The sequence below is a fragment of the Phodopus roborovskii genome, unplaced genomic scaffold (genome assembly GCF_943737965.1).
Source record: "Phodopus roborovskii unplaced genomic scaffold, PHOROB, whole genome shotgun sequence".
Taxonomy (NCBI): Eukaryota; Metazoa; Chordata; class Mammalia; order Rodentia; family Cricetidae; genus Phodopus; species Phodopus roborovskii.
The window spans coordinates 15,055,671-15,167,043 of record NW_026126434.1 but is presented as its reverse complement, the minus strand read 5'-3'; the positions used below and the strand labels follow the sequence as shown (position 1 = coordinate 15,167,043).

General features: G+C 41.3%; 1 protein-coding gene across 2 annotated transcripts; it reads right to left on the bottom strand.

Moving 5' to 3' along the window:
• Positions 1-4,252: 4,252 nt before the first annotated feature.
• On the bottom strand, positions 4,253-64,093 carry Rtkn2 (rhotekin 2). 2 transcript variants are annotated; one of them, XM_051186853.1, is made up of 12 exons: positions 63,920-64,093; positions 56,303-56,499; positions 49,267-49,325; positions 45,106-45,159; positions 44,190-44,307; positions 41,147-41,341; positions 28,959-29,053; positions 23,910-24,016; positions 22,901-23,032; positions 12,641-12,803; positions 7,725-7,832; positions 4,253-6,468 (listed from the first exon to the last, which is right to left on the bottom strand). In XM_051186853.1, the coding sequence occupies exons 1-12, from the start codon at positions 63,956-63,958 to the stop codon at positions 5,936-5,938; spliced, it is 1,800 nt and encodes a 599-aa protein (XP_051042810.1). In that variant the 5' UTR covers positions 63,959-64,093; the 3' UTR covers positions 4,253-5,935. The 2 variants fall into 2 exon arrangements, with proteins under 2 accessions (XP_051042810.1, XP_051042811.1); XM_051186854.1 differs by having other exon boundaries at positions 41,147-41,338.
• Between the last annotated feature and the right edge of the window lie 47,280 nt (positions 64,094-111,373).

Here is a 111,373-nt window from a genome sequence, read left to right as displayed (position 1 = left end):
TACACACACACACACACACACACACACACAGATTAGTTTCCCACAGAGGGAAACCAAGTCCATTAGATACTGCTGAACATCCATGTATCTGAGTTCTGCCCTAGGTCCCTGCCCTTTGTCCTCTTCAATCTACTCATTCTTGAGTGCCACCTTTTATAAGCTTTCAGGCCTCTCCTTCTTCTTCCCCACAAAGAAGAAAAATGATCAACCCAGTCCTGCTGAGGTGTATAGGATACAACTTAATGCTTTTCTCTCTTTAATTAAAAAAAAAAAAAAAAAAAAAAAAAAAAAAAGCTGGCACTGGCCCAGGGTTGGTGACACTGCTCAGATGCTTGCCACCAGGTCTGATGACTTCAGTTCAATCCACAGGACCCACATGGTAGAAGGAAGGTAGGATGCCTTCAATAAGCTCATCCCAGGTAACTCATACTGAAAGTATAAAGTGTCTTTTCCTAGTTTTCAAGAACATATTGTTGAAGTAGAGAATTTGGAGAGTTAAGAGCCATTTACTGCTGTTGCAGAGGATGTGAGTTGAGCTTCTAACTACCACACAGTAGCTTACAACCACCTGCAACTCCAGCCCCAGGAGACCCCACACCCTCTTCTGGCCGTCATGGGTATTCATTCATGTATGTACACAAACCCATGTAGACACATAAACACACACACATACACAGTGACTTAAGGTTCTGAATCAGTCACAGAAAGTAACTGTCCTACAGTTCTTAGCCTACAGGTCTACATTCTACATATACAATCCACTGGTTTTAATACTTGAGTTTAGACTGGTCTTTCTTAATGCTTTTTTATTTTTTAATGAAAAAGGTAAACATCCTAGGCTAAGCTAAACTGTGCATTCATTCAGATAACTAAACTCTACAAAAATGTATCCATCCACAAACACCAAAACAAAACTTATTGTATGTGTGTGTGTGTGTGTTACACACATCCATATTTGCTCATTAGGTCAGAGCAGGATGCCAAGTGTCTTCCTCTAATGCTTCTCTGCCTTACTGCCTTGAGTCAGGGTCTCTCCTGGACCCGAAGTTTATGGTTTAGGCCAGTGAGCTCTCGGGGTCCCTTTTCTCCAATCCCAAATGTTGGGGTTATAGGCACACATGGCTCGAACACTGAGCACTGAATTCAAGGCCTCATGCCCACTGAGCCAACTCCCCAGCCCTATTTGTTTTCTTTCAAGTAGATATTTTTTATATAAGACACAACTCTTCCACTTTTAACAATTTATTTTGGTGTCTTGCCACAAGTTTGTGACATGGTGTAATTATTACAGAAAGACCCCTTCTCTTCAAATGACCTCTCCTTTAGTAGTCCAGGTAAGAGATGATCATGTTTCCCCAGAGTAAATTGCTACCCATTGCAAACATAATTTTCTGCCTGGTCTTGCATAACTGTCAAACATGTCAGAATCAAACCCCTTTTTTATACTCACAGAAGGGAAAATGCTGTCAGACATTTCTGTAACAGTTTGTTTATTTATTTTCAATTTATTGAACCTTAAGGACTTTTGTCCCACTGATTTGTGCCCACTGATTGATTAGCCCCTCTCCTGAGTGAAATGGAAATTGTGTGTGTGTGTTTGTGTGTGTGTTTTAGAAAAAAATGCAAAATACTTCTGATCCCACAACACACTTGGAAAGAAAGTCGTGAGATGTGAGTCTCCAGGCAGGGTTGCCACCTCTCCTCCTCTCCACCGGAAGTGCTCCAAGAGAATACATTATGTAGGAGGGAGGACAATTAAAAGAAGGTGTTTTCCGTGGCTAGTGCCTTCAGACGTGGGAAAACCTGGCTTGGCAAATTAAAAACTGGACTACCTCAAAAGATTTTTTGGAGTACACACTTTGCTAAGGATTCCATGCAAACACTTAACCATTAAGGACCTCCAAGTGCCTGGTGATGAGTTTCCTAATAGCTGAGGGTGGTGTTCCCTCAGAAATTGACTATCATCCACCTCTATTACTCCAGTCCAGAGGGAGAACCTCAGAGAACATGCTAGAAAATGTCTTCATGAATCATGTTTTGCAATTATTATACAAGTTTTAATCATGTGACTTAGATTTCCATCAAATACTTTCTGATCTTAAAAACTGATACATTTAATACTATTGAATCTAGAGATTTGATCCACATATGATTAAATAAACACTGCTAATTATATAAACATGTTAGGAAATAATAAATGTACTTTTAAACGACATCTTGCCTTTTAAAAACTCAAGGGTGGGGCTGGCTAGACAGTTTGGTGGAGGAAGGTGCTTGCCATTAAACTCAAGGACCTGAGTTCAATTCAAAGGACCCATTTAGTGGAAGGAGAGCGCTATCTCCCACAGGTTGTCAACTGACTTCATATGTGGGTCATGGCACAAACAAACAAATGAATATAACAACAAAGAAGTCCCTAAAAACAAACTAAATGTCCCTTAAGAAACTCAAAAGTGGTGTTTTCCCCGCTTAGCTAGGAAAATGTACAATTGTGCACAACAGTCTTCATGGCACTATTATTAGCAACAAAGTAGCTGACATGAATTTCAAGCTAGACAGACGGCTCAGTGGTTAGGAGCACTTGCTGCTCCTGCGGGGGACCCAGGTTTGGTTCTTTGACACCCACACTGGGAGCCTCACCTGTGATCCAGTTCCAGAAGGTCTGATGACGCCCCCACCACACACACACACACACACACACACACACACACACACACAATTAAAAAATAGAAATGCTTTAAAACCTAACAGAACAGAGAGGACAACTGCCAGAATGCAAATGGTCATTAATTACAGCTTCACTGCTGTCCATACTCTTGAACATACCGTGAGTGCTGGGAAGTTCTGACCAGGCAGAGGCCCAAGGCTCTTCCGCCCCTTCCCACTTGCTCCCAGCATCTGTTGTGCCTCTAACAAGGCTGTCCCTGCCTCAGTTGCACAGATGACTGCCTTTGAATGGCATTTAACATAAACTACACCAAAGGTTCCTATAGTGTCACTTTGGAGTGAATTAACTAACTTCACAGTAGGTAGCTGAGGTACCTAAAACAAGGACCTGATATCACTGCCTACATACCTTACACTGTCTAAGCCAAGACAGTGCCTAACTCACTTTTAGTAAATAGTACCAAGTGAGAGAGAGTTTATCCTAAGTGGCAGAGACAGATATCGATAAGGAATGGGCAGAGTTTTTCCACATGCAGCCATATCTGTTGTGTATGGAGGGGTACAAATAGTCAAGATGTAAAGTCAGCAAGTGTTGCCATGCTTGGTATTTTTGATAGGTTTTAGCTTGAGAAGTTTGTATTTATACTAAAAAAAAAAAAAATCTTTCTCTTTGAAAGATGTTAAAATAAAATTACCATTTTTTGGCAGCAATTGAAAAATGATACCACTGAAAATGTTACTGTAATTTATATCCTAGACCTTGAGATGTAGATTCAATTGCCCAAGATTTTTGCTCCCCATCATCAGAAGTACCATAATTTAACATATCTATTTTCTCCATTAAGTTTCTCCAGTTATAATTTTATCAAGCTCTGATAGCTCAGAAGTAAACTGGAAAAGCACATGAGGGCCAGTTCACACACAGCTGTGGCACCTTTAGCATCACCTGCCACATCCCTCCGTCATGTCCTAGTTCAGTAGATGAGAAAGCACTTCTGAAAAATCCCCTGGCAGTTAAGTCAGCATCTTCAGATATGTTCAGGTTGTGAAGGAAATAGTGAAGAGAACAAGGGAAGGTGGGAAGAGTTAGGAGACAGGAGGAAGACAGAAAAGAGCGACCTGCCTAACTTCTCTTTTTATCTGGGTGGAGTGGAGGAAAATGAACACCTGAGGGGCAGAGTGACAAGGAGCTGGACCTCTGGAAACAAGTGAGGGCTGGGGAGGGCTTCACCCCTGGGGCTCTGGGAAGGAGCATGACTTCAGACCTGGTTCAAAGTTCCCCTATGAGAACACAACTCCTCCAGAATCTCTCTCTCTCCTGCACATTCTTTTAGCTGCAACTTGTACAAGAAACTGGAAGGTGACGGTGGTGTGTATGTTTAAGTCCTGGCTTGTAATAACAAAACACGACAAGTGAAGGGCACTGGGGGTAGGGGTGGGGGCACTTGGGGGCTAGTGATCAGAAAACAAATTTGCCAGGAGCATCTTCGAACACAAACCAAAAGAGAAGAAGTGGTACCAATGGTTCATAGACATTGTTGACGATAGCAGCAAGGGTTTGAAGAAGGCATTTCCAACAATAATGTAACTTGGACTTCGATTTATTGAAATGTCAGTCACCACCAAAATGTTTGAGAACCTTCCAGTTAAACAAAACAATACAAAACAAAAAACCCACATCCATCTACCCTTCATGTTTCCATGGGTGTAGGAGTCTCTACCCAGAGTTCTACCTTTACCAAGGGCTATGTCTGCTCTGGCATCACTGTCACCAGAGACTTAATGTGTCACTGTTCCTGGGTCCCACTGGGAGTCCCCAGGCAAGCAACAGTGTATGTATTACCTGACAATCACAGCACAGTGTAGAAATGAAAAATAAAAAACAAGACAAAACAGACCAAAAAATATCCCCCTCCGCTATGTAAAAATGATAAAAGATTCTGTTAGTCTTTTGTTGGTCCAACGTTCATTGCACACTGATGGAGTTCTGATCATGCTCTGTCTGTAGTTTACTTCCTACAGCCTGCTGGTGCATGGTGGCAGTTAGGGCCTGGGCTGTCCTAGATTCTCAGGACTGAGTTTGACACCTTCTGGGAAATTTGGCTTGGAAATTCTGATGACATTTTAAAACCGTTCTGCTGCTCTTGTTTACAAAGAGGGTTATTATAAAAAGTGGATTTTTCTTTTTGTCCATTTAAGATATTCATCCTCTTGCTATTTATCCCCCATTCAATTCATAATCCTGTTTAGGTCACTATGATTAGTTGCTATGGAAATTACCTCCTATGGAAATGATGCCAATGTTATTACTGGATATTACTTTTAATGAATAATATCAATAACAGACATCAACCCTTACTCAAAAAAAGGGAAATCTAATTAAAAATTTGAAAAAGGATTAATCCTGAAAATTACTACAGTCAACTTTTCTGATAATTTTTGAATCTGTCATCTGCTTTTAAAATAAGCATTAAATAAATTTCAAGACATTAATCAGCTACTTGCCTCCCCGAACTCCAGAGGGCACAATGGAGATTAACATCATACAGCAAGCCGAGCAATGTGGGGCAGTTCATATCCATTTTTCTCACTAATAAGCGTGCGCCTCACTGATGAGCAGCAAAGTCAACAGGATTTCAGGGCTCATCAAGGAAATGACTCTGAATAGCAGATTACAAATTCCCGTTAAAGACAAAGAATTTAATATTCTAAAATTTATCCCAGGAATTTAAAAGGTCAAGCCTATAAACCGTCATGTTAAACAATAGAGGGGAGCCAGCGAACCGTTAGATGAGAATTCCAGAAAGCTGAAGGGGAGATTTTCTTGGGTGGATTCTGTAATTTGTGGTTTGAATAAAACCTTTGAAACATTCCATTAAGTATTAAAACCCTCACAATGAGAATATGGCTTGTATTTAACACATTCTACATTACTAGATGATCTCTCTCCAAAGGAAACATCAATGCTTTCTTCTGCCTACCGATTATTCACTGCCTGCTACTAACGTAGGAATAAATTAACCCTTCCAACAATTAGGATACTGTCTAGAAACTGCTCTCTTGCTCTGTGTGTGTGTATGTGTGGTGTTGGAAATGAGAAGTAAGAGAGAAATTCAATTCTCTATTAAAATGTGCTTTTCTATATCTAATAGCTTATGAATGGCTTTATAGGAATTGCTATGGCCTTTACCTATACAATTATATAACATTACATGTATAATGCCTCCAACCCGAGCTTTTACAGCTTGATTTAGGCAGTAAAGGCTTCCTATACTTGTACTTGCAGCCATGATCGAGGATCCAGAATGTCCCTGATGGATTTCTGCCTTGGAGCCGGCACTGGCTTGCCCTCAAAACTGGTTTTAGTGTCTGTGTGCTCACCATCAGCTGAACTGTTTTTCCTGGCAGGGAGAAGTTTGCGAGGGGCAGCCACTGGTTTCTGGAGGTGATGCATGGGTGTTGACAGTCTGGGATCAGAAGGCGAGGCTTCGGAGACATTGGCCTGGGCCCCACTGTCCTTGGATTGATCTGTGCCACCCTGTGTCTTCACGCTGAAGGGTGGCTGATCAGTAGGCGGAAGTGGCGCTCGCCTCTTTTTCCTTTTTCCTTCCGGGGCCGGTTTGTCTGAAGGGGATACCACTTTCTTCTGGATGACCATTTCATGATTGCCATCAAAGACTGCGGCCCACGGGGGTGGTGTGGATGCTTCATCCCGACCAATGAGGAACTGCCCATTAGTCTCTTCAATTTTCTTTTGTATTATGTCAGTTAAACTTTCAAGTTTCACAGGTGAATCGATGCCTGCAATAATTTTAAGAAGAAACTTCATGGGAAAAAAAATATGTACTTTACCCAAATAAGTTAATATTTTCCAAACCAATATGCTACCTACAATGACCATAAAAAACTTGGGAGTACATTTATTTGTAAAAGATAACTCTATCAAGAGGGCCCCAAAACAAGGCTATCATGGACTGTACTATAGATATACATTAGCTATCATATATATAACATACACAGGACGTGAAAAATACATAAGTTCACACATACAGAGCACAGAGGGACACATATGAACACTTCTTGAACTCTTTAGCTTAAATGTTTATTATTCGATAACTTTTCTTAGGCATAAGCTCTTATTTTGCTCACTAGGATGTTTGCCATATAAACAGGGATAGAGGTAATGATGAGTCAGCAGTTTTTCCAATAGACCCTGACATCTCTGCTAACGGCGAAAGACAAAGCAAAAACTGACAAAACCCATCAAAACCAAAGGCCCAGGGCAGAAGTCTGAAGCCTTCACACTATTTTGATGATAAGGATGCTGGGTAAAATTTTCCTTGGGTTAAATAAGGAAACCGAGATAAAATGTGCTGATTTGTGATATTAAAAGTCACCATTTGGAACCTAAGACTGTAAACACACACACACACACACACACACACATGCACGCACGCACGCGCGCACACACACACGTGTATTACCAGTGGAACAGATGAACACTACTGTTCACATGAGAGTCTTAGCAACCACCATTCCAGAGTCCACCCCACAGGATTAAACACCCTTCAAAGTGTGGGAAAGGGAATTAGAAAACTATAAGACAACTTTCTTAAGTAATAGACCTCACTAGTTATTTTTGACCAGAGATGAACACTTCCATTTATTAATATTTCCCTATCAGTAACACAAAAAACAAACAAAAGCAAAAGCCCCAAAACAAACCCTGAAAACAAGTGCACATGATCATATCTTAGAGCCTGTACTTTTCCATTTTCTGAATCTCACACGCTAAGTGCTATGTTCTTTATTCTTTTAAGCCTGGAGTTTTCTGCTTGATCGTAAGCATCTCAACTATGAAAAATACGCACTCATTAATTTTGTATTAATTCATCTATTAAACATGAGTTCCTTGGTCTATAATCATAGTCTTTTTTTATTATTCAATTTGATTGTGCCCTGAAAATTTTAGCATTTTAATGTCAATAGAATAAGCGGCTGGGGTGTGGACAATGCTGTTTTTGTCACCCTGTGGCTCAGAAGCAAGCCCCACTTACTCATATCGTAGTACACGGAGGTCGCCTCCTTTGTCAGGAACAAAGGTGGTTTCCGTGGTGACATAATCTCAATTTTCATAAGTTCTTCACAACAATGTTTCCATTGGCCTAGGAGAGAAAGAACGAGCAAGCTAGTTTGAAATATAAATGTGAAGATATGTATTTCATTTTCCCTCAATATCAGTACACTCTCTCTCTCTCTCTCTCTCTCTCTCTCTCTCTGTGTGTGTGTGTGTGTGTGTTGAAAATGTATCAGTTAAAGCCTAGCTTTCAAGGAGCTTGCATAAAAACCTGGAAAAACCCACAGTTTACAAAGCTTATTCTTAAGTGATTCATTAAAAAAAGGAAAAACAAAAAACAAAAACAAAAAAACCCCACAGTTCTGGGCAGGCACTAAGCTCCCCAGGCCATTAGCTAGTACACTACCACACAAACCCTCAACAATCATATTAAACTTCACATTCACTGTGGAAGTGTACACGGCTTCTGCTCTACCTTTTAGATGAAATCATCCAGTATTCAAGACATTTGAAAGACAAAACCCCATTGAAATCCTGTTGTCAGACAGAAGAAGAAATACAGAATTCACGTCCTCATATTATATCTTCTAGAAGAGATTTTTCATTAAGAAATAAGAATTATTTAATAGCTCAACTATTCAATTCAAACTTCAGAGTGTGGACATCATCAATTTTTATTTTCATTGTTTCACTATTTAAACCTTGAGGTTTTCAGACTTCTCTATAGGTTAAAATTAAGAAAAAAAAAAAGATTGATATTTGCTGACTTGCATTCTTGCACACCACGTGACTATCCAATGACATCATAGAAGTCATGAGGCCCATAGCCCTGTAAGTCACATCACTAGAAAAGTAGGGACGACACACCCGATGCCTTCTAAGGTTGACTTATTTCTTTTCCTTTTTTGAGTAGTTTCAATGTGTATATTCAATTTATCCAACATGGTAGTTTTCCATGGCTGAAAACTTTAAAGACAATTCATGTTTACATAATTACATATTCATTTTGTTGTCATGGCATATGGCAATAAACACCTAAACACCTACACTTTTAATCCATTACCATAACTAGTTAAGACACATCAAAAGCCTTTCAAGGTGTTTTATTATGATGCTGGTTAGCACACAGCAAACCAAAAGGAAACAGTCCCAAGGACATAGCTGCAAAGGGTCCTCCCCAGGGCGTGAGTTCAGAAGCCGGTGCTGACCTCTTACACACCCTCTTCCTTTTTAAATAAATATGTGAAGGCCAACTTGTTTCATATTTCTGGCGGTGGGGGGAAACATCATATTTAATGAAAAATAATGACTCATTTCTTTTTGGTTTTTTGAGACAGGATTTCTCTGTATTGTTTTGGAACCTGTCCTGGAACTAGCTCTGTAGACCAGGCTGGCCTCGAACTCACAAAGATCAGCCTGCTTCTACTCCCCCTCCCCACCAGTGCTGGGATTAAAGGCGTGAACCACTAATGCCTGGCCATGACTCCTTTTAAATGGGCCAGCGTTTCTCTTTCACATTCTTAAACGTACCACACAGTGAAGTGGTGATTTCTGCACAGGGATCTTGAGATGAACAGGTTCATAGATGCCCAGAAACAGAATGCTAACCATGCTGAGGATGGGAATATAACCCCGTACCATCACACAAACTTCTGATGTCAGAGGTGACTTTACAACTGAAGCATTCTGTCGTGATTAAGTCTATACACACAGAAATACATGGCAGCTGGTATGCTAACACAAGGTAAATATCAGATAGGGTATACTGTTTTCACATACTCTGCTCTATAGAGAAGGTGTTACATATATTCAGTGTGTGTGTGTGTGTATGCATACATATACATGTGCATGTACACGCATGTATGTAAGAATGCCCATGTATGTAAGCCCATGCATGTTGTGGCACCCGTGAGGGTCAGAAGGACAAACTGTAGGAGTTGGTCCTCTCCTTCTACCACAGGGACACTAAGAATGGAACTGAGGTTGACAGACTTGGTGGCGACTGTGGCTACGTGCTGGCCATCTCGCTGTTTCCATCACACTACTTACAGTTCATGTTCCCTATCACAATGATCTACTATGCTGAGCTGCTCCTGTAACTTGATATTCATAGTAAATGCTTGAATAAAGAATCCTGTCTGTTTAAACATTCCTTCTTTGGTCCATCATTCCTAGCTACTGACTATGTAGAACCAGGGTCAAGTCTCTTCTAAAAACTCTGAAATACTACAACAGCACTTGTAGTCCCTTTGCCCCTCGTCTCCAAACCATGGCCAGTCTGGCTAGGCACATCTACACCCATCATTGCGTCTTCATGAATCCTGACTAGCTCACTCTCCTAGCCTTCCACTCTTAAATTGGACTAAAGAACTGAAATTTGATTCAAGTATTAAATTATTCCTATGTTATTCCATTCTTGATATCTTCTTCTTTGTTCTATACACCATACTTCAACTAAGATGATGAAGGTGTGCTTGTACCTAAGAAAATTAGAATAACGAGGCCAGCAAGATGGCTTAGAAGGCAAAGGAGTGCAACACCGAGTCTGAAGACCTAATCTCAGTCTCGGGAAACCCACACGAGGGAAGGAGAGAACAAACTCCCATGGACTGTTCTCTGGCCTGCGTACGTGTACTGCCACAGACGCATACCTACACACACACACACACACACACACACACACAGACACATAGAGAGACACAAACAGACATATGCAGAGGCACAAGCAGGTTAATGTGAATTTTAAAATGACATAAAAAATTAAGGAAATTAGAGGACTACATTATAATTCAATATTTTGGGGAGTATAAACACATCCATCTTTGCTTCGTTGCCATACAAATATAAGACATTTTACACTTTAAAATGACAGATTGGCACAACTTGATTAAACATGTGTCAGTCAGCGTCAAAGGGACAGCATGAAGAGTTGCCTAGAAGTGGACCCTCCCACTAAGCCCACTGGCATCCAGACTAGAGTGTTCTGGACCAGCACTTCAAATGCCCCTTCTCCATCATTATGCGGTGGAACCGCCGGAGTCATCTCTTAAAGTAACATCTTTGCTTTTTTTGTAAGTCAGGCTCTCCAAGTCAGAGAGTCTAGGAAAGTGGTCAAAATGGAACCAGCAAAAGAAAGGAGGCTGTTGACCAGGCCTAGCAGACATGTTTGCAATCCCAGAGGCTGTATAAATGCAAGGCTAGCCTGGGCTACAAGTGCTCATCACCAACCACTCTCCCTGCATGCTTGCCATGCCAGCACTCAGGAAACTGAGGCAGGACTCCAAGTTGGAGACCAGCCAGCACACCATCAGATCCAGTCCCAGAAAACCAACATAACAGAATGAAAGCTGTCATTGAAGTCACACCTACACACACGGTCTGCAGTAACTTAAGCTAAAACAAAACAAAACAAAACAAACAAACAAAAAAAAAAAAACCAAAAAAAAAAAAAAAAAAAAAAAAAAAAAAAAAAAACAAAAAACAAAAAACAAAAAAAGAAACCCAAAACTCAGGACAGCTGCAAACCTGGAGGAGAACGTAGGCCTTTACCACATGCCTCAGGATGATGCTTAAGAAAGATGCCTTAAAGGACTCCCCTAGTTCAATGCCTCTATGGCAGGCCTCTCTGGCTCTCACTCTTATTATCTCAAGAGTAGAGCCAAGTAGCTTACCTCTTGGGAGCCTCACGACAAGCCATAACTGGGGGGGCACCCAGTTATATTCACACACACAGTCTGTTCTTATCTCCTTCCCAACCTTTACCCCAACACCTGCTGAACTTTACAACAGAGCAGGCCTGGGAAGTGCCAGATGACAGCAGATGCTACCTCCTTACAGTGGTTCAGAAGTCACTCCATTGCCTGCAGACAACTCTATGGCACAAATCTGTAGCATTCTGTAGACATGAAATACTGGCTGACTCTAACAGGGGGCTTAACTGGATCAGAACTGTTGTGGAATGAATAGTAGTTGAAGATGTGTTACATTTGTTATGTGGTGGAACATTTTGTTTAATGATGCAAATATGTTTTACAATCTTTTATGTTCTACTTGTTTAACTCTGTGAAGCTATGTTACTTCACTTGTCTAAAATACCTGATTGGTCTAATAAAGAGCTGAATGGCCAATAGATAGACAGGAGAGGGATAGGCTGGGTGGCTGGTAGGCAGAGAGAATAAATAGGAGGAGAAATCTGGGGAGAGAAGGTCGAGAAGCAAGAAAAGGAGAAGCAGAGAGGACACCAAGGGCCAGCCACCCAGCTACAGAGCAAGCCACAGAGTAAGAAGAAAGGTATACAGAATAGAGAAAGATAAAAGCCCAAAAGCAAAAGGTAGAAGGGATAATTTAAGGAAAGCTGGCTAGAAACAAGCCAAGCTAAGGCCAGGCTTCATACAAAAGCATAAGACTCTGTGTGATTTATTTGGGAGCTGGGTGGCAAGCAAGCAAAGAGCCAAACGAGTTAAAAACAACAACAACAAACTACAGTCAACAGTCTCCACTTTCAAAACAAAATCACAGATAACATGTAGGCTGCTTTGTTTATCACTAAGGTCAAGAATCTTCCTGTGAGTAAGGCTCCCATGAATGGAGACGTATTTTACACACAGTGCTGGACTGTGTGCTACTTTGATGGGGAAGGGCATTCAGGGGCTAAAACTCATCTCTGGATGAAGCACAAGATGCTATCATGACAGATTTGCAGTTAGCAGAAGGTGACTAGAACTGAGACTCTTGAATACTATGATCTCATCACCTGGGAAAGGTTTGTGGTTCATGACCAAGGTTTCAGGAGGAAAACAACCTGGTGCAAATTCTTTATTCTAATATTTGGACCACATGTGTCCAGTCTCCCAAGCCTCATGAGTACACTACAAGAAAACACAAATATCTACTTACTAAGATCAAAGAGATGCTGCCGGAAGGCGCCCATCCATTCCTGAAGGTCTTCTAGGCTGTCAGCTGCAAAGATGTGAGGCACCGCACGCCCAGCAATAGTGTTAATCACAGAGAAATGATGCATTTTCTTTGCATCCTTTTCCATGATCTGAATTCTGGTTTCCTAAAAATCAAGATAAAGTTGTTCGTTCACCCAAGAATGGTTCTGAAATGGTCAAATATTTCACTGCTTAGCTACCACATTTATGCAAATTGTATATTATAGCTGTTGGTCTGAAATTTAACATATGTCATTTGAAGAATTTTCAGTATTCAAACTCAAATCTAGAATGTATTCAAGATTTTTTTTTTATTAAGAGTTCTGAGTATGTTGTATACACACGCACACACACACACACACACACACACACACACACACACACACACACACACACACACACGATATCTTTCATTCTGATTTCAGCCCCCTGCTTTTTACATACATCTCAAAATTACTGGGAAGCAAATGCAGTGTGCTGTTAGGGACCATCACCATCTTCACAACCTCAGGCCTCTGAGATAGAAAATTACTGCCTCTTAAGAAATAAACAGGATGTTCAGCAGAACATTCCAAGGTACAGGCTTGCGATTTCACAGCCAGCTAAAGAATAGCTCAGGGCTATCTCTCCTGCTGCAATTTACAGCCAATTACAGGTTAGCTAAACAACTTAGGGTATTCCTTCTACTGACCTTCTCATTCTGCCTACGTGCCAGTGCCCATGCCCTGGTTACATACAAATCCTGCTCACATCCTGCCCACGGTCTTATATAAGCCTCCCCTGAGAAAATAAAATTTGTCAGCTTGATCAGAATACTGTCTTGCTGTCCATTCTTTATATCCCTTGTCCCCCATTTTCTTGTAGGTGTTCCCCAGTTCTTCACTGACGGCCCCACAGATTGGGGCAGTGTGCCATGGCCTTATTAATGAGGATTATATATCAATTATATATTCAACAGTCATAAAATTGAATCAGTCAAGTCTCTTTTTTCTTATTCTAATAGTCACACATATTACAGTCTTATTGGTTAAAGTAGTAAACGTAACAGTTTTTATAAAACAACAACAGGTTTTCTGCATGAACATTCATTTCATACATGGCATTTGCTGGTAATGCTCATAGCTCAAGATCCATGAGGTTTATAGACTTCCCAATGCTCAAGTTATTCCTTCGATGCTGAATAGAACAATCTACCACAAGGGCAAGGGTCTCATTCCTGTTGGAAATCTCAATCTTTTTCTGAGTGGTATCAGGTAGGACATTGCTGTGACATTCATGGTGTTCTTAGAAGATGGTCCAGAGGCTAGTTTTGGAGGCCAGTCCCCAAGTCCCATATAGGCAAGTAGTAACAGCAACCCTGTGTAGTTTTGGTTGAAGACTATTGGAGGGATGAAGGCTGGGACAAAAGATTAATTTTTCTGTCATCTGAGGGCAGCACTGTCCAGTAGAACCATGACAGGAGCCACACAGGCAATTTAGAAATTTTTACAAACACATGTAAAAAGTAAAAATGGGTAAAGTTAATCTTAATGGCATATTTGTTATAAAGATATATATTTTCTATTATTGTTTTTTTTCATTTTCATTCTTCAAAATCCAGTGTGTAGTGTATATTTAAGAACATGATTCAACTCTGGCTGTCTCACTTAAACACCAACAGCTCCTGAAGGCTCCTATGAATACAGACCCTTCTGGAAGAAGACAGTTAAGCTTTCTGCAGTGTGAGCAGAATGTTCTGGACTTTATCTATAAACACCAATTAGAAGCGGGGGAAAAAAATAACAGCCCACACTTACACACACCTGCAATGACCATGATGTGAGTATCGGGGAATGGGGCTGGAAGGAAAACTTTATTTCCTGAACCCCATCTGTACCATACAGGGAACTGATTTCTAGAGGACTTAGTTCATTTAGAATCCCCTGAGAACATGTCTGCTGCGAAAAACAGCATGTGACTTTGATATCCTTTAGAATCCTTTAGAATATCTGAAACACAAGGACTGGCAGCTTGGGATGGGTCTGACTTGTGGTCACTGGGAAATCAGGGAGTACAGATGGCCACTAGATTGCAATGGGGCATAGGGTCAACACAATGATTTTACATTTTGTAAATCTTTGTACATTCCTATCTCTAGGTAAAAAAAAAATTGTGTGAATTATCTCGTTTTGGAGATATTTGATCAACTGTATGAAGATGAGTTACTGTCTTCCCTTACCTGCCTAAGGCAGCTTCTGATTGGTTTAATAAAGAGCTGAACAGCCAATAGCTAAGCAAGAGAGAAAAGGCAGGACTCTGGGGCAGAGATAGGTACTCTGCATTATGAAACTTAAGAGGAGCACAAGGTTATTAGAAAACCAACCTTAATTTATCCAGTTACCATTCAAGAATGACCACCAGATGATAGGTACCCCAAAGCTATTCAGAAGTTAACTGGGATTCTGTAGAAATGTTAGATGTGAAGAGATTTAAGGAAGGAGTAATTTCATATGGTATGCATTCACCTTTTGTAAAGCAGATGTTAAAAATTCATGGGCCACTTGAAACAGAATTATTTCACAAGACTGGAAATGCTTAGCTACAGCAATATTGGATGCTGGCCCTTAATTATAATGAAAAAACATGATGAAGAGGGCAATCTAGGGTCACAGAACAACTAAGTAAGGCTAGAGGTATTGAAATTTCCCAAGAATAGCTTCTTGGTGAAGGTCAGTATGCTGATTTGCAAAAACAGTCTAGATTTGATGATCACATCTTGGTTCTTTGCCATATAGCAGCTTTGAATACTTGGGAATAGGATGAAGAATCAAGAAAGAGGACTCAGTCATTTACTAAAATTATATAAGGTCCAAAAGAAGACTTCACTGATTTTTTACAAAGTTTAACTTCATCTTTAATTAAAATGATATCAGATCCAGAAGTTAGACAAACACTAATTGAATCCGTGGCTTTCAAACATGCTAATTCAGAATGCAGAGGGGGGATTAGGGCTTTAAAGGCAAGATCAGCACCAACAGAAGAATGGATCCAAAATGCAGCCAATGATGGATCTCACATTTATGGTAATATTTGGATAGGAGAAGTGATTTCTAAAAATTATTAATAAAAATCAAAGGGCTAGATGTTTTAATTGTGGTAAACCAGGTCATCTGAAAAGGGATGATAGGCAAGGCATTCCCTAAGAACAATGTTTTTCCTAGAGATAATCCAAACAGAAGGCCCCCAGCCTTCTGGTGTATGCAGAAGGTATGGCAAAGGCAGACACTGGATTAATGAATGCAGATGGGATGGGCAAGGTAACCCTGTGGCATCACAAAACACCTTAGGGAGGCCCCAATGTGAAATTTGATTTAATCATTTCCTGTCAGTGTCAGAGAAATGCCTCCACAGAGCAATTAAAAGACTTAATGCCTGTTGTGAAAAATCATACTGTTCTAGATGACAGAACAGCTTCAGAAGATTATAAAAATTTTTTCAGAAGAGACCATAAAACAAGTATTTTGGAAAGCTTCTATAAATGATAAAAAACGAAAGCTAACAATACAAATAAATGGCATTGTGACAGAAGGTTTACTAAATACAGGCATGGATGTAACAATAATTTCACCAAAACCTTGGCATCCAGATTGGCCACTTGAGGAGGTATATGTTCAGTTTCTAGGGAATGATACTTTATTTATCTCAGGTAAAACGAAGTGCAAGATAGGTTGAGTGTATAGGACCAGAAGGACAGATAGGAGAATTAAAACCATATGTGGCTAACATAGCCATGAATTTATGGGGGTGAAATTTGTTACAGCAATGGAAAACACAGATTAACATTCCTCCAATCTCAGAAACAAACCAGAAACTAACATATGCTTCTGAGAAAAATACTAAAATATATTATCAAGAACAGTCACCGACGGTTCTGGTTATACATAAGCAGAGAACAACAGCTGCTGATCTTTCAAAGGCACTAACAGCCCTTCGTTTATAACAGCTAACTGACAAACCTGTCTGGGTGGAGAAATGGCCTTTGACATCAGAAAAATTACAGGCACTAAGACAGCTGCTACAGAAGCAGCTAAGTGCTCAACATATTGAAGAATCGACCAGTCCTTGGAATTCCCCTAATTTGTCATTAAAAAGAAATCTGGAAAATAGAGAAGGTTAACAAATTTAAGAGCCATAAATAAGGTGATCCAGGCTATGGACTCCTTACAGCCTAGTATTCTCTTGCCTTCTGTTGCCTAAAAGATGGTCTATTACAGTGATTGATTTAAAAGACTGCTTTTTTACTATACCTTTACAAGAACATGACAGAAAAATGTGCCTTCTCAGTGCCTACTTTTATAATTCCCAGCCTGTTAAAAGATATCAGTATAAAATTCTTCCATAAGGGATATTAATAGCTCTACCTTGTTTTAATATTTTGTACAGCAATCACTGGAAATAATTTGTAAGCAGTTTCCTCAATCCAAAATTTACCACTATATGGATGATTTAGACTAGATACCTTGTGGGGGGGGGAAATCTGTTTGAAGAGGTAAAGAAAATTTTGCCTTGTTGGGGATTACAAATTGCTCCTGAAAAAATACAAAGAGGAGATTCTATTAATTACCTAGGATGTAAGATAGATTTACAGAAAATTCAACCACAGAAAGTACAAATCAGGAGACATCAATTGTAAACTCTTAGTGATTTTCAACAATTGTTAGGAGATATTAGCTGGCTATAGATCACAATTGGATTGACAACTCAAGAACAAATTAATTTATTTCAAACCTTACAAGGTGATAAGGCCTTAAAATAGCTCAAGGAAATTATCAGCTGAGGCTGAGAGAGAATTGGCTTTGGTAGAAGAGAAATCACAGGCGCACATGTGGGTTGCTTGGATCCAGCACTTGATTGTATCCTGCTGAGGCTGCCTTCTACACATTCTCTATAGAAATTCTTGTGCAGGGAGAAGATAATATCTTAGAATAGATATTTTAGAAATATCCATTAAAAAATTAAGGGCATATGTAGAAAGGTTTCTGAATTGATTGAGAAAGGACTTTGTCAATTATCAGGAATAGACCCAACATAAATTGTGGTGCCTTTTACTAATGTTGAAACTGCCTCATTATGGATGGAAAATGAACATTGGCAGAGCTTGTAGTAATTTCTTGGGAGAGATTAACAACAAATATCCCAAATAGAAGAGACTTCAATATATAAACTAATTGTATTCTTCCTTCACATTGTATGAGGAACCCCAATTTCTGGAGCTCCTACATTCTATACTGATGCAAATAAATCAAGAAAGGCAGATTATAAGTCAGGAAAAATAAAGTGGCTTAAAACCCTTATGATTCTGTTCAAAAGTCAATACTATTCTCACGGTACTATTAGATTTTCCAGAACCTCTCAGTATGCAGAAAGAGCTGTCCAGTGATGGAGCAAGCACACATCCTCAGGACAAACATGCGAACTCTAAACTGTGTGAAGCACAGTCATTGATCGAGCCCAGTGTCAGGCACGGCCAGTACCAGGCTGAAATAGTTATTTTCAATTTTTGTCAACAGCATCAGATATAAACACGTTCAGGGAAAGGTTACTAAACAAACAGTTGTTTCTGGCTATATTTAATCAAGGACAAATAAGTAGCTGACAGGGTTCATATATTGAAACAACTAGCACGAACAGGAAAACACACTGTGCAAGCTGTGGTAACGGGGCTTTCTAAAGCTCTTGATAAATAAAAGCATTTCCAAGACAATTCAATATAATCTATCACACCAAGTAGAGTTATTGACTGGTTCGGCATAGATACACAGACTGCTGATCTCCAAGGCTCTTGTTTCTTTCCCACCCCACCAGCCACGGACAAAGCCTCAGCTAATAAAGCGCTTTCCCCAGTGTCCAAGGGACTGTTGTAAAGTGCCCGTCACTGAGTGTCTTGCTCAACAACATTCAGACTGAAGTTTTTGAAGTTGGAGCAATCACTTTGAAGTAAATCACCCTTTCAAAGTTGGATGGAAAGGAGGTGGGGAATAGCTTTTAGGCTTTTCTTCCCTTAATGTGACTATTTCCACAGATGGCTCCCTATGAAAATTAATGAGCCGACTTGGTCTTACAGGAAATGCTGTTTAGAAAGGACAAAAATTACAGTCAGAGAGCAGACCAGGCCCTGCGATCCAAGCGCAGAACTGTAATGGATATGCTGCAGAGGCTACCAACTTAGATGCTCACGTCACCTTCATGGTGGTGTTAGACAAAATTGCTTTCTGAACATCACGAGAAAAGGTAATCAGGAGAAATCTACAATGTCTTTTAAAGCCAAATTAAACAGATATAAAAATGTATGAGTTTATCACACTATGAGAATAAGGCAGGGGCTGGAGCATATTCCCTGGGCCAGTATGACACCAGAGTGACACTTACTCCTTGCCTGGGAAAGAAAGCCAATCAAGATATAGTCCTGTCCTGAAAACACAAGCCACGAGGCCATTTTAGGCAACACCAGGGAATTTAAAAATGGAGAACGGTATGTTGGATGATATTGTTATATTTCTCACAGGCATCAAAGAGCAGTTTCAGAAGTAGTTTTAGAAGCAGTTTCATGTTCCTCAGGGAACACGTTGGCAAAGACCAGTGAAGAGATAGTACAGACACCCCAATTCTGTCCGATCTAGGCACTGGGTGCAAGGCTGGGCACTGTAGTTTTTCTTTCAACTTCTCTGCACACTTGTATCACTTTCTTGAATTGAGACAGACTAAATAAACAATTACTTAACTATCGTGTTTTAGGGAGTGACAATATGTCTGGAATGGCATGACAGATCTAAAGACCTAGATCAATGGCACTTACTCCTAGTAGGAAGTTCTGAGGTGAAGGGGAGGGCTCAACAGAAGGAGGAGAAGGGCTGCGAAGGAAAACGCATCCAGAGAACGCTTCCAATACTGCGTTCCAGTGTGAGCATACCAAAGTGGCTCATGTCTAGTATGTAGATCAAAACAGACTGCTGCTCTCTCCTACCCTAGGACCAATGGATAAAGCTTTTGGTTAATAAAGTGCTTTCAGGTGTGTAGAGGTCAAATGTGTTTCCTTGGGGTCTAAGGCCAAACCTACACAAATTTCTGGAAAAATAATTTCCCTGAGAACGTACAATGGTGAGCTGACCAGAAGCATGGGCCTTACCAGGCATGAGGATTTCTGGCATCCCTCTAACCTGCTGATGGACTACAGCATAAGCAGCCCCCTGGGCTATCCAACCCAGGGGATTGGGGAGAGGGCAGCTCAGTCAGGACGCAAACATTGCTGTTACTCTGCTAGAATGACATCTTTACCCTCAGACAGGAAGTGTAGAAGCACTGACTGTGGTAACCCAAGGTTCAGCGCAAAACCCTCCTAAATTCACATGGGAAAGACTGGGTATAGGCTTGCAGTCACCTGTTGCTCCCAGTGAGGACCCCTTCTGCTTAGAGCTACATCTCACTTTGAAACCCCACTCAGAATGGGAAAGTCTAGTTCTGCATTTCAAATCCACTGAACAGTGCTATATATCAAGAAATAAAATAAAAAAAAAAAAAAAAAATAAATAAATCCAGCTCACTGATTTAATCTCTTCCTACCTTCTTAGAAAAGAGTAAGTCACCTAATATTCCTTACTAGTTTGGCAAGTTCAGCTCAGCGGTGATATCCACTTCTCTGCTTGTCAAGCAGAGATAATACACCCACAGAAGAAGGTTGCCAGCCCTACCCTAGAGCTGAGATAAGGTGAGCCGACCAACATCAAACCATTTCTTCAATAAAGCAAATGAGTTTTAGAATGTCATCCATTTTTGGGGGTGTGGGATGGGTCAGTATCAGGGGAGTGCCTACCAGACAGTCATGAGAACAAGATCTCAGCAGCCACTTCATAGCCGGCCGTGCTGAAATAAATGCCTAGAACTCTAGCCCCAAAGGGTCAGATGCCTTCTAGATACCATGACTTCACAGGGGCATGCACTTGTACAAACATGGATGCATATGCTCAAGAGTGAGTGCACACACACACACACACACACACACACACACACACACAACACACACACTAAAATCTAAAACCTACCATTTGTTTAGACTATATCTTATCTTGGTTTATGACTCCACATTCTATAGTACAAAACAAAAGGAAATTTTGGCAGAATTCCATTTTTACCACACAGCTATTGAATACAAACCAACTTAAACACATAATCACATGCAGTATATCTCTAGTCAAATTACTTAATCTGAATGTAACAAACCAATTAGTCACATACACCTCCCTCCCAAATATGGCCTGAACTAAATAAAAAACATGTCAGTGTCACAAAAGAAAAACAAAGGCAGGATGGGACACGATTAGATAAAGAACTTGGGTGCCTAGGAGTCTTGGACCAAAGAAATAATTTAATGAAAATTAGACATGTTTGGGACACTGGGACAACCCGCTCTGTATACAGAAATACAGTGTCAGAAACAAACTTCCTGCAAGTGATATTGTTATGGTTATACAAAGTACCCTTGATGTTAGAAGAAAGATGCTGTTTGCAACTGATCTTCAAATGATGCCAAAAACAAAACAGCAAGTAGGAGAAAACACACTAACAACAGCAAAAGACTCAAAGCGCAGATGGGAGTGAGTTCTGGCTGGCCAAGGGTATATTAGTGGTTAGCATTCTGTTTCAACCTTTTGTGAATTTTTCAAAGTACTAAGAGACCGAAGGGAAACCCACATGAATAAAACCAAATACAAAGTTGGCAAATAATGAAAAAGTGTATGAATTTTTCATTAATAAGATTATATATCCCCTCAGCCCAGGTTTCTAAACTCAGATACATTCTTTATGTTTTAATATTGAGGTATTACTTATTTATATTTTAAAAGAATTACCCTAAATTTTATTTTTTAAGTAAAAACTTTATTATGAAGAACTTGCAAATAAAAACATTAAATTAAGTAGACTTAACTATGGGATTAAAATATCTTGCTACAGAATTTCCTTTGGGTAAATAGATGAAAATACTGCTGGAAAAGATGATTGAACTAAATTCAAGTCCACCCAGATCAGAAAAGAAAATGGTTTGCGTGCTTTCAAGAGTATGACTATTATGTGAAATCACAGGTGACTTTCTTTATGTGACTCTTCAGAGCGGAACATGCACAGCTAATAGATGTTACGGTCCCCATCCCATCACACAGTCCAGCTACACCTCTCACAGGGAAGCGGATAAAGCAGTTAGGACTTGGCTCCAGAAACATCTCTGCAGTACTCTAGGGAAAGGTACTGTTTAGGGGTAAGGTGGGGCGCAATAAACACCACACTTGGCAAGAGAGGTGAAGTTCAGACTGTCATCAAAGAAACTTGATCTATCCTGTGCTCACTCACTTCCCTACAGAATTTTAGGCAAAGTTATACAACTGGGTTACAACACTGCTTTGTTGCAACAAACCTAGATAAAGAACCCTGGCAGACTCTCCATTGGAAAGGTGTAAGTACAACATACATCCTCACGTGTTCAAAGCACACTGACAGTCTTCCCTGTGCTGGCAGAGGTATGGACAACTGTACATTCATCCCACAAGAAAGAAGAAATGTGAAGGTCATTTTATGGACTCATTTGAATATTAACTAGAAAGAATATCACCATAACCTGGGCTGCTGATATACATTTATGTATTATCCATTAAATTCATGAAAAATATGTCTTTAGAGAAAAGACTTTAAGAGTTTATTTTTATTCATTTGTCTCTGTGTGTATATGATTTGTATGAATGTGCTCTCAAGAGGCCATAAGAGGGTATTGGATCCCCGGGAGTTGGAATTACGGGTGATGTGGGTGCTGAGAACTGAACTCAGACCCTCTGCAAGGATAGAAAATCATCCCAACTAATGAGCCAAGTCTCTAGCTCCTAGAATCATCAATGCTTGGTCATACTCTGAGCTGTAAAAGCCGTCTGCTAGCATACACTTCCACCATGACGTGTTCTTAGGGAATAGATGCCATTCTGTCCCATCAATAACCCCTACCACACAGAGAAAGAGAACATTCAGTTAATGGTCCATCTCCCCAGTCATTTTCTTCTATTCCCTATGACTTCAAGGATGTCAAGAACATACATGAACACAAATGTCATGAACCACCATGCCCTTGGCAATGAGGCATCTCAAATGTCTAGGGCTATGGCACAGTGGCGCAATGCTTATCACAGAACAGCAGGCCACTCACCTTGTCGATGGAAACCACCAGAGCTGGTTCCACTTTAGCTTCAATTTCTTCTGGTCCATAGTAACAGTGGAGTTTACCCCCTCTCAGAGCACAGTACAGCCTTCTCCAGCCAACCAGACCTTTTACTGTTTGCTGGGAAAGGGAAAAAAAAGTCAAGAAACCATCAATCTCAATCACTATCACCTTAGTTCTAAACCCAGCTCAGTATTTACATAACCAGTTAAGGCTTTAGAACTTTTAAAATGAGACAGAATCCACCATTCATTGGCTCGACGGTAAGCCTGAGTACTCCAAATCCAAGAGCAGGGAAGCCTGGAATTCTCAGAAGCATTAGGCAAAATGAAGGTAATTATTACCACACAATTTTATACATGCAAAATCATAAATCAACACAGATTTGGGAAAGCTAGTCTATTAAAATCTAGTGCTTAGAATTATACATCAATTCATCAAAGGACTCAGGGAAATTATAAAAATAACTCTTTCTACACTGAAAATAATTTCCCTTCACTCCTTTCAGAACACTAGAAAACCTGGTAAGAATGCAAATTTTCTTTCCTCCTAATGGAATCTTTCAAGAAAAAAGCTATTGATTCATTGAAGCCCACAATTAATTATTTACTGAACATAAATAACTATGGCTATAAATAAATCAGCAGTAGATGGCACAGAGGCAGCTTTGGAAGCCCAGTGGCCCAAACTGTGCCAAATGCTGTCTGCCAGAAGGGCTTTTATGTGAAAGGTGCTGGGCAGCCACAGTCAGTTTCCATAAGACAACTGCTGCCACGATCCTGTGCCTGTGGGACGGAGAACCGGGGGAAGGGAAGAGGCAGCCCCACAGCGAGCCAGACTGCAGCCGGCCCTCTCCCCTAGCCACTCTTCCCACCCCACACCTTCCCAAGCTCATGTCCAGTAATATTAAAAACGCTAACACTCCCAGCAAGGCCACTGGAGAAAATGCCTGAGAGAGTTGGACCTCCACAGCTGAAGGATACACGAAGTCCTCTACCTGCTCATTAAGGAATCCCGCAAATTCATCTTCAGTCATACAAGCTGGCTGGGCCACTAACCGGCAGCACACGTTGCCATACAAGGGAAGCCAAAAGGAACAGTCCTCTGTTTAAAGAAGAAAGGGAGGGAAAAAAAAGTTACAAATACATGTTTAAGGTTGTTACACATTCCAGAATTTTCCTTTTTATGGTTTTTTTTCTTCACGCAATACAGATCTAAAAAGTAATTGTATATAAAGGCTCATCTACCTAAATTCCGATGGCATACTAAAGGACATGAAGAGCATGTGGAGAAGTCAGGGCTGGCTCAGACCAACAATGTGGTCAACCAGAAGAAGAGTGGTCTTCAGTCTCTTGACTTCAGAGGCAATGGTTCAAGGGAATTTTTCAGTTTGATAGAAAATGGTCTAATAAAGTGACTTGTGTTCACCAAATTTTACTCCTTGCGCTAATTTCAATTACAATTAGCAAGGCGTGCCTCTCAGTGGGACATCGTTTCACCCCAGTTAAGGCACTTGAACCCTTCATCCCCACTTCTCTCCCTTCCCCTGCTGGACAATAATCACAAGCCACGAGATGCAGTCTCTAGTACGAGCCTGTGTGTGATGGTAGTGAAGCAACCGTGGCGATGGCATCACAACTGGGTGGTGGCATCAAGCAGGATGGAGAGGGACAGGAGGAGTGGGGAAGGGAGGAGGGGAAGGAGGACGGCCAGCATAAGGCATCCGCCAAGAGCTTCAGGGGTGTTCACACCAAGGCAGAGCTTAGACAGGTCTGCCTGGCCTAGAAAGAGCAGAATGAGAAGGGTGTACACGCCACGAAGGTAGCCAGATGTCAGGAGTCACAACCAAGCCGAATGAAGAGAGTGGCTATGTTCCAAGGGTGGCCCAGCCATTGGGAGCAATGAGAAGACACCACGAAGTAGCAACTGACCAGTATGGGAGCACTAAGGGAGAAAGTGCTTCAAGAAAGGCCTTAACCATGATGCGAAGCCTCTTGAATGCTCCCTGTGGCTACATCTGCACCAAGTGCAACTTCAAAGTGAACAAGGTTGCTGTCACATTGCATTGCAATGCTCTGACTGACAGGAAAGGCACAAGCCCTCAAGAGGCAGAGAGCAAGGCCATGAAGACATATTCAAGTTACATAATGAGCCAGCATCCGGCAAACACAAAGGAGAGCATCCTACACAACAACCAGCAGTTCTCTCTAAAAATGCCAAGTTGGTGACAGTCAAGAGGGAGACTTGGAGGCACGGCATAACCTTGAACAGAGCATCACTGCAGCAGGACAAGCAGCATGGAGTTTGCACATTAGAAAGGGCCTCACTCGCCGAGGCAGGTGCTGCTGGTGATACAGCCAAATGGCTCAATGGTACTTAATACATGTTAAGATTCTTGGGGTTGGTAAAGCATGCTATAAGCAACTTGTTATTACCATATGTTTGTGTGGGGGTAAGATCTTGACAATGAACTTGCAAGTTTCTTGTTAAGTTTGAGATTATTTTTAAACGTTCTTTCCAAAAAGGGGGAAAAAAAAAGTCCACATGATGGCATTCCTTCAATGTAGGATGCAGTGTAGCAGTAGGCATATATCCCTCCTACCCATATACAAGGAAAACACTGGCTAATTAATTCTGTACACCAGGCTGTAAACAGATATCCAGTACATGCCCTCACCTCAGGCTGTTCCAAATGGAAAAGGATTTTAGAACATTCACTGCATTCTGATAGCTAGTTGTTGGCTGCAATTATTGTTTATTTACTCAAAGCCTTAGGAACAAGGAAAAGAAAATACTGGTTTGGGTAAGAGTACAGTTACTTAGTGTTGTAGTTTGCTTTCCATTTCTGTGATAAATGTCATGACCAAAAGCAATTCAGAGAGGAAAGGCTCGTTTCAGCTCACACTTCTGGGCCCTTCATTGAGGGGAGGCAGGGGAGGAACTCAGGGCAGGAGGGATGCTGCTTACCAGCTTGTTCTCTGGCTTCTGCTCAGCTAGGGGTTTCTTATACAGCTCAGAGCCACCTGCCTAGTGGTCAAACCTTCCTACAGCTTTACAAACATGCCCACTGGCAGTTCTTCACTGAGGTTCTCTCTCTCTTCCTGGGTCCCCCAAGATGGTATTGGAAACCAACCAGGGTACTGAGCATATACTAAGATATACAGTAGCCAAAGTTTAGTTGGCTCAAGAGGGGAACCCAGTCTAAATAAAGAGCACAAACTAAAACCAAAATTCTTCAACAACTTCCCCATGCCTCAGCCTACTATAGACTACCACATACCATAGCTTCTGGGACTAATCCAATCTGTTTTTATTAAGGCCTTAGTAAAGGTGACCTAGTAGGATACACACATCTACACAAAACACAGTGATTCCAAAGTACAGACACAAAGCAACAAGCAGTAAACAAAATAAAAACTCTATACTGCCAAGTGTCTGAGTGGCACATAAATTTCTTTTATATAGGAATTTCAAATTTATGAATGGCTTGTGTTGTAAATATCTGTAAGTTGCTTATTTTTTAAGTTAGAATGTAATTCCTCAAGACACAGAATCATAAATGATTAGATTCTCAGACAAGTCCATAAAGTTTATGCAATCAATAATGTATTTGAACCCAACACACCACATAATAATGTACATCTTGTAAAATGAGCTCAGATTTCATGTGAGGGAGCAGATTTCCTGCAGCATCCTGGAGAGGGGATGCTGGAAGCACAATCCCTTCCTGTAGCATCCTTGAGAGGGGATGCTGGATGCAGAATTCCTTCCTGCAGCATCCTTGGATGCAGATGTTGGGTCCCCAGCTCCTCATACTCAGCCATCACTTGCTACTTCTTAACCTAGGCTTTTATAGCTCCAGACTACTGAGGAATAGAACAGACACAGCTTCTCTATGCCTCTCACAAGTAACAGAGCTTCCAGGCCACTCACTTAACATCTGAGCATTAATTTCTACACTTAAAAACACCACATGTCTTAGGCAGAGTTGTTATGTGTATAATACATTTGGCATCAACCATGAGCCTGGCTCATTCCAACTGCCTCTCTGATCATATCCCAGGACAGCCTCACTCCCACAGTCCACTCTGTCCATGTCTCAAGGCCACTCTCAATCTTCGTGCTCAAAACATTTGTCAAAATAATACTTAATCATTCCTTTCTAACCAAGGGGCACGTGAGGACAGAATGGACAGGAAATGAGAGTGCCAACTACGTCCCATAAGACTGGCTTTCAAAAGTCCCAGCCCCCTTCACCCCCCAAAAAAAAAGCCTTCCTAAAAGAAACTCTAAGGACTGTGTTTTAAGAAAGGAAGCAATCCCAAATTCAAGATATGGAAATCAAGTAGTCCCTCAGAACATGGGGTAAGACTGGGTCAACAGTCAAAGCCAAAAGTATCCCATGAAATTCAAAAACAAACAGAATTATGTTCCACATCAAGAATACACCGATTAACGCAATAGAGTCTAACTGTTCTAAAGTTTTTACACTGTCTGGGAAAAAGAGAAAACAAGCTCTTACTGTTTGCTTTGGTGATTACAATTTAAGGGTAATTTCTAAGCTATTACAACATAATGTATAATTTTACCAACAGAGGAAAATTTGAATGATAAAAGTAATTACCCCTTGTTTGAAGAGGCAGGCCTATAATATAAAAAAATGTATATTTTGAAGGAAAAATAAAAACACAATCTAAAAATTATGTGCATTAAATAACAAAGGCTCAAATTAGACAAAGCCGCAAAAACTAGAATGCAAAACTTGATTTGTTCATACCTCCTGTCACATAGCCTATGTAAATCTAGCATTATTTCTAACAAATAATTAGCATGCTAATGAATAAGGCTGACAGGCCTATTTCAGCAATGAGCATTGAAACTGAGAAGATGAAAAGAAGTCAGTATGATAAATAGTCTGGGGGCAGACAATACTGTAGGGGCCATGTGATACAGAGTAGTGAGGGAGATTCCACGTTCGTAAAACTCACATTCAGACCAAGTCCACGTGGACCTACAAAAATACTTTTTTTGGAAATGACTCAAAGACACAGGAAAGCAGAGCTACTTGAAGACAACTCAGCGTGGGAGTGTATCAGGGTACGCCGAGGAGGAGCAAACGCCCGCCACTAAGAGGGCTTAACACCTCCATCTACACATGTTCCAAATCCCAGCATCTGGGCAAGGACATACATATGGCAGAGCTATAAAAGACCAGTAGGGAAGCTAAGGCCACCAAGGTTGGGACATCCACACCCAGGGTTCCCAGGGGTCGTGGTCATCAGTGAAGATAGGTGTGGAGAAAGTCTCCTTAAATGGTTAAATTATGTGTTTTACAGCCCATCACCTTCCCTTTATTTTTAGCAAATTTGATTATAACTTTAAAACGTCACCATGAAATCACCTGTCCCATTAACATCGGGGCCTCTGATCTTTACAGCAGTAAGCATGAAGTGGGAGCCATACATACATGTTCATACCCATTCCCCTAGAAAATGGATGAGTGCAGGACTCAATTCCTGCCACCGAGCTCCTTGCCCAGCACTGCCCGGGGACAGCTGGCAATGTCCCACCTTCCCTACCAGCTAAGCTTCTTAGATGCTTTCCCATAGATTCCTTTCAGAAAAAAAAAATGAAATTAGAATTATTATTCAGGCAGAGAAGAGAGGAGTTAAAATGAACATAGCCCTGTCTCCTTTGTGTCCTCACTTTCTACCAACAGAAGGGGTGGCATGTCCTGACTTTTAACTTTAAAACCAGACCCATCTGACTGTCAGTGAGCAGAGCGGAAAATCACCAATTCTGAGTCACAAGATAAGGACATGGAATACTTCAGTAAATCGGGGCCAGCAAAACAACAACAAACAAACAAAACACTTTACTTTTCTCCTCTGGGGAAGAGAGACACACGTTAGAAAAAACCCAGACTCATCCATGTGTATATTTTTAAAGCCAATATCCCCTCTAGGGGAACATGCTAAAATTAGAAATTACTGCCACCACGTGCACAGACCTAATAAACATGATAAATAACATGCAGAACACTCACCGTCTCCATGAACAGACAGATTGTGAGTCTTGAAGCAGTCCCCAGCACTTTCCAAGGTCAGGGTGGTGTGAGCTAGCAAATGGTACTTTGTACCCCTAAGAATGAGATAGAAGGTATCTTAGATGTCCTTACATGCTGTATTGATGAGATAAACTATTCAAATGTCCAAGAAAATCAAAATAAAAATAACAAACAACCTGATCTTAAAAAAAAAAAAATAGGGCAAATAGTTCAGACAACATTTTTCTAAAAACACACGAGGCCCCAAACAGTAGCAAAGCCATGTGGAACATTTCTGGTATAAGTTAATCACAAAAAAGTACCATCTAACATCTACTACTAGACAAAATGACCACCAGTGGAAAGAAATCTAGGGCTGTGGGTACAGAACAGAAGGAGTGCTGGCTGGGTGAGGAGGATCTAGAACCCTGCAGAGCTGCCAAGGGGAGCATGAGGTGGCAACTACTAAGGAGGACAGTGCAGATGAAAATAAATAAGAGAGTACCATGTTCACAAAGGCATTATTTACAAGACCTGAAAGCTTAAAAAACACAGGTGTCCATTTGATGTTCTTCTGTTGGTTTAGCAGCTGCTAATGTTAGTGAATCTTCTAACATTTTAATTATCATCTGCCTCCCCATGACCCCTCAGTCAGCACCCTGCTGGCCACTCAGGCTGTAGCCTGGTGAGGGTTTGGGTCCTGCAACCCTGCTCTACCATGGCTGTGACATATGAAGGTTTCTGAAGCTTTTACTTTTCTATTTATAAATAAGACTCGGGAGTCAAAGGCTGGGGTAAAAACCTGCTAGCTCAGAGAGGTTAAGTAGCAACTAGCTTTTTGGCTTCAACACCACAAGAGACACGTCTCTTCCCTCATCCTCAACCCAAGAGAGCTCAAACTCTAGTCCTCACCCTATCCTTTCTGTGAACCTTCTCTATTCAAATTGCTGGTTTCTCTATGGCCATTTTCCATCTAGGTATGGATAAACAGTCATCTACCTACTTAACTGGCTATCTATCTACCAAGCATCTATCTATAGATTGTAAAGGATTATCCAACCTTCAAAAGGAAGCAAATTCTGACACATTCTACACACAACATGAATATCCTGTGAAAAAGTTGTGCTAAATAAAATATTTCTGCCATAGAAGGACAAATCTCATATGACTTCACTCATACCAAGCAATTGAAGTGGTCAAATCCTTAGGAAATAGAACAGTGGTTATGCAAGGCTGAGTAGGGAAAAGTGAAGGGGGGCAGAGAAAAAGGAAGAAGGGAGGGAGGGAGGGAGTGCTGAATGGGTGCAGAATTTCAGCTCAAGAAGATAAGACAGTTGCAGAGATGGCTGGTAGGAATGGCCATTCAGGACAGCAAAGTAAACATACTTTATACCCCTGAACTGTGTTCTCAAAAACTGTTTTAAAAAAAGTCAATTTAACTTTCATACATTCTGCCATAATAAAAACCTTTAGCTGTACAAGACACCCATGGACACTCCATGACCTCAGCACTTGGGAGCAGACTCAAAGGCCATGATTCTGGACTTCATAGCAAGACCCTATCTCAGGGTCTTCCCATCCTCAAATTTATATATCACGGATGACGGATTTATAGTCAGCACACATTATTAACCAATTTAGCATCTTATCACCTCGTAGTTTGGCAATTAAAAAAAATATGTGAGCTTTTTATAACACAAATGTTTCAATGAAGGGTCTCTGTTTGTTCTAAACATGTTTATATCATCCCGATAATGTGCTAAGTCTTGTGCTAGGTGATGGGCATTCAGTTGCAAATAAGATCCAGTGTTATATTCTGATACAGGCAGGAGAGGAAAAAGGAGCAAACAGCAACAAGCATAAACATATAAAACACCAGGAACTTCTTCTGGTGGTGATAAAACCTCTGCTGTGACAGGAACAGAGTGGGTGAGAAGTGCTATGCTAAGGAGGTAGAGAAAGTGTCTCTGAAGAAGAGGTACTTATATAGTTACAAAGAGAACCCAGGGCTGCAGAGAGAGCTCCATAGCTAAATGACTTGGCTTTCTAGCATGAGGATCCATGTAAAAACCAAGTGGCATACCCTTGTACACTCAACACCGGGTAGTAGACATGGGTGGATCCCTGGAGGTCATTGGCCAGTCATGCTACCTGAATGGGTGAGCTCCAGATTGAGTGACAAACACCCCCAAATGAGGTGAAGAGTGGTCAAGGAAGACACTCAGTATTGACCTTTGACTATGACAAGTGCACAAAGCACACACATACACACTCCAGATCTGGCTGAGCGAATGATTCGAGACACTCTGAGGAGACATGGCCTGTGCAGAAAGAGCTGGGAAAACAACAACTAACTACAAAGCAAAGATAGAGTTTAAGTGTGGCTGGTACTCATGGAGTGGCCTGAGGTTGGAAATGCAGGTAGAGATCAGAAGACAGTGGGCTTCATGAGCCCTAGAAGAAGAGTGGGTTGAAAGTCTATGTATGAGGAAAGGGAAATCACAGCAAGTGGAAAGGTAGGTAGTGAAACCCAGAATTACTGGGGACTTCCCAGGGCAAGATCTGATAACCATCCACCTTGACCAAACCCTAGCCAGGGTTCTCTCAGCCTTCTACTGAACTAGGCCCCAACCTGGGCCTATGTAGAACTCAACACCAATAGTCTAAGAGCTCAAGGTCTGAGGCTGAGGAAACTCATGGCTGTGTAAAGAACTTCCCATTGGTCCCTATCTCCCAGTCTGTTTGGACAGCCTAACTTGCTGATGTCCCCCCCTGGCGAGCCCAGGTAAGCTGCACCCAGACCCACTCAGGATTCACCCTGTGGCTGCTTGGCATTTCTATTTCCAGGACTCTGAGCCCTACCTCATCTTCTCAGGCCTCCTGCCCCCTTTCTTTTAGTTTCTCTTTAAAACACCTCAATGCAAACAAAAGTGGGGCATCGTCCTTACCAGCCTCTGTTCACCATGCAAGAGTTCACTGTTAGCATCTGCCTTGACCACTTTGTTTCCTGCCAACTTTGTCTGACAATGCAACCTCCTTACGGTTGTGAGCTTGAAAGGTCTGGAGTTGCTACCCACAGTGTGGGGAGCAGAGGCTATCACTTCTCACTAGAAGTGACTAGAGCACACTTGCTGGAATTTTTGGACATTCTGGAGATGAAATTTGTATCTTGGTAGTTAATGGTTATAAACACTGAATTCGGGGCTGAGATCATGTAGCTCAGTGGTAAAGTGCTTGCCTAGTATGTGAGACCCAAAGTTCAATGTGTAGAATAGAACAAAAAAAAATCTGTTCATAAATAACTGCATTTTCTATGCATGTCAGTAACCTTACTTTTATCAGTTTCCATGGTTTTATTATTTTTCTCTCGAAACACAGAGGAGTAAGTTAAAGGTACACGTATGCACACACAGACACAGGCCAACTCTGGGGTAAAGACAGGTGTGACAGGAATTTTCATTCACTGTTCCAGGTGATGTTTCACAAACTTACTTCCCACTACATCTTTAATGGGATCTCTATGATAAAATAATACACAGGTTGGGTAGTGGTGGTGCACACCTTTAATCCCAGCACTGGTGAGGCAGAGGCAGATGGATCTCCATGAGTTTGAGGCCAGTCTAGTCTACAAAGAGAGTTCCAGGACAGCCAAAACTAAACAGTGAAACCCTGCCTCAGAAAATACACACACACACACACACACACACACACACACACACACACACACACACACACACACACTTAGCATGCAGATAGGCATTCTTTAATGGATTCTCTACAATATAAAATATACACACACAGCATGCATACAGGTACACATGTACTTCCACCAAAATAAAAGTATGTTCCAGAGAATGTTTTCCAGTAAAATCTCTTTTTTAAAAAATTATATTTTAAGTTTAATGCGTGTATTTTGCCCACATGTACGTTTGTGAAATGTGTGTGCGCCTGGTGCCCATGGAGGCCAGAAGAGGGCATCAGATCTCCTGGAGCTAGAGTTGTAGATGTTGTGAGAAGCCATGTGGGTGCTGGGCATTGAACCCAGGTTAATGCTTCTGTAGGAAAACTCTTATTTTTATCTCTATATTTCAACCTGAAACTTTTAAGAAAGTGAGGCATGAGTACAATTTCAGCTAGTGTGAGCAGCTGCTGGGACGTGAGGCTTGCACACTTTTGCACAAGGCCCCTGAGAATCCCATCACCACTCCCTCATGCTCGGTGTGAGCTGCCCTCTTAACACTGTCTGCTTCATGTGGGCTACCCTCAGCTAGCACTGACTCACACTGTGCATGTTCCCACAGAGCCTTTCATAATTAGCTTTTATTTTCTCCTAGAATCTATGTGAGCGTCCCCTACCCCTGCAAAACTGAGGACATATTGGAGAAAACTGGAGACTGGCAGAGTAACCGAAGATCACAGTCACAAGGAGAGAGCTAATAGCACACAAAGCTGCCTGTTAATACGACACCAGCTGCATGGTAACAAGGTATAATAAATATACGGAGCACTCTCCCCAGATGCTCATCTGTTTTATGGGCCTACATTTTTGAAAACTATAAGTGTTTTAAATTGATAAAGCATTATCATTTTCCCTTGTGAAAGAAAAAGAAACAGACTTCCTATCCGTGATTGAGTGCAGAATGTGCTGTCTTTGGGAAAAAGATTGCTGACAATGAGGTGAAGTTGTCTGCGTTTGTCGTGGAGGCTGCAACAGTAAGCAATGAAGAGTGGAGGCCTGCTCTCTTACAAGCAAAGGACAACGGAAAACCGTGTCATCATATTAGGTAGGGGAGGCCAAAGGGGGGCAAAGAAGGAGGATTTAGGTGAAGAGAGGTCACTTCAGGTGAGCAGGAGAGAGGAACACCTGAATGGAAGCAGGAGCCGTGAACAGGGAAGGAAAGGCTATGGGAGCATTGGCCAGGCGTGGCTCGAACACACAGGAGGTGCTGCGGCCATACTGCAGTGAGGGAGAAGGGCAGATATCCAAGGCCAGCAAGGAGCAGAAGATACACACATCTCTAACTGGAGGGCAGGATAGAGACACACAGTTGTTCTCTGAGTGATACCTAGAGAATGGTGGGTTTCAGGTAGAGGCAGCTGCCATGGTCTAGGTTCTACCAGAATGAAGTTCTCCCTGTGGCTGTTGTGGAGAGGACAGACCTTGGGGACTAACGTAAAAACAGAAACATCAACTCAGGAGCTATGCAGGCCTGAGACAGCATGGAAGGAGGTGATGTTCCTCACACCTTCTCAAAGCTGACTCTGTGAACACAGTTCAGGAAAGAACAGTAAGGACAGCATCATGGCTTTGTGTTCAAGCCACTAGAGAATGGGAATCACGAGCTGAAACTGGGTGAACTGAGGGAGTTTGGAGCAATTCAATTTAACTGCCAGTTACTGGGCAGGCAGGTAGGTGCTGAGTCTAGAGGCAGAAGACACTGAAGTTAGAAAACCAAGTAAAGGCTGATGATCAAATTCGACATGAAAAGCAACCAGCAGAGGAGACGGCAAGGGACAGTCACTAAGCAGAGGAAGAACCAAGACAGTAGCACCCGAGAAGACAAAGGCCTACTTCACAGGCAGTGATCACCTGGGCTGATACTGATGAGCCAGCATCAGATGTGGCAGAGTGTGGATGCCTGGCCGATCTCAACAGGACTGCCTGTGGGCTGGGATGGAGGAGCTACGATAAAAGTCAATTAAAGTGATCCAAGAGAATGGGAGGAGAGGAAGGTGAGGCAGGACTATGAAAACCCGTTTCCTCAGACCGAGAAGTATGGAGGTTGTTCAGCATGTTGATATATTTGGGAGATGATAAAATAAGAAAAGCTGATGGCCCAGAGAGACAGGAAGTAGGAAGAGATCATCTCTAGTGTTCACACAGATGAGTCCTAGACACAGAGAGGCAAGGGAAGTGGGCTGCCGGATCTGACGGGTGAGGACATGTGAATTCCCTGATGGTTACCAATAAGATCTGAACTGAGGATCAGCTCTGAATGAGAAATGGAGAGATCTTCTGGGTGAGGGAAGAAAGCAAATAATGCAAAGCCCTTTAGGAGATAAAGGGAGAGACCACAGACACTAAAGATCTGCCTGTTACGAGAGCTCCCAGGCATCCGTGCTCACTTGGAGCATTGGGGAGATGGCAGAATAGGCAAAAATTATATAAAGACTGACTTACCGGCTTAAAAATTTTCTTGGGCTTTGTAATAGGTTGTTCTCTGATGCTGTAACAAACACCATGACAAAAGGGAACGTGGAGAGGAAAGGGTTTATTTCATCTGGCGGCTGATAGTCATGAAAGGAAGGTAGGAGCCTGGAGGCAGGAAATGAAGGGGAGGCTGTGGAAAGGGGCCCACTTAACTGGCTTAACCCACATGGTTTGCTCAACCTGCTTTCTTACATTCCCTAGGACCACTTGTCCATGGTGGCACCACCTGCCTTGGGCTGGGTCCTTCCACGTTAATCATTAATCACCACATTAAACACCACATAGACTTGCTTACAAGCCAATCTGACTAGTGTATTTCCTCAACTATCGTTCACTCTTCTTAGATGACCCTGACTTGTGTAAGGCTGACAAGAAAGACAAGAAAACAACAACAACCAAAATAAATAAACAAATAAATAAATAAATAAATAAAAAAAAATAAAAACAACACAGAAAACTAAACAGCAGAGGCTTTAAACTATGATCATGCCCAAGAATGCCCTTCCCAAGAACTAAAAGATAAATACACAGAACATCAACCTCCAGGTCCTAAGAAGGACACATTATAAATAACAATATGAAAAAGTAAGGGACTAATAGACAATCCCTTCTAAAATGGGTATGCTAGAATACAGCCAACAGATGATATGGCCGGGGAAGATTGTTGGTTAACTGCCCTGTGACTTCAGTGGGAAGCTGGGAGCGCAACTGCCTAAGAAACATGGACACAGCACAAGGAGGAGCTTAAACTCATAGGAAGAAGACATCCGCTCAGAAGCACACGGCATCCTCTCTAGAGCAGACAACTTTACTACTATTACTATTATTATTATTGCTTTCCTAGATTCTAGTCCTTGAACTCTTGCCACTTTGCTAATGACACCAATGGTGTGGTTAAGCGTAAGTAGTTGAAAACCACCCCTGCACATTAATTGCTGGCAGGGATCTTAGGGTCTACTTGAGAAGAATGGCAGAACCGTGACCACTTCCTTTACTTCCTTCCCTTTAGGACACTGGAAGACGGTATCTCTGGGCTTGGGGTGAGCAGGGTTTGCAAATGAAGAGCATGAAGTTCAGACATTGTAACTGATTTGCTGGTGGCAAAGTGGGGGAGGAGCGGGGTCCACTATGCTATGCTGTCTTTATGTCTCATTTACAACTAGTTTAAAATTAACCCACTTTTTTCAAAAACACAGTAACCACATTTTATGAGATGCAAGAATCCTGAGTGACTAGCAAGCTCTGAAGCCCAGGGACCCCTAGGATCTCCTGGTCCTTTCCAAGGCCAGTTATATGTGGATGCCAAGTGTTTCTCCATGAAATTCCAAACTATCTTAGGTTTCACACCATCAAACCTTTTAACATTATTGTTCCAATCCACAAATGCCCCATTTATGCTGGAGATGCATTAGGAGTGCTGTTTTATACCTGCATTGTAATTTAATATGCAGCATGGTGTAGCTTCTTGGGATTATTTCTTTTTAGCTTATATGTGAGCACGTTGGCTGCAGGTATATCTGTGCAGTATGCATATGCAGCACCCTCAGAGGCCAGAAGAGGGCGTCAAGTGGCCTGCAACTGGTGTTGTGGACAAGTGTCAGCGCTAAAGGGCACCTACCAGTGCTCTCGTAACCACAAAGCCTCCTTTTCACCCAAGTAGCTTGCTTGTTTTTGTAACTGAATTTGTCTTTTAGTCAATTAATATATCACAAATGACACTATAAGTTTTGACAGTTTTTTTTTTTTCTTTTTGAAGTATGTTTAAACAACAAAGAATACTGTCCTAGTCACCAAGAAGCATAAAACAGTTAATTCAGCTGTTAGAGGAACTGGCAAGATCTAGCGAAAGAGATTTCAGGAAGCCTAAATTCCACAGATAAAAAGAGAAAATGAGTCACACCAGGGAGCATACTAAAAATTACCAAAAATGTTCACTGTCTTCTGTCAGCCCAACAATACCATTTTATGATGGTATTTGAAGTCTCTTCATTTTTAGCCCATGACTAATTATATGGGCATCTTCCAAACCAACAATGACTTCACTTTTAAAGAATTCTAGTCGGGATAACATTTTGTTTCTAAAACATTACACTCACTCCTTTGCGCCAACCCCAATACCGAGTTCCCAAAAGTTTAATCAGCTACATTTTTTTTCTATCAAGTAGGCCAATTGCTATTATATTGGGGGGAGGGGTCAAGCAGTATGAAAAATAAAGACAACTTGGATGGTAGTCAGAAAAAAAATACATTCTTGTCTAGAAAAAAATAGCTATATTTGGTCACATACCATCTCCTAGATACATACTATTTTATATGCACTCACTCATTTTGGCTAAAGAAGAATAAGACCTGCAGTGGGATCACTGACCCAAAACTTGATCTGTATTAAAGCAAAAACATATCCCTTTGTATTCTCTGAATACCAATGCTATTCACAAGCTCCTACCAAGCAGCAAACTGAATGTTTAGAGGAGTTGTGGGGTCTGTGTGAGCCAGCATACTACTCTTTATTCAGACCAGAAGGCCAAGAAAACGGTGGTACTCAGAGAACATGACTGGGTAAAATTCAATCAATGGTATTATCACATCTTTTGACAGATTTTAGTGGTATAAAATAATCCATTTCCTGGACCATGTCTATAAAAACAAACAAACAAAACAACTTAGCATTTTAATTCAGGGGCAAATCGTGGAGGCCAAATGTGAGTAGAAGTATCAAGACCAAGACACTTGTACCCCTGAGCAACAATGTAAAAGACAACACCAGACTGCCAAGAAAATCACCAGGATTCATAGAGTAACCAAGGCCTAACAAATGGTCTGGCCTCATCTGCATTATCTTCTAGGAAATCACAAAGTGGGCCGAACAGGAAAGCACACCTGCATTATGTACTCCTATGTCAAGGCTCTAACTATAGTGCTTCTGCAAGAACTCAGAAAAAAAATCCTGGGAAAAAACAGCAATAACGGTAAAGGTACAGTTACTAAATATACAAATATACAAAGTCCAAGGACTAACTTACTGAATTTCATAATGATGACCCTATGGAGTTAAATATTATTGCATTATTATCATTATTCTCTTCATGAGGGACAGGGAAAAGGGTACATTAATCTGCCTTGGGTCACACAAGTAGTAAGTGACAGAATAAAAACTTAAGTACTCATTGTCAAACGACAAAGTTTTCAAGTATTTAGACATCTGTTTACTATTGTCACTGGATTTCAGGATGTCTGAAACCCCCAAAACGTCCCTGACAACAAGGGACTGGGTCTAAGCACCTCTGTCTTCCAGTGCAGGACACAAAAGCCAAGGGGAAAAGCAGCAAGCAGGTGCAGCTGGAAGAGACCCTAGTGGCCCTGTCAGTTCTTAGACAATGTTGCTGTTTAGACATGCAACTACTGTGCTGGGTAATTACCTCCAGGGTATCTTTCCATTCTAAGGTATCCTAATCTGAAAGCAGAATTATGCAATCTCTATAAAGAAGAAATTCTTCTACTACTGTGGAGGTCTGAATGAGAAGTCCCCTATAGTCTCCAGCATTTGAATGATCTATCCCTAGTGGGTGGGGCTGTTTGAGGAGACTTAGAAGGTGTGGCTGTGTTGAAGTGTGTCCTGTCACCTGGGGGTAGGCTTAGAGATCTCTGCTTTGTGTTTGCATCAGAGATATGAACTCTTGGCTTCCTGACCCTGCCTGCATGCCTCTGATCTGCCATCATGAACTCTAACTCCACTGAACCGCAAGCCCAAATAAACTCTCCTTTCTATAAATCGCCTCAGTCACAGTGTACTACCACAGCGACAGAAAAGGAACAGACACAAATACCTTGTGACAGAGTTAAAATCCAGTCCAGCAAACACCCAACAGGATCCCGGTGTGAATAAATATCTCAAGGAAGAAAAACAAAGGGCCCCTGCCTCTGTTTTAATATCTGTGTTGGAGAGAATGTTGGGGGGACTGTTTTTCAGGCCATGAATTGAGATTCATTTATTTATGGATCACAAAAGCAATTTAATGACTCATAGATGGCATTTGGTAAGTCTGAATGAACTATAATGAAAAATATACCTAATGTTATCTGCAAATGCCTAGGGTTAACAGTAAGTACTACCCTTTAGGTACGTGTGCAGTCAGTTACAGTAAATGACAGTTCTTGGTTCCAGCCTCTATCAAAAAAAGCTTGGTGGTGGTGCACACGCCTTTAATCCCAGTATGAGGAAGGCGTGGGACGGTCTCTCTGTGAGTTCCAGGCCAGCCTGGTCTGCAGAGCAAGTTCCAGGACAGCCAGGACACAGAGAAACCTGTCTTGAAAAAACAAAACCAACAAAACAAAACCTCAAAACAGCACAGTGGAAAACCACCAGGACATCTGGCATAGGAAGAGGGCTTAGCTACATCTTGACTGAAGTTTCCTGGATCCACACTTAGAATATCTCACGTCTGTAATTAGAGAACCTTCTTGACATGCTGAAGAGCCAGCTCTATTAGCCACTAAGAAATTCCAGGAATGTGGCCGAGTCAACACATTTCCAATGAAACACAGACACAAGACTGTGGAGAAAAACACAATGTTTGGAAGAAAGTGCATGAAGGAAGTCAGGCTCTGGAGGAAAAGCTGATTCCTGGCTCAACAGGAAATAACACAATGAACAAAGGAACACAGCAAGGATACCTCCAAAGATCAGCTACATTCTGAAGGCCTCTCCTGACGCAGGAAGGAGAGTGAGCACCGTAACATGAGAAAACACAAAACGTGACCTAGCACTCACTGACAGTGTCACAGACTCACGGTGCCCACCAGTAGCCAGGGAGCTACTGGCGAGTTGTTAGCTGCTGGGAAAGAGAAAGACAGCATTCTCTAAGACTGTATATTCCCTGGTAAATCAACCACGATCCACACATCCAAGAACACTGGGCCAGCACAAATTGGCCTTGAACAATTTGTGCGGCGAAGGGGCCTTGAAATTGCATGGGTAAGAATTAGGGGATGGGTCTGGGGAGAGCTCGAGAAGAAGACAGAGGGTCAATATGATCAAAACACATTATATGAAACTCTCACAGAAGTCATTAAAAAGAAGAAATGCAGAACAAGTCTAGGGAGCCCTTGAATTACAATCTCAACAATAAATTATGGGCAATGGCTGCTAAAAGCATCAGCTAGAAGACAGGTAGCCAGCTTTGTAATAGATACATCAGGCTGGAAACTTCTGAACTTAGAAGTTGGGCAAGGCCTCCTAAAGGGAAAACACAGTGAAAATACATCTAAAGAGATAAAGCTTTAGAGCCCTAAGGAGAACCTAACCCAACCAGTCCCTCAGATCCATTACAAGGGGACAGGAAATACAGGAGCCAGGGCAATGTTCTAACAAGAGCACAGAGATACAATCAGCTAGATTACAAATGCAGGCACCCTGCAAAACCCAGTCTCCTCAATAAATAAGGCCAAGAAAAACCAGTGGATGGAATTGTAAAAGACGAAAATAAGGCTAAAATTTAGACTCACTCAAATGTGCCCTCACCGACTTCATTTGATCCTGATTTGAACAAATGCACCTCAAAGGGACTTTTTCAGGATTGTACACTTTGACTACAGACCATCAGGTTACATAAGAATTTATTTTTAAGTTGTGAACTGTGATAATAATATTGTATTGGTTTGTTAAATGGATAAAACATTAAAAAGATAAAATAAAATAAAACATGGTACACATATAGAAACCCAAAGCAGATACTTGACATATTCCCCTTCTGAGGGAAAAAAAATTATCTTTCTGGTAGATGTGGAATTCCAAACAACTAAAAAGTAGGTCACCTGACTTCCATCCTTCAAAGGAAAGGGCTAAGGCTATCTCAGAGAGGTGAATACCACAAGGCCCAGGTTTCCGTCTGTTTCGGATGCTGTCCCGTTTAAAATGTAAGCATACATCTAAAGACAACACTCTGAAATACCACTCGCACTATATTAGAAAGCTTACGCGACGGAGCTGACAAGCAAGCATGCCTCTGGGGTCTCTTCCTGAAGCGCTGAGCTTATTTTCCTTCCTGCAGCTTTACTGATGGACGTCTTCAACTTTTTAGCCAGCTTTTTAGGGGTGTTGGTTATGGAAGAGTCCTCTGCACTGCAGCTGTACACTTCTATCTTTATCCGGAAGTCTGGGCCTGCTTCGCTGCTAGGAACAAAAGTAGTTGTGATGCTGGGAGTCGAATTCATTGGAAATTATAACTACAATACCTTGGCTGTTTCTACAATATTCAAAAATCGGTACTTAAAACATAATTGCTATATTTATTTAGTTTCCAAATGGCTTTAGAGGGTGGCTATAACTTTTAGAGCTGTTAGCTTCTAAACCAGAATCTTGCCAAGCAAGCATGAGTACCTAGCTGGTCAGGCAGCTTAACCTAATCAGTGAGCTCTAGGCCAGCAAAAGACACAGTAAACAGGCCTCCAGACACCTCTGCACATATATGCATGAACATCCCCACAGATGTTTGGACATTCACAGCACACATAAGAACATGCATGCATTCACACATACACAGCACACGCAAACAAGTGAGTGCTTTACTTCATTGAGCCAACATATACAGGCATAGTACTCAAAAAATAGAAAGAATAAGACACTATCATACTGTTTTTCCTTCACAGTCCTTTACTATCAAAACTTTAAAGTGTTTATATTATATCTAGAATTTCCTGAAACAACTATCCCTCCTTGAACAGAATCCATAGAACCTCAAATTCCCATTTGTTTCATACCCAGGGAGTCAATCCACTGCCTCAGTGTAGCCAACAGCTATTGACTTCCCACTATTTGGCTATAGAGATGGGAAGGACCACATTCAGAAATTCTCCAGTTTGGCTAGGGAGATTGGTTCAGCAGGTAATAAGCGTAAGGACCTGAGTTTGGGTCCCCAAACCCATAAATCAGATATGGTGCCCCCTGTCTGTAATCCCAGAAGTCCTTTGGCAAGATTGGCCCCAGAAGCCTACAGCCAGCTTGTTTGGTACATAAAACAGTGACCAGCAAAAACCAGATTCTGGCTCATACTAGGTAAAAGGCTAAAGTCTGCACTGGAGAGTGTCCCCTGACCTCCATACCTGCTCCATTTCATAAGTGTTCTCATACTCCCACACAAACAAACAAAGAAAATAGACAAATACATAAGTGAATGAATGGATAACTAGAAACTCTATGGTTTAGGATACACAACAACTGACTTCGCTTTTTCTAGGCACAGTGAGCTAGCATGAGCATAGAAACCCAGTGTGCTGTTGCTAAGAGAAAAATACACCTAGGAGCGCACTCATCTGCAGATGCAACCTGAAGACAGAAGGTAGTCAGCCAAGGGGCTTTAAAATTCAAATGGCCCACTGGGTGATGGTGACGTGCCTTTAGTTCCATAGTCCCAGCACTTGGGAGGCAGAGGCAGGCAGATCTTTGTGAGTTTGAGGCCAGCCTGGTCTACAGAGCTAGTCCCAGGACAGGATTCAAAGCAATACAGAGAAACCCTGCCTCAACCATTCCCCCCAAAAAATCAAATATCCCATCTACAGTTTGGGTAAATCCAAGGACCAACTTCCAGATATTTTTATAGTTCCTTACTTGGCAACTTCTAAACATACAGTATTCCTGGTAATGAGTAACAAATGTCAATATTTAGAAGAAATCCAGAGATTCATAAATATTGAAGACTTATTAAAAACAAGTATCATAACAAAAAGCACATTTTTTTTAACATTTAGAACATTTGTCAGCAGCTATTTTTAGGCCAATTTAAAATATTTATACCAAAAAAAAAAAATACCAACAAATCATATGTTGTCTTCCAAGTCATTTGTATTGTTCTTCCTGCAAGGGGGAAGGGAGTCCATCTAACTTTTGTCTTTGTGGCAATAAAAATAAAAAACAAACAAGAGTGGAGTGGTGTGAAGCAGAGAGCCAATTAGTGATTAAGTGTGTTTGTTTTGGTAAGAAAAAAAATGTCATTAGCAACATCTGAAAATAGAAATCAAGATATAGAGATAATGAAGGAAATACACTTTAGCCTAAATTATACAAGAACTTGGGACAATTCTTGAGGCAGGACATTAACTAAATTCCTTTCACTTAAAGATAACTTATAAAATGGCCTGTGTTGCTGCTAATAGCCCAGAGTGACACGTTGTTTTGTCCTATACAGTTACTCCAGGACACTAGCACAGAAGTGTCTGCCATGCTCCTGTCGGTGTTACGTGACTGGCAAAAGCAGTCCTCTGAAATCTCAAGTGTCAATGGACATGGTGATGGATGGGCTCCTGATGCCATGTGAGCAGTCCGGCAGCTATTACCACTCGATATGGAAATGGCATCTTGAAAGCTCCCAAGAAACAAATCCCAGGAGGCAGGAGGCCAGCAAAGTCTTTGAAAGAGAGGCCAGGAAAAACTCACGGTGGTTAAAAATGATCCCCACGGCTACCCAAGGAGCTGTTTCTGTCTCTCTGTGTGATGGCCATAATAAAATGAGCCTGCACAGAGTAGGGCAATAAAACAACCCTTATGATGGCTAGGCTGTTCTTCACTGTCTGAGTACATGAGAAGTCCACTATAAGAGAAAGAACGCCCAACACCACGATAAGTACTTAGAGAATGGCTCATAAGCAAACTTGCTTGACCACTTTATTACGTCCCACTAAATTTATGCACAAATTCACTGTACGTCAAACATAAAGCAAAATTCTATTATAGCTTAGTTGATGATATAAGTGTACATATTTATAAAAAGTTTATCAGAGCCAATGAGCCAACTATTTGCTGCTTTTATTAAGTACAAAATTTCTATTTTATTCTGAACCTTCCCCTTCCCCTCAAAAGTCTATCTTTTAAACATTTAAAGCTGTTAATGTTTTGAAAATGATCCAAGGACCGTCAGGACATACGCAGGCCATCAGAAACCAAAGGCAGCAATCAGCCCTTCTTTACAGATAAGAAAAGGAAGCAGGACTTCAGATTTCATCCTTTAAAGATTAAAGATACTTACAATATGGTGACGTTGTCAAAACATATATCTGTGATGGTCTGATCCACAACTACCATGTCGGTATCAAACACTTCGGCTCCCATCCTGAATAAACAAAAGATGGCGAAGCGTTGTGTGCCTAGAGGAGAGATGATGGTAGAAGCCATCACAAGCAGGGCAAATCACCCCTGTGTGAGAGAGACACTTGTCTCGCCTGCCTCAAACTGATCTGCCATAGTTATAGCCGCTGCTCCCTGTGTATGCAACGGTCCCTCACTTGACTCAAACCCGACAAGGCAGATAAAGTACTATTGGATCCTTGACTTTGCCTCACATAGTTAGGAAGTATTTGAGGTTAATGTCCATGGTCCAAGCAATACACAGATTTGTGAATACTGTGAATACAATAAAACAGAGAAAGAGAAAAAGAAGAGGAGGAGAAGATCACATCAAGCTAGAAACCTGTCATTACATCCTGTTAAATAATCTAATACAGATTAACGGGTCATATCAGAGAAAAAAAAGCAATAATACCACTTTTGCTTACTCACCCCAGGCATACATGCATATGTATGTATACATACACACTCATACACACACCTATATATATATATATACATATACATACATACACACACACGCACACAGACACATATGGAGGGGTATTTGTCTACCTTCCTCCTCATCTACCTTGAACCCATCACTCAGTTTCCCATCAACGATGGGAAAGTGTACTTGGTATGTGCCATCTTACTCTGAATTAGGGAATTGATAATACACAGACCTCATATCAGAAAACAACAGTTCACCAACACTGTGCTTATTGCCAAATGAAAGCGATTTATCTCAGTACCGATGAACTGTCCTCAGAAACCACAAATTTGTGTCCTGAGCACCAAAATAAACACTTCTGCTTACAAAATTAAACCATACTTACATTCTTTATTACTGAAGTGATCAGAGTCTTTCCACATTAGTGGTATTCGGATATCTATAAGGAGGGCAAAAAAAAAAAAAAAAAAAGACAATTTTTATTTCACCCATGATGTGAACCTCTGAATTCCATAACAGATTGCACCCATCAAAGCCAAGATGAAATATACACAGCACATTTTCTAATTATTGTTTGCAGTTGACTTTTAAAATACTTTATTTTTGCGCATATAGATGTTTTGCCTGCATGTATGTCTCTGCCTTAATTGCATGTCTGATGTCCATGAAGGCCAGAGAGAGGACACTGGATCTGAGGTTGGCTGTTAGCCATCATGTGGGTGCTGGGAACCCAACTCAGGTCCACTGAGCCATCTCTCTAGCACTACAGGTGATAATTTTAGAAGTTATTAAATATATGTGAAATTTAGAGATACTGGAAGGGAAAAGACACTCTTTTAAATAATCATTTTAGCTCCACATCTATGCCCTTTTCTTCTCCTCAGAATTATAATGCCTCCTTATCAGCTGTGCCACTCTGAGCCCATGTCTGTTTCTGGCCCAAACACTTCGTGGATGGAACCAAATCAGATATCAACAACTATAATCCCAATGCCAACACCATGACAGAACTGTTGTCTTTGGGGGTATCTGATTGTCACTGGGTCTATATATATGAATTTTACAAATTGGTCGAAATTTCCTCTTAATTTACTTAGGAACTAAGAATTTTTTTTTTTTTTTAACATTTACTCTCTTTCCTCTCCCTCCCCTCTCTCCCGTGTGTGTGTGTGTGTGTGTGTGTGTGTGTGTGTGTGTGTGTGTTTAGGTCAGAGACAACTTGTGAAAATTGGTCTCTCCTTCTATCATGTGTGTACCAGGAATTGAACTCAAGTCATCAGGGTTGGTGGCAAGCACCTTTATCTATTGCGCCCTCTCATGGACCCAGGGAACTAATAACTTCTTCAATGTTTTATCTTCACATAATGTGTTTACTTTTAACATTTTCTCTAACTTTGGCTTTTTGTTTGAGGGCTAGAGCTCAGCCCCAGGGGCCCGGAAGAGCCCCCACTGAGCTATGCCTGCAGCTCCTACCCTTACATTTTAATTAAGGTTATTCTTGTATATTTAATGCTTGAGGGGAGTTGTCTTATTGTAAATTGCATTTTTTCTTTCATAATAGTCTCTAGCAAGTTATTGCTGGTTTTAAGAAAAACTACCACTTTTTATTTATTTACCCTAAATCCAGCCACATTTTATTGAATGCTTTAATTCAAGAGTCCCAGTAACTTCCCTTAGGGTCATATCCATCCTCCATCCATTAGCTTCTAAAAGTATCCAATCTGCCTATTCATTTTCAATAGCTTCATTTTTCAGTCATTGCTTTAGCTACAATTCCAAAGCAGTGTTAGATTATGTTGACATAATAGACATTGTTATTTTGTTCCTGATTTTAATGGGAATGTCTTTGTCTTAAAATTATAGCCCAGCTGAAGGCCTGTCAGAACTCTCTTCTCACTTGACCACAGTGGCTTCTTCCTTCCATTCTACCATGGTCAATGGTTTCTCACTGTAGCTGTCCTGGTGGTGGTGAGGAAGCTTTAACTATTCACACTCTCATGGAAGGAAACCTATCCCAGGCTTCCTTAGCTGCGTCCCCATAACCTGTGGTCAATCCTGCTCACCTCGTCCCAACTCCATATAAACCAAGGGAGAGAGCATTTCTCATGTGTCTCCCAGTTGGCCATGTATTCTTCAGGCAGCAAAGGATCCAGCTTCCAATGACAGAAACACCCTCCAGATTCTGGCAAATGACTACCTGGGTTTGCCAGGTGGTAAACAGTAGTCCACCTTTGTTTCTTCTGTCTTCATTGGCAGTTCATGCCAAACTAAGACAACCCAAACAGGTTAGCTAACCTGATGTATCAGGTCCCAGACCATAATCTGTGAAGAGAGAGCTAGGGACTCGGGGCAATGGCTCAGTGGTTAAGCATTTGCTGCACAACCACAGTTTGGGGCTCCAGAACCCACTTAGAAGCAGGATGTCTGTGGCAACCACCTGTAATTGCAGCCTGGGGGGGGGGTGTCCCCAAAGAACGCTGACTCTAGAGACTAGTTAGTCATGGCCAGGGACCTGTGGGTTTGAACGACAGACCCTGCCTCAAAATCAATAAGGTAGAAGAATGGCTGAGAATGACTCAACCTCAGGGACCCGCAAACACAAGCACGCATGCACTTACACATGTCCACACACATGCAAGCATGCGCACACACACATATGAAAATGAAAAGTAAAAAAAACCACTGAGGTTCCTGGTTGACTGATTTTGCTTAGTTGCTGAATTTCAAGTTAGTGAAAACACATATCAACTGTCACAATGCCATTACCTGCTGTGGAAGGTATGGGGACTGGACCTGTTATTTTTATAATTATGAAGCTCTGGCCAGTGGAAACAGGTACAAGAAACTCAAAATCCAGGTCTGTCCCATTTACAGTGCAATCTCGGGAACATTATGACACTTGGCTGCAAATGTCCAGCGAGCCAAAATCATGTTAATGACACACGTGACCCATCTTCCGGGTTTCTTGGGAAGAAAAAACATGCTTTGGGGCAGACAGCCTCGGCTGTTGTACAAAGGTATCTGCGATTATGAAAGGAGCAGTCTTACCGCATTTTTTTGTTGTGGACCCTTTCTAAATGCAGTGGCAGTAAACAAGCACTCTCGGTATAACAACAGATGATGACAATCACAGGACTCACAGAACAGACCACCTACCTCATTTGCCTACAGAGCCGTGGCTTACTAGAAGCAAGGGAAGGAGGACAATATGTAAGTGATGGCAGAAGGTCTCCTCTAAAGATTTACAACAGTGAATCTACTCGTGTTAAACTGCATTTAAGCAGAGTAAAGAGGGCTCTGCAAATGGCCTCTGTTTGGCTTTAAAAGGACACAGTGCAGTGGGGCCTTGTGTCGGCCACAAGCAGACGAGCAAGCATGGACACAAATACCACAAAACAGGCAATGGGTATTTATGCAGCACATCTAATTCTCTGAAGCACTCTTTACTCTGCAGAGGACAATAGCTCCAAAAAGGTCCTAAATAAAATGATTGCCTGTCCTCCCTGCATGGTAACTTTTGTCCAGACATGACTGTGAGCGATGGAGATGGAGAACGGTCCCTTGTGCGGCAAACCTGGTGACACAGCAGCTAGGCACTCCACCTCAGGCCAATGGGATGAGCCAGCTATTGCTGGGAGCCAGCGCAGGACACACTGCTATTTCTAGCGTGTGCTGATTCAAACCTGCTATGCTAATCATGTGGCCTCTCTATGCCATTGTCTTGGGTAGCCCTGCCATTTTGGAGAAACTGAGACTACACAGCCTCAGCGCCATCTAGTGGCAAGATGCCTTCTAACACCGCTGACAGGAAGCATCATTCCAGCCTGAGTGATAATGGGAGGGTTTAGAGATGAGCAAAGAGATCCTGGAGAAAACACCACAATTTCACAACCCAATTAGATGTCCCAACCGGGGTTTGTGTTGACAAGGGAAGGAAGGAAAAAACAAAAAAACAAAAAAACAAAAAAAACTCTGCCTAAAGCACGTGGGTTGGGTAATGGGAGACAGAGCCAGAGAAAGAACTGGGCCAGAATGGAAAACTTGGCGGGGCTGGGGCAGCTTGGTTTTTACAAGCTGAAAGTGGTCAGTCAGATATCTATCCAGCATTCACTGAGAAATCAAGAGGAGCCAAGTCCAGTGTCAGTAGCTTTGGTGTAATGTGATAACAAAATAAAGATGGGCCAACCCCTACGAAACCTGCATCTTAGAGAATCGCTAAACAGACAAGGTAGGGAGAGAAAGCTTGTGGGTTTGTTGTTCAGCCTGAGCACACAGCAAGCAGGTCATTTAACACACCTTCCACACATTCCACAGCCCAAACAGAGAGGGACAAGCCTGCATGACGTATGTAACATAGGACATAGTTTCCCCAAGCAGCAATGTTCCACACAAGTGTAGAGCATACAAATACAATAGTTTGAAAGAAATAATTCTGATGGAGGCATGAACAATGAAATGGAGAGACTGGAAATACAGAATATACAAGGCCAGCAATGCTAGCCACTTTAAAGACATTCAGCGACGCAGGGACGCGTCCGCAGCGTACCTGACAGGGCAATCTTCCCTTTGCAGGCTCTTCGCACTCTACTTTCACAGCTCCCATCACTGCGAAGAGAAAAACACATCAACACCAACAAAGGCCTTTTAAAATAAGCAACTACTTCAACTCTTTCACAAATCGCTGAACTTTAAAATAAATACACACCTATTAATATTAATGCGGGACATTTGGCTCAAAAGATGTTTGGTCGACAGTTAGCTAGCTTTCAGGGTGATACAGAGGTACACTCTTTTGCATTTATATAAACTATTATACTTTCTAATAATATGTACTGGTGACACTAAGATGGTGGCCTTGCTAACACTCAACACAATGGACAGTATTTTCCCTGTCCCAGGAAACACAATCACAAAAAATCCTACATTTTGAGTTTATCGCCTATACTGGCCTGAAGGAGTCAGGTGTTTCCCAAATCATGCTGTGGGCTGCTATCACTGAAGCCGAAAGACACCCCCACATCACCTTACACTATAATTTATGTGCAGCTGGAATAGTATCTCATTTCTTGTAAGTTCCAAAGAACCAGCACACAATCGATTAATATGAGAGAATAGAGAGCAGAGAGGAAAACAGAAACCCTCTATCAAGGGAATTCTGAGATGTAAGACAACCTCACTCCCAAAGTTAGGGCTTCATATCAGTCAAAACAAAGTGACAGGCCATTCAAGCTGGAAGATCATGCATTCAAGGCCAGCCTGTGCTACCTCATAAATATAGCAAGGGAAGATGATAAAGACGGCTCAGTGGATAAAGGCATTTGCAGTCAAACCTGGGGATCCGAGTTTCATCTCCTAGACCCACATGATGCAAAGAAAGAACAGATTCCTGCAAAGTTATGATATAAAAATATTATCAAACTATAACATAAATCCAACTAGCCATAAAATTCTGCAGAATTGAGTCACTCTAAAAAGAAAAAAGGGGAGAAAACTGAAATCTCAATTTCTGAAACTTCAGTTACTTTCAGTTTAGACACCTTTGAAAATGTTATTTTAGGTGCAAAAGTGGGATGCTTCCCCAGTTCATCCAAATCAACCTAGAAATTTCTAAGTACAGTTGTTTTATTAAGTTAAAGATGTATATGCTTGAAAAGCTGCAATGGTCATACCAGCTCTGAATGCTGCCAGTAGAGTCAAACCAAGCAAAAAGCAAAGGTACAAAACAGTGGACCCCATTCATGCAAACCCAGTTCAGAATGCTATCTTGGTAAGACCTGCACACACTAATTTTTTTTTTCATAGTGAGGATCAAACCTAGGTAGGGCCCATTACTCTACCACTGAAACACAATCTTAACTTTTTTGTAGATTCCTGCCTGTAGGTACAGAAAATGAACAACAGAGGGCGCCAACCTGCCACTCTGTTGCTCAAAAACCTGTATGAAAATGCTTTGGGTAAACACACCTCGGCTTGTTTTATATTGTTCCATATGGGGGTTTTAAACGGCATTTCTGTGCTGGAACTGGTTCATTGTAACAAAAAATAGCATAATGATAACAATATTTTACATTTTCTTAATGAAATAGTAACAGGATTCTAAGTGGTATTCTGTCATTTGAAAGCATATTATAAAGCCCTTCACCTTTTATGCACATAAATGAAAATTAAAACATTCAGAATACAAAGTATAGAATTTAAAGCCATCCTAAAACTATGATGATAGTAGACTCATGATGCCCTTAATTATACCCCAAATATGATATAATCAGCCCCTTTCCAGACACCAAACCATCTAAAATTTAAGAAATTCAGCAGAGTCTCTACATATATGTTTCACCACAGAACAACTACAAGCACAGAATTTTTCCTTCCTATCTGTGCTTTTTCTTCTTTTAACTTACAGTATGCAAGCAATAAAGTAGGAGACTGGGGTGTGAGGACAGGCAATCACATTCAACTCACAGAGTTATTCCGGCACCATTAAAAACTCACAATTACGTTGAATGACACACATAATTAAATCCTATAAAGGACTCTAATTAGCATCATTTTATTTTTACAAAGCCAAATAAAGCATTTCAGACTTTTAAGTCGAGAAGAGAGGGAATGGCTGGGGTTGGGGGATGGGGGCTGACGGAGGACAGTGCTAAAACGTACGTGTGGAAAGGATGCTGTGTGCTGAGTATCACACCCAGCACAGGGCCTCACCTGGCCTCAGGCTCTGGGACCGCTGCTGAGAAGGACAGGTGGCACATGCATCTTTGCAATGGTGCACGCAGCAGATCTGGGCTTGGGCTTTACGTCACCACTCTTCATTACCACTTCCCTCAGGGAGGTGCTGTCTGTCTGACAGCACCCACACACACAGAAGGGACACACCAGTTAGCTTATGCAGCCGCAGGATGAAGTGACGATTCTAATTCACCTGCAGGATTCTTTAAGGTGTCACACAAACAGGAACCTGCACTGTGAGTGCAGAGGTTCTGGCTCCGGCGTGGAGCCTAAGCTCAGGGAGAAGGTACACTAAGTCACTTGCTGACATCACCAGAGTCTAAACCCACAGTTCTCATGAAGCAGTCATCTGAGACTCTCTCTAAACAGCACACCAGAGCCTTGCTACTATCAACAAAAAAATTAGGTCTCCTAAAACTCCCACCAACAGCCCAACCAGAAAACAGGCACCACAAATACCACTCTTTGGAAGACATGAAAGCCAGTTCCCGGAGGCCTCATCCCAGAGTTAGGTAACCATCAGCTGATACTACACTAGCCCAGAAGAGAAGAGAAGAGAATATGCTTAAAGCTTGATAACACTTGTGGAATACCAGTACTAGATCCTGGGGGCTTGAAATGTACTTAGGTTCAACAATTGTTAATATTGTAGAAGAGATATGTGGACAGTGGTGGTGCACACCTTTAATCCCAGCACTTGGGAGGCAAAGGCAGGTGATCTCTGAATTCAAGTCCAGCTTGGTCTAAAGAATGAGTTCCAGGACAGCCAAGGCTGATAGAGAAACCCAGTCTTGAAAACCCAATATGTATATGGGAGGAAAGAGACATGAGGTGGGAGAGAGGACCCATGGACGTTTAGCATTAAAATAAAAAGAAGGCAGTTAACCAACCTTAAGAACCCCAAGAAATGACGTCATACCCAAGAACCAGAAAATCAACCAACCAATGTCCCCCAAAAGCATCGTTATTAAAAGCATGATCCACTACTCTAAAAACAAAACACTACTGAGTAAGAAGCCAAGAAAGCCCTTCTAGCAACATCCTACTTACACCACCAGGGTCTTGGTGCAGAGAAACATCTCAAAGTTATTATGAACAACAATAACAACTGATAAAAAGAGACCATCATATCTATACAAAACCCTATAGAGAGAGTCAGCTCATGAAAATATTCTAGCAACCATATATTTAAAAAGGAAAAAATACCAAAACCCAAACACAATACTCCTGAATGAATTACTTGAAGTTAAACAGGTCATTGCACATGAGAACGAGGAGGTAAATGCAACTGCAAGAATCCAAAGCCCAAACACGCAGACAGAAGCTAAAACCCAGGCAGATAGACAGTGAGGAGGATGAAGGACAGAACTGGAAGGGGTAGTCAGTTCTCAGATCAACACTGAAGAGCACATTCGGGATGCAGCTGGCAAGGAGAAAAAAAAGTCGAGCACTAAGAGATCACAAAGGATGGTCACAGAGGACAGGGCCAGCATCCAACATCTGTGTGAGTGGCAAGAGTTCTTAAATAAGAAAGAAGAATAAACTAGATAAAATTAGCAGTTCATTTTCTAAAATGAAAATTTTCAGAAAAGGGTCGTGTGTGTGTGTGTGTGTGTGCGTGTGTGTGTGTGTATGTGTATGTGTGTTTGTATGTCCATAACTAGGCCTAAGAGTTCACCTTATACACATTCAATTTCAACATTAAAAACAAACAAATACTACTTTCAAACTCCAGGCACAAGGACCATGTTATTTACCACAGAAAGATAATCAAACATTTGTTTTTTAAAAAATACAAAGACGTGGAAGATTTTCAAGACTCAAGGGTAAAAATTGCCACCTAAAACTTTTGCAATTAGAGAAGCCGCCTTTTAAGTAGCATCTCTAAGGGAAAAAACTTGAAATTTGCAAGGATGTGAAGAAGGCTGAGAGAGGACTCATTTGGTAAAGGACCTGAACAAGCATGAGGACCTGAGCTCGACCCCCGGGTTCCAGTGTAAAAATCCAGGTGGGTAAGCACATTTGTAATCCCAGCACTGGGGAGGTGGACACAGGTAGGTCCCTGGGGCTATTTGAAAAGGGTAATTAAAAGAAACCAAAGGGATATAGCCAGATGCACTGCATGAAACTAAATCAAATTTTAGTGAAAAAAATAAACAAAAACCCCAACTGTAAAAGATTTTGAGCAGTTGGGTGAGGGTGAATATAGAAAATTATTAACATTTTTGCATATAATCATATTTTAACTATGTTCTTAAAGAAGGATACATGTCGCACTTGCTATCATCCTCAAATGCTTCAACAGAACAATGTGTGTTCACACGCACACAGAGAGAAGGCAGCGGATGAGCACACGTGGCCAACCAAGTGAACACTTGCGGATGTTTATCTATGAAAGAGCTCAAGATAAAGAAGTGGTTTTTCAAAGGCAGAAGTAGGCAGATTGGGACTTGGTGAGCAATAGAAGGCAGCAAGAAGCTCCGAACACAAAAGGAAGCAACAAGGGGAAGCAACACCCAGCTAACTGCTGTCAAAGTGAATCTTACTTTCCACCGTAACTGTGAAGGGGAAGGAGAGTGGCTTCCTCCTCCTCCTAACTGCAGAGCGACGGCTTTCTGCCTTCAGTTCTTCTAAGCACGGCAGAAGCCCAGCACTGCTCCGGAACGCAGGAATTAAGTTGATGCACAGTGCAGCTGTCCTGCAGCCCTGGTGTGAAAAGGTTTCAACTGAGCCAGACAACCTGGTCATGTTCATCAGCTGTCAGTGGCGGCTGCAAGACCCAGTAGGAAGTCCCAGAGAAACTCATTCACTCAAATCCTTTCAGGGGCTGGGGAGATTGCCCAGTAGAGAGCAGCTGGAGTCCTTGCAGAAGATCTGAGTCTGATTTCCAGGACCCACCACTGGGTGGCTCACAACAGCCTGGAATGCCAGCTCTAGGAGCTCTGGTATTGTTTTCTGGTCATCAAGGGCATGGTATTCATGTACACACACACACACCTAAACATAATTAAATAAGGTAAAACTTTTTTTAAAAAAGTCATCTCGTGCCAGACATGGTGGCACATAACTGTAATCACTGCACTTAGGAGACAGAGGCAGATTGGAGCCCTGAGTTCAAGGCCAGCCTGGCCTACACAGAAGGTTCTAGGCCAGCCAGGTTTACACACTGAGGTCCTGTCTTTAAAAAACAAACACAAAAGCCATTTCATTATCGGATACTAGATTGGTGCTGTTCCTGTGTCTCCCTGTCTTAACTTGTCTTAAAATGTGGTTATTTCCAATCCTCTGCTGTTGCTATGTGATCTCCCAAACACTGTTATAGCACGGACTCTTTTTGCTTAAAAAGTTATAGGAGGAAAGTTTTTAAAAGATAGACATTAACCCTTATAATCACTTGACTGCTTTGAGAAGCAGAAAGAAGCAAAGCTGGTGTCGGGGGAAGCGGGGAAGAGGGTGAAGTACAGCACCTTTCGGGTCCTTGGGTCCCTGGCCTAGGTCTGGGAGAACTATGTTCCCAGGACAGGCTAACAGTCCTAGTTTTCCTAGTGAGGACCACCCTAGATGATGACATTGGGACAATTTTATTAGTAATGCTGGGCATACAACACAGACACTAGGAGATTTCCTGAGCACTGAAGCATGCCTTTGGGTGTATGTCTGCATGCCCACATAGAGGCATTACCTCATCACACTATAATGCACCCACAACACAATGACTGAGGCACACAGGTTACAGCATCTACAGTAAGGTAAGGCCAGTGATGAACTAGCCACTTTGTAGCTATGTGTCAACTCTATCACAATCCTATGCTTGTTTGATTTTTACAGACACCTTCACACCTTCACTGACCTGTCCATACCTTCCTTTTAAGGAATTTAAGGGAGGGACATGGTGACTCACCCAATGACCACTAAAGCACACAGAGACTTCTCACTTCTACCATAACTACCAACAACAAGGGAGCCTAATGCCCTGCTAAGAGACCCTGAAATCCAGCCTCTAAAGTGAGCTTACCCAAGGTCCAGAAAAGACCTGGCATTATCTGTAGCTTAGGACACTATATGATACACAAGTGCCCCATCTGTTCCAGAAGGGCCATGTGGAGTGACAGAGGCCTCAGGACCAGAAACTAAGCAGCAAGCCCTGGCTGGAGATAGTTGGCAGCTTCGGAGGACACCACTCCCTTCCTGGGAACTTGCTCACCATGGGAAGGGCTGAGCTCATCTATTTTAAGTTTCCTTCCACTTACATGTTTATAATCTGTGGCCCATTCAATTTCTCTGAGTTGCTGTTGGAAAAACATGGCTATAAGAAATTTGATTTGAGTGTTTCTAAGCAGTTAATTTTATCAAGAGTTATTTTCATTTTACAGGTATGGGTGTTTTGTGTGCATGTATGTATGTGAACCATGTGCATGCCGGGAGCCTGAAGAAGAGGGCATACGATTCCCTAGCACTGGAGATACTGATTGGTTGTGAACAGCCAATGCTCTTAACCACTAAGCTACCTCTCTAGCACCAGCAATGAACTTCTTAAAGACACTCTTCTATGGATTCCACATCTCTCCATCTCTGCCCTTTCTTCTTGAAACACTCCCTAGACTTTGCTCGTAGGCCAGGTTCACATTGGAGCCCATACTAAGCAAGGAACTCTCATCAGAAGTGGCTATTCAGTGAGTTCACTTTGGCCTCTTCTGTCCACACAACTGTTATGTTGGCTGGCACTTTCATGTTGACCTTTAGGGGGTATGGTGACCTGACTTTTTGTTTTTGTTTTTTTACTTATACTTAAATACCGTCCTGTTCAAATACTGAAGCACATTAAAAAGTAGGTAAACTACAGCACTAACCGTCTTCCAGTTTGACTTGTAATATGTTCCTCTGACTTCCGTAGCTCCGCCGTGTATGCCTCTATCCGAGCATTGCACACCAGGAGGTTCTTAACTGCATGTAAAACCTGGTCTTTTTTTGTACTCAGGGAGAGCAGCTTCCATATTCCTTCTCGCATTCGGATTTCTAAGTCTATTTTCTCTCGGATGTTGCAGTCCTAAAATAGAGAATTGTTAGTATGAGGTAGCAACAGTCTACAACTGTATTTAAGACAGGCAATGGGAAATGTACTAGACATCATCTATTTTCATACCATTCTGAGAATGAAGCAAGGTTTTTGACTAGTCGCTCTATAAAAATACAGCTCTTTTAAAAAGCTATTTGCAAAATTCTTACATTTCTTTCATTATTGGGAATTCTTCCCAACATACTGGCTAAACAAAACAGAGACAAAGATAAGCAAAAACAAAGCTACTATACACCCCACTAGCTTAATACAGTTCTCAACATTCATGTCTACCCAGAACCCTAAAATGTGCCCTTATTTAGACACAGAACTTTGCACATTGTTAATTAAAATGGGGTCAAATTGGATTAGAATGCATCTCAAGTCTTAGTAAGGCCATGTACAGACTGACTCAGAGAGAAGGCCACGTAAAGACACAGACACACAGATGCTGCCAAGAGGACACACACAGGGCTGGTCTTAAGAAGACACACAGGGTTTGAAAGCCTTCTGATGACAGACACATGAGGATGTTACATGAAGACAGAGATGGCACACGACAGGTTAATGGCAGCAGCCAGAACCTGGAAGAGGCAAGCAAGAGCCTACAGAGGGGGGTGGTGCTGTCAATACACTGACTTCTGGCTTTTGGCCTCCAGATCTGGGGAGGACATGTTGGTCATATATTATGATTGTTATGGCAGCCTTAAGAAATGTACAATAAGAGGACGACCCTGAGTGTTGAGACTCTGCAGCAAAGCTGAGCAGGTTTCTGGGCCCATGTTACCAGGAACTGGCTAAGAACTGAATCCCCACGGCTAGCATGTGGGGTGCTGTGGGTGCCATGGGGGTAGTGTGGGCCACAGACTGGCAGCTGATCCTGGACTGGGTGCCTTACATGGAGGGCAAGTTTAAGAAGGATGATTAGGCAAATGCCTGCCACATACAGGATCTCTCTGGCGTCACACCCTGCTGCCTCAGAAACTGCTTAGCCTAATGAAGAACACTGAGGAAGCCTGCATCATTCCAGGAGCCTCTAAAATGATGGACACTTGGGCTGCCTTATTGATGGGTGTAGCATTAAACTTTGTTCTCACACCTCAAAACAAAATAAAACAAACAAAAAGAAATGTACAATAAGCAGCTGGAGAAATGATGGCTCAATGGTTAAGAATGTTTGCTGCTCTTACAGTGGACCAGAGAACAGTCCCCAGGACACAAAAATTGCCTGTAACTTCAGCTCCAGGGGAACCAACACCTTCTTTGTTCTATACATGTGTACATAACGCCCCCCCACGCACATAAAACATATTTTAAAGTATATAATAACAACCATGAGCAACAGACTACCCACATGCACAGATCATGAGTGCTACACACATGCACACATCATGAGTACTAAAGAAGTTTGAGCTATGGCTGAGGGACACTGAATTTGCCCAGAAAAAACTCTGTGAAAGAGCAGACAGCAGAATAAGGAACACAGAGAAGACTGGGCTGGTTATCACAGTGACATTGGAAACAAAACTCAGAAGCCAAGGCTAGAAGCTCCATGCCTGAAAAATGCCAGAGGCCTCAGCTGCAGGGACAGAGGCTCAGTTTATTTTGGTGTCACCAAGAAATTTCTTTGTAATTTAGTTCTGGTTCTTAGTCTTTTGTTCCATTTAATGATAATGCAACAGGCTCATTCAATACACAAGTCTCATTCATATCATTAAAAGTCTACAAACAAGACACACAGTTCTCAATTCACTCACAGTAAGATGTGAATATTGTAAGCCATGAAGGTCCTCTTTCTGTATAAGCACATAACTCATGTGTGTTTAAAAGTTACGTGATGATCTTCACTTCAGCAATAAAAACTGTTACTTTCTCATTGTACCAAAATATCAATTTAAAATGTGCAGAGAATCTAATGATAAAAGTGCCAAATACTAAAAGGACAATCATTTTAAAAGAAAGAGAAGAAGAAACCGGTTGGAAGAGTTGACAGTCTATGATGACTCCCAAAAGCAAACTGCTGGATGGCTTGATTTGACTCTCCAAGACTAAAGTGCTGAAATATTCACATTGGGGAACAGATCTGCTTAATTACCTTCTGTTATCCTATGTTAGAGTCGTCACATGCTAACCTTGTTACGTAGTGTGCACCAGCATCAACCTGGGCCACCATATAAATACTGTCCCTTGCCAGTCTCCTTTCTTTGCCTCCTTTCTTTCCCTCAACTCCTCTCTCATCTGTGTACGACTTGTTGGTCCAATGACTTTCTCTTTTCATGTTATCGGCAGTTAATTATAAGAATCATCTATGTGGCCCATATGTCTACAGTAATAAATGGTGGCAGGCTGGTTAGCGCTGGCAAGGGCGTGCTGGGAGCACTTGAAGCTGGGAGGAGCCGCTTTACCCCACAGCGCAAATATAAATAAATGCCAGCTGGTGCCCCCAAACTCAGCTTTGCCTTTTAAACACAGCAGTGAAACAGTTGACTGAACTGGCAGAGGTTCTGAAAGCTCGCTGCTACATCAGAGAATCAACGGAGACACAGAGAAAGAATCATATCTGTACTCCTTACAGTATCATATTAAAATGTCTGACCCCCAAAAATCAGGGTCTCTGGGCACAGGGCTGGGCATTTTTTTTTTTTTGGAACCTCTAATGTCATGGTTCTCAACCTGTGGGTCGTGACCCTTCTGGGGATCATACATCAGATATCCTGCATATCAGATTCTTATTATCATTCTTAAAAGCAGCAAAATTACAGTTACAAAGTAGCAATGAAATAATTTATGGTTGGGGGTCACAACAACACAGAGAACTGTATTAAGGGTCGTAGCATCAGGAAGGTTGAGATCCACTGACCTAGTGCTTTACTGGCTGGAACAGACAGCTATTGTCAGAAAGTGAAATTCAGAAATCGTTAAAATTGCAACAACCTGAAGAAACCAGCAGGGGGCCACAGCCACACTACATACCAGCCTGGACTTCAGGGTGTCCACCTGATCTATGAGGAAAGCCTTCTCTGTAGTTGTCACCTGTTGAAAAAGACTCACATAATTGCAGAGGTTTGGGAAACAATAGAGATAAGAACTGTAAAGTCTTAAAACAAACAAAAGCTCATACATGGGAATTAAGATAACATTCACTAAGGAAGTGAGGCACACATGGCAGATATTACTAGAATTTCATCCTTTTTTTAATTTTTGAGACAGGATTTCTCTTTGGCTGTCCTGGAACTGGCTCTGTAGACCAGGCTGGCCTCGAACTCATAGAGATCCACTTGCCTCTAGAATTTCATCCTTTACAGCAACAAGAGTTAGCAAACTACAGCCTGGTTGGTGCCTGTTTTTGTAAATAAAGTTGGACTGAATCGCACTAGCTCATCCTGGCTGTGGCTACTTTCCAACCACAATGGCCAAGCTGAGAAACTTAAAAGACTGTGGTCAGTAAAATGGAAAATATTTACTATGTGATCTTTTACCCACTCCAGTGAATATGCATTATAGACTAGGACCCTGCCTTCTTTGCCAATGCTTGTCAAGCAGATAGAAGAGGGCTGATACACCAGAGTGAACTAACTGCTAAATGTATGTAGACGTCATCTTTGAACATGCTCAGTTAACAGTGTGTACGACTGCAGCAAGTTTATGTTCCCCGCACTACTTGCTGGCACCCACCACTCTATATGGAGAAGGAAATCTCCGACCAACACCACTTACCAGCTCTAGTCAAGTAATGAATTACAGAGCAAACGGACTCATCTTTACTTAGTAAGCGAACATGGTACTGCTGGGGAGAAACTGATGTCTGGGGAGATCCAGTGAGAATAAAGATCGTGAAAGGAGGGGCATCCACTGAGCACACAGTGATGCTGTCTTCCAAGAGGGCTGAAGAACTAAAATCATCACTGTCGCTGCCACAGCCCAAAGGGCACAGCCAGGCACAGTAAACAATGACTTGGCCAATGAGAAAAGATGCTCTGTATGCATCCTGCTGGAGTGTTGTAAAGCAAGTCCCCAAGAAGATTGGGTTAGTTACTCTCCTTTTCAGGGTTCCACTTTCTGAATAAGGGCCAGCCTATAATCAAGTCAAACAGGCACTCACATCGCTGTCCTAATATGATAAGTAGATAAAGTTGGCAGCTAAGATGGAATGGGCAGCGCAAAGCTAAAAACTGAATAGGTGGACCCTTTAAAAGTGGAAGCCAAGGGCTGCAGAGATGGCTCAACAGTTAGGAGTGCTTGTCATTCTTCCAGAGGATATGAGTTCAGTTCCCAGAACCCACAACATGCAGCTCACAACCACCTCTGACCAGCTCCAGGGGATCCAACACCTTCTCCTGACCTCCCAGGTACCCCACACTCATGTATGCGTGCATATGTGCAAGTATGCACACACACACACACACACACACACACACACACACACACACCAATCTTTGGGATACATAAAAGCAGAAATGGGGAGACAGGGAAATGGCTCACTGTACAAGCATGGGGACCTGAGTTCACAGAAAAGCCAGGCACCATGGTGTGCCCCTGTAATCCCAGTGCTGGTGAGGTGAAGACACAGATCCCAGGCTTACTGGCGGTCAATCTAGCAGAAAATGTTCTAGGTCCAATAAAAGATTCTCTCTCTCTCTCTCTCTCTCTCACACACACACACACACACACACACACACAGAGCCAGGCATAGCGGCACACACCTTTAATCACAGCACAGGGCAGACAGAGGCAGGCAGATCTCTGTGACTTTAGGTCGACCTCCCCTACATACTCAGTTTCAGGGTAGTCAGGGGCTACATGGTGAAACCTTGTCTCAAAAACAAACAAAAACAAACCCAAAAACAAAACAACAACAACAAAATAGTGGAGAGCAACAAAGGAATACACTGAAGCTGACCTCTGACCTTCGTGTGTGTGCACAGACAAACATAACTACACACATGTGCACAGACACAGAGAAGAGAAATTAGAGCTAGTCAGCAGTGTACTGCCTGTCTAGACGACACAGGCTCCTGAATTTGACCTCCAACTCAATAAAAGAGTAAAAATTACAAAGCAGGTGATCTAGATTATGGGAAAGAGATATCTGAAAGGTTTTACAATAGAACAGCACAAAGACCAGAGAACAGCCTTATTGTTGATCCCAAGAAGTGACTTTTAAAATTGAAAGCAGGGATGGGCGGCTTAGTAAAACAAGAAATAATCCATAAGTAATTCTGACTAAAATTCCTGCCCATCTAACAACTATAACTATGCCACATTTGCAAAGAGACCAAGGGGATGGTGAAGAAAATTAAAAGCAGTTTATGTACAGTATGTTTGCTTTTTAAAATATTGTATATTATGATGAGGAGGAGAGGGAGTGTGCGCGCATGCATGTGTTCGTGCATACACAGATACTTGCTCTACCATGCTATTCATGCGGTGGTTGGACAGCAGCTTTGGGGAGTTGGTTCTCTCCCTCAGCCACAGGTCCCAGAGATGAGCTTAAGACACTTCTTACAGCAAGTGTGTTTACCCGTGGTGCTGTCTCACCAGCCCTAATCTCTGTTTCTTAACAAAATTCCATGCACTGAAGAATTGTTTACGTAAGAAACTGTCTTAACACTACCCTTCTAGAGAACTGAGGCTAGAAATCTAATTCATGTTCTGAAACCCCTTTACGGGGACAAAATATTTCTTCTCAACCTTTATTTTCATTGGTGCTTTTTATAGGAGCTTAAACTTTACAAGGTGGGTTAGGTGACCACCCCATCTGCTCAGAGGACTAGGACAGGTTTGTCGTCCTGTTGCTGCTATGCTCTCTTAGATGGAGAGGCTATTAAATCTCAACAGCTTTCGAAGACAGGTATTTCAGCCATTCTGAAATCATGGAAACCAGGTTCAGAACGACTTGTGGGTTATTTGGAATTCCATAGCAGAAATTTGACCTGAATCTCACTCCAAAACCAATATGCTATTCCAAGTCACCTCCAAGGTTGGAGCAAAGCTCAATTAGATCACAGCTTTCATTTTTTGGGGAAAAACACATACTAAATAAAAATTCAGTGCTAGTCAAATATAAAATTCTCTTTCTGACTCAGTATTCTAGTGAAGTCCAAACCTATTACTATTTTGTTGTTTATCTTCAAAGACCCAAACAAAAACCAATTCTGCATTTTATTTTGATATTATAATGCTTAGAAAATACTAACAATTACATTTTGCCATATTTATATAACCAGCCTTGCCATATTTGCTATATACATATATTTAAGTATTATATACATCATATATATATACATATATATATATATACATATATATATATATATAGTACACACACACACACACACACACACACACACACAGAGCCATTTTCCTTCCAAATAGCCAAGCTTTGCTATATTCCTTTCTCTTCTGTACTGTTCTTAGATGTCACTTCAATACACACTAACAAGCACAAGTTGATTGACTGCTTGTCTAGAATGCACAAGGCACTGGGTTTGACTCTGGCCCCATAGCAGTCAGGCTTTGTGGGGTACTCATCTAATCTTCAGGAGTTCAAGGCTATCCTTGAACTATACAACAGCTAAGATACATAACAAAATAAGAAGAAATCACTTACAAGAGATTTGAACATTTTGCGAATGTTAGTAGAAAACAGCACTTGGTACTACCAATACGGTTTGCACAATAACTTAAAGCCTGGCTCAGCTTTTCAGAGAATTAAGGAGGACTTCCTAACAATGCCGTATCTGCTAAGGAAATTCTAAGCAACTGCAGTCTTCTAATCTTGACCAACAAATCTGGCAACCATACAGTTCAAATTACTATACTTCAGAAGCTGATAATTGAAGGTGGAAATTAAAACGGAAGTGAGTATGTAGCTTAAAAAGGCATTTGAGTTTTCTTTTAATTAAAATGCTTAAGTAATGACTAAACTAACTGATGTGGCCAAGAAACATTCTCGACTCACTAAGTAAAAAATACTTGAACACATTTTATATGGCTTAAAAAAAAAAAAAACACTAAATTTGTTTGCAACTCAGCGTCCTCCCTTTTTCGTAGAATTTGTGCAAGAACTTAAATTTAAACTTCATCTTCCCATAGAGCTAAGAACGTGCTGTTTGAGCGTCCACCCCCACCCCCACCACCCAGTTTGATGCTCGCCCACATCGCTGTAAGGAGCGCCTTGCATTAGGTGCACAGCTATGTGGGACGCGGAGGTGCTGGTAGCAACCTGGGCACTAGCTCCAAGGGTATCATCACCTCGGCTTTGCAAGCCTGGGGAGGACCCGCAGGTGCGAAGGGCCCCGGTGTCCTTCTCTAGTCCCAGTTTAGTCTCCTTGGGTGCAGCCTATAGGGTGCACGACCGGTTACCTATCTCTCTCCAGGTTGCAGCTCGCCAGTCCCCGGCCTCGCTCACCTGCTGCGCGGGGAGGCCCCTCTGCAGCCGCCCCTCCATTTCGGTGCAAGTCGGGGAAGATTTGAAAAGCGCGCCCCAGGCTGCAGCTGCGGACCGCACCAACCGCCCGGCTGTACCAAGTCCAGGCTGCAGGGGAAAACCAGCCCGCAACGCCGCGCACGCGCACTGGAGGCCCTTAGGCCACGATCGACGAAAGACTTCGGAGACCCGAGAGCTCTGAACAGACCCTCGGTAACAGCCGGCCTTAAGCGCGGGCGGGGACATGGGCGGGGCCGAGGAGTGTGGTGGGCGGGGTCTGAACCGAGCGTTCTGGCCTGGGTGGGTGAGGGTCTGTAGTGGGCGGAGCTTGAAGTAAGAGGCCTTGCCTGGGTGGGCTGGACAGGGGTGGAATGGGAGATAGGGGGAGGGGAATCTTAGCTCGTGGGCGGGGCCTGAGCCGGTGGGCAGGGTGGAGCCTTGGGGACGTCTCCATTGAGGGCTCAGGCAGGTGATTTACCTCTCAGGTTTGAGGTAAGCTTTCTCTTGCACCTTTAAAGGGATGGACTGACAGGACCCCGCAGAGGAGCAGACATTGTGTGAATTCTTCTATCCCTGGGTTTCTTCACTTCTCTAAAGTGACAGCAAACAGCTTTCCAAAAGCCAGGTCGTTAGCACAATCTTTCCTTAAGACAGGGAGGGGGAGATGCTGAAGGATTGAATTAAGGGCCTCAAGCATAGCAGGCAACTGGTCTACCACTGAACTGTACTGCTCAAACACTACTTTTAATTAAAGGATGTACACACCCTTGCAAAGTGTTTAAAATTGACCCTTGGCTTATCATATGCAGGAAATGGCTAGGGCTTTGGGCATTTTCCTCCTGAAGGAAGACTCTGCCAAATCAACCCTCCTACCTCACCTCATAAAAGGCTTGGGGCACTCTTCCCTCTATAAACAGCCTGACCCTGTTTATTTATTTACCTGGGACATCCCCTATACAGTTTGTTGTCCCAGTGTTCCACCTATCTTAACCCTTATCCCAGAGTAGACTTTAAATTATATGGTCACCTTATTCACAAACCTCACTTCTTAAAAATAAAATGAGTGGATCAGTGAGATGGCTCAGCAAGCAAAAGTACCTGAGGCCAAACCTCCTATTCCAGGATCTGCATGGTGGAAGGAGAGAACCAACTCTCAAAAGCAATCAATATCCCCCATGTGTACCAGAACATGGGCGCACACACACACATACACACACTTCCCCCCTTCCTCTCAAGTAGATAATTGCCTGGTTGAGAACCTCAGGACTAGGTTGATTCTAGAAGCTGCCCAGTTAGGAGTGACTCTCCTCTTAAATTAGCAGCCTGTAATGACCCACAATTGTAAACTATGTGAAACTCAAAATTACTAACACCCAACTCACCCAGTTCCCTCCAAACACAGGGTTGAATTCCATTGTCATTAGGTGCCCCTTGCCCTAGTACTCAGATTTCTTGTGCTACCACTTTGTGGTGTAATTATCCCCAACTAATGTGAGCTGCAGGAACCAGGCATAATACCTGACTCACAAAAGAAATACACATAGAGAGCTCATCTTCATAACACAGTGATTGTCATGTAACACACACATCTCTCAGACTCAGCTCAAAATATGTGCCAAGGACAGCATCTTGAGAAAAACAAAAGAAGATGACCAGTTTCAAATTGGACACACATGTAGAAGAAATATTGTTAGATGAGTACACAGGTGTAATAATCATAGGAAGAAATCTAGGAAAGGCCATGTTAGTATTTACCTGTAGACTATAGGTAGTTGCTGTTAAAGACCTTTCTCTTTGTAGGAGAAATAATTCAGGCCCATCACTTTCTTAGTCATCAAGGGATGTGTCCTGGAAGTGCTTAAATGCTTGCTGTCTAGCTGGTGATTAGAATACCTCAGAATAGGATTTCTGTTTCCTTATTTATCCCCAATTCCTTTCTTGTTACTGCTAGCTTCATCAAACATAGTTCTGTTTGATGTCTGCAATGCATACAAAATAGAACCATCCATCAAAACAGCAGAAGGTTAAAGATGACGGCTGAGATTGTGCCCCAATTGGCAGGATGCTTGCTTAGCCTGTACAAGGTCCTGAGTTCATTCCCCAGCACACCAGAAATTGGGCATGGTGATACGTCCAGATTATCCTAGTACTCTAGAGATAGGGGCAAGACTTCAGAGCTAGCACTAGACAATAAAAAGTTCCAAGTTGTCTGTCCTTGGCTACAAAGTGAGTTGTGGCTAGTGTGGACTACAAGAGACACTGCCACAAATAAAATGGGTTAAAGAGCTCAAGAAGTAGTTGCGTTAACTTGAGAATTTATTTTCCTAGAAATGTACTTATTTCACAACTACAAGAAAATAGTACTTTTTGTTTTGTTTTGTTTTTACAATTTGAGAGCAAAATTGAGGCATCTTTCAACTCCCTTTCCTCTAGCTCTCCCAGAAGATGTTAGATATTACTCACCTACTCAGGTTTGCTTCAGCTAGAGGTTGAATAATGGGGTCATTTCAATATTGAGTATAATATGGGCATTATTTATATTAGCAACAAATAGAGGTTAATTCATAATTAAATGCAGAATGAGAGAAACAAAGCCACCAAGTGAGACAATAAGTGTTAATATTTTTCTATATTATTCTTCTTAACTTCCACTGCCGTGGAACTCCCAGATATCCCTGTGCCTCTGGAATGTGGGGATTCAAACATGTCCCCTGCCCCGCCCTGTACCCAGACCTATTTTTTTTTTTTTTTTTTTTTTTTTGGTTTTTAAACAGTTTATTACAGAATAGGCACATCTCTCTTTTTTTTTTTCACTCAAGACTCTCAAAAACAAAAAATCCCAAGTTGAAAATTATCTTGGAGGGTCAGTGAGAGAGCTTAACAGGTGAAAGAGCTTGCCACCAAGCCTGACGACAACCTGAGTCCTATCCCTGAGACCTACATGATAGAAGCACAGAACTGACTCCATAAGTTGTCCTCTGACTACACACAGGTTGTCACACACAAATGCCCACACACACAATAAACAATACATATTTTTTTTAATTTAAGGAAAATTGTCTTGGGGCTTTCTTGACTTATATGTTCATTTTGTAGATAATGGGATTAAAATGAACTCTAAAGAGAAGTGTTTGTTTGTTGAAGGAGGGGAGGAAGGAGGGGGAAAGAAAGAGGAAAAAGAGAATAAAGAGGAAGAAAGAAGAAATGATGGGGGAAGAGGTAATGATGCTAAGCAGTATTTTTTTTAAATGAATAAGCCATAATCTAAAAACAGCTGAAGCATCATACAATCTTACAAAGGATACAGGTTGCTGAGTCTGAGGACTTAGCTCTACAATGTTGTGAAGGCTGCTCAGTTCCCTCACCTGTAAAACAAGAATGCTAATTACTGTCTTGTAATTTAAAGTTGAGACAGTGACAGTCCGTTGAGATAAGGTTTTGAAAGTTCCCTGTAACCTCATCCCACAAACAAAAGATGTTACTAATAAAGAAAGAACATACCAGTACCTAAAGTCAACCATGTTAGACCCCAAGAACTCTATGAGTAAATTGGGAAAAACATATATATTTAGAAATATCCAACACATCACCTATCACTGACAATATTGGGAATATGTACGAAGGAGGTGGGGGTAGGGGACTTGCTGGTACTTGCCTATCATATCAGCTGTTCTGAAGTCTGGCAATGGATTAATAGTTTGAGGCTACCTGGACAATTTAGCCAGTCAGTCAAAATAAAACAGAAAGGGGCTGGGGATATTAGCTCAGTGGCAAAGTACCCAAGAAACACAAGACCCTTGGTTTGATCCCTAGTACTGGAAAGCAATGCAGCCACAAATATCCAGCTAGAAAATACCCAAACTGTATGACAGAGTACAGCATTAAATCCATACAGTAAACATAAGTATTGTTCAGGCTTATTATTAGTCTATCGGTTGCAGATGAAAGATTGAGGGGGATAGATTTTATGGTTAGTAACTCGATCAATATTAATCCAATAATGCTAGGGTTTGGAAAGTGGGAATCTGATCGATACAATACATTGGCATAGACGATGTAAATATGCCCAGTCACTTTGGGGGAAAAGTTAAAATATAAAGTTGAAAATGTATGCGTGGGCACACAAATGTGTATCCATATGTAAATTCTTCACTCATAGGTATATATACTTCCCTTTTAACAGATACTTGCAAATTTGTACTGGCAGCATTGTGCTTGTAATAGAAAAATTACCAAAATATCCCAAGTGTTTATTTCAGGAGTGTGGGTAAATTATAGCACTCTGCCCAGACAACATACATCTTTAAAAAGGAATGTAGCATAACCATGTGTTATCTGGGTAAGTTGGTATTTCACAGAATGAAGGAAGCTAATTTCAGAAGACTGCATTGGATATAATATTTTTGTGCTCATCCCCCAAGAGAATTGAAGCTGTATTGTTCACTGAAACCCATATGATAAAAGTTTACATTAATACAGAAGACAATGCTTTGGAGGGCATGTGTCTGAAGTGTTCCCAAAGGCTCAAACATTGAAGGCTGGGTCTCCTTTGCAGTACTGTTTAGAGATATGGCCTTTAGAAGATGATTGGACTGTGAGTGCTCTATCCTCACTGTATCATTGCACTGTTTGATTTGATGGCCCCCCATAAGGCAGTGATGGGGCCTTGTTGGAAGACATCAGGAATTGGGGTTTATCCTTGGTGCATCTGGTTACTCTTCTGTTACTGTGATAAAACATATTTGGCTATGGTTCCAGGGGGAGAATCCATAATAGTTGGGTAAGCATGGCAGCAGATGGTGGGAGCAGGAAACTAAGATATCACATCTTCAACTGAGACAGGAAGCAGAGACAATAAACTAGTGAACTAGAAGTGGGGTGAGATTATGCAAACAGCACTACATACTCTAACATAAAATAGCACCGTTGTGGAGCAAAGAGTTCATTCAGATTATAGCTCCCAGTTGTAGCCCATCATTTTGGGTAAGTCCAGGCAGGAACTCAGGTAGCTAGTCATGTCCCAGTCTCTGAGTTCACATGGGCATCGGCCCTGCTGTGTCTAGAAGGACTTGTTTCCTTGGTGTCCTCCATCCCCTCTGGCTCTTACAATCTTCCTGTCTTCTCTTGCAAAGTCTCTTGAGCCTTGAAGGGAGAGATTTGATGGAGATATCCCATTTAGGACTGAGTGTTCTAAGTTCTCTCACTGTCCACACACTGTCCAGCCGTGGGTCTCTCTGTATTTATTCATGTCTACCAAAAGAGGAAGTTTCTCTGGTGATGGCTGAGTAAGTCACTGATCTTTAAGTATCGCAGTGTCATTAGGGGTCATTTTATCGCTAGGTTTCTTTAGCAGAACAGTAGTATTTGGTTTTTCTCTAGGTCCCTCTCCTGAATCAGTCTCAGATTCTTGACCACCAGAGCAGACCACCACATCTCATGTGTGGGGCTAATTTCCAATTAGACAATGGTTGGTTACTATGTGGATTGGTATTCTCTTTTTACCTTTAGGTGGGTTCCAGAACCAAACTCAGAGCTCAGATGTGCAAGGGAAGAGACTTTACATGCTGAGCCATTTCACCAGGCCCCTAAAGTTAACCATCTTTAAGGGTTTGCTAAGAACCTAAATGGGACAGTTGAACAGTTTTCAAGGAACAATCAGTGGTTCTCAACCTTCCCAATGCTGCAACCCTTTAATACAGTTCCTCATGTTGTCATTTTCTCCAACCATAAAGGTATTTTCATTACTACTTCGTCAGTGTAATTTTCTAGTGTTATGAATCATAATGCAAATATTTGTATTTTCTGATGGTCTTGGGTGACCCCTGTGAAAGGGTTGTTCCACCCCTGAAGGAGTTGAGAGCCACAGGTTGAGAATTGAGAATTGCCCACAGGATGCAGGAGGGGAGGATGTCTGAACAGTAAGTAAAGTTAAGAGTTTTGTCTGACTCCTGCCAGCCCTGGGCTCTTCCAGGTATTTAGGAATGGCTCAGTCAGCAGTCTTTCAAAGATTCCTCTGATACTCCAGTGGCCCCACTATAGAAATGCAAAGCATCTATGAGCATGGGAGCCCTCAAGCATAGTGCAAACCCAGGAAAGATTTATAGTGTCACTTGATTCATGAAAGGTGTGAACTTTCACATTTCTTACAACAAAACCTAGGAGCCTATTACATGAGATTATATTACATGAAAATAACAAATAAACAGCTACAGGGCACAAAATTTCAACTCTAGTTTTCAGGTAAAAGGTATTTGGGCTAGGGATATAATTCAGGTGATAGAATGCCTGCCTGGTATTCATGAACCCATGGGTTTAACACCCAGTGCCACATAACCTGGACATGGTGGTACATACCTGTAACCCCAGAACTCAGAGTAGAGACAAGAGAATCAGAACACCAAGGTCATCATTGCCAGTAAAGAACTTGTCTTAATTTTGAATAAATTCTTCACAGGAAAAAAAAAAAAAAAAAGAGTTTTGTCTGAGATTGGAAGGCCAAGTTGAGAAAGGAATGAATGAATTGTTACCCAAGTTGTACACGTTCAAGCCTTAAGCCTAGACTATTATTACTTTAATATCAAATGTCTATGTGGGAAAGGAATATTATTTCTGTGCTAGCAATCATCATGGAAGATGTTGACTGTGCTGAATTCTAGCCCCTTTGCTGGTAGGAGGCTTCACAGGCCCTAGGCTGAGAGTTCTTCCTTTTTGCATTCCCATAATTTCCCTACCCTTCCATCCTACCTCATGGAACATCCATGTGAAATTTGGTGATAGTAAATGGAATTGTCAAAAGCATTTACTTGGCAAAATAGTGATACAGCTTGAGAACTACCTTGACTTGACATTTGATCTATTTCCAATGCTTTCTTTTTTATTTGAAAGCCCAGGCACCATGTTTGGTGCAACACAGCTGGCTGTGTGTGCCACAGCTTTGGTATATTGGGGAAGTGGCTATTCAGAGGAGTTCACAAGGCTATTCAGAGGAGTTCACAAGAGGACCAGTTGTCTACAAGTGGGAGCAAAGTTAAGACATACTGTTGTAGAGTATCAGTTAAGGATGTGTTATATTCTTTTATGCTGTGGAGCATTTGTTCAATGATTCAAAGATGTGTTGCATTCTTTTTTGTTGCATTTGTTTAACTCTGTGAAGCTGTGTTACTTTGCCTGTCTAAAATATCTGATTGGCCTAATAAAAAGCTGAACAGCCAATAGCCAGGCAGGAGAGAGAAACAGACAGGGCTTCCAGGTAGAGAGAGTAAGTAGAAAGAAGGATAAAGGGAAGAGCAAGAGAGAAGGAGGGAGGACTCCAGGAGCCGGCTACCCAGCCATACAACAACCCATAGAGTAAGAAGGAAAAAAAGAATTATAGAAAGGCAAAATCCCATAGGCAAAAGGTAGTGAGGATAATTTAAGAAAAGCTGGTTAAAAATAAGACAAGCTAAGAAGTAAGAATAAGTCTCTGTGTATTTATTTGGGAACTGGGTAGAGGACCACCAAACAGCAAAGAATAAAAAACAAACAAAATAAGTACAACATAATGAAGATATTACTGCTAATGTGATCCACCTTACACACTCTCTAGAGAAATCAAGGGACATTACACCTAGGGTGTTCTTCATGGAGCTCTCAAGTAAGTCATGAATATATTTTGAATCAGCACATACATATATCATATGTATGTGTGTATGTATGTATGTATGTATGTATGTATGTATGTATGTATATATTGACCTACAGTTCTAAGGGACTCATTACCAACTTCCTCAGCTTATTTTCACTATCCTGAAAATCACTTTGTACTTCCTGGGTCTTTTGTTAATTTTGGACTTTCACAATCACCTTTTCGCATTCAACAAAGTAAGATCTTATTGCATTGCTCCAGGCTACAAAAAGACATCTGGAGCTGAAGGGACAATTAAAGTCATTGGTGTTGATGTTGCTATAGCAATGAACCAGGAGCTTAATGCTTATGTTTATAAAATTGAAACCCAGATGTGGAATTTAAGTGGAACCCTGGTGCATCCTAGCATAAGTAATATTTACTCACTGAGACATAAATAATCAGAAGAGAAGGGATTTGTCCATTCCACAAAAATGGGAAGGTGTGTAAGACTTAATTTACACAAATATGTTGCAGAAAATACAGATAGGTGAGCAATAAAAATCTCTTCTTGATAATGTATTTTATATTAGCATACATTTTGGGGGAGTGGGGTAAAATGTATTTTAGAAGGAAAGGGAGAATGTAAAATATTGGCCCCAGAGATAAACTTTTTGTTTTTTTAAGTGATGACAATATCACCTCTTTCATTAACTACACTTACCACAAATAAAGCTTGCAATTTTGTGATTATAAGACTGACCCGCTGCCCACTGCGCTAAGAGGGCCCTGCTTACAATTTTAATAGGAATAATTTTCACCACATGAGGGATTGTGTCCTTTGTTACTATTAAAGCATGTGTTTAATTCATGGCCAATACCTAAAAGTAAGGGTAAAAGGTTGGGTTGGGTTTTTTTTTAATCTTGTATTAATATTTGCATATTTTTTGGAAACGACTGATTTCAATGCATCATGACCTCCCACTATAGCTGGATGCATCTGTGGGTAGCAGAAGGTCTCTGCTATGGAACCAAGCCTGTTCCCTCAAATTCTTCTCCCATCCTGCTCCCCACAGCAATCTCCCACCAGTTTCTAGTTTTCAGGACATCTTCAATACCTTGTCTGGTAACATGTTTTTAAACTGCATTTCTATTATTAATTAGGCAAAGGATTAATGTTCTCTCCTCATTTGGTTCTAGAAACACTCTTTTTATAGATATATACCACCGTTTTGTCATCAGGAGTGCCTTAGCTATTTTGGGCCCTATGCTCTTTTATGTAAGATTTTGACTCCTCGAGTTTGGAAGGAGAAAAATAGACACCAATTAAAGAGCCAATGAAATGGCTCAGGTGGGTAGAAGACTTGCCCCTAAACCCAATGGCCTGAGTTTGACCCCAGGACACACATGATGAAAGCAGAGAACTGACACCTACAGGGTGTTTTCTGACCTCTTCTGAAGCATGCATGTACCTACCAGACACTCAATAAATGAATGTAATTTAAAAAAAAAATCATTGAAACGTCTGTCAGAACTGTGCTGAATTTAGAGGGAAATTATATGCTTAGAATGGTGAATATTTCTTTTTAGTTTCGTATTGTTGTTGTTATTATTATTATTATTGCTGTGTGTATGTGTGTGTGCAGATGAGTGTGTATCACAGTGTCCATGTGAAAAAAGACAGGGTGGTTGTTTTTGATGCAGGGTCTCTCTTGTCTCTGCTCTGCGGGGCTCTCAAAGCTAGCTGACCAGAGAGCTTCTGGGTAATTCTCATCTCTGCCTTTCATTTCACAGTGGGAGTTCTGAGATTACAGATGTGCACCAATGCAAACCAATACTTTAAGAAATGGTTTTTGGGGATGCAGCTCAGATCATTGGGTTTCTGGAGCAAGATCTTTGCTTGCTGAGATTTCTTGCTCACCCTACAGTGGTTAATTCAGTCTGTGAACTGTAGGGAATGAGGAAACCATGATGAGTAAGTTTGTATTTTGACATGAGCACAGTATGTCAAGGATTCCAAGACCAACTGGCCCATGAGAATTTGACAAAGATGTCACTCATATGAACCAGGCAAAGCATTCCTTGGAATCTGAGTATTTATGAACTATTGATCAATGTATTTGAAGACTAGCAACTATGACTTCCTCTTCCTAGGTGTTTACAATATGAGACTCCTGACCTACAGAAACTTTCTACCAACACCATTTAACTCTTCCTTTCATACTGTACCTACATTCCGAGGGTCTGGGTTGTAGACAGTAGCTCTAGAGAACCCCATGTGACCCCAGCTTTGCTGTACATGAATCTGCATGTCTGTCCTTTCTTCTTCCCCTGGCCACCCCTAGCCAGGGTTCCAGGATGAAAGCCACAAGGATATGGCAATGAGCCACATATATGTTGAAGATTTAAACATTTAATGTATTTTGATAAAACATTCAGTTTTCTCACAAAGGCCTAAATGTATCTTTTATCTGTATCTAATTTCCTCTTAAAACTATCAACTTTATATCAATAGTTGGACTTCTTATGTATAACAATGTAATTTTTGTTGCTTTTAAAACCCTTCCTAGATGATTTTTAGGAGAATGATGAGAAGGCTCTTGTTATGTAGCTGAGGTTGTCCCAGAACTCTCTTCCCTCCTTCCTCATACTCTTGGGTGCTGGGATTACAGGCTTGCACCACCAAACCCAGGCTTCACTACTCATTACAGTTTTCTTTTCTTGACCACTCATTTCTGTGACTTTCTTTTTATTTCTATGCTTCATGATTGTTCTGTGTCTGTCATTCTGGCACCTGTGGCTACTGAGGATATTAATATGATGTCACTTCCTTGGCATTTGCTTACAGTGACTTGCTCTTTTCTTTCTCTTTCTTTCTTTCTTTCTTTCTTTTTTTTTTTTTTTTTTTTTTTTTGGACTGTTGGTTCTGTGTTCTACTTATTTGTCCACACGTACTTGTGGGAAGGATGGGCATGTACTTTTCCTGGGAGCCACCAAGCTATGTACCAGAGGTCAGTGAGCTAAGATTCTTAGTCAAATATAAAAATGTCACATACATGGGCTGGAGAGACAATCTAGCTGTGAAGTATGTGTGCTGCTCTTGCAGAAGATCAGGATTTAATTCTCAGTACACCCATGTCAGGTGGCTCACAACTGCCTATTACCCCAGCTCCAGGGGATCTGACACCACACCTGCCCCCCACACACACATACACACACACAGTCTCTTTCACCCCCACCCACATATATGCACACTTACACATACATATGCGAACCAGGGAACACAGAGTAGCAAAGATCCATTTTGAGTAAAACAGAAAAGGAAGCATTTTCTGGAGAGTAAAACCAAAGGACACGAAGAGTAATGGACTGCAGAGTTCCCTCTCAGCTCAGCGGAGGAAAATTCCTCTCCCACTGGGGACAGAAGATCTCTACATTTCCTCTATGAGATTTCACAGCTACAACCCAGATTTCTCCTTTCGATAAGGAAATAGTGCCTAAGCTATTCCATAAACACATCGCTGCAGAATACTGGACACATGGGAACAGATGACTTTCCTGGTTTAGTTCATAGGTTTGGGGCTCAGAACACTTCCATAAAGGAAACACATAGGAGCTACAGTGTGTCACTCGTTACTTGAGATCCTGAATGTGAGGTTCCTATTTACCTTCCATGGAACTGGGTTTCCTCCTGCAGTTTGCAAATGCCTGTAACCCAAAGGAGTGAGAATGGAGTGAGTATTCTTTGCCTGTTATATAATCAGCACCATTTTAAAGTGATTCCAGTTTGTTCTGCTTCCTCAGAAGGTTGCCTGTTTGGAGGTAGGCATTCTATGAGATTTTAGCTGATGATGTGGGCAGAAGGGACTGAGAAAAGAGATTTAAAAGTAGGGAAGGGCTGTGTTGACTCTGTTGCAGTTTTCTTTGTCTTTGTTCCATTGACAGGCAAGTTTCCAGAATGTGAATGGGAGAAAAGCATTACTTGGAGATGCACATATGAGACCATACATACCCTTTGCTGTAGTGAGATAGTTCTGTGGCACTGACCACGCCCATTGGGGGGTGGAGCCATGGGCGGAGTGACCTGTGGAAGGAGGTCGGAGGGGGCCAGGAAAGGAGCTCTCTTTCTGGCGTGACTTGGACAGGAGAGGATCGGGTTGGATTTCCTGGTGTTCATCTGTCTAGGTTGTAAGTTATTTCTCCCTGAATAAACATCTATTCGGCCTATTTGTTTATCCTGATCCTTATTTAACCGCATTACTTTGCTTTGAGCTCATGAATCTGAGGACTTTCCATGCAACAGCATTACCTGCCTCATCCTGAGGGATGCAAGTCCTGTCCTGGTTTCATATCTGTTCATTTTTACCCACGGTCATTATGGAGAAGTCAAGGCAAGTAGTCACATCATATCCCTAGGGAAGAACAATGAGAAATGCTTAGTGCTTGGCTCGCTTCTTCTAGTCTTCAATAATTCAGGACCCCAAACCAGGGAATGGTGCCATGCACTTCTAAGTAAAACCCTCTCATAATCAATGAAGGTAATCAAGAAAATCCCCCACAGACATGCTCACAGGATATCATGATCTAGACAATCCCCAGACTCTTTCCCCATGTAACTCTATTTATGTTGCTGTTAAAAAAAAAAAAAAAAAAAAAAAAAAAAAAAAAAAAACAACAACAACAACAGTCAAAGTCCCAAAGGGGAAGAGGGAGGAAGGATTTCAGTGTAGTGTTAGCTCATCTACCAAAGATCCATTCAATGGATCATTTTACAACTCTGAACCCCAGTTTATAGACCTATGATGTAGAGCTAAAGTTCTCCTGTATGCTACCCAGCCTTGTTTTGATGTCTAGGTGAGAGTATTTGAAAAATGCAAAGCATGTGTAAATACTTGCCTAGAGTGCCTCTTGCAACATGAAGTTCCTCCCCTCTCATACGTTTAATGTCAGCCTAGAGAAGAAAACACCAGAGAAGCTACAAAATTCCTGATCTAAGTGAGATAACTGTGGAATGGAGGGCTTGAAAAATCCAGCGTGGAGTGGAGCTGCTGCCATCCAAAACATCTCAATGACCACATACGCCCTCTCTTATAGCCCTACTGCTTCCAAGATGCCTCAAAGCTTTTGAAATTCTATTATACGTTAACAACAAGACCAATAAAAATAAAACCAAAGACAGGTTATAGAAAACAAGAGTTTACTTCAATGTAGGAAATATTAGCACAAGAGTTTGTTTCAATGTAGAAAACTAGCTTTTTATGCTTTTTGACAACAAAGTGAACAGGGAGTTAGATTACCTACCACAGTCTCTCCAGACAAGCTTGCTAAACCATTCCTTGTACCTTTGTGAGCACCTGGAGGGTTGATCCTTGTCTCCCAGTGAGACCACCCTATTAGACAAAGTAAAATAGTTTCTTGGAACATGACTTTTCTGTCATAAAAACAGAGAACATGTCACGACTTCTTGTAAGAATTTGGGGAGCTGATTAGCAGCCTGTGCCTTGGTGACTATAAACTCATCACCTCAACTGTCAATGAGAGCAAACACTGGGCCTTGTGACATTGTTGTTTTTAGCTTTCCATTTGCTGTGATATTAATGTCCAAACAGATCAGGCAGGGCCCCACAGTAATGCTCGGAAGTCTGTGTTGATGGGTACCAAGTAAGGATAACAATGGACGATGAATAATTACATACCAGACAGCATGCGCCTCCTCTTATTAAATGCCGGGAATGCGTTACCCATCTCTAGCCTTTCTAGTTTTGCCTTTGGAAGTCTAAAAGATTCAAATTGTGTTTTGAGTGTCTATAAACATCACTGGTCAGTTGTGTTCAAATTACCTGTTAAGTAATTATCGCTTAAAATTATGGTCTGGATTTAATTTTAAATTCTTAAAGCTGTAGTTTATTTTTTACATAGCAGTACAACTTTCATATTCAATAACACTATGGAGTGATTAACATAGTTTTAAACAAAAAGATAAAAAGCAAATTTCAGGTTACACAGTCCATCCCACCAAAACAAATCTCTTTCTAAGTGGGTCAATGCCACAGATGTACTCCATGGCTAGTCGTGTCTAATTCCTATTGTCCTAATGGCCAATGGAATTAAAAAGAAAGCACAGCTTTCAAAATTACTGCCTCAAAGGAATCATATTCTTTTGAATTGCAAAATGGTTCTTGCTATTTCAATATCCAGAGAGCTGGATCTGCTCATTTACCATAGGCAGGAGAGGCGGGGGTGGGGGTGGGGGGTGGGGTAGGGTGGAGGACGGGGTGGGGGTGGGGGGTGGATGGGGTGGTGGTGGTGAGAGTGGGAGTTAGAGGATGACACACAACTGAAAGTAGGAAAAACTTAGCATGACAGTCTAAGCTGTAGACAAACCCCACACTGTGGTTATGCCCCAGTTAGCTGTTTAAGTGATGTTTCAATGAGAAAGGACACTTGTCTTTCAGCTGGTCTCTGTTCTGATTCCTTCCTGCCAATTTACTCTGCTGTGAGCATGATGATTTCACTTCTTCAAACTCTTTCTTTGTTACCTACAGAAAGGTGACCATTCGTTTCTAAAACATACATTCAAATTTCCAGTTGGAAAAAGTAACCCAAGACTCAAACAGCATCTAATAGCAATGGCATTTCTCATCACCAGCATCTAATAGCAATGGCATTTTTCATCCCATGTGGTCCTGGTTCTGACCTTTGAAGAGGATATCTTTGCAAGTGGGAGAACATAGTCATCAGATAGTGCCCTTTATTGCTTCATGTCCCAACAATATCTCTGATGAGAAATGCCATTATGTATATATGTTTCTCATACTGGTTAATGAATAAAGCACTGTTGGCCAATAGGAAAGGAAGATAGGAGGGGCTAGGAGATAAGGAGGAAAGAGGAAGTAGTAAGGAGGGGAAGATGGAGAGTCTGGAGAAGGTAGAACCGCCAGCCACTTCTCGCTGGTAAGACCACGTGGAAATTAATAGAAATGGGTTAATAATTAAGACAGAGCTAGCCGATAAGAAACTAGTACCGGGCCAACAGCATAATATCAAATACATGTGTAACACATCAAATCTATGTGTTACCTGGGCGGCGGCGGGGACAAGACTGGCAGCAGGCGGAAAAAACCATACTCCTTACATATCTCAGCGTTAGACTTCCATTTGCTGTTGTGGAAATCCCAAAATAATCATACCCTTGATTGACATTTGAAAGTGTTGAGCCAAAACATGCTGTCACAGAGTAACAATAAAGAATTACTTTATGAAAAAGATCAAGAGGTTTCCCTGCTAAAAAGACTTCCTTCCCAAAGTTCAGTATCTTTGTAGACATGAGCTTGGCTGGTTTCTATAGGATTCTTAGTTCAAGGCAATTTTGGAAAGTATTTTTCACAATTTGTGTGGTGTGTGTGTGTGTGTGTGTGTGTGTGTGTGTGTGTGTTCACCCATGCAGGTCACAATGTTCGTGTGGAGGTCAGAAAAGAACTTGTGGGCCTCTTTCCATTGTGTAGGTCCTGGGCATCTACTGCCCATCCTAAGGCTTGGAGACCAGTACTTTTACCTACGAAGTTATCTCTTTGGCCACTAATGCATGCTTCTTAGATGTACTTCCACATATTTTGAAATATTCTGTATAGTAACCATCTACCCGATTTCTATTTGAAAGTGTTGAAGCAGAGAACACTTGTTAAGTACTCTTAGCACACTACTGGCACACATTATTTTCTCCTAATGATTGATAAGAATGCAATGAATTGGTAGCTTTGTTATATATTAGATGTACTGATGGGCCATATGACATCTTCAAGTGCCATTCCTGTGTCTAGAACATTTCATGGCATGTGCTGATGTGGCCCTTTGGGTGGCAACAACAACTAGTGGGCCTGGATTGGTAGAGGCTTTCCACAGGTGTATCACCTCCCTAGGATGGGTGCCTTAAGTTCCGCTCTCAGCCATAAGGGTAATGTATGGAAGGCTTTTACTATGGCTTCTTCATCCAGCTATTGTTGGAGACCAGACAGTTACATAAGAAGGAAAGAGTGAAAAAGAAAGGCTGCTTCTTACATAGAAACTGTGTCACTTGTCTTTCTGCCTTCCATGCCTGTCAGTTTGTATGACAATTTTGATCAGCTGGAGCTCGGTAGTCTGGATAGTCACAGGGGGCTCTGTCTGTGAATAGCATGGTACAGTATCACCCATCACCAAACAAATAAATACACTTGTCCTCTGACACAATAAATTTTTCCTTCCTGATAGTGTCAACAATTTTTGGGACCTGAGCAAAGCGTTCACATTTAAGACAGATTTTGAACAATAGCTGCATCTGTTTCTCCAAAGCCAGAGCAGGCTCCGTACCACTGAATTCATCTTCAGCTTTGAGTAGAAAGGGGCATTGTTAGAAGAACAACCAGACAGGCTTTCATCTGCTCAATTGCAGGGCTTTAATATTTCAGATGTAAAGCATAATAAAAAGTCTTTCAACCCCCTACCCACAACTCCATTCTTCTATAAACTTTGTGAAATCCTACATGAACTAAATGATTTTGAGAGCCATTATTTCTTCCTGTGGCTGCATTGCAGACTTCAAGCTAACAAGATTAATATCAAAAGGTTGTGTTGCACTAGGAACAATGACTGATACCAGAGCAATTTGTTTAAGAAATGGGGTAACATGGCTGATTCTGTTGCTATGGTCATAATAATTTATGCTTGTAAGAATACAGTTATTCATTCCAGAATGGTAGCAAGATGTCTTTCATGTATCATTGAGATAACTTATGTCAAGTACTTGACAAAATTATTGAAGCCATTTCAATATTAATAATTTATTACAAATATCTAGCAAGAAAACCCAGACATTAATTAATGATCAATTAAGATGGGTTCTTTCTCTTGGCTTTCTCTTGTTTGACTTCCTAATCGCCAGTTTGCTTTTTCTTTTTTTCCTAAAATGGGTCAATATGAAATGAATCCAAGTCGTTTCACACTTCCATTTTCTAATAAACTGAAACTCTTTAAAGAAATTAGTTATTCTCTTGCAAGTTGTTAATCCTTCTGGATGTTATAAATTGGGTTTTTATCCTGCATATTTTACATACTAATTTTCTTTTTAATTACTACACACTAACCCTATAGTTCTGGGGTAATTTTATTAGTACTAACATATTTTTTAAAATGGATTTATTCTAAAATTAATCATATTTGATTCTATAGTACAAACAGCCCTTTATTATTGCACTACTGGTTAGGAGAAACTAATTTTCAAAATGTTTAACTAAAAGCATATAAAATGGAGGGCATTAATCTTTAATTTCTTAACCATTTTGTCCTTTGGTTTTGTTTGTTGGTTGGTTTGGTTTGGTTTGGTTTGGTTTGGTTTCGACTCAACATTTGACACATAAAGCTTCAGTTACTTTAAGCTAGAATCTGGGAGATTAAGAATCTAATTCTTATGTTTTTCTTCAGCAGAGGGGGGACTTCATTTGAACAAGAGCTAGACCTCTGAGCCTTCAGCATACTGAAGGGGTGCTGGGCTGTGATGCAGGGTTATAAACCTCTCCTGTGGTTGCTAGAGGAGTGAAAGATATGTTTATGCATCTGTGTAATTTACCACTTCATTTAGCAATTGCTAAGTTGTAAGTGAATGTTAACATGGGGGAAAAAAAAAGCAAAAAATGCCTGCAGAACAAAGGTAAGCGGGGTTATTATCCTGAAGGCACAATTCATTTTTGAAAACTCCCACCATGCAGTTACTTTCTTAATGCACAGATTATCGTTTAAACTGGTTGGGGTCTATTCCTCTTTCACTTCTGCACCTGAGAAGTTGTGGTTTTTCCCCGATGGTTTCAGCATGGTAGCTTACATACTCACACTTTAGTTATTTTTCTTGGCCAGAGTACAAACAATGGAAGCAGACCATCTCCGTGAGTGTCTTCTTCGCCCTCCCAGTGTTCTCTCCATTGAAAACCGAAATTCCGTGCTGTTGTGGTACTGCATGTGTGTAATCCCAGTCCTTGGGAGGTGGAGAGCCAAGGTACAGTAATTAAGGTTATCCTTAGCTACATAGTGAAGTTGAAGCCATCATGGAATACATCAGACCTCATCTCAAACCAAACCAAACAAAAATAATAAAATTGAAAACTCGGGGTGTAGGGGGGGGCGGGTGTGCTGAAGAGATGGCTCAACGGTTAATGGTTAAAGAGCACTGGCTGTTCTTTCAAAGGACCTGGGCTCAGTTCCCAGCATCCACATAGCAGCTCATGACCATGCTTACAATTTCAGTTCCAAGGGCCCTAACGTCCTCTTCTGGCTTCCACTGCACACCACACAAAGTGGAACACAGACATACACTCAAGTATACACATATGCACATAGTAAAATATTTAAGAAAAGAAATATGTTTTGCTTTTATAATAATATTTTTTCCAACATATAATAATCTTTCCCATAGTTGTATGGTTTGAAGGAGGAGGTAGAGTATGTGCTGTTAATTGCCAGTCCCTAATTTTTAGTTATATTTCAGCATAGGAGTTGAAATATATCATAGGTGGGAAAACTATGGATGACTAAGGAAAGTCCCAAAGTGCAATTGAAATTAAGCTTAGCTCCTCAACCAAATTATGTTTTGACTAAACTAAGATAGTCAGAAAAATTGATAATCTCAATGAGATTAATATTGGGGTATATATTGGGATATATAAGTCCCATTTTATATACTGCTCATCCCAGATTAATTTAGCTAGCCCAGTAAACTTTCCCTGGTAAAACCATTATGGAAATTGAGAAAATGTGGTACTTATAAAATTATCTGCAATTTTTTCAGGAAATCAGTGTGAAAGGCAGTAAATGTGCCTCTCACATATACAGCTATAATTAAGTTTGAAAATAACAGCCATCTGTCCTGTCTTTTGAAATAAAAATAACACAGCATTATTTAAGGGAAAAAGGAAAGGTTATCTAATTTACAAATGGTTTAACTTATTAGAAGTTAGTCACTTAAAATACACTAAAGGAATACATTTTCCCCCCTCAGGTCAGTCTAGTTTGTTTTTTTTAGAAAACATTTAAGTTTTTGTATTCCAGTTTTCACAGAACAACTGTCATTCAGTTCAATGCTTTCTTTGTAAAACCATATATTTTTTGTGTATTTTATTTAGTGTGGTATGTGTGTATGTCGTGTGTATACACATGTTGTACATGGTGTGTATGCATGTGTGTGCATGTATGAGTGTATGTGGCTATGTATGCATGTGTGTGTGGTGTATACGTGCATGTGTGTGTATGCATGTGTGTATGGTATGTATGGGCATGTGTGGTGTGTGTATACATGTGTGTATGATGTGTATGTGTACACATATGTATGCATGTGTGTGTGTGTGTGTGTGCACATGCCATGGTGTCCATGGGAGTCAGTTCTCTTCTTTTACCATGGTGTTGGCCCTGGGACTCAAACTCAGGTCACCAGGCTTGGTGGTAAACACTTCACCAACTCAGCAATCTCTCTGGCCCTTAAAATTATCTTTTAAAAGTGGAAAAAGTGGCCAATAGAATGATATACACGTAGAGAATGTTTAATGGGTAAAAGATATGCTGTTCTTAAACTATTTTAACCTCAAAGACTGACAACAGGATAAGGTGAAGAACCCTATGAAATATGAAGTAAATTTATTCTGAAATGGCACCAAAGCTCTGGCTGTGAGTTAACAACTCAACTATTTTCTTACTACATATGGTAATGGCTCTACTCAGCCTACAATAATGTTTTGGCCTCTATTAACCCAAGAAAATCATCCCTTATTGTGAAAATGAACTTCTATAACTATGTGTTTATTTGATGATGGTATCCTAATTTGTAAGAGGTTGCTTTTGAAATATTTTAAAATTTATAGTAAAAACATAAATTTAAAAATAAAGCATTGTACTACATACAATTGGCTGCAAGGGCCAGAAACTTAACTCCAAGAGAATTAAATAATGATTAAATTAGAGTCCAATGATCCAGCCATTGGATCCCTGTTAACGGTTTTCCTCCTTCTACTAACACATTTCCCCTCACCTGAATAGCTTGGCTTTCACTGTGGAGATGGAATAAGACACATCTGCCTTAACTCTTTCCCTTGCAGCTATGGTATAGGTGCATGAGCCAGCGCCAATTAACAAAACATAGGAAACATCTGCTTAAGACCTTTTAAAAGACTTTTTTATTTGATTAAAAGAGAGAGGCCTTTAGGAGAACTGAGTTTTATTAGCTATAACTGTATGAGAATATGATGCTACAGAGATTGCACAAGAAGTGTAGGCCAAGAACTGGTTGATTTGTCTGAGTCAATGTTAGAAAAATCTGTTTCTATTCCTTGCTGCATGAGGAAAAGTAATGTTCTTTCCCCTTTTCGTGTGTGTGTGTGTGTGTGTGTGTGTGTGTGTGTGTGTGTGTGTAAATGCAGGTGTGTGGGTACCTGAATGTGTGTTCATGTGTGAGAATATGTGTGTGTGAATGTGTTTCAATAGTCTTCCTTACTTACCTTCTCTCTTATTCTTTTTGAGACAGTCTCCCAGTCAAACCCAGACTTCACCAATATGGCTAGTCTAGTAAGCTCTGGTTTGGAATTGTAAGCTCTGCTTTGAAACTGCAGGCAAGCATACACACAAAGCCCTTACACACACTCTGGACATCCCAATTCTGATATTCATGCTCTAATCACTTCATGCTTTAACCACTGAGCCATCTTCTCAACCTCAATACTCACTTTTGATGAAATGTTTTATTATGTGTAGTCAAAAGCACTCTCATATTGCAGACTAAAGGCATGGCTAGTTTCAAAAGATTAAGAGACTCTCCAAATGTTTCTCTGCACTTTTTGGTGCTGGTTTCATTGTTGGGAAGGTGGTCCTGGGTTGTATAAGAAAGCAGATTTAGCTAACTATAGGGAGCAAGCAGTGAGCAGCATTCTTCCGTGGTCTCTGCTTCAGTTCTGGCCTCAGGTTCCTGCCCTGGCTTTCCTTCACAATGGACTATAAACTGTAAGCTGAAATAAACCCTTTCCCAGTAGTTGCTTTTGATCCCAACAATAGAAAACTAAGATGAACTTGAAGAGGAATCTGACCTCCCTGTCTCTATTTTTCCACTACTTTGAAACAGCCTTCACAGCTATGGGAATTCTTGTGGCTACCAATCTTGAAACTTGAGCTTGAAAGACCAAAGTTAATATTTGTTGGGTAAACACTGGAAGATTTCAGTGCCATGAATTTCATCAGATTCAATAAATCACACTGAGGAAAGAAGCTGCTTAGCATGCTTCAGTTACTCTTTCAGGAATTAGATGGGGAGAAAATAAAATGAACTTTAAAAAAATATTTGAAACAGTATAGATGTAGTCTTCCACTAAGGGTCTGCTTGTTTCAAAGTTTGATGGTGAATGTATAAGAAAACATCAATGCCTTAAAGATTAACGTTGTGAAACACCAATTTGAAAGTATTCGTTGTGACAGATAATGAGAGGAATGGAATGCTCTATTTGTTTAAGTGACCAGAAAACTCATTAGGAGGAATAATGGGTCTCTCTAGGTTCTGACATAGAAATCTATGACAGATTATTTAAAATGTGTTTGTTGCATTTCCTTTTTTTTTTTTTTTTTTTTTTTGTTTTTGTTTTTTTTTTTTTTTAAACTTCAACCCTTTGTAGCCGTTATTTTGGAAGACAGAGTGTTCTTCATTCCATTGAACTAACTGGGTAGTCAGCCGCATTGTCAGTACAGTAGGAAACTCTGCAAAGAAGAGAGAAAACATAGTAGCTTACTATGCAATGCAATGGATAGAACTCCTTGGTTTAGCACTCTGCAAAAAAGGGGTCTTCCCCCTGCTCTGTATTCCACAACAGTGAGGGAGTTCAGAGTTCACCAAGGCACTGAGGCAATGGCTCAGTGGGTAAAGTGCTTGTCTTGGGTCCCTGAGTTCAATCCTCAGAAACACTTGTAATCCTAACACTGAGAAGGCAGAGACAGGGGGATTCTAGGGCTCACTGGCCAGGTAGCCTAGCCTATCTGTGAGTTCTGAGCCAGTGAGAGATCTGGACAGTTCTTAATGGAACAACAATACTTGAGCTTGACCTCTGGCCTCCATATGCATGTATACAGAATGCATGTATGCCTGTGCACATATGGACACACACACACACACACACACACACACACCATCTAATTTGATCGCCAAACACTTGCTGCTGCTATTGATGAGCTTGGTCTGAACTTGGAGGGTAAGGTCTTTGGGAGTCACCATTTATCATATCCATCTGTGATGACTCACTGCCATTACCCTCTTTAAGGCTCTCAGGTGGCTTTCTGAAGTTTCACCATGGTCGCTGTTGCCACCTCTTGCATGGCCAGAAGCAGAGATCTCTCTTCAGTTTATGGAAAATGCCCATCTACTTTTCTAAAAAAAAGGCAGTTACTCAAACACATACCACCTGTCTTGGGGATATGGCCCACTATCTTTCTGCAGCAAGAAAGGAAGATAATGAAAGGAGAAACACATGGACAAGCTTCACTAGCTGTTAGAGAAACAAGACTGCTGAACATGTCTACTGCATCCACATTCAGCTATAGACAATACATGGATGTGGATCCATAGGCACCAAAAGTTATGCTGTTAAAAGTATCCTTCCCTACTGGATGATGGTGGTGCACACCTTTAATCCAGGTGTAGTGACTACCTAAATTGTTCCAATGTAATAGAAACTAGGGAGGCAGATTAAATCCAAGGAGAGCAAAGTTGATTGGCTGACCCTCTCTTCCCATTTTTCCAGATCCACCAGCCCTGAAGATCCTCTCTCCTCTCTTCCTGTCCCTTTAGCAAACCTCCTAAGTCCTCCATGAACACTGTGGCTAATCCCCCAGTCAGCCAATTGCTGACTAGAGGGCGGGGGGGGGGGGGGGAGAGGGAGGGAGGGAGAGAGAGAGAGACTTCCCACTCATGTCAATATTTTAAGTGTGAATAATTGCATATATGTTTTCTCTTTCACCTCCTCCAATCTATACCATCTTACTACCCATACTCCACCATTGACTCTTGAGTACTGTCATAATTAGCTTAGCTCTTTTATATGAGTATTGCGGCTGATCAAACTTTTGACAAAGGCGCAAAGGACAGTCATTATGAAAGGATTGTCTTTTCAACACTATCCAATGGGTCATTCACAGACAAAGCCAAGACCAACCAAAGAAATAGGAAACATGCAGACAAGGATGCTTAATGTAAATGTCTAACTTAAAACTTAAAATGTATGTGTTCCACACAAGCAGGGGGTGGGGATCTGTCCTCCCATTGCTTGTCTCTTACAGTCTCATTTGTTTCTCCTAGATTGTATAGAAACATTCAGGATGTACTGGTGTGTGCGCGTGTGCTTGTGTATAAAAACACACAAGCACACACATACATGACTATACATATACATGTATATACACAGAATTTTAGATAAGTAATGGCCTGTATCCCAAACACTAGTTATACCAGTTGAGTGACACTTATGTATTTGTTGTTTATGAGACAAAGTTTCTTTTTGTAGCCCTGGCTATCCTGGAATTCCCTTTGTAGACCAGGCTGGCCTTGAATTCACCCACCTCTGCCTTCCGAATGCTGGCATTAAAAGTGTGCACCACCATGCCTGGCTGAGAAAGCTTAGACATTAATAACAATTGTGAATGTTAGAAGACAAACTACAAAAGTGTCAATCACCATCTGCTTCATAAACAGGGCTGAGAGTATCCTTAATCTATGGCTTAATGGTAAGTTATTAGGAGATGATTTAATACTGTGTGGGTTAAGTGGAGGAGGAGTGTTAGGGTGACCCTTAGGGCCTCTGACCTGTCTAGTCACAGGTTCTTGGCCCCAGTAATAGGTTTCACTTGTGGCCTTAAATCTATGTTTTTGGTTGTAAGCCTCGCCTTTAACAGCTGAGCCATCTCTCCAGCCCTGTGGCCTTAAATCTAATCATTAAGTGCTTGGTTATTCTCATGACATCCCTTCCTCCCAAGGCTCAAGGATCATTGAGGAAGAGGAGGCAATACGACTGTTAAGAGTCGGATGCAGCAGATGAGTGCAAGGAAAGGGAGTTATCAGAACACAGCAGAGCACTAGTGGCAGAATGGTTAGCCCAGCTGCCTTCCAGAATACAGCAAAGCAGTTGTACTTATGAGCTCATAGCTAGCAGCATGCAGAAGACCTGATCATGTGCAACTTAGACAGAATCATATCATGAAGAGGGAAGGTGGGCATGAAGGGTGTTTGTTTGTTTGTTTTGGTTCTATTTTTGGCAGTTGGGTGCTGCTGGGAGCAGGACATCATGAGAGAATCAGAACAACAAAACACTTAGTGATAACCCAGAGGTTTTTATCTTAAGGCCTCGAAAACGTTGTTTTTTATTGTTTGTGTTTTTTTGTTTGTTTTTGTTTTTGTTTTTGCTTGTCTTTTGTGAGAGGAGTTGGGGTTTTATTACTCAACTAATTGAGAAAAAAATTTTAGGTGATGCCTGTAAACCACTAAGATTTACTCATGCTTTGAACTGTGTTCTGAAAACTAATACTTAAAAATATATCTGCTCTCAAAGTATTTGAGAACACACACACACACACACACACACACACACACACACACGGGAGGGATAGGAGAGGGAGGGAGACAGGGAGGGAGGAGTCAGTAAAACACTTAGTGAAAGGCCATAGGAGAATTGAGAAGGAGTTTTCTTTGAAAATAGATATTAAATAGGTATAAAATTGGTATTAAAGGTATGAACCTCCTTTAATCCCAGCACTTGGGAGGCAGAGGCAGGCAGATCTCTGAATTTGGGGCCAGCTAGTCTACAGAGTGAGTTCCATGACATCCAGGGCTACAGAGATGAACCCTGTCTTGAGGGAAAAAAAAGAAAGAAAGAGAGAAAGAAAGAGAGAGAGAGAGAAAAAGGAAAAGAAAAAAAGGGAATGAAGGAAGGGAGTAAATAGAACCAGACTCATGGAAAAGTTACTTTTGTTTGAATTGTGTACCAAGTACATGCTGGCTTTTTAAAATTGAAAACAAAAACAAACAAACAAACAAAAAACCATGGACTAGGTGTGGTACTTATGCCTTTAATCCCAGCACTTGGAAGGCAGATGCAGGTAGGCAGATCTCTGTGAGTTTAAACCAGCCTGGTGTACACAGCAAGCTTCAAGGCAGCCAGGGTTACATAGTGAGCCCACCCCCTTTCCCATGTTTAGAACAAAATGTCTAGCAAACAAAGAATTCTGAATGTTATTTTTCCCCTGCAGAAAGTCAACTGCAGAAGATGTCAGAGTCTATTGGGAGCCTCTTCCGAAGGAGACAAACAGCTAATATTTGAGAATAAATGTCAGTTGGGTGGGCCTTGGAGGGATCTGGTCTTCAGAGACACATCCCAGGTCCCCGGCTCTGACAGGCAGTGGTTGTGCCATTTGCCCAATGCCACTTCCTCCTGAGGGTAAACAGGCTTTTGGATGCTACTGGAGCTTAAGGATAGGAGACAGAATAGAAAAAGAATTTCCATAGTGTTTACCATGCTCAACAAATGTGCATTTAATTTCCCCTCTGCAGGAGACGCTAGGGTGAGTGGGAACTGAATACACTAGTCTTCAGCTGATCTGCCCCCTGCCCTGTGGACTTGCAATCAGGCTGGAGAGACAGACAACAAATAAGCAATGCATGGAACCATAATACATGAGATCCAGTTCCAAGGAATGAATGAATGAACGAATGAATGAACGAACTAATGAACTTGCACTCTTTCAATTCCCATTTATTTTGCCAGCAATACAGTAGGCACAAAACCCAAAAGTCTATCTTTTCTCTCTGTGAGAGACAGAAGGGTTCAGGGGTGTGAGTTGAGTCCTAGTTCCCCCACAATACTGTGGTTGCAACACTGAAAAAATTCCTCAGCCTCAGTTTCTAGCTGATCTTTCCCACTCAGAAAAAAAAAAAAAAAAACACCAGTTTACCCATATACCCATAGCAGCGGCTTCCCATCCCTGTTCTCTGATGTGGGAGATTGTATGAATACCGTTTAAAGATGTAACTCAGTCGGTAAAGGGCTTGATATTTATAACATGGGGTCCTGAGTTTTGACCCCAGTATCTACATAAAAGGCAGATGTGGTGGTGCCCTCAGAATCTTAGGGGTTTGGGGAAGGAATGGGAGAACCCCAAAGGGCTTTCTGGCTGGCCAACCAGTCTAACCAAAGTGAAGAGCTCTAGGCTCAATGAGAGACCATGTCTAAAACATTAAGTGAAGAAAGACATCCCAATGTCTACCTCTGACTCCCACACCCACAGACTAGCACTCTTACATGCCCATGCAAGAATGCACACACACACACACGCACACACACACACACACACACACTTGACACTTGTAGCCAGAGCCACAAACAAGTCATCTTTCTTTTAGGAAGGTGTATAAGTGTATGCTAAGTTTCACATTTTAAAAAATTTGCACACACACCAAGTCCAGATTGTGTGTGTATGCATCTGTGTGTGTGTGTGTGTGTGTGTGTGTGTGTGTGTGTGTGTACATGCCATGGTGTTTATCTAGAGGTCAGATTTTCCACCTTGTGAATCCCAGAGACTAAATCCATGTCGAAAGGTGTGGCAGCAAATGCATTTATTGGCTGAGCCATCTAGTGGGCCCCATACTAACATTTTAAAGAAGGCTCTATATGAAAAGAAAATAGAAGTACAAACACTCACAAAGGAGATTGATTTTAAAGGCCTTTTATGTTATTTTTTTTCAATGTGCAGCAGCAGAGGCACAACCCAATATTCGTCATAATTTATTTCTATTCTGTAGATAATGAAAACAAGTGTGGTGATGGTATCTCCTGTGCCACTGAAACCACCATGATTAAACTCATCAGGAGATGTTTGTGTGAGATATTTGTGTTTACATTTTATAGACGTGAAAACTAGCCATTCATATAGAATACAAATGAATCATCATGGGGATTTCAGTTTGCTATAGGACATGACAATGCCAGAGAAATGAGCTTTCTCCACTGAACGAAGACAAAACACATTTTTAGTTTAAATTAGGAGCCATGAAATGTAACGTTTGTGGATGAATTGCAGATGAATTTACCAAAATTGGAGTCATTTAAGAGAAGAGAGTGGGTTGAAAAGATTGTTCTTACTGTTTGAATTCTCAAAACTTGCAGCAGACTCTTCATCTATTTAAGTGAACATGAAAATAGAAAGTTTAAAATATACCTTTTGCACCTTCAAAAATGAAGATTCCACTGTTTCGGCTGGTGATTGGCAGCTATTTGGCTTTGCAGGCTCTGCATCTAATGTGCCTGGAAGGCTGGATTTTGAAGGCTGACTTGAAGAGGCTTGGTTTGCTGATGCCCACCTCCACAGATTCCTCAAAGGCCTATTTCTGTTTTGAAACTTATCTCTTTTTCCCACTTGGGTCCAGTTTGATCTCCAGATGAAATGTTACAGCTGATGCTACCTGGAAAGCATGGCACTTCAGAACGTCGCTGGAGCTCCCCCTAGACAAAGCTGAAGAAAAACACAAAGCTAACACAGACCAGTTAAGTATGTCTTGACAGCTTCATACACCCCGTGTTGTTTTGTGCTCTTTTGTGCCTGACCCTGCTAAATGGGAGTGGTGACTCCCTCCGTCATGTTTCTGGGTTAGTATGGTATGTTGTTTTCCTTTTCTGTCGTTGTGACAGGGTCTCACTGTGTAGCCCTGGCTGTGCTGGCCTTGAACTCATTCAGTCTGTGGCAAGTGTTTTTTCTTGATGAGCTATCATACCAGCCCAGGACTCTTTTTCTTTCTCCCTTTCTCCTCCCTCCCTCGCACTCTCCCTCCCTCCCTCCCTCCTTTTCTTTTCAGGTCCAGTTTGAAATTTTCACAACCAAAAGGAAAAAAATGTGATGAAAGAACAAACCATTGTGACTTTGTGATTCCCTCTTCCATCTGTCTGATACCACTCTCTCACCTCTTAATGCCCTGTGCAGCCATGCCTCTCTAACCTGCTCTTTGTAACAGCCTTTCATAAGCTTGGGGGTAAGCTTGGGGGTCAACAAATCAACGTGCTTTCTCTGGGTTTATTTTGTTTGTTTTTCTCTTGCTTGATGGTTTTTAGCTGGAAAATGAGCTAGTCTGGAAGACAGAGGTTGACTTCAGTCATATGCCTGTGTTGTTATCTGGGATAGCTGACTGAGAGCCTTGCATCTGCAGTTATTGGTAATGCAAGGGCCTTCCTAGGCCTTTACAGCAAGACAAAACCAAAGGCACTCAGTGTCTCATGTATGGTAGGCCAAGGCTAAAAGAAGAAAATGTCCCAGGAAAAAAGGAAGAGGATGTGTGATCTTCAGTGGCCAAGTCTGGGATGTCATGTCGAGCATCCCTTCTGCCATGCCCTATTGGCTTAGGCTGTAACAAGCTCAGCACCAGTAGGACACTGGAGAGCAGAAGTTTTTATCTGTCCATCTGTATCTCAGGGGTGCGGGTTCTTGGACTCAGTTTATCTAGCAAGTTCATGAAATGCCAAAACAAAATAAGAACAAAAGGATGTTGAGCACTTTCTTAAGTGTCTTTCAGCCTTTTTGATTTCCTCTATTGAGAATTCTTGCTTCAGTTCTGTACCCCATTTTTAATAGGGTTATTTGGTGTTTTGTTGACTAGTTTCTGGAATTCTTTGTATATTTTGGAGATCAGCCCTCTGTCAGAGGTAGGATTGGTGAAAATATTTTCCTAGTCTGTGGGCTCAACATCCTTAGCTATCAGGGAAATGCAAATCAAAACAACTTTGAGATACCATCTTACTCCTGCCAGAATGGCTAAAATTAGAAACACCAATGACAACTTATACTGGAGAGGATGTGGAGAAAAGGGAACATTCCTCCACTGCTGGTGGGAGTGCAAACAGCCATTTTGGAGATCAGTATGGCGGTTCCTCAGGAAAATGGGAATTAGTCTACCACAGGACCCGACAACCCCCCTCTTAGGCATATACCCAAATGATCCACATCCATGCAACAAAGACATGTGCTCAACTATGTTCATAGCAGCATTATTTGTAATAACAAGAACCTGGAAGCAACCTAGATGCCCCTCAACTGAAGAATAGATAAAGAAGATGTGGCACATCTACACAATGGAATACTACTCTGCAGAAAAAAATAATGGAATCTTGGAATTAGCAGGCAAGTGGATGGTGCTTGAAGAAACCATCCTGAATGAGGTAACCCAGTCACAAAAAGAGGAACATAGTATGTACTCACTCATATATGGATTTTAGACCTAGAGCAAAGGATCACTAGCCTACAATTCACACTGTCAGAGGAACTAGGATACAAGGTGTATACTAAGAGATTCATATAAAGTCCCTCACAGAAGGCACATGGGAAGTGGGGGGGGGGTGCAGTGAATAGAGGGAGAAGTAGGAAAAAAAGGGGAGGAGAGGAAAGCACTGTGACTAGGAAGATTGAGTCAGGGTAGGAATAAAAGACAAAAGAGAAAGAGAGAGAGAGAGAGAGAGAGAGAGAGAGAGAGAGAGAGAGAGAGAGAACATAAAAGAGGGAGCCTTATTGGTTTGAAGAGAAAACTGAACCTAAAGAAAGGTCTAGAGACATACAAGACTGCCACCAACTAACAATTTGAGCAACTGTGGAAAGGCTACCATAAATGCCCTTCCCGGATAGGATATCAACAACTAACTTATCCACCATCATGGAGCCCTCATCTAGTACCTGTTGGAAACAGAAGCAAACACCCATAACTAAACACTGAGTCGAACTAGAATCCAGATGCAGAGGGAGAGGATAAGACCAGGTTGCAGAAACACATAGAGACAGCTGACCTGAACAAGGAGGAGCTAACAGGCCCCCAGACTGATATCTGGGAATCCAGCATGGGACTGACTCAGAACCCCCTGAATATGGGTCTCAGCCAGAAGGACTGAGCAGTCTAAGGGACCTCAGACAGTGGAACCAGGATGTATTTCTGGTGCACAAAAGAACCCTGGGGACACATCCCCATGGAAGGATACTGCCTTAACCTAGAGACAGGAGAGAAGTCCTAGTCCCTACTTCAAATGACTTGGCAGATGTACATGACCCCAACTGGATGGCATTACCCTACATGTGGAATTGGGGTGGGGGGATGGGAGGGGAGGGTGGTCAGGTGCATGTGAGGTGGCAGAGAGTGTAAGAGGGAGGGAGAGAGGGGGAGGGAACTTGGATTGACATGTAAAATAAAAAATAAATAAAAAACAAAAACAAAAACAAACAAAAAACAACAACAAAAACCCATGACTGGAGGACAAACATCTGTGGATTGAGTGAAAAAGAATAAACTCACCTCACAAGTGCTTTTACATCTCTGTAACAGACCTGAGGCTCACCTCCTAAACTTCTGTGATAAACATTTCAAACATGGACATTGGCTGCACTATGGTCCCACTTTTAGAAGACCAATCCATCAGCACTGGCATACCTAAGCAGTGGAAACCTATTTCCAAACAAAATAGAAGGACCCCAATACACAGACAGAAAGGAGTGGTACCCTGGAGAAGGTCTGTCTCTCCCTCCTCCACTGTATCCCTTCAGTTGTCTGAGGTAACCTCAGAAATACCCTTGTGCAGGCCTCGAGCAAAAGTGTGCGAACAAAGCCATGACCAAATTCATGTCTTTATTATGGTTCTCAAAACACTGAAACAGCCACCATCTCCTTACTCAGCTGGTGTCCTGATCCCACCTGTGCAGGTGAGGGAGAGGGTTCCACTCAGTGGTGTCATTGCTATTTGAATCTTTCAGCAGCCTTAGCAAATCTCTGCATTGACTTTGTGTCCCTCCTCCCCCTGGAAATCACTCTGGACTGGGGACCCAGGACTCTGCCTTTTAAAAAGACTACCTCTCTACATCCACCAGGAGAGGATCTGGGAGGAAAATGATCTTTGGAGACCACTACTCACAATAAATTACGTGAACAGGAAGTTGGGAGTAAACATCATCTCACATTGTAACCAAATCTTTCAGTGGTTGGATAGTTAGCTAGTTGGTTATCTCAACCAGCTGGCCCAATCATAATGGATTCCAGAGTTTGTGGTTTGAGGCTTCCTGGGCAGTGGGAGTAAGAATTTCATTTTCAGTGGTGTTAAATTAGACAGTGAGTTAGAACAAATGCCCTAATCCCAGGAAAGCAAAGAGTTCTCTCTAGTAAAAGAGTACTTGAAAAAATCATTTGTCCTTTTGTCATTGGAAAAATCATGGCTCATTTCCAGGTGAGTAGAAAATGATGGCTTTATTCACATAAACATTAATATTGCCTTCAAGAGGTAGCAATGTTTTTGGGTTTTTTTTTTTATGTTTGAGAGCTGGAGAGATGGCTCAGCTGCTAAAGGATTATCTCACAACAAGAAAGACAAGGAAGGTGTTGGAAAAGTTTGCAGCCTAGTTGCTGTGTAATTGAATCAGCTCTTAGCTGCAATCTTGCATTCCCCTGGAACAGTATTACACTGTTTTCAATAAATATATTTAAATTAATGTATAAGGAAATGAACATCATCATTTTAATCTTGCCTCATATTTACTTAATAATATCAAATGATTAATTTTGTAATTAAGGAAATGGAATTGACTTGAGAAAGTTATCATGGAAGTATTCATGGTTGAAGTATTCAATATTTTACTGTGACATTTACCCCAGTTAACTAAAAATTCTTCAGCTGTTTTTTAATACAGCATTCCCAAAGTGTGGTTCAAGAGGTTAAAAGAGAGAGAGAGAGAGATTCACATGGATAAATCATTTCCATATTATAAAAGTGTTTGGGGAACAAAGTATGCATGTTGGTGAACTTGGGTTTGGACTTCAAATACTATCCAAATTCAGGCTCTTAGGAATTCCTGTTGTAAGAGGTTTCATCTCAAGTTTACTTGTAGACATGGAGGAAAAGTGAGAGGTTTTTTGTTATTTGTATTAATTACTTTTTCTCATTACTGTGACAAAATGCTGGACAGAAGGAACTTCTGGAAGGAAGGACATACTTTGGCTTATAATTTTTGAGGAGATGCATCCCATCATGGACTGGAAATCATTGCAACAGGAGGTGGCCAGTCACTAAGCATGCACAGTTCGGAAACCTCGGGAGATTAATTCTGAAGCTTAGCTTGCTTCCTTCTTTTTCTCTGTTTTTATTGAGTCCAAAATCCCAGCCCATGGGATGACGTTGCCTTCATTCAGGGTCTTTGCTCCTCAGCTAAACCTCCCTGGGAATGCCCTCTCCAGAAGGTGTGTCTCTTGGTGGATTTGCAATCCAAGCTAGGTATCATTGCATTCTAGGAATAGTGATTTCTAAATCCATCTGCATTTACTTGAGGCCAGTGGGGGTGGGAAAGGATAGGGTAAGGTGGGGTAGGGGACTCTCTTCTGTCTCTTGGGTCTGCACATGAATCATCCCTTAAATGGCAATCCTGAGTATGTAAGTAAAGCTCTCAGGACTCTGAGAGGATACACATGGAAAAGATATAATCTGAGGTTGGATTTCCAGAGATTTCTCTTTTCATCAGGGTAAAGTCCAGTGTGATGCAGTGACTACATTGCCTAACATTATAATCATAAGTCATGTGAGATTTGAGTATCAATTTTATTTACATGGAAATAAATACAAATCTAAGAAAAGTAAAACTCCAGTTCCACAAAACATCACAGGAGTGATGTTCCAAATGCCGGGTAGCCACAGAATCTATTATCTATTTTATTTATGTATGCCTTGTTTCTATCAATTCTGAAATGTCTAGAATCAAGAGTCTATTGAACCTTAACTCAGGGTGAAAGTTTACATAGTCAGTTAGGAGGGGTAGCTCAGGGGTAGAGTAAAGCCTAGCATAGGTGAGATCCTCAATTTGATATTCAGCAATGAAAAAAAGAGAGAGAAAAGGCGTGTATAGTTTCCTGTTTGTCAGTCTAGAATCTCCCCCATCCATTTATACTGAATTTACTTCTCTTGACAATTTTTCTCTGTTTTTGTTGTTTTCAGACTAGTCTAGTATAGACCATCAATTCGAGTAATCAAGGGGGGAAATGGGAAGTATATAAGTAGAACATCAGGTCGATGATATGGCTCATCCTATAAAGACCCTGCCCACTAACCCTGACAACTTAAATTCAATCCCTGGGAAACACTGGTACAAACTGAGAGCCAGTTTGCACAAGTTGTCTTTCAACCACCAATGTATGGTGTGGCATGTGCACCCACATCCAACCACACACAAAATAAACAAATAAATGTAATAAAAACCACTAAATATGAATTATTTGGCGTCTGAGTGTGTTTTTCCAATGGAGCAGTGGTTCTCAACCTTCCTAATGCTGCAGCCCTTTAATACAATTTTTCATGTTGCAGTGACCCCCAACCATACAATTATTTTCATTGCTACCTTCATAGCAGTAATTTTTCTACCATTGTGAATCTTATTGTAAATATCTGATATGCAGGATATCTGATATTCAACCCTTCGAAAATATCATCCGAACCCAAATAGAAGGAAATAGAAGGAAAGGATTTTTGCTTTCTTACTAGTTTCCAACTCAGTCTTCTGCTTGTCTTGCTTATGTGATCATGCCACTTAACCGCGTTAGTCACTTCCTCTGCATCCAATCTATTCCACAGATAAGCTGGATATCAGCACCCAGGAAGTATTCGGATAAGCTCTGTGTTGCTCTATTTCACCAGGAAGGAGTAATTTGAAGACTGATTAGTGTTTTTTGAAGGAAGACAAATAAGAAGTAAATGGTGTTTGACTGACACTGTGTGATGGTAATCAGCACAGCATGGTGTGATGGTAAGGAACAACATTGCACAGCCCTTTCATCTCCACAAGTTAAGATGCAGAAAGATTTAGGTGAAGTGCACGTGTCTGTGGACAAGTGTGTGGGTGCCTGTGGGGGCCAAACGAGGGCACAGAACCTCTGGAACCCTGGGCATACCTTAACTTTGACTTCCAGAACTATGGAGGGGGGAATCCATTTCTGTGGCTTTGGCCACCCAATCTGTGGCAATCTGTTATGGCAGCCACAAAAGACTTCACAGGGAGCTATAAGAGGTCACTTTCAAGGACTTCCCTCTGTTGCAGCAGTGTGAAAGCAGAAATAGACAACATGTAAGTGAATGGGCTTGCTTTTGTTTCCATAGCAACAAGTTACAAAACACTAGGTAAAGGCTGCTAATGTGTCAAGCTATACTTAAATGTAGCAGTTTCTGTTTTGGTTTGTCAGTCGATATTCCTTCTTTTTGAAGGAGTTACCTGCCTTCACCCAGGCACCACCGGGCTAAGGATGGCTCACACCTGAGTTTGTACTACAAACAGTGAGAAGATGGATTGCAGGCCCCTTCTTTTCAGAGAAGAAATCAGGAAATTGTTCATGCAATTTCCACTTATATTTGGATGGGGACCAGATAGCCACACTTGGGTGGCAGAATGTTGAAAATGCAGTCTTTATTCTGGATAGCATTGTGTAGTGCAACAGACGAAATTTGGTCGAAGGAGACAAAGACGTGGGTAAATAGACATGTACAATAGAACCAATGACATAACTTACCTGTTGAGGACAGTAGAAAAAACTAATTAAGAATGTTTTCCAACTCAGGTTTTGTCAAGACAATGTTTTCAATGCATCACAGAGCAATGATCAAAGATCAAATACGCTGGCATTATAGCAGTTTGCAAGGCATTGATTGGTTAGGGACTGGAGGGGCTCACTCAGTGGTTAAGAGCAAATGGTGTTAGCTGGGCGTTGGCAGCACAGACCTTTAATCCCAGCACTCAGGAGGCAGAAGCAGGCAGATCTCTGTAAATTTGAGACCAGTCTGGTCTACAAGAGCTAGTTCCAGGACAGCCTCCAAAACTGCACAGGGAAACCCTGCCTGGAAAACAAACAAACAAACAAACAAAAACAAAAACATGCACACAGGTTGCACTTGCAGAGAACCCAAGTGCCCTTCTCACCATCTAAACAGGGCACCCATGGCTACCTGCAACTCCAACTCCGGCGGATCTGATGCCCTTTTCTGGCCTCAGTGGGCACTGTACACACATGTAAACATGCACATATCCCATCATGTAAACAATTAAAAAGCAAATTAATCTTTAAAAAATAAAGTATTGGTAGTCATGAAACCAACGAAGTACATATGATTGGGCAGACCCAGAGATAAAAAAGTCTCAAAGTTAAGATGAAAAACATTAAGCAACCAAGTGTGAAGCTCAACAAAACCCAAGCAGGATACATTTAAAGATTCCATGCCCAATCCATCAACGTTAACCTGTCAAAAGACAAAGAGAATTTTAAAAGCAGCAAAGAAACGGTGACTCATTTCATAAAGAGAACGTGAAAAGACATCTGAGGCTGGGGGGGTGGACACACTCAATAAAAGACAGAATTGCTAAGGGAGCTCTGTCAGAGAGGTAACATCCCAGCCTGTGCAGGAGCTGGGCTGCAAGGTCCCTGAGGGAGCATGTGCTGCTACTTGCAGGTGACAGAGTTCCGCATGCTTCTGCAAATGTTCCGCTAACACACAGAAAGGCTGTAATCCAAAGAAACAAAACAGCAGACATTGGACCCAGGAGACAAGCCACCCTTTTCATCTGCTGTTTCCCTCTAGCACACACTACAGATAAGGCTTCCTCCTGTGCTTATTGCGCAGGGAAAATGCTTCAAAAGAACCCTACCAAACTTCATGAACACACACTGAAGGGTGAATTTGCCTGTGAAATAATATGTGTTTATGGTACAAACTGTGCCTATCCTACATGGGTTTATCTTTGTTCAGTCTGATTCAGAATTCACTCTAGAAATTAAAAATAACCTAGATATGTGTGTTTATAGATTTTTGCCGAATTTGGAAAGTGTAGTCATTAGTTTATATTTCTTCTTTCTTTGTTCCCACTCTCTTTTGGGACTCTACCAACACAATGACTGGTGCTATCTATCTCACAGGTCTCTGAAGTCACTGAGAGTTCATTCTTTCTTAATTCTTGCCCCTGCTGTATATCTGTATGTCTTTATATTCACTGATCTCTTTATTGTTGTGTTCAAATATAGAATAACCTTATTCATTTATATTTCATGTATTGTACATTTTTAAAATTATTTTTATTTAAGCATAAGGGTTATATTTGACTTATTTTATACCTTCTATATTTCCCCTCATCATATCTTTATTAAATCCTTGGGCATTTAGTCTTAAGGCTCTGAAGTCTTTAAAATACCAATCCCATCATCTCTTGTACTTCTAAATCTGTTTCTGTTATTTTTCTTGGTTATCACATTTTACTCAACATTGTTATGTCTAGTAAGTTTTCAATGAATACTGAATACCATGGGGGTAATTTCTTAAGCATCTGGATCTTTTTTCTAGTGGTTTGAATAAAATGTTCCCCGTTGGCTCATGTATTTGAACACTTGGTCCCCACTTAGTGGCGATGCTTAGGACGGTTATGGAACCTGTAAGGGATGTGGCCTTGCAGGAGGAAGTACATCACTGGGGGCAGGCTTTGAGAGTTCATAACCTTGCCTCACTTCTAGTTAGTTTCCTGTTAGTCTCCCTGTGGTGGAAGATGTGATCACTCAGCTTCTTGCTTCAGCTGCCCGTGGGCATTCCTCCTTTGCTGTTACAGACTTTCCATCTAGATCCTCGAACCAAATAAACTCTTCCATAAGTTACCTTTGGTTACACTATTTTATCATATCAACAAAAAATAGTTAATATGCTTTCTTGTGCTTTTTAAAAAATTGTTTCCATTTGTTCAGCCATTTGCTTAAATTGCTTGCTAGTCAGCTTGGCTAGTTCAATCTCTAACACTTCAAAAGATTAGTTTGCAATAATCTGAACTCTGAACTCTCAGGCTGTTTTAATCTCACTCTGAAGACTTGATAATTTTGATGTGAGTAAAGAATTCCCTGAATATACAAATGGATTTTTTTAAAAACCCATTCTGGAAATCTAGAGTGAAAAATATCATCCAGTCTTATATGAGTTCTGAGGATTCTGCAATTTTTAGCAACCAGATCCCCCCCCTTTTTTTTTTCTTTGTACAGTTTAGCCATCCATTCACCTACTCCCATATGAAACTCAGTGTGAGTGTTAACTCTCTGTGTTCTGCCAGCTCCTCCCTGGACCTTTGTCCTTTATATTATATTACCCTCAACCACTCCCAATTCCAACAACCTGTTGTCTCCTTAACTCAGTGTTAAGATTAACCTAGGGTTCTTTTCTCTGGAAAGTGCCTCCAGACTGGAAGATGGAGGATGCTGAGGATCACATCATCAATCTCTCCATCACTTCTTCTTGCAGTACAGCCCCATACAGCATGTAAAGAACAGTGTGCTGTCTAGTTTTACATCAACTTGACACAGGTGAGCATCATCTGGGAAAAAGAACTCTTAACTGAGAAAATGCCTTTATGGCATTGGCCCATAGGCAAGATTGCAGTGCATTTTCTTAGTTAGCGATTGGTGTAGAGGCGTAGCCTATTGTGGGTCATACTCCTTGGGCAGTTGGTCCTGGGTACTATAAGAAAAGCAAGCCACGGAGAACAAACTGGTAAGAAGTATTCCTTCATGGCCTATCAATCAGTCCCTGCATTGAGTGCCTTCCCCAATTTCCTTCCATGATGGAGTGTGACCTGTGAATTGTTAACTGAAACAAATCCTTTCCTCCACACTATTTTGGTTATGGCGTTTTATCTCAGCAATTGAAACTCAAAGATAAGCAATTTCTCACTTTTTTGGTCATGTCCAGAGCAACTCATTGTCTCCTATGACTAAGGAGAGATTCTGTCATACTGTTATTCTTCTGTAATTGAAAATTTAATTCAAACCCAGCCTATCCCAGACTGTTTAAACATCATAGGATGCAGGGGCAGGTGAGTCTCCTGGCAGGTGAGGTCATGATTCCTGTTATACTGCTTTTAGAGTCATTTCTATGGGCAAGAGTACCTAAGGGACAATTGGGGTTGTTTTAGACTTTCTAAACACCCAATTGCAATATCAAGGCAGGCACATAATAACTGCTATAAGCCCTCCTGGTAAAGAAGAGGAATATGAGAAGAAGGTAGAAATCACAGGTTACATGGGAATTCTGAAATCCACTGTACAACATGCTGCCAGATCCTTTCCAAGACTCTCTACAAATGATTATCTACTGCTTTTGTTCAGTCTCTGGGCTCTTGATTCCATGCCATCTTTGGTTCACTCTCTGTATTTAAGTTCCTGGGACACCTTTGAACTGGTTCCCCACTCTTTGGTCTACTCTACTATGTGTCATGTTGGTATTATGTCATGTTGGTATTATTTCATCTTTAGTCCATCCTCTAGATCCTTGGGTCCACACCATCTTGGATCACTCTCTGAAATCAAAGACCTCCTGTCATTTTCTGTTGTCTCTTGCCCAAGTACAATTTTAGTGTCATTCTTATTCATTTTTTTTTGTCTGAGTCTCACTGGAGTTTATGAACTAAAGCTATACTTATCAATGTCTTTCTTGGGCAATCCTCTCAACCTTAGACGTCTTCTGAGGTTGGTGAGGTATAGCTTTCAGATTCTTACAGAACCCTTCCTCTCACTGAAGAATTCCCTAAGGCACTGCTTTCATTTTTTCTCAATTCTTCATGAAGAGTCTTATGGTTATACCATCTGCTTCATCTTCAGATCGTGTTTTCCATGCATGACCTAGATTGATAGATGCCTGAAAGTTATTTCTTAACCTCAACATTGTTTGCCATCTGTAAACTCTTGGATTCAGAACTGCTTTTGATTTCAAAACTAGCACACCCTGGATTTGAGTCTTATTCAGTTCTGGTAGCTTCTCTCTGTGCTTGTCTGTTTCACCATGAATAGCAAGTAGAAGCCAAGAAACGTATTCCATTCCCTGGCTTAAACTTCTCTTAGAAATCTCAATCAGTTCAATGAATGTATTTTACATTTTTCAAGCTACCCCAGGCAACAATATGTTAAGCTTCCCACCACTTTGTAATAGATTCCCTCTTCTTTCCCCCTGGCTTCCAATAACATTTTCTCCACTTTAATTTTTTACTCCGTATCATCAGCCACGACCACCCAGGCTCCAGTAATGGTCTCAAACAGTACTCATGTTCACCAATAACCTCCTCCCAACTCCTATTCAGTTTTCCCCTTCAATTTGTCTCTAATTTGTCTCCAAGTTACTATTTCATTGCTGTGATATGCACTCCCACACATATCATACATAAACATACAAGCACACACACAAGTAAACAGCAACAAGAACAACAACAAAAAATTCAAGGAACTTTAGAATGGTAAGAAGAAATGAAAATTTTAGCACAAATTAATTTGCCTGGTGGGGTGAAATGGAAAAATTCCTAGAGAAATACAAGTTAACAAAGGATAAGAAAAAGAAAGAGAATACTCTAGTATGTAATAAAAGTACTCACCTTTCACTGGAACTCTCTGAAGGAAGATATCTTAGTTAGACTTGCTATTGCTGTGACAAAAGAAACACCATGACCATAAAGCAAGTTGGGGTAGAAAGGGTTTATTTTGTTTACACTTCAGCATTGCTGTTCATCACTGAGGGAAGCCAGGACAGGAACTCAAACAGGGCAGGATCCTGGAGGCAGGAGCGATGAGAGGTCTTGGAGGGTGCTGTTTACTGGCTTGTTCGCCTGACTTGCTTAGCCTGCTTTCTTATAGAACCTAGGACCACCATCCCAGGGATTTCACCACCCTCCATATGCTGGGCCCTCCCCTCCTGGTCACTAATTAAGAAAATGTCTTACAGGTGTATCTCATGGAGGCATTTCCTAGACTGAGTCTCCTTCCTCTCTGATGACTCTAGCATGTGTCAAATTGACATACAAAACCATCCAATACAGAAAGTCTAAAATCACATGGGTTTACTGGTAAATTCCTTAAAACAAACAAACAAACAAAACCAAAAGACAAAACAAAACAAACAAAAAAACTTATATAAGTAACTTAAGTCTTGCACAAGATTTTTTGTTAGAAAAAATAGAGAAAATTGTTTTTCTCCTATATTTTTTATGAGACAAAAGCAAATTCAATAAAAAGAGTTAAAGAGTTATATCAATGTCTCATAAACACAGACATAAAAATCCTTAATGATGAAAGACCCCCACTATGCTTATTGCCTGTTTAAATTGCTCTTGCTAATTTGCCAAGGTCAAGTTATGAGAAAAGTACAGGAGGGAACCAGGTGCTGCTCTTATCCAACGCCAACCAGATATCTGTGGTCTGCAGCTTGGACCAAAGCAAGGTCAGCAGGACAGTGTCCAGTATGCTGAGATAGTCATAACTGAATTCTTTGTATTCTTTGTGCCCAACCCAATAACCAACTGTCCTTGGTTAACTACAACTGCTACATTTAGATGAAACAATGAATTCCCTGTAACCATGCTTCTGCTTCTGTAAGCCTGCTTCTTGCTACACCAACCTTATATAAACTGCATATGCTTTAATCAGGCACGCTCGCTCAGTCCCCCGAAAGACTGAAGCGTCCACAGGTACCTGTGTAAACAATAAACAACCTCTTGCACTTGCATCCAGAGGTCTGGTCTCGTCTCTTGGGGGCAAGGGCCTTCCCCCTGACAGGCTCCAAACTCTTGGGGTCTCTGGGGGTCTTTCAATGATATATTAGACACCGTTAACCTATTGGTAGATAAACTGAGGTCATTCTAGGAATGTAGGATTGAGTTAACAATGTTGGCAATAACAAATGCAAATTCATTTGTTTATTTGAAAGGGTGTCTTACTATGTAACCTTGGAGGGCCTGAAACTCACAATGTAGACCACGCTGACCCCAAACTCAGAGCTCTGTCTGCTTCTGCCTCTTAAATGCTGGGATTAAAGGTATGCACAGCTATGCCCAGCATGGACTGAAAATTTTTAAATCTTGAGAAGTTAAAAATTGTAAAGATTTCAGTACTTTTTAATTTTTTTTGATAATTGCATGCATGCATGTGACACATTGTGATGACAGTCCCCCAGATTTCCTTCTGTTAACCCTTCCATTCCTGCTGATCCCTTCATCCCCAACTTTGTTCTGCTCAACTTCCAAATGTTTTGAGTGTATGGGGATCTTACAAGCTAGCTGTATATGTGGTGTGCTTACATCCAGAAGACAGTGTTTTATAGCATCCCTCCCCATCCATCCTGTGGCTCTTACAATCTCTCCATCCCATCTCTGTGATGTTTCTGGAGGCCAGGAGGGCATAATAGAGATGTCCCATTTAGGGATGAGCATTCAATAGTCACTTATTCTCAGAACTTGGATGTTTCAAATCTCTGTATTAACTGTTTTCCACTACAAAAGAAAGCTTCTCTGGCCAAGGCAAAAAACAGCATGAGTCAAGGGGTATACATGTAAATATGTAGAAGGCAGAAGGCAGTTTGGATACATTTAGTATACCATCAGAAGCACATTCATCTCTAGTACTGATCTCTCCAACCAGAAGCATTTGAGCCCGTTTCCAATGCCAATGCCATTGGTGAAGGCATGGAATCCAGTCAGAAAAGGGTTGGTTGGCCCCAAACAATCAGAACACCAGTGAGCACTTCTTGCTTTACAGGTTTGTATGCAAAATCCGAAGCTGTGACTTTTCTGTCAAGACCAAAGAGACTTATAGAGTGTAGAGTTTATTTGGGCTTATGGCTCCAGAGGGTCAGAGTTCATGATAGTAGGGTGGCAAGGGGCAGGAGCAGAAGCATAAAGCAAAGAGAGTAAATTAGAAGTTGGCTAGACATTTTATTCTCCAAACCACCCCCAATGGCTTATACTTCCTTCAGCAAGGCCCAACTGTCTAAACCTCCTCAAACAATGCCATCAACTGGGGATTGTATTCAAATGTTTGAGACTACAGGGGGCAGTTCTCATTCAAGCTACTACAATAAGGATGTTGAAACCTTTCTTCCCCAAATAGCCTGTGAAAGCACATTCTGGTTGTGTCTGTATCCTGCATCCAAAGTGTGTGGTATGTTCTGCAGCAGAATCTTACCATCTAATTCTGGTGGATGAAGATGTTAATTATTTTAATTTATTATAAGTTATTTATTATTTTTCACTAATTATAGATTAATTAATCACAGTTAATCTGTAAAGTCAATGTGAATCAAATAAAAATCCCACCAGGAATTTGAAGGCAGGGCATGATAAGTAACATCTGATTCTAAAATTTGTATGGGAATTTGAAGGATCAAGAATATCCAAAGCAATCAAAGGGGAAAATGAAAGCTGGTAGATTCATGATGAGAACAAAACCCATTTTAAAGAGAACATTATGTAGCCTAACCACTGAATCAGAAAGCCTACACAGAAACAGTCACCTGGTTTGTGAAAAAGCCTATGATGTATAAGAGGAAAGAATCATATTGCCAACAAGAATTGTTAGATAAATTTACCACATTTTTTAAAAAAATTACCATAATAAAAAAATTGACCATAAAATGTTTTTAAAAAATATTTTTAAAATACCATTTCCAAATATCATTGCTCAAAATTTAACTACAGAGGGATTTCAGCTTTAAATGGGAAAAATGAAGCTAGCTTTCAAAGAACACAAAATACTGACTTGATGATCCCAGACTAAGAAGATGTCTCAGGAACCGGCAAGATGGCTTAGTGAGCAAAAGTTTGAACCCATGGTGTGGAACGAGACTATTGACTCCCATAAATCATCCTCTGTCCTTCACAGGAATGGTGTGTCATGATTTCACACATGCTAACATGAGACTGTGCACACATGCATACATACACACATGTAAAAGATGCCATAAACATGACTATAAAGGGCTCGAAATGTAGCTCAGCTGGAATTTCTTGACTGGCATGCCCAAAGCCTTGAGTTTGATTACCAGCACCACAAAAACTGTGTGGTGTCTCAAACTTGTTTTCACTTCATAAAACTTGTGAATGTATTCTAGACAGGCCTCAAATTCATGATTACCTTAATCTCCTGGGGGCTGGTACTATGGCGTGTACCACTAAACAACTACTGTGTTTTGTAATCTGGTTGCTGGCTACATGTCTCTATCTAGTTTTGAAAATTCAGTGTGACTTACAATTAGGACACAAAACTTTAGTTTTCAACCAAAGGCTAAAGTAATAGAAAAATTAGTTTTAGGATAGAATTAAGATTAGAAAGCAGGGGCCGAAGAATGCTATAATAATAGCATTCTAAAGTAATAACAAATTACTCTTAGTGTAATATGTCTGGTAAAATGCATTGCTTAGTGCAACCTAGGCAACCAAGTCAGCACTGATTAGGGTGCCAGAGGAGATTCTTTTACTTTTTTAGTCAGAATAAATATATACCAATAAAGGTTTAAAAAAATATAAAGGGCTCCAGTTCAACATTCTGGGCCTTCTTTGGAGCATAAGGTTGAAATCATTCATTTCAGAATGTACTCCTGGGGTGTGGGTTAACAAGTGTTCCACTTGTTTAATTTCTGTGCTAGGGAGAAGTCTGTGTATATTTATTTTTAATTTCAATTCTCTTTTACCTATGGTAAAATACTCTTTACCTTTCTGCATCTAAGGACACAGGTGATTTTCCCTTAAACTAGAAATAAAATTGCCTATATGTTTTAGGGCCTAAAAAGTGGGCTTTATTGTGACAGGGTATCAGTTCCATAATTTATACTTCACAGCTTTGTGTAATTCAAACTCATTGTTTGACAGTTCCCATACTTTAACAGTATCTTCTTTGCTAGATTTCATTTTATTGCAGCATGCTTTCTAGCTTTCCCCACAACCATTTTGCTTAGGGAAGATGTCTAAGGCTTTTCTTCAGATTACAAACTACTAAGAACGGAGGAAGCTTAAAGATCCTCAACACAGGGACCACATATTGCATGCTCAGTCGTTGTAAGGAGTAAGGTTTTTCTTCCCACCGCTGGTCTTGTCCCACCGCCGCGCCAGCCCCAATTAACACACAGAGACTCTGTATTAGATATAATTCTGTTGGCCAGTTACTAGTTTTTTTTTTTTTTTTTATCAGCTAGCTCTGTCTTAAGTATTTACCCATTTCTGTTACTCTATATATTTCCATGTGGTTTCATCTTACTGGAGAGCCGGCTGGCGTCCTGCTCTCTCCAGACTCTCCATCTTGACTCCTCCTTACTACTTCCTTTTTCCTCCTTGTCTCCTAGTCCCACCTATCTTACTTTCCTGTGCTTTATTCATTAACCAGTATGAGAAACATATTTACAGAATGACATCTCCCATCAAATGGTTACTTTTCAAATGTCCTTAGGGAGCTAGGAAAGGACCTAGGCATCAGACATACGATGGAATAATAATGGGCTTGCTCTCTGTCTCTGTCTCTGTGTGTATGATGTAAGGGAGTGAGTGGGTGACAGTGAAGGTATGGGTAGGTGTGTGTGTTGTGGTGTGTGTGTGTGATGGATGTGGATGAAGATGTGTGTGCAGGTGCCTGCAAATGCCAGAAAGAGGGTGTAGGATCCCCTGGAGCTGGAGTTACAGGTGGTGTGAGTTGCCCAACATGAGTATGGGTGTTGGGAACTGAACTCTGGTCCTCTGCAAGAGTGCTCATAGCTGGTGAGCTATCTCTCCAGCCCCATATTAGATACTTAATGTAAGAAAACTGGGTTCAAATGCTAGCTACCTAATGCACTAACTTTGTAAAAATGAGTTATTCCCTTGTCTTAAGTAAATTCGCTTATTTTGATCTAAGGATGAGTCATCCCTTTCTCCTGTCTTTGCTAGGAGAGCCAAGTGGTACAAATGCAAAAACCACTAAGCACCATCCTTGGACCGTGGAAAGGATTAACACATGTAGCTGTTCCCATAAGCAACGTCTAGTGAGTTCTGCCAACTTGTCCATTGACAGAGAATTCCCCTAACACTATCGCCTGCTTCGTTCTTTGTCTGGGCCACCCATCCAGGCTGTCACCAGATGAAAATAAGTGACAAGAACCATCTAGAAAGACTTCTATCCATCTAACTCTTGCCTTTTGTCAACGAGGACACTGAAGCCCAGGGAGGCTGTCCAGTTTAAACCAAAACACCCACTGCTAACTAGGGTGGTATTAGATGACCTAACCTAACTAGCAGGTATTAATTCTGGGGCCTTACATTTAACCAAGCTCTGTTCTATGAAGACCTTCAACATGGAGCATTAGCCTGTCTTCTTGTTTGGCTTGTGTTTGACCCCACCAAAAAGCACAAATACCTCACAGTGCTCGTCCTAGGTACTGTGGTGGGAGGGCGGGGGAGGCATGGCTTGCTAAAAGATGTTTATTTCTAGCCTTTATGGATGGCCTACTCCCTGCAAATTCGCTCAGGCTAGCAGACTGTGGTTGCATTTGAGACACTTTCCATGGTGTTGCTTGGCGGTTGCCATGACAACAAAATGTGATGGAAATAGAGTTTTCTAGAGGATTCTGCTGGTGGAAGCTCTAAAGCCAAATTAGAGTTATGACTTTGAAGCTTAAAGAATATCAGTGAGTGGTGCTGACACATAGTAGGAATGCCATGATACTGTGGCAGGAATAAATTCAGGCTTGTCATTGAGCTGGAAGATGGACCAGCAGAGATCTGAGCCACAGAAGTGAACGTTTGAGGCCACATGGAATAGCTCCACTTACTCTTTCCTTGAGAAATGATGGCAGTGAATTTTTGTAATTAAAGTCATGCTGTGTGGGAAATGACTTATCATTAGAATTACCAGGAAGGCTTATCAAACCACCAATTGCCAGGGATCCATACTCAGGGTTTCAAATCACCGCATACACTGCACCACTGATAGCACAGATTTCTCTGTGTATGACACGTCACCAATAACACACATTTATAGCAAGGGTCAGATACTCCATCTGCTAGGGCAAAGCACTATACCCCTAGAGATGCTTCAGAAACCACTGGGCTAAACTATAAGGTCTTTCTGCCTGTGAACCAGAGCCAAATCTCCTGCAACACCTGATTCAAGCCTGTGCACAATCTCTCTGTATTGATTTTGAAGTGTTTCGGGAAGTGTTCAACATCTTTAGCCTTCAGGAAAATGCAAACTAAAACTGCCTTGAGATACCACCCTGACTCCAGCCAGAATGGCTACCATCTAGACACCTGGATGATGTTGGAGAGGATGTGGGGAAAGAGGTGCCTTGGTTCACTGCTGATCAAAGTGCAGGCTAGTACAGCTGAACAGAACTACCAAAGGGCAGAGCTGTACAACCACCAGGCACACACCAGCAGATGCTGCATCCCACTGGAGAGACACTTGCACATCCATGTTTATTGCTTCTGTCTTCATGACAACAAGGACATGGAGCCAGCCTGGAAGTCTATTAACTGGTGAAGCAGACAGAGAAGGTATGGAATAATATATATATATATATATGTGTGTGTGTGTATGTGTATGATATATATATATGCATATATATATACATATATACATATATATATACATATATATATATATATATATATATATATATAATGACATTTGCAGGAAAACAGATGGGCCTGGAAAGTATATTAAGCAAAGTGACCTAGCTCAGAAATAAACACAGTATTCTTCCTCATAAGCAAGCTCTAGCCCATAATGTGTGTACCTACATACAAGGACAAATATAAGTGGGGGGAGTACAGTTTGATTTTCAGGAAGAGGACTAAGAGAAGGAAATACTGGACAATTAGGAAGATGGAATGCAGGCAGACAGGCAAGAGTCATAAAAGGGGATATAAGGTTGTTTTGTTTTTGTTTTTGAAGATTCAACTCTGTCACAGCTTTTTATTTATTTATTTTTCTCCATTGTGGATTTGTGAATTCAACTTTCTATTACTGAAGCAGCAAGAACTATATATGCATCCTGGAAGATCCAACATTGGATCTTGAGGTGGGGGTAGGGGAAGTCAGCTTTATTTTAATGTCACTGACCCTTAGCACAACATGATGCAGCTGTGACCTGTCACTGACATCACATTGACCTACTTAGAGGTGATTTAGGAAAAAAGTGTTCTTGGAGAAGTTTTGTTTTGTTTTTAACTGAACTGATTTCCCCATTTGCTTCTATTTAAAACTGTATCAATTCCATGGTGCTATCTAATATGGAAACTGTATTGTTATACATAAATGATGGTTTAATGAAGGGTTTGATAGTACTTATGCCATTTTTGGAGAAGAGACCCTAGAAAATCTCTGTGCTTTCACATCTTTGGAACCAAAAAAAGTGAACAAGTTGTTTCAATGATGGGAGAGGGCTGAACCCTAGACCTTGGTCTCTCCTCTATCCTCCAGATCACATTTTACATCTTGCCCCATAGGCAGCTGGGGTGAGCTTCCCGCTTGCTTACACCCTGACTCTCACTTGTGTGCACCCTCAGACTAGAACTCTTTTTACGTATTTTTTAGCTTAATAAACTGTTGGAATAAATATACTTTAGAGAGTGATCTAAAAAGGTAACCTCAGTGAAGAAATTACATTTTCCAAGAGGGCAGGCCCTAGCTCAGCTGCCAACACCCATTTCATGGGAGTGACTCTCTGGTTCTGCTTTTCAGAATTACAGGCATGCGGGCTCCTCTTGTCAAATTATTAATAAATATCAATGAAATAACATTGACAATAATAGCTGATTGTAAATATCAATGAAACAATATTGACAGCAGTAGCTGATTGCACCAATGTAGGCTCTCTGCAAGACCAGTATGTGCTCTGAACTGCTGAGCTGCCTCTCCAGCTCCTCAAAGCCCCTACACACACACACACACACACACACACACACACACACACACACACACACACACACCAAGC

What these genes read in the sequence shown, in the direction of transcription:
- Rtkn2 (XM_051186853.1), bottom strand. Translation starts at nt 63,958, where the DNA reads ATGGAGGGGCGGCTGCAGAGGGGCCTCCCCGCGCAGCAG. An exon ending in CGGGATTCCTTAATGAGCAG is followed by an intron (nt 23,033 to 23,909) that starts GTAGAGGACTTC and finishes TCCCTTTCCCAG; the next exon opens with CAAACAGTAAAAGGTCTGGT. An exon ending in TGGTGGTTTCCATCGACAAG is followed by an intron (nt 12,804 to 22,900) that starts GTGAGTGGCCTG and finishes CTTGATTTTTAG; the next exon opens with GAAACCAGAATTCAGATCAT.